Here is a 141433-nt window from a genome sequence, read left to right on the forward strand (position 1 = left end):
AGTGCAGGTTAGGAGCCTTGCTTGACACACAAATCTTCATTGGGGGGGAAATGGAGAAGAACACTCCTTCCCCTCCACATATCCTCTTTTAATCTGTAGGGTGATGTCCTACAAATGTAGTTGGCCTGTGTCTCCCATCATGGAGAGGGCACCACATTAATTTTCCCTCCAATGCAGCAGTGTGCTAAACGTAAAGGGACCCCTGACCATTAGGTCCAGTCGTGGCCGACTCTGGGGTTGTGGTGCTCATCTCGCTTTATTGGCTGAGGGAGCTGGCATACAGCTTCCAGGTCATGTGGCCAGCAGGACTAAGCCGCTTCTGGAGAACCAGAGCAGTGCACGGAAAAGCCGTTTACCTTCCCACCAGAGCGGTACCTATTTATCTACTTGCACTTTGATGTGCTTTTGAACTGCTAGGTTGGCAGGAGCAGGGACCGAGCAACGGGAGCTCACCCCGTCGCGGGGATTCGAACCGCCGACCTTCTGATCGGCAATTCCTAGGCTCTGTGGTTTAACCCACAGCTCCACCCGCGTCCCTCTAGTGTGCTTAAAGGATGTTATTAATTGCAAACCACCTCGAATATATTATTCGGGGTAAGACACAATGGATGGAGCCTGTAACAAGAAGCAGGGACAGCAGAGTGTGGTTTGGATGTGGTGGCAGGGAGTGTAGTGACAAGGGGGCAGTTGGAGGACTTGGGGTAGGAAGGGGGAAACTGAGGTCCTAGCTGGATGAAGTGTTTGTGGAGCCTTGAAAACAGGAGCTGCTTTAGTTGGGGAGGCTGGGATACAGGCAGGAAGCTTCCTTTGCTTTCAGCAAAGTGGAAATAGCTATGTCTGTGGTGCAGAAAGGGGTGGCAGCATCTCGGAGGGAGCCTAGGGAACAGGTGGCCGTCAGTGAGTCTTTGTGATGATGTCAGAGTTGGTCGTCGCTTCCTTTCAGCCAGGCGCCTCCCGCCCATGCTGCTGTCCGCTAGGTGGCGCAGCTCCACCGCCTCGCCTCTCTGCTGTGCTCGCGGCCATCCCATCCAGTTCGGGATTTGAGCCAGCCAGCGCTGGAAATGGCTGCAAGGCCTTGGGCCTGCCTCAGCCAAAAGCAGGGGGCCGGGCTTCCTCCTTGCCCGAGTGACACAAGCGCCTCCTTTCCTCTCCCAGGCTGCCTTCATCTAGGCCGCTGGTAACTCCCCAGCTGGCACTGGGTCTGGGTGCCAGCTGTTTGGTAACGCGAGGCCGGTGGGGGCGTGCGGAGGCATTCGCAAACAGGGAGGAGGCTATAAGCAAGCAAGCAGATCCACAGGGCGGGGCGAGAGCTCTCGGGCTGCAGAGGACTTGCTGAAAGTCAGAAAAGAAGAGGAATGGGGAATGTCCATGCAAATGTTAATGCTTTAAAGGAAAAACCCTGTTTGGCGTAATGTGTGCATGTTATGTGGGGGGTGGGGGGTTGTACATGCTGTAAAAAATGAAATGTTCAGCTTTGGAGGGTGAATTCCAGTTTGCTGGAGTAGCAAGGTTCTTCCCCCCTAGAAAAAGAAGCAATGGCCTTAAAAAGCAAGCTCTGTGGAGGGGCAGTCCCCATGCCCTGTTAAAGGTAAAGGTACCCCTGCCCGTACGGGCCAGTCTTGCCAGACTCTAGGGTTGTGCGCTCATCTCACTCTATAGGCCGGGAGCCAGCGCTGTCCGAAGACACTTCCGGGTCACGTGGCCAGCGTGACAAGCTGCATTTGGCGAGCCAGCGCAGCACACGGAACGCCGTTTACCTTCCTGCTGGTAAGCGGTCCCTATTTATCTACTTGCACCCGGGAGTGCTTTCGAACTGCTAGGTTGGCAGGCGCTGGGACCGAGCAACGGGAGCGCACCCCGCCGAGGGATTCGAACCGCCGACCATGCGATTGGCAAGTCCTAGGCGCTGAGGTTTTACCCACAGCGCCACCCGCGTCCCATCATGCCCTGTTACGTGCCCTTTAAATTAAAGACAGAGTGATTAACCTGTGGCACCTGCAGACACAGGCAGATTCCAACACAACAGTCAGCAGCAATGTCATCCAGAAACATTCGGGTTTTCTCCCCATTCCCGGCTTGCAGGTGATTCCGCAAAGGCTGAATGCTTTTTTGTTCCCTTGAGCAAACTCCCCCCCCCCCTCCATGCAAGCTCTTCCATTCTCCTGAGGAGCCGAATCTGATTTGGGCTCATAAATACGAACGCCATCTGGTTGTCACCGAAGTCTGATGCCTTAAAGTGCCTCTGATTACATTTGCATTTTAATGAGCTGATTGGAGCACGAGAGCCTTCTTCTGGGGCCCCCGCGGTGGCAAAGCCCACTTTGCAGTTGCCCCGCCCGTGTCGAGGAGTCTGCTTTTATAATCAAATATTGTGAATAAATTGCCTTTAAAAAGGAAAAAAAACAACAACCTGACTTAAGTCTCTTGTGGTATTTTTGCATGCGAGTGTGTTTTTGCTGCAGAGTGTCAGCTTCCTGGATCACACCCTCAGCGTGCTCTGCTCATGTAAGAGGCCGTTGTTAAGAGGCCCTCGAGGTTTATAGTCCTCATGCAGGAAAACAGTATTGCATGAGGCTCTTGCCGTGAGTTCCAGAGGACAGGGAAACGGAGGGCAACTGGAAGCCTTCTGTTTCTGTGTTGTGCTGTTTTTCAGGTCTGAGCCGCTGAGTCACTTAGGAATTTAGAAATATCAGCACTTGTGGTCAGCTCAGCTGCTGAAAGCCAGGCTGTTTGCACTCTGCAACCTGCCAGGAATTGTCTCTTAAAACTGGAAAAACCGCACGCGATTTGCGGTGCATTGTGTTCTTAAGGTCTGTGTTGACTCTCAAGCAACCAAAGACGGAAGAGGGCTTTTGTCGGGCTGCCCTCTTCAGCTTGCGTCAGGGGGCTCTGAGTGGAAGCGGGGGAGACACCTCTCGCCCCAACAGCTGCAGTGCTCATAGAAACTAGCCTCAGGTAGCGGTTAGGAGGGTGAGCGGAGCACTCCTCTGTTGCTATAGACAGCCTTAGGCAAACCACTTGGGCATAAGATCTCTGCAGCTGCACCAGGTCAGGAGCCCAACCTGTTCTCACGGTGGGCAACCAGGTAACCCCCATGTGAAGCAGATCACCCCTGAAAGCAGGACCTGAGCACAACATCTCTCTCCCCACTTGTGGTTCTCAGCAGCCGGCGTTCAGAGGCCATTTCCCCCTCCAACCCCGAGAGTAAAACCATAGATCACATGGGCCATGGACAGCCTTGTCCTCCACGATTTTGCCCATCCCCTTTTAGAGCCATCCATGGTTTAACCATGCACTATATGAATAAGTTTCTTTCAAGCTTGTTTTCTTCTGCTCTGGAGAGTGGGAGCTGAGCCAAGGGATTAAAGCGACAAGGAAGGAGATTCCGACAGCAAGGAAGAACTTTCAGGCGGCAAGAGCGGTTCGCCGGAGGAACGCTCTCCCTCGGGAGGTGGTGGACTCTCCTCCTTTGGAGGTTTTAAAGCAGGGGTTCGATGGCCCTCCGTTATATGATCCGTTTGGGATTCCTGCATTGCAGCGGCTAGAAGAGGGTTCCTTCCAGCTCTAAAATTCAATGATCTGAATCTTCCAACATTCTACCTCATGATCCCAAGTTCTTGTGCTAATTTTATACACTGGCCCTCTTTATTTTATCACATTTACAGTGATATCTCATGTTGCGTCCGCTTCAGGTTGCATTTTTTCGGGTTGCGGACTGCCGGAATTACTGGAACGAGTTACTTCCGGGTTTCGGCAGAAGCGCTAAATTGCACTTTGCACATGCGCAGGAGCACCGAATCGCAACCCACACATGCACAGACATGGGTTGCGAATGTGCATCCCACACAGATCACGTTCGTAACCCGAGCGCCCACCGTATACCCCTTTTTATCTTCCAAGGATCTCAAGTTGGTTCATGTGGTTCTCTTGCTCCCCATTTCACCCTCGCAGCAACCCTGTGAGGTCAGTTAGGCTAAGAGATGGTAACTAGCCCAAGGTCACCTAGTGAGCTTCATGGCCGAGTAGAAGAAGAAGAAGAAGAGTTTGGATTTGATATCCCGCCTTTCACTTCCCTTCAGGAGTCTCAAAGCGGCTCACATTCTCCTTTCCCTTCCTCCCCCACAACAAACACTCTGTGAGGTGAGTGGGGCTGAGAGACTTCAGAGAAGTGTGACTGGCCCAAGGTCACCCAGCAACTGCAGGTAGAGGAGCGGAGACGCGAACCCGGTTCCCCAGATTACAAGACACTCTTAACCACTACACCACACTGGCTCTCAAGTAAGGAGTAAGGATTCAAACCCTGCTCTCCAAGCTCCTAGGGACCCAGCGATCAACTGCGATCCACCAAAACCTCCCCGGGATCTACCAGTAGATCGCAATCGACCTGTTGGACATCCCTGTCCTAGTCCAATACTCCAACCCAGCCCTGAGAGTAAAACCATAGATCACATGGGCTAGTAGCCATGGACAGCCTGGCCCTCTGTGATTTTGCCCATCCCCTTTTAGAGCCATCCATAGTTTAACTTTGCACTGTATGAATAAGTTTCTTTCAAGCTTGTTTTCTTCTGCTCTGGAGGGTGGGACCTGAGCCAAGGGATTAAAGCGACAAGGAAGGAGATTCTGACAGCAAGGAAGAACTTTCAGGCGGCAAGAGCGGTTCGCCGGAGGAACGGTCTCCCTTGGGAGGTAGTGGACATTCCTCCTCGGGAGGTTTTAAAGCAGAGGTCCGTTATATTATCCGTTTGGGATTCCTGCATTGCAGCGGTCAGGGTTCTTTCCAGTTCTAAAATTCAGTGATCTGTCCTGAACTTTCCAACATTCTACGTTGTGATCCCCTGAATTCTCATGCTAATTTTATATGCTGGCCTTTCTTTCATCACATTTACAGTCATATCTCATGTTGCGTCCGCTTCAGGTTGTGTTTTTTTGGGTTACGGGCTGCCGAAACCCGGAAGTACTGGAACAAGTTACTTCTGGGTTTCGGCAGTCGCGCATGTGCTGAAGCATCAAATCGCAACCCACACGTGCGCAGACACAGGTTGCAAACACTGCGGCTTGCGAACATGCATCCCGCACGGATCATGTTCATAACCCGAGCGTCCAGTGTATACTGTATACCACTTTTTATCTTCCAAGGATCTCAAGTTGGTTCGTGTGGTTCTCTTGCTCCCCATTTCACCCTCGCAGCAACCCTGTGAGGTAAGTTAGGCTAATAATAATAATAATAATAATAATAATAATAATAATAATAATAATAATTTATTATTTGTACCCCGCCCATCTGGCTGGGTTTCCCCAGCCACTCCGGGCAGCTTCCAGAAAGACAAAAAATACACTAAGATGTCACACATTAAAAACTTCCCTGAACAGGGCTGCCTTCAGATGTCTTCTGAATGTCAGATAGTTGTTTATCTCTTTGACATCTGATGGGAGGGCATTCCACAGGGTGGGCGCCACTACCGAGAATGCCCTCTGCCTGGTTCCCTGTAGCTTTGCTTCTTGCAGTGAGGGAACCGCCAGAAGGCCCTCGGAGCTGGACCTCAGCGTCCGGGCAGAACGATGGGGGTGGAGATGCTCCTTCAGGTCTACTAAGAGATGGTAGCTGGCCCAAGGTCACCTAGTGAGTTTCATGGCCGAGTGGGGATTCAGTGATCAACCGCGATCTACCAAAACCTCCGGGGATCTATTAGTAGATTGTGATCCCCCAGTTGGGCATCCCTGTCCTAGTCCAATACTCCGACCCTTATGCCACACCGGCTCTCTAAACTAAAAAGCCCCAGACCTTTTCCCCCAGTCTGTAATATGGGGGTAATACATACTGACCTCCTTTAAAGAAGGCGCAAAGGGCTCTGAGCCAAGCAAATAGAATAATCTGCATGTTCACCCCTTTAGAGAGGAGCATTTCGTGCTGTGGAAACAGGAAGTAACTGTTCCTGCAGTTGATAGAAAGGAAAAGCAGGCCATGTTTCCTGCTGAGATGACAAGCCTACCTTACGTAGACCAGTGAGACAAAGCTGCTCTTTTAAGGTCCAAATCTCTCTCCTTGCTGGCAGCCTCCAGACCATATCTTGCCCAGGAAGTATCACACTCTCCAGCCCTGCAGCTCTTGCCCTTGGTTGACCACAAACTTGACATGAGCCAACAGTGTGACGCGGCAGCTAAAAAAGCCAATGCAATTCTGGGCTGCATCAATAGGAGTATAGCATCTAGATCAAGGGCAGTAATAGTGCCACTGTATTCTGCTCTGGTCAGACCTCACCTAGAGTACAGTGTCCAGTTCTGGGCAACACAGTTCAAGAAGGACACTGACAAACTGGAACGTGTCCAGAGGAGGGCAACCAAAATGGTCAAAGGCCTGGAAACGATGCCTTATGAGGAACGGCTAAGGGAGCTGGGCATGTTTAGCCTGGAGAAGAGGAGGTGAAGGGGTGATATGATAGCCATGTTCAAATATATAAAAGGATGTCACATAGAGGAGGGAGAAAGGTTGTTTTCTGCTGCTCCAGAGAAGCGGACACGGAGCAATGGATCCAAACTACAAGAAAGAAGATTCCACCTAAACATTAGGAAGAACTTCCTGACAGTAAGAGCTGCTCGACAGTGGAATTTGCTGCCAAGGAGTGTGGTGGAGTCTCCTTCTTTGGAGGTCTTTAAGCAGAGGCTTGACAACCATATGTCAGGAGTGCTCTGATGGTGTTTCCTGCTTGGCAGGGGGTTGGACTCGATGGCCCTTGTGGTCTCTTCCAACTCTATGATTCTATGGTGGCTCTCCAGGGTCTTGGGTGGTGGTCTCCAACAGAAGATCCATTTTATTTTATGTTCAGGGAAGTTTTTAATGTGTGACATTTTAGTGTATTTTTGGTCTCTGTGGAAGCCGCCCAGAGTGGCTGGGGAAACCCAACCAGATGGGTGGGGTACAAATAATAAATTATTATTATTATTATTATTATTATGGATGCCATTTTAATACGGATTGGAAATTCAAAGCCCAGGGAGCCAGAACGCCGCGTGCTCAGGCGAAAGGCCAATTTGCTATATACTGTTCTCCCAGTGGCTGTGGATCCTGCATTGCAGGGGGTCAGGCTGGATGACCCCCAGGGGTCCCTTCCCTTGACAATTCTATCACTCTTAACTGTATGCCTGTGGGAAGCAGGCAAACAGCACTTGGGCGCAACAGCTCTCTTCCCCGTTTTGAGTTCCTCCGCAACTTGTTCTCGGAGGCCTTTTCTTCTCCCGAAGACGGCCCTCAAGGCAGTGGAGGTTTAGGATCAGAGTTTTTCCTTCTCTGACATGGGCGACCTTCCCAGGTGGGCAAGCCCCATCTGCCCGTCATTTCCCTCTACAGCAGGTACAGAAACAACTGCCTTCTTGGGCTCCTCCGCTCCATCCGCTGAAGCCGGTCTTTGCACGCAGAGGAAGTCCTTAACTCCCTGAGGGTTTGAAACCCATCGGCTCCCCTCAACTGGTTTAGCCGGCCAGCGGAAACAGTTTCCATGGTGTGGCCTCTGTCGCACGTTGACAGCTTCTAGGAGCTGCAGGTGAGGGCTGATCAATTACAGAGAGGTGGATAGTGGAAGCTAGAAAGGTAAGGATGGAAGGAGTAGCAAGGAGGCCGGCAGGTGTGGCCTGGTGGTTAGAGATTGTCTGTGATGGCCTGGGATTCGGACTCGGAGGCTGAACCTGAGGAATCCCAGCCTGCACAGGATTCCCCGCCTCCAGAACCAGCTGAGCCGGGGCTGGGGCTTGAGCCTGAAGGGTCCTCACCTGTGCTGGATCCTCAGGTGCAGGCACCAGCTGAGTCTGCTCTGGCTCCGGAGGTGATGGAGGACCCATTGCCTGCAGGTGCTCCACTCTCAGCCCCATCAGGGGAAGGTGAGGTTGCCTCTGGGTCCAGTAACCCTCCTGCCTCTCCCGAGCTGCAGAGGCTCAGGGCAGAGAGGCGGAGGGAACTAAGTTCCTGCAGGAGGAGTGCTCGCCTCCAGGCCAGGAGAGGCGAGCCACCTGTGGACCGGGGCTGCCCTATGCCTCGGGGCAGATAAAAGCCAGCTAGCCCCAGTCCCAAGTTGCGGGAGCAACATTGTTGGTAGCCTGTTCCTGTCTGCACCCTGTCCTGCTTTTATGCCGGAGCTCCTGACCTCACCCAACTCCCTGCCTTGGACCCAGCTTCAGCTTTGACGGACAGCCTCCATACTGCACCCTCGACCTCGGACTGGGCTCGGACCTCGCCTCACGGTTAACCCATGGGACCAGCACATTGTCGGAGAGACTGGGGTTTGCCTCCCCATGTGGCCATGAAGCTCATGTCATGGGATCTTGGGGCCGGTTGCTGCCCCCTCAGCCTAGCCCACCTCACAGGGTTGTCGTGAGGCTACAACCAGGAGGGGAAGACCTGTGTGCACCACTCGGTAAAGGCAAGATGTAGTTGTAATAATAATAATAATAATAATAATAATAATAATAATAATAAAGGTAAAGGTACCCCTGCCCGTACGGGCCAGTCTTGACAGACTCTAGGGTTGTGCGCTCATCTCACTCTAGAGGCCGGGAGCCAGCGCTGTCCGCAGACACTTCCGGGTCACGTGGCCAGCGTGACATCGCTGCTCTGGCGAGCCAGAGCCGCACATGGAAACGCCGTTTACCTTCCCGCTAGTAAGCGGTCCCTATTTATCTACTTGCACCTGGGAGTGCTTTCGAACTGCTAGGTTGGCAGGCGCTGGAACCGAACGACGGGAGCGCACCCCGCCGCGGGGATTCGAACCGCCGACCTTTCGATCGGCAAGCCCTAGGCACTGAGGCTTTAACCCACAGCGCCACCCACGTCCCTAATAATAATAATAATAATAATAAATGTTATTTATACCCTGCCCTCCCCAGCCAAGACTGGGCTCAGGGCGGCTAACACCAGGTATAAAAACGATTGAAATACAACTTTAAAAAAAGATTAAAATACAACATTACAATGCAGCCTCACTTCAATAGAAACTCAAAACTTCTTTGGGGATGAAAACATCAAATCTTCACCAAGGCCAACTATCCAGACTGGTCCTACGTGGGCCAGAAAAAAGCCAGGGAAGTCCCCAAATAGGAGTTCCAACACAGAAAAGGAAAGGGGGGAGGGATCAAGTGGATTCCAAGCCAAAGGCCAGGTGGAACAACTCTGTCTTACAGGCCCTACGGAAAGAAATCAGATCCCGCAGGGCCCTGGTCTCATGAGAGAGCATTCCACCACGTGGGAGCCAGTGTTGAAAAGGCCCTGGCTCTGGTTGAGGCCAATCTGACTTCCTTAAGGCCCGGGACCTCTAGGGTGTTGCCATTTATGGACCTTAAGGTCCTCCATGGGGCATATAGGGAGAGGCGGTCCCATAGGTACGAGGGTCCTACCTAGAGGTAGCAAACGAGCTGTGCATGTAACCGAAGGCCTTGCAATGCACCGAGTGCCCTTGAGAGAGAATAAAACCAGGCCTGTACATCCCATTCTCCGCCCCCTTGCTCAGAATCCGGATGCTTTTGCAGGACACCGACAGGAAAATGCCAGCGAGCTCGGCGAGGCAGGCAGGGGTGTGTGTGTCCTGCCTTGCAAGCTTCCAGGCCTCTGCCTGGCTTGGTCGCTGCGAGGAGGCGAGCCCCTTCCCGTCCTGGCAAGTCCTGCTGCAGCCAGCGAGCCGCCAGAGGGCAGAATGGCGGCGAGGCCTCAGCAGAAGGCGAGGGATCCATTTGCACGCAGCTTCTGCTGTGCAAAAACAGAGCTGCCTCGGCTCGCTCTCTGCTAAAAGTCGGCCTTAACATTTGCAGAGTGAAGCCAAGGGGCCGAGCCTCCCTTAAAGGATCCTGCGTGGATCTCGTTGCATGGCACAGGTGACGCTTTGCCTTCTCCGGGGCGTGCGATGGGTTGGGGCTGCTGCGAAATCTTCCCTGTCCTCTGGAGCCAGCCAGTCGTTCCTTTCTCACTCGCCAGCCGCGTCGGCAGAGGTTTGTTTTCTCCGCCTTCCCGCATCCTTACAGTTTCCTGTTTTGTTTTTCAGGTTGTCAGGAAAAGCACACAGGCAGCTGGCAAAACAGCGCAAATATCACCCCCCCCAAAAAAAAACCCCCCACACTTTCCCAAGTCACATTTGCGTGGTCCCATGTGAATCAGGAAGCGAGCTTGTTTCGCATCGCCCGTTCCCGTCTCGCTGGCAGAACAGCACAGTGGCAGAAAAGGGAGGGGTGCGAGGATACCCAAGCTTTGCCAACCTGGTGCCCTCGGGCTGCTTCAGGCTCCCACCTCAGCCCTGGCATGGAGCAGGCCTTTGGAGCTGCTGTCGAAAACACCCCAAGGGCACCCCAGCTGAAGGCAGATCTGCAGTATCTGTTGGGGGTGGCAGAGAGTGGAGCTATTAAATGCCTCCCTCCGACGGGATGCCGGCCAAATTCAGAATGGTGCAAAGTTGGGAGGGACCCTCAAATGTCAGCCATCCAACCCCCCCGCAATGCAGGAATGGGAGCTACAGAATCCCGGACAGAGGGCCACCCAACCTCTGCTTAAAAACCTCCCACGAAGTCAGTGGCGTAGCGTGGGTTGTCAGCACCCGGGGCAAGGCAAGTAATTTGTGCCCCCTAACCTGTGGATTTGCGCCCCCTAACCTGTGGATTTGCGCCCCCTAACCCTAACCCCCAGATGTTGCGCCCAGTGCGGCCGGCCCCCCCTGCACCCCCCACGCTACGCCACTGCACGAAGTAGAGTCCACCTCCAAACCGCTCTTACTGCCCAAAAGTCCTTCCGAATGTTCAGTTGGAATCTCCTTTCTTCTACAGTGGTACCTTGGTACTCGAACGACTTGGTTTCCGAACACTGCACACCCAGAAGTGTTCCGGTTTGCAAACGTTTTTCGGAAGCCGAACTTCCAACGTGGCTTACTCTTCAGTGTATTATGAGCTTACGCTTGAGTGTACCCTGAATGGGGCAACTGTGCCCCTGAAGGACCAGGTGCGCAGCCTGGGAGTCATTCTGGACTCACAGCTGTCCTTGGAGCTGCAGGTTAATTCTGTGTCCAGGGCAGCTGTCTGCCAGCGCCATCTGGTACGCAGGATGAGACCCTCCCTGCCCGCAGACTGTCTTGCCAGAGTGGCACATGTTCTGGTTATCTCTCGCTTGGACTACTGCAATGCGCTCTACGTGGGGCTACCTTTGAAGGTGACCCGGAAACTACAACTAATCCAGAATGCAGCAGCCAGACTGGGGACTGGGAGTGGCCACCGAGACCACATAACACCGGTCTTGAAAGGCTCCCAGTACGTTTCCGAGCACAATTCAAAGTGTTGGTGCTGACCTTTAAAGCCCTAAATGGCCTTATAGGCCCAGTACACCTGAAGGAGCGTCTCCACCCCCATTGTTCAGCCCGGACACTGAGGTCCAGCTCCGAGGGCCTTCTGGTGGTTCCCTCCCTGCGAGAAGCCAAGTCACAGGGAACCAGGCAGGGGGCCGTCTTGGTGGTGGCGCCCGCCCTGTGGAACGCCCTCCCACCAGATGTCAAAGAGAAAAACAACTACCAGACTTAGAAGACGTCCGAAGGCAGCCCTGTTTAGGGAAGCTTTTAATGTTTAATAGACTATTGTATTTTAATATTGTGTTGGAAGCTGCCCAGAGTGGCTGGGGAAACCCAGCCAGATGGGTGGGGTATAAATAATAAATTATTTATTATTATTATTATTATTATTATTATTATTATTATTATTATTATTATTTTATTTTATTGAGTGCAGGAAGCTACTGCAGCCAGTCAGAAGCTGGGCCTTGGTTTTCGAACGGTTTCAGAAGTCAGACTCCTGGAACGGATTTAAGTTCGAGAACCAAGGTACCACTGTAATCTGAATTCGTTGGTTTGGGTCCTACCCTTTGAAGGGAGCTTCTGTCATTTCCTTGTTCAGCACAGGGATGAGAAATTTGTGGCCTGGGTGCTCAGAGTCCGTTTTCGACGTGGCCTTGCCCAGAGTTCCAGATTAATTTATAGACCGTTGGGCTAGGTGGACCCAACCTGACCAAGCCATGCCCAAACTGTGTTCTTACGCTAGAGTGCAGACTTTGCATCCGATGTACCTCACCCCAGCCTTCCTCATCTTACGACTACTTGCATGGCAACTCCCATCAGCCACAATAACATATACGATGCTTGCAGGCAGATCAGGCCAAGGGGACCCCACTCTGGTCCGGCACTGTGTTCTCTCAGTGGCCAGATGCCCGCCAAATGCCCACCAGCGAGACTCGAGCACGTGTGGTGCCTAGAAAGTGGTGTTACTCTGGGGCACACGGCCTTCGAAGCCGCCTAAATGGGTGCCTGTCGCTACCATCTTGTGGGAGGGAGTTCCGCAGTTTAATGCTGTGCGATGATGTCCTTCCTTTCTTGTATTTTCCACCATACAAATTCATGGGGTTCTTATAGCACGAGAGGCCTATTCGTTTTCTCCACACATCTTGGTAGTGGCGTCCGCCCTGTGGAACGTCCCCGCTTCAGATGTGAAGGAAATAAGCAGCTATCCTATCTTTAAAAGACATCTGAAGGCAGCCCTGTATAGGGAAGTTTTTTATATTTAATGCTGTACTGTTTTTAACACTCGATTGGGAGCCGCCCAGAGTGGCTGGGGAAACTCAGCCAGATTGGCGGGGTATAAATAATAAATAATAAATAATAATTATTGTTGTTGTTGTTTAGTCGTTTAGTCGTGCCCGACTCTTCGTGACCCCCTGGGGTATAAATAAAAATTATTATTATTATTATTATTATTATTATTATTATGCCTTCCAAAGTGCAGGCACTGCCTCATTTTCGTACGAAATTCAGAAGCCGTATACGAAAGATTCCAGCGTCGGGATCCTCCCCCCCCCCAACAAAAAATTGCTGGAGGCAGCTACTGACCACTTCCCTCCTGAAGCTGATTTTGGGGGTGCTGTTCCTGCGGGTGGGGGAAGCATGCTGCAGTTTGGGGGTGCTCACTTCAGCGCACCCCACCGTTGCTTCCTCTCCCCACCCTCCGCCTCGCACCCATCAGGAAACGGTCCTGGAATCGGAAGGCTGTTCTCTCCTGCGGTTCTGTTTACAGCAAAGGTGTCTCCTGCTCAGCTGAGCTGACTTCTTTTTCCACCTTCCACCTCTAGGCGGCCTAATGGGTGTCAGATGAACATGTGACACCAATTCCCCCCCCCCCCCCCAATTTCCTGTGTGTGTGTGTGTTGCGGCCGGCCTACGAAGCGAGAAAGCTCCTCTTCCACTTTTGGGGATGCGATAAAAGCAGCGCTGCAAAAGGATGTGTTGCATAGCTGTCAACTTACAGATTTGAAAATAAGGGGCCAGCAGCCTCGAAAATAAGGGATTTTCAGAGCACAGGTATGTTCAACTTCTGAGCCCCTCCGAGCCAAAGGCAGAAAGCCCAGCCAGCAGCCAAACGAAGCCTCAAGCAGTGGTTCCCACAGCGCAGCAACCCGGCAAAGGGGAGGCAGCAAGGAAAACCACTGTCACCTCTCCGCTGGGAAGCGCTGAGCAAAGGCGAGTCCCCAGGCAATGCAGCCGATTTGATCAGCACAAGGCATGCAATCTTCACCCCCCCAGTCGTTCTCAGACTCCTTATTGGGTGAGCAACACAGCCAAGCAACGCAGCTGGAGCCTCCCTCCTCCCTGGCCAGCAGGGAGGGAGGGAGAGGAGCTGCTTCCTCTGAAACCCGGGAAATTTAAGGGACATCATCAATAAGGGACAGCAGCGGGACACAGCGCTGGGATAAGGGACTGTCCCGCCAAATGAGGGACAGTTGACAACTATGATGTGTTGACTCCCTGAAGCAACGTCACAGGGCTTTTGTCCACTTTTGCAGGCAGTCGAGAAGGAGACATTTCTCTAGCATCCTTTCCACCCTCTCAGAGAGGTAGGGGGAAAGACGCCGCACACCTGCTCGGCCCTTGGGTCTCCGGGTCCAAAGGGTTAGACGTTTCCAAGATGAGGAGGTTAAATGTGACGGTCATCTCCAGGCTTGACTACTGTAATTCGCTCTAAGTGGGGCTGCCCTTGAAGCTGTCCCAGAAACTCCAGCGGGTACAGAATGCATATTCACAGGTAGCATATTCACCCAGTGCTTTTCCAGCCGCACTGGCTCCCGGTGGAGTACAGGGTCAGATTCAAGGTGCTGGTTTTGACCTTTAAAGCCCTTCACGGCCTAGGATCCAGATGTGTTGGAATTGCAGAATAATTAAAAGTTATGGGGAAATGATTTCTAATGGAATGAAAAGAATGTTTAAGATAACTTTTGTTAAAAGGCCAGAAGCTTTTTTTACTAGGCCTTTCAGGTTAAGGATTGCCAAAAGGGAAGAAAAAACTCTTTACTGTATATAATCAACAACGGCGGCTAGGATATTGCTATCCCAAAGATGGAAAAGTGAAGAAAGACCTACGAAAGGAGAATGGCAAGAAAAACTGATGGAATACACTAAAATGGCAAAGCTAACAAAAAGGCTTCGAGACAAGGAGAACAGACTGAGAACCCTTTACGACACGCCTACAGAAACAATCTGAAGAAATGGACCCACTAGCAAGTTTCAACTAAACACAATTAACAGAATAAGTACGGAAAATATAATGATGATGCTAAAATGATAAGAGAACAATAATTATTATTGTAAAAACCTTATAAGCAAGTTATAAGCAAGCAGAAGAAGTTAATACGTAAACCCCCCCCCCCCACAAAGTTTAGGGAAATCGTGGCGGGGGAGGGGAAACATGGGAAATGTATTCCCCCCCCCCCTTCGGATGTGCTTGATATTGTGATGATAAAAAATCGTAAAACTCAATAGAAAATCAAACAAAAACCACAGGGTTCGGCATTTCCCTGAACCTGCTTTCTGAGAAGCAGGTGAACCCAATAGCTGTCCCAGCCAAGTCCACTGGCCTTTCCTTAGAAAAGGTAATTGGGTTAAGGGCCTGTTTTCCACCCAGATGTCGAAAAAGCAACGGACGGCGACCTCGTCCAAAGCCTCACCACCACCTTGTCCGTTTGGGACGGGCAGGCGGATTTTAAAGCTGCAGTGCCCTCTCACTGGTGGGCCCTTTGCAAGGTCCCTGCTTCCGGTCCGTCCTCCTGGAGTCTGCTCGAGCCTCGTGCCCCGCCGCGGCTATGTGCTGTCCTTCAGTTGGACGCTGGCGTCCTCGCCCTCTTCGGTCGCGTCGCAGCTGATGTTCTGGGCCGTGATGATGACGATGCTTCCGAGAATGACCCCCGCCCCCATGATGTCAAAGGGCGTGACGGCTTCGCGCAGGACGTAGTACTGGACCGCCAGGGTCACCACCACCTCGGAGTGCAGCACGGCGCACACCAGGGCCGGGTGCGCCTTGGTGACGGCGTAGCTGGCACACAGGAAGGAGACCAACGCCAGAAAGCTGATGGCCGCCACGCAAGTCCAGGTCAGGGGGTCCAGAGGCATGACGGGCTGCTGGAGGAGGAACATGGCCGGGGAGCACACCAGGCTTCCCACCACGCCGAAGAGGAAGGCCACTGTCACCAGCTTGGCCGGGAAGTCCAGGGCCCGGAAGATGACCAGCCCGAGGGCCAGCGCCATCCCTCCCAGGCAGGCCAGGGCGTAGCCGAAGGTGTCGTACAGCTGCGTGCTCTTGTCGAGGTCCAGGAGGTCGGGCACCACCATGATGATCAGGCCCAAGGTGCTGCCCACCAACCCGAACCAGTCGTAGCCCGTCAAGCTGCCATTCTCGATGCACAGCGCCAGCAGGACGGAGCAGATGGTCGACGAGCCCTTGCGGACGGTGGCGGCGTTCCCGCTGGGCACCACCATGAAGGAGCTGTAGGCGCAGCCGATTGAGATGACGTTGATGGAGGCGTGGAGGAGCGTCCGCTGCCGGGCCTCCCGCGGCCCGAAGCAAGGAGCCTTCTGGCAACGAAGGTAGCACGCAAAGAGGAGGTGCAGGATGCAGCGGAAGAGGAGGATCTCCAGCGAAGGGATGCCGGAGGCCTCGTTGGCCATTCGGGTGAAGGGCGCCACGAAGCCGGCCGGGACGCCGCCCCCCAGTAGGGCCACCAGCAGGCCCTTCATGCTTTCTGACAAGCGGTAGCGGTTCCAAAGCGGGCGTCGTGGCGGGGGCGGCGGGGAGCAGGGCGGGGGAGAGAACCGCAGCAGGTCGGCCACGGTCCAGGCCGCGCGGTCGGGGGGCCCCAGGGCAGGTGCCATGGGCAGGAGTGCCAAGGGATTGCTGGGAGCCAGCAGGTACCTGCAGGAGAGGGCGGGGGAAACAAAGGGAGGTTGCAAGTGAGGCCCGGCGTCTCTGTCTCTGCTGCCACCTGTCTGGTTTCTAAACAAGCCCGCCTCGGGGGAGTGTTGTGAAGCCGGAAATAAGTTGCAAGTAAGTAAGGGACGCGGGTGGCGCTGTGGGTTAAACCGCAGAGCCTAGGGCTTGCCGATCAGAAGGTCGGCGGTTCGAATCCCCGTGACGGGATGAGCTCCCGTTGCTTGGTCCCTGCTCCTGCCAACCTAGCAGTTCGAAAGCACACCAGTGCAAGTAGATAAATAGGTACCGCTCCGGCGGGAAGGTAAATGGTGTTTTCGTGCGCTGCTCTGGTTCGCCAGAAGCGGCTTAGTCCTGCTGGCCACATGACCTGGAAGCTGTACACCGGCTCCCTCGGCCAATAAAGCGAGATGAGCGCCGCAACTCCAGAGTCGGTCACGACTGGACCTAATGGTCAGGGGTCCCTTTACCTTTACGGAGAGACTGGGGCTTTTTAAGTGGTAACTTATTTCCCAAGCATCGATTTAGGGTTTTAAGCCAGATTCCCCAGCTTTTAGTCTGATGACTATCCAAACCTGCCTGCTTGTCTACTCAGATGGGCAGCAAGTCTCAGAAATGGAGTCTTAGTTAACCAAGCAGTGGCGTAGCCATGGGGATGGTTGCCCTGGGTGCAAAGATCTTAGGGGCACAAAATTTCCAAAGGAAGAAAGAGAAAATAGTAATAATAACAAAAAAATAGTATGCTCCTCCCTCTCAGACAGAAAATTTCCCAATGTTTGTGCGGGCAGAATGAGGAGTGGATTTGGGCAACAATCGGATGCGAGGGTGCCTTCTGCATGGGCTTTTGATAGATACAGTGGTGCCTCGCAAGACGAAAAGAATCCGTTCCGCGAGTCTCTTCGTCTAGCAGTTTTTTCGTCTTGCGAAGCAACCCTATTAGCGGATTAGCGCTATTAGCGGTTTAGCGGCTATTAGCGGCTATTAAAGGCTTAAGGGATTAGCGGATTAGCTGCTAAAAGGCTATTAGCAGCTTAGTGCCTTAGAAAAAGGGGGTGGGGAGCGAAAAAAACCCCCCAGGAATCGCAAGGCATTTTCGTCTTGCGAAGCAAGCCCATAGGAAATTCGTTTTGCGAAGCACCTCCAAAACGGAAAACCCTTTCGTTTAGCGCGTTTTCCGTCTTGCGAGGCATTCGTCTTGCGGGGCACCACTGTATCTGCTCCCAAACAATCCCTCGTTCTGTTCTCCGCTGTGCCCAATGCTCACAGGTGCTGCGGCCGCCATTTGTGTAGGTCGCGGAGCTATTGCTCCTTTGTTGCAGCCTATTGGCAGGCAGTGCTGAGGATCCTTGCCTTGCCCTGGGCCCAGGCAACCCTGCTATGCCACTGTAACCAAATGTGAAATTAAAACTTTTTATGTAGTAAGGAGAGTTGAGAGGGCCGTTTTCAAATGTTAAGAGCATAAGAACGGCCTTCTGGATCAAGCCAATGACCCCTTCAGTTCAGCATCCTGTTCCCACAGTGGTTATGCTGTGGGAAACCCACAATCAGGATTCGAACACAAGACTCCTCTGCCCTCCTGCGTTTTCCAGCAACTGGCATTCAGAAGCACAGCTGCCTTCAGTTGTGGAGATAGAGCACAGGCACTGTTGCTAGTAGCTCCCAAAAATAGCCTTACTCCTCCAGGAACTTGCCATCACTGCCTCCTGTGGCAGGGAGTTCCACAGTTTAACTGCACCCTGTCTGGGTTTTTGGGATAGGTGGTGGATTCTGCAGCCTGGACCATTGGACCAGCTTTCTCATTTGCTTTCCATCCATGACCCCCCTCCCAATTGTCTGCTATCTGCCCTCTTCCTAAAGGTAAAGGGACCCCTGACCATTAGGTCCAGTCGTGACCGACTCTGGGGTTGCGGTGCTCATCTTGCTTTACTGGCCGAGGGAGCCGGCGTACAGCTTCCGGGTCATGTGGCCAGCAGGACTAAGCCGCTTCTGGCGAACCAGAGCAGCGCACAGAAATGCTGTTTACCTTCCCGCCGGAGCGGTACCTATTTATCTACTTGCACTTTGAGGTGCTTTCGAACTGCTAGGTTGGCAGGAGCAGGGACCAAGCAACGGGAGCTCACCCCTTTGTGGGGATTCGAACCGCCGACCTGATTGGCAAGCCCTGGGCTCTGTGGTTTAACCCACAGCGCCACCTGTGTCCTGCCCTCTTCCTAGTTTCCCCTTATAACCTGTTTTTGTTCTTAATACGAGTTTTCTTTATTCATTCCATTTACATAGCACCTTATCTCAAGGTGGGGTTCATCCCCATTTTATCACAACAGAAACTTCAGATTCATAGAACTGTAAAGTTGGAAGGGACCCCACGAATCATTTAGACGAACCCCGTGCCACATTGTGACATACGTTAGACTGAGAGACGGGAGGCAGGCCCCGTGGTCACCCACTGAGCTTCACAGCCAAGAAGGGTTCAAACCATAGCTGTCAACTTACAGATTTGAAAATAAGGGGGGAGGAGCCTCGAAAATAAGGGATCAGCAGCCAAAATAAGGGATTTTCAGGGCACAGGTATGTTCATCTTCTGAGCCAAAGGCAGAAAGCCCAGCCAGCAGCCAAACGAAGCCTCAAGCGGTGGTTCCCACAGCGCAGCAACCCGGCAAAGGGGATGCAGCAAGGAAAACCACCGTCCCCTCTCCGCTGGGAAGCGCTGAGCAAAGGCGAGTCCCCAAGCAAGGCGGCCGATTTGATCGGCACAAGGCATGCAAGCTCCACCCCCCAGCCGTTCTCAGACTCCTTATTGGGTGAGCAATGCAGCCAAGCAACGCAGCTGGAGCCTCCCTCCTCCCTGGCCAGCAGGGAGGGAGAGGAGCGGCTTCCTTTGAAACCCGGGAAATTTAAGGGACATCATCAATAAGGGACAGCAGCGGGACATGGCGCTGGGATAAGGGACTGTCCCGCCAAATAAGGGACGGTTGACAACTATGGTTCGAACCCTGGTCTCCCAAGCCACAGTCTGACACTCTAACCATTACACCACATACCCAGCGGTTCTCTTTGAAGTCTACCTTTCTTTTCTGGAGCTCAACCACCTGCCTAATAATCCCCACGGCAGCAGTGAGCCAAGGGCATCCCGTGATCTTGCACGGGGCAGGGAATTTCCTACGTAGAAAGCTGCCCAAATCGGACCACAATGGCCCACCCAGCTCAGTGTTGTCCCTGATTTCAGACGGCTTTCACCCCCAGCCTTACCTTGACGTGCCGTCCTAGCCTGAACCCGGGGACTTCTAAATCCAACGCAGGTAAACCAAAGAATCGGAACGCTTCCTCCATGTTTCCTAGGGTCAGGAGTGGGGGTGTGACTATAAGCCACCCCCTTTCTCTCCCACACCGATCTGACCCTACTTCCCCTCCTGCCGTATCTGTCGTCAGGGCGTCTGGGTTCTATGCCCGAGTTCTAGAAGGGTGGGAATCTAGTACTCTGGGTGCCACAAAGTGGGGGGCGAGGGGAGAGAGTCGCTATTTCTGAAGCCCTCTTTCCCCCCCTGACTCGGGGAGCAGGGGATGGAGAAGAAGGAAAGACAAGGAGCCCTCCCCGACTCTCCCAGCCCCCACCTACCTTCACAGCCACCGTACAAACACAACACCGCCTCAGTCGCCTAGCCTGGCTCCCTCACCTGGCAGAAATTGTGATGTCATCCCGCCTGGTTGCGCCACTATGACATCATGCCCTCAGGGCCTCTTCCCCCAGGCTGGATGACACTTCCTAGGCACCTGCAAGGGATGAGCAGGTCTACCCCAAAGGAAGTTATATGGGATGATGGGGGTGGGAATGGTTTTTTCCTCCCCTCCAGGGCTCTGCAACCCAATGCCCTCCAGGTGTTTAAGGCTGCGCTTGCCGGAGGTGTGGGCCAAAATATCTGCAGAGTGCTAGGCTGGGGTTAGCTGTTGGAGAGGCTCTCTAGCAAGAAACCACCTGAGATCGGAGCAGTTAACAGCCCTGAGTTAATTCGCTCCAATTTGTAGGCCTCTGGAATCTGTGCTACTAAGGCCTAGAATATTCAAATGAGGACTAGGTAAAGGTAAAGGGACCCCTGACCATTAGGTCCAGTCGTGATCGACTCTGGGGTTGCGGCGCTCATCTCGCTTTACTGGCCGAGGGAGCCGGCGTACAGCTTCCGGGTCATGTGGCCAGCAGGACTAAGCCGCCTCTGGCAAACCAAAGCAGCGCACGGAAACGCCATTTACCTTCCCGCCGGAGCGGTACCTATTTATCTACTTGCACTTTGACGTGCTTTTGAACTGCTAGGTTGGCAGGAGCAGGGACTGAGCAACGGGAGCTCACCCCGTCGCGGGGATTCGAACCACTGACCTTCTGATCGGCAAGTCCTAGGCTCTGTGGCTTAACCCACAGTGTCATCCGTGTCCCTTCCAAATGAGGACTAGAGTGCCTTAAAACATATGCAGAGCGCCTTTTCAATTGTTAATTGAAATTGTCAATTAATCAATTGTTTTTATACCTGCTGTTAGCCGGCCTGAGCCCGGTCTTGGCTCGGGAGGGCAGAGTATAAATAAATATTATTATTATTATTATTATTATTATTATTATTATTATTATTATTATTTTATTTTGCTCCTCTCTGTTGTTGGCATCTTTCTGTCTCAGAAACAATGGAGTGTGCCTTCAGGGGTGAGGCCAAACTGCTGCATTAGCAGAACTGTAGTGAGCTCTGGGGCACAAGCCTGGGCAGTGTGTGCGGAGGTCCTGGGCTGCTCAGACGACAAGACCCCCCTGATGTGGTCCAAAGCAGAGTAAGAACGTGTCCAGAGCAGGGCAACCAAAATGGTCAAAGGCCTGGAAACGATGCCTTATGAGGAACGGCTAAGGGAGCTGGGCAGGTTTAGCCTGGAGAAGAGGAGGTTAAGGGGTGATATGATAGCCGTGTTCAAATATATCAAAGGATGTCACATAGAGGAGGGAGAAAGGTTGTTTTCTGCTGCTCCAGAGAAGCGGACACGGAGCAATGGATCCAAACTACAAGAAAGAAGATTCCACCTCAACATTAGGAAGAACTTCCTGACAGTAAGAGCTGTTCGACAGTGGAATTTGCTGCCAAGGAGTGTGGTGGAGTCTCCTTCTTTGGAGGTCTTTAAGCAGAGGCTTGACAACCATATGTCAGGAGTGCTCTGATGGTGTTTCCTGCTTGGCAGGGGGTTGGACTCGATGGCCCTGGTGGTCTCTCCCAATTCTCTCTATGATTCTAAGATGTTTGACACCAGCTTGGCTGCAGCAGTTGCTGGAAGGAGGCGTACAAGGCGCCATCCAACCATTTTAGGGACTCCACTCCAGATCTGTGTAGGGCTTAGTCCTGAGACTTTTCTTCTCCCGAAGATATCCTGCAAGGCCAAGGAGGCTGAGGATCAGAGTTTTCCTTCTGAGGTGGGCTTCCTTGCCCCTCACTTCCCTCTACAGCGCATGCAGAAAGTGCTTTTCTGACCCACGCTTGGTCTCGCCCGCTCAATCACAGCTCATGTACAGCTGGGATAAGAATAAAACAAGGATAAGAATAAATCCATGCTTGAGGGTAGATCATTGTGGCATAGTGGTTAGGGTGTCAGACCAGGACCTGGGAGACCCAGGGTTCAAATCACTTGTGGGTCATGACATCAGTGTCTCTCAGTCTGTCCAACCTACTGTTGTCGTGGGGTTATTAAATGGGGAGAGGAGAAACTTGTCCAACACCTTGAGCTTCTTGGATGAAAAAATGTGGGATATATAAATGCAATTAATAATAATAATAATAATAGACTTTGACCTCTCAATTTCCCTTGTCAGACATTTGCACTGTGAGGCTGCAGTTTTATACCTGGGAAGAAGCCCCACTGAATGTTGTGCAGCTGGCTGAGTTTTCCTTGGGGCAGACCCACTGCCCCTATTGATTTCAGTGTGCCCATCTGAGTAGAACTGGCCTTGGATACAGCCCCAAGGGGCCTTATTTGCAGAGGGCTGCCCTAGAGAAGGGGTGGCACCATCCACAAATCCGACTTACTTCCGAGAAAGCCCAATTTTACACTCACCCCCGTTTCTTTTCCTTTGTATGCGCATACGCCAGACGAGAGTTTGTGTCCTCCTGACGCGTGAAGGCGGAAAGGAACTCTGTACATGCTCAGTGGCACCTACTTGCTTCCGAGTAAGCCCCAGTTCACAGTATATTTGCCCCCTCTCCCTCTTGTTGTGTTGGCATCCCCGGGAGAGGTTTATGCCTTGTGGTTAGGCGAAAAGGCACTCTGCACATGATCGGTGACCCCTTCCAGAAACCCTACCTACTTCCGAGCAAGCCCCATTTCACAGGATCTCCAGTCCCGCTCTCCCCTTTATTCCGCTGCTATCCCCGGAGTGCGTTGCGCAAGGGCCAAAAGGCGCTCTGCACATGATCAGAGGCGCCTCCCTTTGCAGGGACCAACGCGGGGAGAGAGAGAGAGGAGAAAACCAGTGTTACGCGTGATTGGAAAGCGCGTGTCTTCTCTTCTCCCACCCCGCACCGCAACCTCCCCAGCCCCGGGATGTAGGCAAGCGCTCCCGACGTGCGCTCTCGCTCGCTGGCTTCTCCTGGGGGGCGTCCCGGGGGCCGGAGGGCTGGCCCGCACCGAGGGCGAAGTTGCGTGCGGCTGCCGTGGCGCCGCCGCTCCGAATCGGCTGAGCCTCTGCGATGATGTCAGAGGGGGAGGCAGCGGCGGCGGCGGCGGCGGGCTGAGCGGAGCGCCGGAGCCAGAGGAGAGCGCGGAGCGGCGGCGGCGAGCGAGGGGAGCGGCGTCCCGTGCCAAGCAGGCTGCGAGCATGAATGGCGGGGCGAGAAGACTCCATCTTGGGCTGCCTCGCCGCGCCGCTGCAGCAGCAGCAGCAGACACGCAGGTAGGGGGCTCGCCGACCCGACGGAGGGAGCCACCCACCGGAGGCGCCCCGGTCCCGTGCGCTCCCCTCCGGGCGCGCAAAACAAGGGCGAGGCTGCCCGCGGGCGCTTGGAGAGGGCCCCAACTGAGCGCCCTTTTCCAAGGCGGCCTAGTCTCCGGGATCGCCAACTGGGGTGGGGTTGGGATCGGTAGGGGATCGTCCCGGGGCCCCGCGGTCTTTGGGGAGGGGGTGTCCAAACGGGGCGCGCGGCGACGCCACTTTTCTCCCCGCGACGCGCGCCCAAGATCGCCGCCGGGGCGCGCCGCCCTCCAGCCAGCTGCGTAATTGGGCATCCGGATCTCCGGAGCTGGGAAGGGGAGGGAGGGGGTCCGTGCCAGTCCCGGGAAAGAACCGAGGGACACCCCCCCAAAAAAAACACACCCAGCCACCCAAGAAAGGGAAAGTTTTTCCCTCCTGCCAGGGCGGGGGTTCTAGAACTCTCCAGGCGCTCGGAAAGAGGTCGGCCCGGGGATTTAGGAAGGGGGGTGCGGAGAGCCTGCTTGGCTGGGTGTTATTTTTTTGGGGAGGGGAGGGGTGTAGCGAAAGAGGAGGCGAAGCTGCGCATTTAGCATCCTCGCCACGGATTGCATGTTTCGATCTCTCTCTTTTGGAGGGGGGCGGGGGGGGGAGTGGACGGGAGACCTTGAAGAGACCCCCCTCCCCAAACACCTATTCCGGAAATGACCCCTGGGCGATCCGGGATATTTTTGGGACCCCTGGGTCGAAAAGTCGGGCCTGTGGTGGTGGATGATCTGGCTTCCTTAATTTTAATTCTGGAAGCAACCCTGATATGGATATAGATATATAGCTAATAAGGATTCCGCGGCTTTCCTGGAGCCATCCTATACATTGGATCTGGGATCCTAGCGCGCGGAGCTGCGCGCTTGCGGAGGCGAGCGGCGGCGGGTGCCTCCGGCGGCTTTGGGCGATTCTCTTTGGGTCCTGGGATCGCGCTAGGCTCGCGCACTCCTGTGCTGCTCATGGGTTAACAGAGAGGCGATGGATCTCAGCGGGGGATCCTTTTTTGGAAGTGTTCGGGCGACCTGGATATTTGGGGTTAGAAAAGGGATCTCTTCTTGCATGTTTTCCATGGCAGCAGAAATACAAAAAAAAATTGGGAAAGGGCGAGTTTTGAAGAGCATCTGTGTTTAGGTATGGGGATGGGCAGCCTCAAACGACACCCCCCACTCCAACATGAAGGGCAGCGGGGAGGGGGTGGGGAGAGGCTGTGAGGGTGACCTCATTAGGAGATGGGATCCTACTCTCTTCATCTCTTCGCCTGGTCTCCTCCTCCTCGGCTCTCTCTTCCGCAAGGGAACCCTGAGGGTTAATGTGGCCGAAGCTCTGGTTGTTTTCCTGACCTAGCGGCGCTCATCCCATGCCCCAAACAGTGCAGGTTTGGCGCACCTCAGAAGTTTGCCTCCCACCGATCGCCCACAGCGGCTGTGGCCCCTTCTTTTCAGGCGCTGAGCACCCTGCCTCACGTACATGCCCATGTGCCGCTTCTCAGACCTGCCAGTCTGGTGCCTCCCGGATGTTTTGGACGACGGTTCCCACCAGCCCCATCGCTGCCCTTAAACGCCCAGAGGGCACCAGGTTGGCAGAGCCTGCCTTAGATGCCAGCGATCCCTGCATTGCAGGAGGTTGGGCTCGAAGACCCTCAGGGGGGTCCCTTCCGAGCCTACCACTCGATGGAAAAACCCATTGTCTGTTAATGGCACAGGCTCCTTCCTTCGTAATCTCCTGTTTATTTACCTCCAAAAGACTTGGATGTGCGTGTTGCTATCTGCTGCCGTTCCTCACGACAACTTCGCCACACGCCTGCCAGAACCTTGTGTGCACCACAGACCCTTTTCTGTTTCCTGTTATCCCCTCTCGCTTCGCCTGCCTTTCTTGTACGTGCCTCAGACCTGTTTCCCCTATATCCCTTTCTCCCTATATCGAATTTCTCTCGGTGTCTTAACTCCTGCGACGGGGACATAAATAAGTGCCAAATCCTAAACAGAAACCTCCGAGCCACACAGGACATTTTTCTAGGCCTGAGGCAGAAAATCCACACTGGGTGTCACGCCAAACCTAGCTAACATCGTCATCCTGTTGTTGTTTAGTCGTTCAGTTGTGTCCGACTCTTCGTGACCCCATGGACCAGAGCACGCCAGGCACTCCTGTCTTCAACAGGAGTGAATCGTCATCCTACATTCACATTATTAATTGATTTATATCCCATCTTTCCTCCAAGGTGGCATCCCCTCCCTTTTGTCCTCACAACAACCTTGTCAGGTAGGCTAGCCCGAGAGCCCGGAACTGTCCCAAGGTCACCCAGCCTTGCGACTGAGTAGAGAGTTGAACCCTGCGTCTCTAACCACTATACCTCACTGCAGGGATGTCTGGCTTGTGTGAGGGCCCTGCTGTTTGCAGCCGGCTTAGGGCAAGGCTGCCGGCCTGCCATTTGTTCCTCCTCAGCCAAAAACACAGGACCGGCACACTTCCATATGCTGTCATGCCCTCCTCAGCCGGGGTTGGGGAAAATAATTCACATTTTTGGTGACCGATTTCAGCTTTCAGCGGGAAGTAAAGTGGGAGGGAAGATCAGGGTCGCATCCAGATTCCTTTTAGCGGCGCCGTTACGAAACCCTGAGGCTGGGGATTTTCCCCCTCTCAAACTGGCTTTAATAACCCCATATCCCTTAGGCCATCTTTGCAACGTTATTTCCACACACACGGCCACATCTTGCACGCAAGCTTGCACATAAACACACAAAATTCTTCCCCTCTCAAATCTCCTCTCTGCCACCGAACACACCCTCTCGACACGCCCCCCTGCCCTCGTTCTCACACGTTTATTTCACTTGTTTATTCCTTTTTTCCACCCCACCTCGCCTTCCAAGGAGCTCAAGAGCGTGGTCCTTCACGTCCCCAGTTTATTCACCCCTGCAAGGTAGGGTAGGCTGAGAGAGGCAGTGGTTGCCCCAAGGTCGCTTCGTGGCTGTGGGTAGCAGGGGGAAAAGTATTTGAACCCAAGCCTCTTAGCCCGACACTCTATAACCCAGACTTCCTCAACCTGGGCCCTCCAGATGTTTTGGGACTACAACTCCCATGATCCCTAGCTAGCAGGACCCGTGGTCAGGGATGATGGGAATTGTAGTCTCAAAACATCTGGAGGGCCAAGGCTGAGCAAGCTTGCTCTAACCACTGCACCGCACTGTTTGTAAGCATCGTCCTCATCCGCATTCCCCTCTCATCGGCACCCTCTCCTGCCCCAATCCCTTAACGCTCTTCTCCGCCCCTGTTCGATGCCCCTGCCTGCACCCAACGCTTTCCCCTCTCACGACCTGGCTGTCTCTTTCGCACCCGGGGCTCCGCGCAGGTGGAGAGCGAGGGGCCCTCAAACGCACGGGCGCATGAGGTGACGCGTATGAGGATGCGTGTTCCCTCTTGATCCCGTAAGAGCAGCCCTCTGCGCAGGCATGGGAGAACTTGGCTGTGAGCGGATGTCCGAATTGAGCGCATAGCCCAGAGGCTTGTTTTGTTTTCTGGGTGCGCAGAGCTCTTTGGTGCGCACATGCTTACGAACGACGGTGTGTGCGTTTGCTGCGGAGACCCCCCAGCTTCTGTGTTTGTCTGTGAGCTTTTGAAGGGTCTGCGATGCGACGGGGGAAGATTGCGTGCAAATCTACACCCCCCCCATTAAAAAAAAGCACTTCGGGTTAGCTTCTTATCGGCAAAGGGTAGAAAGCAGCTGCTTGCTTTTCCTTCGGTCGAAGGGACCTGTTTTTAAGATGCATGTTGTTGAGGATTTTTTTCTGGGGGAAGCGTGTGGCCCCTGCAGCCCTGCTCCCGGCCCGAGTGTGGCCCACTCCCCGGAGGACTGCAGGGCTGGTGCAGGCCAAGCAGCAAGGCAAGGTTTGCCAAAGCCAGGCAGCTCGGTCGTGAAGCTGGCTGGGTGACCTTGGGCCCGTCTCTCGCTCTCAGGCCAGCCTGTCTCTCAGGGTCGTGGCGAGGATGTCACGGCGAAGAGCTGTCCGTGCCAGCTTGAGCTCTTTGAAGGAAAGGTGGGATCTAGAGGCAATGAATCGCAGATTTCCAGAGTTGGAAGGGACCCCTGAGGGTCATCTAGACCAACCCGCTGCAATGCAGGACATTTTGGCCCAGCGTGAGGCTCGAACCCACAATCCTGAGATTAAGAGTCTCGTGCTGAACCGACTGAGCTATCGCAGGACAGAAAATAAACAGACATGACGCAGCCCCTTTTCAGCCCTTTGGGTTCAATGCGTTTTGGACCTTTTAACATTAAAAAACCCCAATCCTTTTAAAACAGGGGAAGGTATGCTTTAAAAATAAAGAACCGTGCTATAATTCTCACGAAAATGTTGCTGAACCAAATGGATGCACAGGTGAGGTAGGTCACTGTTATCGCTCTTCCCCGCCCGCCCCCATTTTCCAGGTGGGAGGACTGAGGACTGAGAGAGAACGGTTGGCCTCTGAGTTCACGGAAGAGGCGAGATTTGAACCCAGGACCTGCTGATCGTAGCTCAGTCGGTCACTTAGCCACTACACTGGGGGAAGGATAATAATAATAATAATAATAATAATAATAATAATAATAATAATATATTATTTATACCCTGCCCATCTGGCTGAGTTTCCCCAGCCACTCTGGGTGGCTCCCAATCGAGTGTTAAAAACAATACAGCATTAAATATTAAAAACTTCCCTAAACAGGGCTGCCTTCAGATGTCTTTTAAAGAGAAGATAGCTGCTTATTTCTTTCACATCTGAAGGGAGGGCGTTCCACAGGGTGGGCACCACCACCGAGAAGGCCCTCTGCCTGGTTCCCTGTAACCTCACTTCTCGCAATGAGGGAGCCAATGTAGATCTCTCAGGACCGGTGTTACGTGGTCCCAGTGGCCACTCCCAGTCACCAGTCTAGCTGCCACATTCCGGATTAATTGCAGTTTCCGGGTCACCTTCAAAGGTAGCCCCACGTAGAGCACATGGCAGTAGTCCAAGCAGGAGATAACCAGAGCATGCACCACTCTGGCCAGACCGTCCGCAGGCAGGGAGGGTCTCATCCTGCGCACCAGATGGAGCTGGCAGACAGCTGCCCTGGACGCAGAACTGACCTGTGTCTCCATGGACAGCTGTGAGTCCAGAATGGCTCCCAGGCTGCGCACCTGGTCCTTCGGGGGCACAGTTGCCCCATTCAGGACCAGGGAGTCCCCCACACCTGCCCGCCTCCTGTCCCCGAAAAACAGTACTTCTGTCTTGTCAGGATTCAACCTCAAAGTGTTTTTAACACTTGATTGGAAGCCGCCCAGAGTGGCTGGGGAAACTCAGCCAGATAGAATGGGTGCCAAGCAAGCTGGCCTGGCGAGGGGCGTGGCCTGGAGAAAGGGGGAGTGGCCTGGGAGCGTTTTGTGGGCCACATAGGAGGAATTGGAGGGCCGCATTGCTCTCTCATTTCCACATACGATCTGTTTTAATACCAGTATTTTGGAGCAAAACAAGGCCTAAACCCAGATTAGGGAACCCGGCTGGTTAGTGTGTGAATATTTCTGTAGGGAGAATAGGCCGGGTACCACAAGATTTGCCCGTGGTTTCTGTTTTACACGGAGGGGCCCCTGCGTGGCCGGCCAGCAGCCATCTTGTCCCGGTGCCAGCCCTGGCGGAGGGCATTTCCAGGGGACACGGGGCCTGGGCTGGGCTATGTTTTCCCTGGAGCGCTTCCAGCCTCCTTCTGATCTCCATTGTTAGGGCTGGCTTCTTGTTGTTTTTCTCCTCGGCCGTCGGTTTCATGCTGCCTCGCTGCTGTGTGCGGCCGGCCGGCCTCCCCCTTCCCTGCTTGTTTGCTAGCTAGCAGAAACACGCTCTGCCTCTCTCTCCGAAAAGGTCATTCTTCCAGGCAAAGCATCCCAGCCGGGGTGTGTGTGTGTCTTCCAGGCCTTCGCTCAAAACCGAAACCTTGCAAGACAGGCTCCTAGGACAGGAGTCAGCAACGTTTTTCAGCCGGGGGCCGGTCCACCGTCCCTCGGACCTTGTGGGGGGCCGGAATATATTTTGGTGGGGAGGAAATGAACACATTCCTATGCCCCACAAATATCCCAGAGATGCATTTTAAATAAAAGGACATGTTCTACTCGTGTCGAAACACCAGGCAGGCCCCACAAATAACCCAGAGATGCATTTTAAATAAAAGGACACAATCTACTCTTGTAAAAACACCAGGCAGGCCCCACAAATAACCCAGAGATGCATTTTTAATAAAAGGACACATTTTACTCATGTCAAAATGCCAGGCAGGCCCCACAAATAACCCAGAGATGCATTTCAAATAAAAGGACACATTCTGCTCATGTAAAAACAAGCTGACTCCCGGACCATCCACAGGCCGGATTGAGAAGGCGATTGGGCCGCATCTGGCCCCCGGGCCTTAGTTTGCCTACCCATGGCCTAGGTCTAGGATATGGTACGCAACTTTAAAGCTGGCTGTTAAGAGGATTTGATGCAGATAAGGTGCTCCTGAACCATCCTCCGTGTTCCTGGATCTACGTGCCTCTGAATCGGAGCGCCTATTCCCGGAATCGCTGCAGGGATGGAATTTGGGGGTCCAGCGGGGTGATCTAGTCCAGCCCCCCACAATGCAAGATCGTTCCCCCCCAGGGGTGTGCCGCACGCACACCCTGGTAACTCTTAAAAAGTTATTTTAAAGGGTTGGGTTTCACACACCCACCCTTCCTGTCATCCGTGTGTTTTTTCCCGAGGAGAGAGTTGGAAGGGTTTAATAATAATAATAATAATAATAATAATAATAATAATAATAATTTCTTTATATCCCGCCCTCCCCAGCCGAAGCTGGGCTCAGAGCGGTTAACAGCAATAAAAGTAACACAGGTTTGGGGTTCAGAATGGCGAATCTGCTTGCAGGCTTTCCCGTAGGGCGGAGGTTTTGGGGAGACTGTGGGAGGCAGTGCCCCACAACCAGTGTTAGTGATCCGCTGGGCGTGTTCTGTGACTGGTGTGGGTCCGATTGCAGCCCTGTGGAGATCTCTAGGCGCTAAGTTGGCGGCAGACCTCCCCCTCTGGCTGGCCCCTCCAGCTTTCTTAAACAGGTGAGCAGAAGAGCTCATTTACTGCTCCCCCCCCCAGCAAAGTTAATCCCCACAACGACCCTGAAAGGTAGGCGAAGAGGCTGCGGCTGAGTCCCAGGTCCCCCAGGGAGCCTCAGTGGGGATTTGAACCGTCATCTCCCAGGTCCCAGTCCGACACACTAACCCTGGCTTCCTCAACCTTGGCCCTCCAGATGTTTTGAGACTACAGTTCATCCCTGACCAGTGGTCCTGCTGGCTAGGGATCATGGGAGTTGTAGGCCAAAAACATCTGAAGGGCCGAGGTTGAGGAAGCCTGCAGTCTATCCCATGGGAAGGCAAACTAAAGCCCAATCGCCTTCTCAATCCAGCCAGCGGACAGTCCAGGAATCAGCTTGATTTTACATGAGTAGAATGTGTCCTTTTATTTAAAATGCACCTCTGGGTTATTTGTGAGGCCTGCCTGGAGTTTTTACATGAGTAGAATGTGTGCTTTTATTTAAAGTGCATCTCTGGGTTATGTGTGGGGCATAGGAATTTGTTCATTTTTATTTTTTCAAAATATAGTCCCTGCCCCCCACAAGGTCTGAGGGACAGTGGACCGGCCCCCTGCTGAAAACGTTTGCTGATTCCTGCTCTAACCACTACACCCCACTGCCTTCCTATAGTCCTTCTGCTATGGGGCAGCTCTATAAATTAAGTAGGCAAATGAATATGGGGAAAGCAAAACGCCACTTAGAAAAGATCTGGAATATTTTCCTTGACGCTTGCAGTTGCTCTATTCCAGATGGTTTTATTTGATGTTTAACGTGCTGCAAACCGCTTTGAGATCGTTTCGTTAAACTGTACAGGGGTATAGAAATGAAATGAAAAACAACTACAACATTGCTTTGGAGCTTCTGTTTGTGTGTTTACCTTTAAATATTGTCGCGCCGCTTTAGTACAAGAGGAGAAAGACGACGGGTCGTCCTACTCTGAGTAGCCCCATATAAATTACTAAACCCAAGTTAGCATTGTCCCTTAATTTCAGCAGGCGTATTTGAAGAAGCATTGGCTGCCACCCAAAAATACAGAACAAAACAAGTCATTTTTTTATTTTAAAAACAACCTCTGTTTACAAAACAACATGCTTTGTTACTTATAGGTATAGTTGTTAATTGGGCATATTCAGTTGTTCAGAGGGGCAATTCAGTGCATTATTGTGTTGTGTATTTTGGCCAGGGGTGTGTGTAACCTGGTCTGGTGGTGTGGGTGGTGTGTGGGTTAAACCACAGAGCCTAGGACTTGCCGGTCAGAAGGTCGGCGGTTCGAATCTCCGCAACTGGGTGAGCTCCCGTTGCTCGGTCCCTGCTCCTGCCCACCTAGCAGCTCAATAGGTACCGCTCCGGCGGGAAGGTAAACGGCGTTTCCGTGCGCTGCTCTGGTTCGCCAGAAGCGGCTTAGTCCTGCTGGCCACATGACCTGGAAGCTGTACGCCGGCTCCCTCGGCCAATAAAGTGAGATGAGCGCCGCAACCCCAGAGTCGGCCACGACTGGACCCAATGGTCAGGTGTCCCTTTACCTTTACTTTACACACCCCTTAGGGACGCAGGTGGCGCTGTGGTCTAAACCACAGAGCCTAGGGCTTGCCGATCAGAAGGTCAGCGGTTCGAATCCCTGTGACGGGGTGAGCTCCCGTTGTACGTTCCCTGCTCCTGCCAACCTAGCAGTTCGAAAGCACGTCAAAGTGCAAGTAGATAAATAGGTACCACTCCGGCGGGAAGGTAAACGGCATTTCCCTGCACTGCTCTGGTTCGCCAGAAGAGGCTTAGTCATGCTGGCCACATGACCTGGAAGCTGTACGCCAGCTCCCTCGGCCAATAAAGTGAGATGAGCGCCGCAACCCCAGAGTCGGCCATGACTGGACCCAATGGTCAGGGGTCCCTTTACCTTTAACCTGGTCTGGAGGGACTGGGAGGCGATGATTTTGCTTGAGGGAGGTGTGGTCCTTGCTATTTCAAGGCCCATGCCCTCCACCAGCATCTGATTGCACAAGGCAGCAGGCTGTAGCTCAGCCCCAAACATCTTTCAGAGCGTTTCTGGGTCACTCTCCTTCCCTTTATTCCCACGCCCAATGATGGAATGCATGTTTCCGCATCCTTATGTGCTGTGCTCGCGCATTGCCGCTGGGTGAAGATTTTGGGTCCTGCAAGCACCTTAAGACATTCCAGTACGCGACAGCATCATCTGCAGGCGCTCGGGAGGCTTTTTGTGGCAGAGAGATCTTGCAATCCCTGGGTGTGTTTTTTCCCCCTTCTTTTTTAGCACATTCTTTGCACTGGGTTCGCTGTGGGGATTGCCTGTGGAAATGTGCAAACAGGCCTATTGCTGCGGTTTTTTATTTTTAACACTGCGTGCATCCGTAGATCGCCGAGTGTGTTTTCTTAGGCAGTTTTTCTTTAGTCTCTGTAAAAAACCGGGGGCCGTGGTGGCGTCTTGCGTTGGAGGAGACGAAGGAACTGGCATGACGTCATAGCCGACTTGGCCATTCACAGCTCAGAATCGCTTCCGTGCCTTTGCTTGCTGACGTACCCATTGGCCGTGGTTGTCATGAGTCTGCGCTGACATTTGCTTTTATTTCCCCCCAAATAAGCAGTTGTGTCAATATCCTCAGGAGCCTTTGATCCCTTTTTCCAGGACCCGAGTTCGAGATCTTGTAGCTGTGCCGCAGGACCTCTCCTGCCCCCTCTCAGAGCTGTTGGCTTTTGCCCAGGAGGACTCCAAGCCGCTGTCAGGGTCGTAAGCGACTTCCTTTGCTGAGGAAAAAGAGCCGAAGTGTTTGGTGTTTCTATGACGACGCCTGGTGTTGTTTTTCGGTTAATGATTTGCGAGCGCTCGGCTACTTCCTTTGGCTTTGGAAGCGATTTTCTTGTCTTTGCTTGAAAGGGAAAAATAATCCGTCAGAGTTATTTATTAGCTCCAGAACAGCATCGGCTGGACTCTGCCTGACACACAGGCGGCTGTCCATCAACACCCCCCTTCCACCTTAACTACAGCTGACTTGCACCCCTTGCGATTTCCCCTCTGGTGCATGCAGATGCATACTTGTTTTTTCACACACACACCCCAATTTGTCGCTTCGCCAGAATTGTACCCGACTGCACCACATAGCACGTGCTGTAACACATTTTCTGAACCCTTGTCCTCTGCGCTGCAATGAACTCAGATCTAAGACCTCTCCTGTCAGACTGTGGCTGTAAGATGCGCAGAAAAACCCCCGACGGCCTTCTTTTCGTGTGGCTCCGATGATGCACATTGTTGTTGTTGTTGAGTCGTTTAGTCGTTACCCCCTGGACCAGAGGACGCCAGGCACTCCTGTCTTCCACTGCCTCCCGCAGTTTGGTCAAACTCATGCTGGTAGCTTCGAGAACACTGTCCCACCATCTCGTCCTCCGATGTCCCCTTCTCCTTGTGCCCTCCATCTTTCCCAACATCAGGGTCTTTTCCAGGGAGTCGAGTCTTCTCATGAGGTGGCCAAAGTCTTGGAGCCTCAGCTTCAGGATCTGTCCTTCCAGTGAGCACTCAGGGCTGATTTCCTTCAGAATGGAGAGGTTGGATCTTCTTGCAGTCCATGGGACTCTCAAGCGTCTCCTCCAGCACCAGAATTCAAAAGCATCCATTCTTCAGCGATCAGCCTTCTTTATGGTCCAGCTCTCACTTCCATACGTCACTACTGGGAAAACCATAGCGCCGTTATATTCCAGATTTCCTGCAAAATCGACGCAGGATGCAACCCTGTCACCCTCCTCTTTTCCTCCAGTCCCCAAGAAGCCCACCCTCCGAGATATCTCCCTGTGCCGGACACACTCCATCCTGGCCGTCGTCATCTCGCGCTCCCGACCACATTGCCCGTTCTGGAATCGCATCATGCCCGCTGTGCACCAGGTGTAGAAACCCCGCTTCCTTCGCCGCTGCTGAGGGCTCCCCACGCAGGCCGAATCCAACTGGGTGGCGCCTCTCGGCCTGACCCACATACCGAAACAGCGTCTGGCTTGCTCCCGATGGACACACAACACCCGCCGTTTTGCTGAGGAATGCGTGCCCACGCAGCCCCCCCCCCTTCTGCAGCTGACACCCAAGACACCTGAAGCCGCGGTGTCGGTGTGGCGGATCGCGTCCCCCTCTTCGGTTACGCCCATCTGTAACACCCGACAACAGATCCTGACACACACAGGCTGGCGCAGGCCAATCGCAGCCATCCTCGCGCCCCGGCCCTGTTGCGCAGCAAAGGTTACGCTGCCTGGACCCGTCAAGCACTGACTTTTGGAGGCTGCGGCCTCTCTGGCAGCCAGGAAGGGCTTTTTATTTCTCTCTCCTCTTCCGCCCTCTCTGCCTGCCTGCCTTTCTGCATTCTTCTAGTTCTAAGCCGGGGAGGAGGATGTTAGCACAAGGCAGTCGCCGCTGCTGAGATCACAGGCTCTCCGGAAATGGCAGAGGATCGGGTTCCTTTGGCTGCGCAAGCTCGGAGGCTCAGCTCTCCCCGCCGCTCGCGGGGAAACATGGTGGGGGCTTCGATTCCGGGAGGGGATATCTGTGGGGTAGGCAGCACCTAGGATATTCCCTGACTTTGGGGTTTTCTGAAAGCGGAGCGGGGTGGTTGTCCGGCGGGAAGGGAGCCAGGGCTTGAGATCCCGCAGCGAAATTTTGCATCTCGTTCTTAGAAGCAGAATTGAACCCAGGCCTGCTGGAGTCGCAGCAAGGCCTTCCGAGTGTTCTGGATTCGAATCCAGGGCTTCGTTTTAGAGGGGCAGGCAGGCGTTTGTGGCCCAAAGCTAGTGGAAAACTGGTGCCCCCTCCTCTGTGAAAGCTGCGCAGAAGAGGCAGCCGGAAAGATGGGGAAAGGGAGGACCGATTTTCCCCCTCCTCTGAGCCACACAACCTTAAAAAAAAGGCCGCAAATCTGTGCTCAAAGGGGAACAGAAATAGCAACTCGGCAAGCTGGTGACATCCTTTATTTTATTTTAAGGTTTCTGGATTTTTCAGGAGGCGGAACGTAAGAGCAACTGAGGCTTTCAGCCTCTCTCGCTGTTCGCTCCCAGTATCTACCATTTAGTTAGACATGTATACGTGACTCTTTTTTTGAGTAATCTAAATGTACTGAAACCCTAAGTTTGGGCTGGAAGGTGTTAATCACAAAGTCCTTTTAATTGTGCGGATGGGGCAAATTTTCCATGATGTACGTATGAGGAACGGATACAACTTGTCTGCCGAAATGGCGGGCAGGCATTCAGGGAACGGTGATGAAAGCAAGGGTTCGTTGTTGTTGTTTTTAAAAAAGAGTGACGCTGTGGAAAAATACGAGCGTTTAAAATATTTTTAAATGCAGTGGGTATTGTTTTCGATCTTATTTCTCTCTTCGGTCAGAAGTAGCAGGAACGGCACATTAAAAAGATAAGTCCTGGTTGATACTGCTAACTGTCATATTTGACAGAGGGGAAACTGAGAATTTCAGACCTTCGTAAGCTTTTTCTTCCTTGGAAGAATAGTCAGTCACACACTCAGTGTTGTTTTTTTAAATAAAGCAAGTTTCTAGTTCTGATGAATGTGGGGTTGAAATATTTGAATTCATTCCTGCGCCATATAAACCACGGCTTCGGCTGGGGAGGGCGGGATATAAATAAAATATTATTATTATTATTATTATTATTATTATTATTATTATTATAGAATCAAAGAATTGCAGCTAGATTGAGGGGTGGGTGGGTTTTATGGAGGGTGGCAGGAAGTGACTACAGTCAGACCTCAGGATAAATGTGCTTCAAGTTAAGTATTTTCGGGTTGCGCTCTGTGGTGACCCGGAAGTAACGGAGCGAGCTACTTCTGGGTTTTACTGCGCATGCATGCGCAAATGGTCAAAATGATGTCTCGCGCATGCACAGAAGCGGCGAAACGGGACCCACGCATGCACAGAAGCGGGCCGGGTCACGTGTGTGTGTGAGTGTGTGATTTCTGGCACATGCGCAGACACAATTTCCAGCACCGCGGAAGTGAGTCCCCGTGCCGTGCTGCACCGGTTTAGCGCAGCACGTGAGCGAGCAGCTCAGTTTCGAGGGTGGCTTGGGGGCCGGTCAAATGACCTCCGCAGGCCGCTTTTGGCCCATGGGCCTCCGGTTGCTGACCCCTGGCCTATTCCATCCCCTCTTGAGGCCTGGGATCCTGTTCATAGCTATCAACTTTTCCCTTTTCTTGCGAGGAATCCTATTCGGAATGAGGGAATTTCCCTTAAAAAAGGGAAACGTTGACAGCTATGATCTGTTTCTGACCCCAAATGCCTCTGACCCCAGAGCCTCAACTCTGCCCGCCGTTTGACCATTTCTGCCCTAGAATCATAGAATCATAGAGTTGGAAGAGACCACCAGGGCCATCGAGTCCAACCCCCTGCCAAGCAGGAAACACCACCAGAGCACTCCTGACATATGGTTGTCAAGCCTCTGCTTAAAGACCTCCAAAGAAGGAGACTCCACCACACTCCTTGGCAGCAAATTCCACTGCCGGACAGCTCTTACTGTCAGGAAGTTCTTCCTAATGTTTAGGTGGAATCTTCTTTCTTGTAGTTTGGATCCATTGCTCCGTGTCCGCTTCTCCGGAGCAGCAGAAAACAACCTTTCTCCCTCCTCTAGGTGACATCCTTTTATATATTTGAACATGGCTATCATATCACCCCTTAACCTCCTCTTCTCCAGGCTAAACATGCCCAGCTCCCTTAGCCGTTCCTCATAAGGCATCGCTTCCAGGCCTTGGACCATTTTGGTTGCCCTCCTCTGGACACGCTCCAGTTTGTTAGTGTCCTTCTTGAACTGTGGTGCCCAGAACTGGACACAGGACTCCAGGTGACGTCTGACCAGAGCAGAATATTTTTTTTAAAAAAAATCCAAAACTGAAACGAAAAGCTACATGGGTTTTAATGGAAGATTCCTTTTCTAGCGGCAGAATTTAAGGTGCGTTGGGCACAGGGATAGCAAACAGTTTAAATTTGGGCTAACGCATCGTCTCTTTCTCTCCCCCCCACCCAGACGGTCCTGTTCAGGCGGATTTGGAGACAGCATCTTGAGCAACAGGGACACAGACACCCAGTAGATGTGGTCTACTCGTGTAGGTAAGGCTGACGTCCATCACCCTTCCTTTCTACTGGGTCTCCTTGGGGTGCTGTCAGAGGGAAAGAGGTGCTGGCCGGGGCTTCTGGGAATCGTAGTCCTAACCCCCAGGTGTGGGGAAGAAGGCCTGCCGTGGGTCTCCATGGAAACGCCACCGCGCTTCCCCTCTTCCGGTCGCCATAGCGACAGCGGCTGTATCTAGGCCAGTCACCACCCCATCTGTGTCTCCGCGGCAACGGTGCCTGGATCTAGGCCAGCCCCTGCTTCTAGCTCCGGTCCCCATGGCAACCGCCGTCGGGTTGCCATGACGCGGCTCGGCCTCTTTCTAGAGCCTTCGCTTTGGCTCGTCGCCTCCTTCTAGAACCTTCCGTTTGGCTCTCCATTTTTTAACCCATGGGTTGGTTTCCAAGTTCGCCGGGCTTGAAAGTTGCCTCGCAAAACAGCCTTGCCCACATTAAAAGTCTCCTTGGCAGGGCGGTCTAGGCCACAGAACTGGCTCTGCTAATAATAATAATAATAATAATAATAATAATAATAATAATAATAATAATTTATTTATACCCCGCCCTCCCCAGCCAAGACCGGGCTCAGGGCGGCTAACACCCGATATAAAAACAATTGATTAAAATACAACTTAAAAACAAGATTAAAATACAGTGGTGCCCCGCAAGACGAATGCCTCGCAAGACGGAAAACCCGCTAGACGAAAGGGTTTTCCGTTTTGGAGGTGCTTCGCAGGACGAATTTCTCTATGGGCTTGCTTCGCAAGACGAAAATGTCTTGCGATTCCTGGGTTGTTTTTTTTCGCTACCCACCCCCTTTTTCTAAGGCACTAAGCTGCTAATAGCCTTTTAGCAGCTAATCCGCTAATCCCTTAAGCCTTTAATAGCCGCTAAACCGCTAATAGCGCTAATCCGCTAATAGGGTTGCTTCGCAAGACGAAAAAACCGCAAGACGAAGAGACTCACGGAACAGATTCTTTTCGTCTTGCGAGGCACCACTGTACAACATTAGAATCCTAGAATTGGAAGGGGTCATGAGGGTCATCTAGTCCAACCCCACACAATGCAGGAATTCTGCCCACAGTCGTCCCTGGGTGGGCTCAAACCACCAACCTTCTGGTTAACAGCCAATGCGCTGACCCACTACACCACCGGTTTTTTTGTTTCTCTGCCCTGGAGGGTGCCCACCCCAAGTTTGCAGCCTCTTAATATTTACCGTATTTTTTGCTCTATAAGACTCACTTTTTCCCTCCTAAAAAATAAGGGGAAATGTGTGTGTGTCTTATGGAGTGAATGCAGGCTGTGCAGCTATCCCAGAAGCCAGAATAGCAAGAGGGATCGCTGCTTTCACTGCGCAGCGATCCCTCTTGTGGTTCTGGCTTCTGAGATTCAGAATATTTTTTTTCTTGTTTTCCTCCTCCAAAAACTAGGTGCGTCTTGTGGTCTGGTGCGTCTTATAGAGCGGAAAATATGGTATTTGTTCAGCCTCATCAGCATACAAGGCTGATCTGTTAGAGTTGCATAGATCCCTTTCCTCCCGGAGCTAAATTAAAAACAGAAATGGACTTTAACGAGAGGAACCTATACAAATTAAATGTTTCGTGTGGGACCTAGTGAGGTGTCCACAGACTCTGACTCCAGTCTTGGGCTTCCTATCTTGATGAGACATAAGGCCTTTTGGCGGCTGTTTTAATTGATCTGTTTTGGTTGTCATGTGGCGGCAGGCTGGCGATAGCCATCTCAGCCCTTCCCAGTTGTACGAAGAGCTTGCCTTTTCCTTTTCAAAAAAGAACGAGACCTCGTTGCATTTCGGAGGGTGACTGCTACATTCGGGGTTTTTTTTGTTTTGTTTTGTTTTTATTTTTATATATATATATATACATTTTTATTGGTTTTTTTAACATATCATTTCCAACAATCATGTAACATAACTTCTTATTTTATACAATATTTTAGACTTCCGTCAACTCTTCTTTCATTCTTTATCACTTATTCTGCATTTCTTAATTTCTCTGTTACTCTTAATTATCATTAACTAATAACTCTCCACCCGGGATGCAGGTGGCGCTGTGGGTCAAACCACAGAGCCTAGGACTTGCTGATCAGAAGGTCAGCGTTTCGAATCCCCATGATGGGGTGAGCTCCCGTTGCTCGGTCCCTGCTCCTGCCAACCTAGCAGTTTGAAAGCACACCAGTGCAAGTAGATAAATAGGTACCGCTCCGGAGGGAAGGTAAATGGCGTTTCCGTGCGCTGCTCTGGTTCACCAGAAGCAGCTTAGTCATGCTGGCCACATGACCCGGAAGCTGTACGCCAGCTCCCTCGGCCAATAAAGCGAGATGAGCGCCGCAACCCCAGAGTCGGCCACGACTGGACCTACTGGTCAGGGGTCCCTTTACCTTAATAACTCTCCTCCTAGTCTTTCTTGCAATATTTCAAATAGTCCTCCTTACAAAACTTCTTGCGGTCCTACTAGCATAATCTGTTCATTACAGTTACTTTTGTTTTGTTTTTTTAATGGGGAAAACTGAGGCAGAGAGCGGAGGGGGGGGGGAATGTATTTTGAGACGGCAGCAGCCGGAACTTGTCTGAAAGGCTCTTGAATTTACCACCTCCGAAGGCTGCAGGGTGGCTTGGGAAGAGGGCCTCTGAGCATGTGCGAATTGCATTTCCCATTTCCACAAGCCTGCGCACGTCTGGGATTTCTAGAGGGTGAGGCTGCCTCCACCGAGACACTTGGGACAAAATATACAGATTTTTCCTGTTTCATCCTTGCAACTTCCCTGCCCGGCAGGCTTGGCAGAGATCGAGATTCCCCCAGTGGCTGAAGGTCACAAAGGGGGGCTTTCAAACCAGGCTGAAGAACCCAACATTTTAGGAGATTAAAATTGGAACAGAGACTTGGTAGCAGGTCTCAAAATCCCTCAGAACCTGCGGCAAAACGTAGGAACCTATGGATTTTCCAGCCTCGGGACAGAGGTGTGTGACAACAGCCAACAGTGTGACGCGGCAGCTAAAAAAGCCAATGCAATTCTGGGCTGCATCAATAGGAGTATAGCATCTAGATCAAGGGAAGTAATAGTGCCACTGTATTCTGCTCTGGTCAGACCTCATCTGGAGTACTGTGTCCAGTTCTGGGCACCACAGTTCAAGAAGGACACTGACAAACTGGAACGTGTCCAGAGGAGGGCAACCAAAATGGTCAAACGCCTGGAAACGATGCCTTATGAGGAACGGCTAAGGGAGCTGGGCATGTTTAGCCTGGAGAAGAGGAGGTTAAGGGGTGATGTGATAGCCATGTTCAAATATATATAAGGATGTCACCTAGAGGAGGGAGAAAGGTTGTTTTCTGCTGCTCCAGAGAAGCGGACACGGAGCAATGGATCCAAACTACAAGAAAGAAGATTCCACCTAAACATTCGGAAGAACTTCCTGACAGTAAGAGCTGTTTGACAGTGGAATTTGCTGCCAAGGAGTGTGGTGGAGTCTCCTTCTTTGGAGGTCTTTAAGCAGAGGCTTGACAACCATAAGTCAGGAGTGCTCTGATGGTGTTTCCTGCTTGGCAGTGGGTTGGACTCGATGGCCCTTGGGGTCTCTTCCAACTCTATGATTCTATGATTCTATGATTCTATGATTCTATGATTCTAGGTCTTTCTCCTTCCACTGAGCACAGTGACTTTGGTAGGTTTTTAGAAACCCGCACGCAAGTCAGAAAGGCAGATTTGCCAACTCGGTGCTCATCGCGGGTTTCGGACTGCAACTCCCAGCCAGCACAGTGGACGAGAGTTGCAGTCCCAAAATATCTGGTGGGCAAAGGTTGCAGCAGTAGTCTGGTCCAGGTGAGGGTCTTTTTTTCCTATCCTGGCCTTTCTCGTTCTCTCTCTCCAGTGCACAGACCCAAGATTGCAGTCCTCCTCTTTCCACACCCCCCCCTCCAGCCTCTTCCAGGCTGCCGTGCCGTTCCCTGCAATGTGCTGACCTCAGCCTTCGTGACTCAGACCCGCAGAAATCCATCCTGCTTCGTGTCTTGTTTACGATCCGCCAGCCTTTTCCCTCTCCCCACCGTTGCAGAGCCCTGTTTCAGAGCCCTGGACTGCAGGCGGACGGAAGTGGCGGGCGAGGCAAATCAGGTTTTTGCTCCCCCCTTCCCTTCCTGCAACCGTTCCATTGGGGGGGGCACACGCATTCATTTCCACATTCGGGGCAGTGTCCATGGAAGGGTCAGCAACAGTCGCCCTCCAGATAGGATGGTTACGGGGACCCTTGTTCTCGTTTAGTCGTGTCCGCCTCTTCGTGCCCCCCTGGACCAGAGCACGCCAGGCCCTCCTGTCTTCCACTGCTTCCCGCAGTTGGGTCAAACTCATGCTGGTAGCTTCGAGAACACTGTCCCACCATCTCGTCCTCCGCCGTCCCCTTCTCCTTGTGCCCTCCATCTTTCCCAACATCAGGGTCTTTTCCAGGGAGTCTTCTCTTCTCATGAGGTGGCCAAAGTATTGGAGCCTCAGCTTCAGGATCTGTCCTTCCAGTGAGCACTCAGGGCTGGTTTCCTTCAGAATGGAGAGGTTGGATCTTCTTGCAGTCCATGGGGCTCTCAAGAGTCTCCTCCAGCACCAGAATTCAAAAGCGTCCATTCTTCGGCGATCAGCCTTCTTTATAGTACGGGGACCCCACCCAACCCTACTGAATATGCGGACTTTATTCTCCTCTACCTTTCTCTCTCTCTGATGTATTTACAGATGTTCTCGGAGCTTCAGGTCTGAGACGCTGGCAATATAATGGCATGTTCCGAGGGGCATGTGCAGAGTGTATTTCAGCCCTGAAGGCAAAGCCTCCCAGCTCCTGTGGGGCAGGGCTCAGGGAGGCAGAGTGGTTTTGTGTTACTCTCACCCTAGGTCTCTTCAACATCATCATCATTATTATTATTAATATTTCCAGCCCATCTGGGGTGGCTTCAAGCACGTATAAAGAACATAATAAAACATCAATCCTTAAAAACCTCCCAAAATTATAATAATTTTAAGACCCAGGATGCAATTTTGACGCTGCTTCTTAAGCTTTCGCCCACATATACAGTGGTACCTCGGGTTAAGTACTTAATTCGTTCTGGAGGTCCATTCTTAACCTGAAACTGTTCTTAACCTGAAGCACCACATTAGCTAATGGGGCCTCCTGCTGCCACCACGCCACCAGAGCACGACTTCTGTTCTCATCCTGAGGTAAAGTTCTTAACCCGAGGTACTATTTCTGGGTTTGCGGAGTCTGTAACCTGAAGCGGATGTAACCTGAAGCATATGTAACCTGAGGTACCACTGTAATTGCCAGGTGCTCCTGTTGCAACCCACCTTGGATCGGGCTGCGACCCGCCCGTACCGTCAGTCGAAGGTGAGGGCTCAGGTTTCCCCAAGATAACTCTGGGAAGCTGGGATCCCCCTTCGACGCTGGGGGACAATAGGATAGATCTGTGACAGCTGTTTTGGCCCCGGTGCCAGATAGAAAGCATGGTTAAAGGTAAAGGGACCCCTGACCATTAGGTCCAGTTGTGGCCGACTCTGGGGTTGCGGCACTCATCTCGCTTTATTGGCCGAGGGAGCCGGCATCCAGCTTCCAGGTCATGTGGCCAGCAGGACTAAGCCGCTTCTGGCGAACCAGAGCAGCGCACGAAAACGCCGTTTACCTTCCCGCTGGAGTGGTACCTATTTATCTACTTGCACTTTGACGTGCTTTCGCACTGCTAGGTTGGCAGGAGCAGGGACCGAGCAACGGGAGCTCACCCTGTTGCGGGGATTCGAACCGCCGACCTTCTGATCGGCAAGTCCTAGGCTCTGTGGTTTAACCCACAGCGCCACCTGCGTCCCTAGAAAGCGTGGTTAGAGTCAGCCTAAAGACCCTATTCAAGCTCAAGAGATGGTTGATGAAGGGGGATGTCTGGATGACCCCCCGGGTGGGGTCCAGGATCTCCTGACCCGAGGGAGACCCCGGGTGCTGTACCTGTCGGAACGCCATCGCGTGTCATGCCCCCTCTCTGCGTTTACCCACATTCAGCCGGTCCCACATGTCTCCCCCCTCCTCAAATTCTTGCTCTGTGCCACAGAGCGCTGCCTCTTCCTTTTCCCTCCCTCCCCAACCCTCCTTTTTCTCTCTCCCTCCGTCATCCGGGCTGGTTTCCATAGAAACTCCCTTTCCGTTTGGGTACTCCTGTCGCAGCCGGGAAGGGAGTTTATATATATGCGTGTGCGCGAGAGAAAGAGGGACCCTGAAGGAATTGTTGCCGCCGTGTTATACGCACGCACACTCTCCGTGCATGCAGGCACAAGCCCATTCGCACGCGCGCACACACCCCCATGGCCTGAAATTGCGTCGTGGGGACGGTCCCACCCAGGTCGAGGGAGGAGGGAAGTTAGTGAAAGGCGGGCTTGGAAGAAAACATTGTGGGCATCCCTATTGTTCTGTCTCTCTCTCACACAAGATTTTCTCCCACGTCTCTGCAGCGGGGAGAGGAGGGGGCCGGCCTGGCCAAAGGAGGCGCCTGAGCGTCTGGGGGCAACGAGGCGAGCCTCTTGGAGCGGCTTCCGCGCTGAGCTCCGGAGATCGGGCCGGGCCAAGGCATCAGCTGCTTAATCCGCGCTGGCACCGGGAATTTTTTCCCTTCAGCCATTTTAGGCTTGCCAGCTGGAGGAACGAGCTCCTTGAGCAAAATGGCTCCCCAATGGGTGGAGTGGGGAGGGCGACCGGGGGGGGGCCCTGTGGGGAGGAGGGCTGGGCTGGGGGCTTCTCCACTCAAGCCAAACAGGCCGCTCTCTCTTCCCCTGATGGCCTTCGGCCTGCCCAATGCCAGCATCAGCCCTGCTGCTTCGCTCGGTGTGACTCATGTCAACGGCAGCCAAGTGACTTTTCGGGACTGACGGGAAGCAGAGCTCTGTGGTTCTCCCGGCTGCCTTGTCCCAGCCCTTCCTACGCGGGGGTTCGTATCCCCACTTGCCGGGGGGCCTCGGGCCGGTTGCTCGCTCGCTCGCTGTCAGCCTGACCTGCCTCGCAAGGTTGTTGTGGAGCTGATAACGGGGAAGGAGCAGGAACTATGCCTGCCAGCTTGAACCCCGGGGAGGAAGAGGTGGGATTTGAATGTAATAATAATAAGGTCGGCGGTTCGAATCCCCGCGGCGGGGTGCGCTCCCGCTGTTCGGTCCCAGCGCCTGCCAACCTAGCAGTTCGAAAGCACTTCCGGGTGCAAGTAGATAAATAGGGACCGCTTACTAGCGGGAAGGTAAACGGCGTTTCCGTGTGCGGCTCTGGCTCGCCAGAGCAGCGATGTCACGCTGGCCACGTGACCCGGAAGTGTCTCCGGACAGCGCTGGCCCCCGGCCTCTTGAGTGAGATGGGCGCACAACCCTAGAGTCTGGCAAGACTGGCCCGTACAGGCAGGGGTACCTTTACCTTTTAATAATAATAATTATTATTTATACCCCGCCCACCTGGCTGAGTTTCCCCAGCCACTCTGACTGGCGTTCCTAGCCGTCAGGCAGACCCCCAGAGACCCCCTCCTGAGACCTCTCCCCCAGCTGTGGCGCCCCTCTTCTCGAGAGGTCAGAGGTCACGGCTACTAAGCCATGTGTAAAAGATGGACCTTTCCAAGCACAATTCAAAGTGTTGGTGCTGACCTTGAAAGCCCTAAATGGCCTCAAAGGCCCAGTATACCTGAAGGAGCATCTCCATTCCCATCGTTCTGCCCGGACACTGAGGTCCAGCTCCGAGGGCCTTCTGGCAGTTCCCTCCCTGCAAGAAGCGAGGTCACAGGGAACCAGGCAGAGGGCCTTCTCGGTGGTGGCACCCGCCCTGTGGAACGCCCTCCCATCAGATGTCAAAGAGAACAACAACTACCAGACTTTTAGAAGACATCGGAAAGCAGCCCCATACAGTGGTACCTCGGTTTAAGTACTTAATTCATTCTGGAGGTCCATTCTTAACCTGAAACTGTTCTTAACCTGAAGCACCACTTTAGTTAATGGGGCCTCCTGCTGCCGCCGCGCCGCCAGAGCACGATTTCTGTTCTCATTCTGAAGCAAAGTTCTTAACCCGAGGTACTATTTCTGGGTTAGCGGAGTCTGTAACCTGAAGCATATGTAACCTGAAGTGTATGTAACCCGAGGTACCACTATATCGGGACATTTTAGTGTTTGATGTTTTAGTTTGTTCTGATATATGCTGTGAGCTGCCCAGAGCGGCTGGGAAACCCAGCCAGATGGGCGGGGTATAAATAAATTATTATTATTATTATTATTGACAGCTCTGTTGGTTAGAGCATGGCGCTCACCACGCCAAAGGTGGCAGGTTTGATCCCCGTATGGGGCTGCTGCAGATTCCTGCTTTGCAGGCCGTTGGATGAGATGAGCCTCAGGGTCCCTTCCCATTCTACGATTCCATGCTTCTATGGTCTGCCTCCACATTTGTGCTGTGCCAGCGTGGTGTAGTGGTTAAGAGCGGTGGACTCATAATCTGGTGAACCGGGTTCGATTCCCCGCTCCTCCACATGCAGCTGCTGGGTGACCTTGAGCCAGTCACACTTCTCTGAAGTCTCTCAGCCCCACTCACCTCACAGAGTGTTTGTTGTGGGGGAGGAAGGGAAAGGGAGATTGTTAGCCGCTTTGAGACTCCTGAAGGGGAGTGAAAGGCGGGATATCAAATCCAAACTCCTCCTCTTCCTCCTCCTCCTCCTCCTCTTCTTCTTCTTCTTCTAATACTGTATCATTATCCAGACACAATCTGGGTCTGAAAGCAATCCATTCAATGAGGTCTTGTTCTGTTGTCTATGCATAGATCAAAGGGGCCCAATAGTAGCATCTTTCCAATGAATCAATACCAGTCTTCTGACTACGTGGAGCAGTTCTCAGAGCCCCCTATAACTGGTATGTTTTTCAGAATAATAAATTAATAATAATAATTTTATTACTTATTCCCAACCCATCTGGCTGGGTTGCGCCAGCCGCTCAGGGTGGCTTCCAACACATATAAAAACACAGAATACAGTCGTACCTCGGGTTAAGAACTTAATTCGTTCCGGAGGTCCGTACTTAACCTGAAACTGTTCTTAACCTGAAGCACCACTTTAGCTAATGGGGCCTCCTGCTGCCGCCGCGCCGCCGGAGCATGATTTCTGTTCTCATCCTGAAGCAAAGTTCTTAACCTGAAGCACTATTTCTGGGTTAGCGGAGTATGTAGCCTGAAGCGTATGTAACCTGAAGCGTATGTAACCCGAGGTACCACTGTAATCGTAATTATGCATAGTCATAGAATCATCATAGAGTTGGAAGGGATCCTGGGGTCATCTAGCCCAACCCCCGAGCAGTGCAGGAATAATATGCAGGTGGCCCCTATGGGAATCGAACCTTGGTGTTACCAGCACCACATGCCAACTAACTGAGCTGACTGGCCTATCATACGACAACTTTAAATCCCCCCCACCCCAATTCATAAGTGTCGGACATTCATAAACACATGTTTCAAAGAGGCAGTCTCTAAATCGAATTATTATAACAATAATAACAACGGCTGTCTACCAGCTCCATCTGGTATGCAGGATGAGACCCTCCCTGCCCGCAGACTGCCTCGCCAGAGTGGTGCATGCTCTGGTTATCTCCCGCTTGGACTGCTGTAATGCGCTCTGCGTGGGGCTACCTTTGAAGGTGAACCAGAAACTGCAACTAATCCAGAATGCGGCAGCTAGACTGGGGACTGGGAGCGGCCGCCGGGACCACATGACACCGGTCTTCAAAGACCTACACTGGCTCCCAGTACGTTTCCGAGCACAATTCAAAGTGTTGGTGCTGACCTTGAAAGCCCTAACCTGCCTCAAAGGCCCAGTATACCTGGAGGAGCGTCTCCACCCCCATCGTTCTGCCTGGACACTGAGATCCAGCTCTGAGAGTCTTCTGGCGGTTCCCTCGCTGCGAGAAGCAAAGCCACAGGGAACCAGGCAGAGGGCCTTCTTGGTGGTGGCGCCCGCCCTGTGGAACGCCCTCCCACCAGATGTCAAGGAAATAAACAACCCTGACTTTTAGAAGACATCTGAAGGCTGTTCAGGGAAGCTTTTAATGTTTAATAGATTATTGTATTTTAATATTCTGTTGGAAGCCGCCCAGAGTGGCTGGGGAAACTCAGCCGGATGGGAGGGGTATAAATAATAAAGAATTATTATTATTATATAACAATAGCAGCAGCAGCAGCAACTAAGCCTGCATGTTCCCCCTCTTTGTTGAGACCTTCAGGCATTACTACCCCATTTTCTCTCTTTCTTGCAGGTCTGAGGCAGCTGAATGGCTGCAGCAATGGAGCTCACGGACACTGGCCACTCCAGCTCCCTCCTGGTCCAGCTGAACGAGCAGCGCCTCCGCGGCCAGTTCTGCGACATCACCATCATTGCTGAAGACACCAAGTTCAAGGCCCACAAGAACGTCCTCGCGGCCTCCAGCCCCTACTTCAAGGAGGTGCTGTCGGAGGAGTCCACCTGCCAGCAGCCCAGCCAGATCCTGGAGCTCCCCGACGTCCAAGCCGAAGTCTTCTCCGACGTCCTCAACTTCATCTACAACTCCCGGCTCTCCGTGCCCAGCCCGGCCGCCGCCAAGGAGATCGGGGCCGTCGGCCGCCGCCTCGGCATCTCCCGCCTCGAGGACCTGGACGACCCCTTGGCGGGCACCAAGATGGACGACTCGGGCGGGGCCTCTTCCAGGCCGTGCAGCTCGCCGATCGACCTCACCTGCCCTTCCCGCTCGGCCGAGCCTTCCAGCCCCCTCAGCTTCCACGATTTGGCTAAAGCCTCCAGCCCGGCCAGCGACGGCCAGCCCGACCCCGAAACAGAGACCGCCAAGATCCTGTACAACCTCAGCTCGGTCGCCGCCGTGCCGCCACCCCAGCCAGACCTGGCTTATGTGCTGAAGGGAGGTGTTAGCTGGGACCACGACGATTCCCCCGGAAACCCCTCGGCCGCCAACGGCGAGGCGGACCACCAAGGGCCGGCTTCCTCTCACTCGCCCCCGTCCGGAGCTTCCTACCCGGCCGCCAGCTCCTTCTGCTGCGGGAGCTGCGGCCGCTCCTTCACCACCTCGTCGGCGCTCAGCCTGCACATGAAACTGCACCGGACGCGCCGTTCTCTCTCCTGCCGGCACTGCGGCAAGAGCTTCATCCACATCAAGCGGCTCCAGACACACGAGGTCTTGTGCAAGGAGATGGAGAAAGCCGAGGAGGGTGTCCCCGCGGGCGAGGCGCTGCCCAGTCCCGGGCTGCCTCCCAAGCCGCCTCCGCCGCCGTCTTCCAAGAAGAGCGTGCTGTTCCGCCACCGGGGGCTGCAGCGCATGGACTACATCTCGGACCAAGACCACTTTGTCAAAGTGGTCGACGGGCACATCATCTACTTCTGCACCGTCTGCGAGCGCTCGTACATGACGCTCTCGAGTCTCAAGCGCCACTCCAATGTCCACTCGTGGCGGAGGAAGTACCCCTGCCGCTACTGCGACAAAGTCTTTGCTCTGGCCGAGTACCGCACCAAGCACGAGGTGTGGCACACAGGCGAGCGCCGCTACCAGTGCATCTTCTGCTGGGAGACCTTCGTCACCTACTACAACCTGAAGACCCACCAGAAAGCCTTCCACGGGATCAACCCCGGCCTGATCTCTTCCGAGAAGACGCCCAACGGAGGCTACAAGCCCAAGCTCAACGCCCTCAAGCTCTACCGCCTCCTGCCCATGCGCTCCCAAAAGAGGCCCTACAAGACCTACAGCCAAGGCCTGGTGCCTGACAACCTCCTGCTCCCAGCTCAGCCCATCCCCATGGCGCTGGGCGATGGGGACTCCTTGGACGGCAACCTGGTCTCCTCGCTGGGCAACGGCGACATTGCTTCCGTCTTCACTGCCAACGGCGGCTCCCTGGAGATGCCCGAGCCGGAACGCTTTCCACGGCCGCAGGAAACTGCGGCGGGCCCGGAGATCCCCGCGCTCCCAGCCGCGGGCGAGAACGCTCCTTCAGACAAGAGGCCGGGGCCCCTGAGCGCAGAGGCCGCCTCCGTCATCGCCTACGGGCGGCCCGCCTCCTCGGTCATCGTCCACAGCACCTCAGTGTTGCAGCAGACGCCCTCAGTGATCACCTACAACAGCAAGTCTTCGGAGGCAGGGCCTCTGCCGCCAACACAGGTGCCGTCTTCCGCCGCAGCCAGGCCTATCAAGAAACAAGTCCTGAAGGAGTACATCCAGTCGCAGAAGGCAGAGGGGCAGGCTCTGGAAGAGAGTGGGGAGCCCAGGGCCAGGGGACCGCGGTCCGGGCGGACCATGACGTACATGGCAAAGCCGGCATACGTCGGGGCCGCCTCCGAAAGCCGCGCCGCACCGCTCTGCCAGATCACGGTGCGCATCGGCGAGGAAGCCATCGTCAAGCGGCGGATCTCTGAGACGGACCTCATGCTGGACAAGGGCGGCCGCGTCGGGGGCAAGCGCTTCGATTTCGGCAGGGAGCAAAGCAGCGGGAAGGAGGTGCCGCCGGAAGCTCCCCACGGCAAGCACGCCAGCAGGGGGTACGCCAACGAGAGCGGTGAGGAGGAAAGCGACAGGGGCGACGCTGAAGACCAGCTGTGGCGGCCCTACTACAGCTACAAGCCCAAGCGGAAAGCCGGCGCCGGCGCCAACACGCTGCCCAAGATGAAAAAGTCCCGGTGGCACCGCAAACTCCGCTCTCTGCGCTGGATGAAAAGGACGGAGAAGGCCGGGGAGGAAGAAGAGGTGGAGGAAGAAGAGGAGGAGGAGGATGTGGGGACCAGCGAGTCGGGGCCAGCGGAAGCGTCTGCCGGCCGCGGGGCCGCCTCCGAAATCGAGGGACCGAGCCAGCCTCCCAAAGCCGGGCGCGGCTCCGAGTGGAAGCACGAGTGCGGCGCCTGTGGCAAGCTGTTCTCTGCGCTCAAGAAACTGAGGAAGCACGAGCGAGTGCACGGGCGCCTTGCCAAGGACAACCCACCCCTGGCGCCCTCGCAGGCCCACCGCGTCGGCCGCAAGCCCCTGGTCAAGTTCACCTGCGCCCACTGCACCAAGGTGTGCAAGACGGCCGCGGCCCTCAGCCGCCACATGAAGCGCCATGAGGGTGAGCCGCCCGAGCCCCTACCCGTGCCGGCCCTCACCACCGTCATCGCCTACTCCAAGAAGGCGGCGGAGGCTCCTCCTGTGGCTGTCGCGCCGGCGCCCGTCGTCAAAGAGGAGACCATGCAGGAGATGCAGGTGTCGTCCTCCAGCGGCGAAGCGCCCTTGTGCCCGCAAGAGGTCACCGAGGAGGAGGAGGAGGAGGGGCCCGTGGCAGTGGACATGCAGCCTTACGGACGCCGCACCCCAGTGCCGGAAGAGGAGGCCGTGCCCCTGGCAGAGGGGAACAAGTCTCCGTTTCCGGAGGAGCTCAGTGCCCACCCGCCTGTTCTGGAGGCGGCCACCAGCCTTGCCGAACTCCCGCCAAGATTACCGCACTCCTTGCAGGACCCCGTCATCTCGCACACTGGCCTTGCACTGAAAGAGGCCTGGGCGCCCGAGCTGGAGGAGGAGCGATACCCTGTCCAGGAGTTCCCGCTGCCCTTGCTGGTGCCGGGCAGCTGTCGGACCCGGAAGGACCTGGAGGACAAGCCGCCCTCGTTCCTCGCCTACCCCAGCGCCATCCAGTTCAGCGGCGTGGGCAAGGCGGGCGGCGGCGACGGCGCGGACGGCGGCAAGGTCTGCTTCTACCCGGACCCCTACCCTCTGATGTACGGCCACCAACTGCTGGCGGCCTACCCCTACAACTTCACCCTCCCGGTGGCGCTGAACATGGTCGTCCCGGACGAGAAGGGGCAGCCGCTGCCGTTCCTTCCCGGCGTCTTCAGCTACTCGGTGAACCCGTGCCGCGGCGAGGTCCACGACGGCTCTGCCGCAGCAGCCTCCAGCGTGGCCATGGCGATGGGGGCTGGCGCGGCCCACGAGGGCAGAGGGGAGGTGCCCGCCGCGGAGAGACTGAAGAAAGGGAGCCTTCTCTGAGGGGGAGGACCAAGGGAGGTTGGGGCGGAGGGGGTCAGCCGGAGGCGAGGGGTGCTGCCGCTTCCGCCTCTGCCAGGATGGCACCCTCCCGTGGCTTTGGACTCCAGCGCCCGCCCAGCCAGCGGAGGGTTTGGTGCGCTCTGGGGTTGTGGAAGGCGGCCCCCTCCTCCCCGAGAAGGGCTGTTCGGGGCGGAGGGGTGGGGGCAGATTGCAGTGGCAGCGCTGTGGCAGAGAGAGAGACAGAGCTATGGAATCCAGAGGTGAGCATTGATGGCGTTGAGGGGATGCGCAGGGCACAGCGCAGCCCCCTGACCCACAACTTCACATCCCCGTGGTTTGTTGAGTGGGGCACATCGTAGATAAGACTTTTTTTTTTAACAAACAGACAAAAAAAAAGACGTAGCAGCGAAAATAGGTACAGGGTAACCCCTCTCCCCCCCCCTTCTCCCAACCACACCCCCATATGAATGTCTTCTTGCTCCGTATATATATTTCCAGAGTGAACTTGCACAAGCAAATCTTCGTTGTCGTCTCCCCCCTCCCCAATCCTGCTCCCCCCTCCCCGTCTTGGCTCTCCCTGTTACCCCTGCCTGGGGAGGTGCGGCTGGGAGGAGGAGCCTCTGCTTTGGGGGGTGGAGCTCTTTTTTGGCTCCTCCCACCAGCCGATGCCCCTTTTATCTCTTGCCTTCCCGGTCTCTTCCTTCCCCAAATCGCCATTCCCCCCCCCCTCTAAAGGGGAAGAAGGTCTCATTCCACAGAACTGTCTCCCCCACCCTCTCTTCCCCCCCTTTTTTGGGGGGGGTGCCCCCTCGGCCCCCCCCCCTCCGGCCCAGCGCCTCGGATCTCTAGCCTCTGCTTTTAGCAGCTGCATTATTTCTCCCTGTTCGTTTTTGTTTTGCAGCTTGAAGGGGATGAATCACATTTTCCTTTTGGCTGGATGGAGGAGGAGGAGGAGGAAGGGGTGGAGTGGGGGGGGGAGGAGAAGGAGGAGGGTGTTCTGTTGAGATGGTGAGTAGGCGAGAGGACGGTTCTGTAGGATCTGGTCTTCCAGGGTTTTTGCAACAGCCACAACAGAGCAGCAACAGCTTTGCATCGCATCTGGACACACTTTGCAGGAGTGGGGGCTGCCAGGTTTACTGCCATCCTGGTAGCATGCCCTTCTCTCTCTCTCTCTCTCTCTCTCTCTCTCTCTCTCTCTCTCTCTCTTTTGGGGGGGTGCCCTTTCAGCCGGAGTGGGGTGGGCAACCAGACCGGATTCCACTGTGTACTGTGATTATAATTTCCGCCAAGCTCATCCCACTTCTGCCGCCTTTGCAGAAAACAACAGCACAGCACATAACCCCACCCTCCCAGTAACACACATTCCCTCCCACTTCCTCCATACTGGGATTTACCCCCCAAAACACACACACACACACAAACACACACACCACCTAAACTCAGCAATAGAGCAGTTGGGTTACATTCCACAGTCCCGGAATTAAAAACCCAAACCCTTCCTTGTGCTTCTTTCTCTCTCAATAAACAAACTAGTCCTACCTAATGCAAGAAGAAAAGCATTTTCCAGCTGTGGCTTAAGCGATCTTTGAGCCTCCCGAGGATTGAAAGGGGCACAGACATTTGTCATGCCAATGAGCATTCTGGACCACTTAGGTTTACATTTGCATCAGGGGAAAAAAAACACTCCCTTTTTTTTAGCCACCCCTGTCCATAAGGCGACTGGGCAAGTCTTCAAAATGATTTTAAGATATGGAAATGTTCCCTTCCTCTCCAGAAAGGCGTACAAAATTCTGTTCTTCCTTCCCCCCCCCCCTCTTCCCTTCTCTTGCTACGAACCCAAATAAATAAGTAATGGAATATTTTTTAGGATTTAGGGAGAACGGAGTGCTGCATTCCAGAAGGCCACTGCATATTTTTTTTTGGGGGGGGGAATGGGTTTATTATTATTATTATTTTAGATTAGAGAATATGGGCAGGGTGGGGTTAGGGATGGCAATCGCCCCATTATTTTAAAAAGCCTTAGGTGTTTTCTAAGCCTGGGGGTAATGGGCTCTGCCTACTTCCAAGATGAAAAAGCAGAACAAATTTAAATTTGTGGATATTTTTTTCGGCTTACGAAAGGACCAAAACAGTGGGGATTTTGTTTTTTCCTTTAAAAACAAAAACGCAACAACCCCTAATTAGTAGGGGGTGGCGAAAGAAAACTCACCCTTTTAGGGAAACTGCATATACCTTAAAAAGCAAGCAGAAGGGTTTTGAAGAGACAATATTTGGAGGTTTTCGATATTGAAGATTTTTAAAGGGAGGGGCAGAGTTTTGCCTAAAGGCTTCGGACAACGGGAGGAGGAAAGGAGAGTTATGGATGCCAGATGTTTTAGCGCACCTTTCCAAAAAATGGGCCGGTCCCCTCCAGGTTTTTGTGATTAAAAATATCTGAAAAGCCCTAGGTTGGGGAAAAGGCTCTTTTAATGCAGAACTCCAGACGATAGCAGGGATTTGCTGCTAGATTTCTGGGTGTGATGAGCTTCCGGACTTCCAAAGGTTCCTATTGAACAATAGGAGCAAAACAGCTTCCGCCCTCCTCCAAAATATAAGATCACTGAGATTCCTGCGTTGTACGGGGTTGGAATGGATGACCTTTGGGTACCTCCGACAATTCTGCGCTTTCGATAAGCTAGCAGAAATGGAGAGTGGAATGGGGAGTGGAATTTTCTGCAAATTCCTTTCTGGAATCGAAAAAACTCCAGACCACCCCCTTACTGCTAAAATGAGCTTCAACTTTGCCCCCCACCCCTGAAACTTGCAGCCTTCGCTGCGTATTTTTGCCTCCGCAACCTCCTTCCGGAAACTAGAAAGTTCTGGCCAAGGGAGGTCTTTTTTTCGGGGGGGGGGGTACCTTAACCCACCCTGCCTCCGTCAATTCTCAGCTTTAAGTGTTAAAAAAAACCTCTCTAGACTTCCCTTAATATTTTAAGGGATGCAAAACGACTCCTCCACTGCCCCCAAAGGCCTCCTGTTGAATTTTCCCATCTCCCCCCCAGTGGAACCAAGGCATCCCCATCTTCTGTGGGCCTTGCCAGGCCTGCTCGGAGACTGGCACTTGAACAAGGGGGGGGGGGGGAGCAAGGATCAGAAGGGCTTCCAAAGAAAGACTGGCTTGCAGGGGCGGGGTGGGAGCTGGTGGCGCCTCTAACCCCCCCCCCCCCCCGTTTGGAGACTCCGAGGGGGGACGGAGAGAGAGAATTGCGGCGTGCAAAATTTCACCAGTTGCTCCAGCGCAGGGGATATGCTGCGAGCCGCCTCTCTCGCCTTCCCCCCCCCTCCGCATGCACTGCAGCACAGCTGCCCCCCCCCCCAATTTCTGTTTGCAGCAAACCGAGGTCTGCAAAAGGAAACCACAGTCTTCTCTCTGCAGCGGCAGAGCGGAAGCACGGCCTTGCAGTTTTCTCTTTTCTCCCCCCCCCCCCAAAAAAAAACAACCACCCCAAGCAGGGCCGATAAAGCCTCCTTCTCTCCCCCCCCCCATCGCAACGCAGAGCCTCCTCTAACCCACCCCCCCTCGTCGCCTCCAGCACTTTAGAGCTGCCTCCGCATGCATTCCACCTGGTCGCAGCATCCCTACTGTGGCTCACCTGCAATGCAGCAAAAATTGCACATTCCTCCTCCTCGCCTGTTGCTGCTGCTGCGCCACCGATAAGAAGGCACTGCTTGGGGCGAGGGGGTGCGTGGTTTTTTTTTGGGGGGGGGCGACTTCCTGACTCTTCCTTTCCCCCCACAACCCCACCCCGCATCACGCTCACAAATTCCTCCAGCATCCTAAAAGGCGCATGATTCTGGAGCCGACTTTTTGAAAGGGCAGGCCCCTTGCGCTCGCACCCGGCACTCCAGGCCCCCTGTGTAACCCCCCACCCTTCCGCTATGGGGCTGTGGGGATACAGCTGCCCCCCACGCCGCCGCTGTGACCCATCCCTAGGATGGCAACCGGTCAGCAAGCAGGCCTGGGGTCCTTTTTTCTGGCCTGCAAAGGTTGAAAGGTCAAGCCAAGCGGCAAAGCAAGAAGAGGCTGCGCCAAGGGGTTTGCCCCATGGTTTGGCAGTGGGGCACGCTTCTGGTCGCGATCCAGCACGGCTGCGTGTCGCCAGCGAGCAGCCCTGCGCACCTCACAGCCGATGCGTTGAAAGAGGCCGGTCAGGGTTGAGAATGGGGAGTTGGAGAGATCACCAAAGTTATTTTTTGGGGAGGGGTCGCACTCCGGACCACCAGGGTGGGGAGGGCATGTGGGGCGGTCATTGGTGGGGGGCAGAAGGGCGGTCACTGACGTGTACATAGCTGTCCGTCTCTCTGATCTTTTGCACTTTTTCGCCACTGGGGGGGCTCTCGGTGATTGTTGACCGTTTGCTACTGAATGTAAACTTGTCTCTCTTTCTCTCTCTTTTTGGTTTTTAATTTTTTGTTACTTTCTAGAAGCACCTCTAGGTAGTTTTATGGCACTTTAGAAGATTTGCTGAATCCGTTTTAAAAGGGGGGGGGGGGACACGATACCAAGGGTTTAAAAACAACAACAAATAGATACAGTACGCGGGCGGGTGGCGGGGTGGCCCGATCCGTACAAAAATGTTAAAATGACGAGGATGAAATAATAATATTATTATTTTTTGCCGCTTTTTCCCGGTCTCTGTTCCAAGTGTTCGAAGTGTGAAGAGTCCGTTAGACAAAAAAAAAAATACTGTATTTATCTCTCTGCATCTGTGTGTGTAACTCAAATAACTTCTTCAAAATAAAAAGACAATTATACGCTCCACGAGAAACTGTTAAGAAAGCGGTGGCGAGCGCCCAACACGTATTCCAGCTTTGTGAAAACGGGGGTCACATTTAGCCTTTCTTTCCTCCCAATTAGTGGTTGCGGCTAACAATATGTAAATTGTTAAGTTGTGGGCGAACATATCAGACGACACAGCGATTCTTCCAAAGCTGCTCTTTATTTGTAAGCTGGAACAGAACTGAACTGAAGGGCTCAGTCAGCCTGCTTATATAGAGCTCCAGAACAATGCGACTGTTGCCGTTTTCTAAAACTATCCAATCACTGAATGTCACTTTCGATCCTTCATTTGCATACAAACTATCCAGTCACTGAATGTCACTTTCGATCCTTCATTTGCATACAAACTATCCAATCACTGAACGTCACTTTCGATCCTTCATTTGCATACAAACTATCCAATCATTGAACGTCACTTTTGATCCTTCATTTGCATACAAACTATCCAATCACTGAACATCACTTTTGATCCTTCATTTGCATACAAACTATCCAATCACTGAACGTCACTTTCGATCCTTCATTTGCATACAAACTATCCAATCACTGAACGTCACTTTCGATCCTTCATTTGCATACAAACTATCCAATCACTGAACGCCGCTTTCGATCCTTCATTTGCATAACTGTATACAGTATCCCCCTGCTGGCCCAGGGTGAGAACTTCAGTACATAACATAAATATTCCACCTTTTTCTGTCTCGGAGGAGCTCAAGATGGCACATACATCTCCTTGAATCCCCACCACAACAACCAGCGAGGCAGGCAGTGACTGGCTCCACGGAAGATAGAATTCGAACCCTGCTCTCCCACGTCTGTGTAACCTGACACACTCACCCAGGCTTCCTCAGCCTCGGCCCTCCAGATGTTTTCGGCCTACAGCTCCCATGATCCCTAGCCAGCAGGACAAGTGGCCAGGGATGATGGGAATTGCAGTCTCCGAACATTTGGAGGGCCGAGGTTGAAGACGCCTGCTCTAGCCACTAACCCACACTGCCACAGTTACATCGCCGCCTGTGGCCTTGGGCATGTGGGGCGGTCGCCGCTGCCTGGGTGTGCTGCTAAAAATATCAGGATTTTTTTGGGGGGGGAAGGGGCCCTTATTCTTCACAGTTATGCTTGGGCTGTTCGAGGCGAGTATATAGCATCAGAATTGTAGGTTTAGCCCCTAGGGACCCCTGAGGGTCATCTAGACCAACCCCCTGGCCCTCGGGGGGTCCCTTCTCCCAAACCTTTGATTCTGTAATTCAGAGGAGAGAGCATGGAAAGATGAAAGCCTACATTGTTGCTTTTTTCCTGCTGGAATTTCAACCTTTTGGGAAATAGCAATCCTGTTAAGCAGCTAATGTCCTTTCTGGATTTCAGACTGACCCATCTTGGGGGTGTTTGTTTGGCCTTGGCGGGGGGGGGGGGACTAGTTGTGGGGTGCGTGGACTTCAGCAAGTCCCCCCCCCCCACTCCACCACCAACCTGTCTCTGCCCAGAAAAAATAAATCAGATTTTGGGGCCTCTGTGGGGTGGGGGGGGGGTAAACCCCCCTCCCTTTGTGCCACAAATCTGCTACCTCCAGCCCCTGTTTTTAAGATTGGTTCCTGGCTTGCTGGAGGACCAATCCTGCCCTAGATGCTAGATCTTTGCCCCACTGACACTTAATCCTTTGCTGCTGTTGCAACCGGCAAGTAGGCAAACATAGCCTTTTACCTCCGCGGATGATGACCGATTCACCTTGCTGAGAAAGCAAGGAAGGCGTGGGGTTGCTGGCCCAAAGGTGACCCCCCCCCACCGGCCCCTCTTTCAAATATATCTCCCTAGAGATCGGGGGTGGGGGTGGGGGGTGGCACAGCCTGGCCATTCAGGGCAAGGGTCTGTCCCTATGTGTACTTTAGCCCTAGGGGATCCAAAAAAAAGTTAGGGGGAGAGGAAAGCAATATCCGACCGTTCAGTATGTTCAGAAGGATTCAGAGTGAGAAGCAAGGTGCCTCTGGGCATGTACAGAGAGCAGGGCTACACACCTGTGCCAGAGATCCTCTAGCTGTGGTTCCTTTTTTTAAAAAATAAAATTTATTAGATATTTTATACTTATAAAAGAAAAACAGTAAAAGAAAAACAATACACAAATTCAACAAACAATACATCAACAACAAAAAGAAATTAAAAAAAGAAGAAAATACAATGCAACCTAAGAAAAAAAATACAAAAACACAAATATTTTGTATCCAAATTTTTGTATCCAGATCTTTCATTAGCTTATTTCCTCGACTTCCTCGCACCTCCCTTTTTTGTATTCTGGTTCAAATTATCTGGTTCAACAAATCCTTTCCCTCTTCTTCAATTTAGTCTGTAATTTATCATAACACAATTTAACTTTCAATTTCCCAATTTAACACATTAACACTTAATGTTCATATGATTCTTAATAACCCTTCTGCTAAAACCATATAACTTCATTCCAATATACTTCTAACATTAATTTTGCAGTATTTCTGTAAATATACTTTAATTTTTTTCCAATCTTCTTCCATCGACTCTTCTCCCTGGTCTCGGATTCTGCCGGTCATTTCCGCCATTTCCATGTAGTCCATCAGTTATTCCATCTCTACATTTCTATGGTTCTAGCCAATTGCCCAACTTCTGCCCAAGCCCCAAACTTGTTATTTTCCCTCTCCCAACAAGAATAATGTTGGCACCTTCACACAGCTAATTGGTTGATAGATCCACGCCTTCTCTAAGTCTAACCCAATCCTGGAGAAATTCCTGAATGGTCCACACTCCTCGTCCTTATATAAGAGAGATTTTTTTCTATACCACGCTTCCTGGGAGGATGACAGGGCAGTTTACAGTATAAAAGCACCAAAACAAACAAACAAACGAAAAACGTCGTAACAAAATAACAGCTGCCGCCCCCCAAAACAGTTTTAAAGGCCATGAGTGGTTTAATTAACCAACGGCCTGGTTGATGAAGAATGTTTTTGCCTGGTGCATAATGTATAATGAAGGCACCAGGCGAGCTTCCCTGGGGAGAGCATTCCACAGATGGGGAGCCACCACAAAGAAGGCCCTGTTCTTGTGTTCCCACCTTTCGGACCTCTCATGGAGGAGGCACACAAAGAAGGGCCTCAGAAGATGAACTCAAAGTCCGGGTCGGTTCATATGGAAAGAGGTAGACCCTGAGCTGTTTAAGGCAGGGGTCAGCAACCTTTTCAAGCCAGGGGGCCGGTCCACCATCCCTCAGACCATGTGGTTGGCCGGACTGTATTTGTGGGGGGGGGGGGGATGAACGAATTCCTATGCCCCACAAATAACCCAGAGATGCATTTTAAATAAAAGCATACATTCTACTCATGTAAAAACACAATGATTCCCGGACCGTCCGCGGGCCAGATTGAGAAGGGGATTGGGCCTCATCCGGCCCCGGGCCTTAGGTCGCCTACTCCTGCTTTATGGCTTTATAGGTCAAAACCAGCACTTTGAACTGGGCCTGGAAACTAATTGGTAGCCGGTGCAGTCAGACCAGGATTGGTGCAATATGCTCAAACTGGCTTGCTCCAGTGAGCAACCTGGCCGCTGAATTCTGAAGTTTCCGTACTGTCTTCAGAGGCAGCCACTGTGGGTTAAACAACAGAGCCTAGGACTTGCCGATCAGAAGGTCGGCAGTTCGAATCCCCGCAATGACGGGGTGAGCTCCCGTTGCTCGGTCCCTGCTCCTGCCAACCTAGCAGTTTGAAAGCACGTCAAAGTGCAAGTAGATAAATAGGTACCACTGGGGAGAAGGTAAACGGTGTTTCCGTGCGCTGCTCTGGTTCGCCAGAAGCGGCTTAGTCCTGCTGGCCACATGACCCGGAAGCTGTACGCCGGCTCCCTCGGCCAATAAAGCAAGATGAGCTCCGCAACCCCAGAGTTGGCCACAACTGGACCTAATGGTCAGGGGTCCCTTTACCTGTACCTTTAATGGAGCCTAGTGGTTGCCAGAGCATAGACAACAGTAGTTAGGCTATTCCTGTCCAGATAGGAGTGCAGCTGGGCTACCAGCTGAAGCCGATGGAAGGCCCTCCAGGCCATTGAGGCCTCAAGCGATGGCATAGGATCCATAACCCCATCACCTCCCGAGGGAGACTGTCTCACTGTCAAACACCTCTTACTGTCAGAAAGTTCTTCTGAATGTTTCGTCAGAATCACCTTCCTTGTAACTTGAAGCCACGAGTTCGAGTCCTACCCTCCAGCGCGGGAGAAAACAAGCTTGCTGCCTCTTCCATGGGACAGCGCTTCAGGTATTTGAAGATGGCTGTCAGATCTTCTGCTTTCCAGGCTAAACTCACCCAGCTCCTTCAACCGTTCCTCACCAGGGTTGGTTTCCAGACCCTTGACCGTCTTGTTCGCCCTCCTCAGCACACCTTCCAGCTTATCAGCATCCTTAAATTGTGGTTTGCAGAACGGGACACGGTATTCCTGGTGTGGTCTGACCAAGGCGGAACAGAGGAGTCCTGTTACCTCCCATGAGTTCGGCACTATATTTCTGTTGATGCAGCCTAGAATAGCATTAGCTTTTTCTGCTGCTGCATCACACTGTTGGCTCACCTTGAGCTTATGGTCCACTCAGACCCCTAGATCAGGGCTCAGCAAACTTTTTTTGCAGGGGGCCGTCCCACTGTCCCTCAGACCTTGTGGGGGGCCGGAGTATTTTTTGGAAGAAAAAAAAAAGGAACGAATTCCTATGCCCCACAAATCACCCAGAGATGCATTTTAGATAAAAGGACACATTCTACTCATGTAAAAACACGCTGATTCCCGGACCGTCCGTGGGCCAGATTCAGAAGGCGATTGGGCCAGATCCGGCCCCCGGGCCTTAGTTTGCCTACCCATGGTCTAGATCCTTTTCACATATATAAACTGGCAAGCCAGGTGTCCCTGATCTTATATATGTGCAGCTGGCTCTTCTGTCGTGAGTGCAGATTTATCTGTGGCCTAATCCTAATAGGGGTACCCTCCATTTCCCTCTGAATGGGGGTTCTTAGGGTCTCGCACTCGCCCCCAAACCATATGGGAGACAAGAGGGATATGTGACCCCTCCCCTCGCAATATGCAGAAGGATGATAACTCAGTTGGTAGAGCGTGAGAATTTTAGTCTCAGAGTTGTGGGTTTGAGTTTTACACCAGGCAAAAGATTCCTGCGTTTAAGGGGTTGGGCTAGATGCATGGGGTGTAAAAGGTAAAGGGACCCCTGACCATTAGGTCCAGTCGCGGACGACTCTGGGGTTGCGGCGCTCATCTCGCTTTACTGGCCGAGGGAGCCGACATACGGCTTCCGGGTCCTGTGGCCAGCGTGACTAAGCCGCTTGTGGCGAACCAGAGCAGCGCACGGAAACGCCGTTTACCTTCCCACTGGAGTGGTACCTATTTATCTACTTGCACTTTGATGTGCTTTCGAACTGCTAGGTTGGCAGGAGCAGGGACCGAGCAATGGGAGCTCACCCCGTTGCAGGGATTCGAACCGCCGACCTTCTGATCGGCAAGTCCTAGGCTCTGTGGTTTAACCCACAGCGCCACCCGCATCCCATATGGGGCATGGGGTGAGGCTTGCCTTAAATGGAGCATCCTTCGCTTTTGTTGCGATGTAGCTGCTTGCCATTATAAGACTGCAGTTGTGGGCCTTGCGGCGTTTTATCGCGCCGCCGACAGCTCTCCAAACGAGCTTCTTACAAAGCGCATCTTTGCAAAGGAGCTCTTTGGCTTGCAAGAGGAGAGAGAGAGAGAGGCCTTCTTTCTGGTTTGGCCAAAGCTCCCTTCCCTCTTCGCTTCGAAGCTTGGATAAGGCTTACCTCTCCTATCGTCTGTTCAAATAAAACAATTTAGAACAAAGGGAAAGAAACGCCGTGGTCCGGAGAGGCTGGCGAACGGAGAAGACGGGTCCAGGTGGCGATTTTTGGGAACCAGGATGGAAGATGCAGGAGCACACCTGGATGTGCCGTGGAACTCCAGAGAGCCAGGATCAGGCTCCGGGCCCCCAAACCCCGGCTCCCTGCCCCCATGGATTTCTGCTGCGTCCATGCAAGCCTTGACCCGACGAGTTTATGTCAACAATCTTTCCTGACGGTGCAGAATCGTCGCTGTTTGCCCACCCCATATCCCGGCTCGCGGCTGCAGTCTCTGCCAGACTCTGTTGAATCTTGACGCCCTCCGGAGAAATGAACCTCATCTGGCCTTGGCTGGTCCTCTTGGTGGTCTCAGGACCCCCTCGGGCGGCCGGGGAGGGGCTCCAGGACATTTTGGGGATCAACGTTCCCAAGGTGAGTTTGGGAGATTTGCCGGGTAGCTGGGAGCAACTGTGTAGGAGAGGGGTGTTGGGAAGATTTTGGGGGGCACACCTGGGCCCCGTATACCCCAGCCGTGCCTGGATTCGGCCTCAGGGCGTTTCACGCCGGAGATCCCTCTGAGCACGTCCAGAGTGCTTGCAGCAACGTCGGAAGCAGGGAGAACGCTGTCGGCGTCATAGGATGGCGCAACGTTTATAAAAGTAAGCCTGGCCTGGAGAATTTCCTCCCACTAGAACTTGTGGATATACAATGAAGGTGAGCGTTGGAAGAGTCAAGCCAGGCCAAAGGAAGCCCTCTTTTGTGCACTTAAACTGTGGAACTCCCTGCCACAGGATTCTTCTGATGGGAGTAGAGGACTCCTCCTCTTTCCCAGACAGGAGACTGGGCTCCGGGTGGGCTGCATTCAGCCCCACATCTCCCGCTGACGCTTTGGGTTCGGCCTCGGGGACATTTGGTGCTGGAGATCCCTCTGAGCATGTCCAGAGTGCCTTCAGCAGCGCCAGGGAAAAGAATGTCCGGCTCGTAGGATGGGGGGGGGCGATTAAGCTCTCTTTAAAGAAGAGAGGCAGGGGAAATAAATATCAGAGGCTCCTTCGTGAAATGATTGCTCTGCCCTCACAAAATCCCTGGCGCCTTTTCGCAACTGCGCCACAGGCAGGAGCTCAACAGGTGAAGTTTTCCCTGGAGGCTGCCTTCGCAAAGCATCATGGGATTTGTAGTTTCCTCCCTGCGATGGAGAAGCCGTGGGTGATGGGAAATTAGTTTTTAGAGTTTGGGAAGGGTTTCCCACCCCAACAGGTCACCTAATATTTTGAAAGTAAAGAACTGAATTACTTGGTCCCTGCTATATTTTTTTCCTGACAGGGGCTCCTAGCCCCTTTCACAGCTATGGTGCTCTTCATCTGGGCAGTTTACAATATAAAAAGACAAAAAGACATGCCGTCATAACAAACAAAAACACACTGTGTTTATTTTTTGAAATAATAATCGCCTTACAGCTTTGTGGGTGGGGAGAGAAGGAAAAAGAGAGGAGGGAGGAAGGAAGGAAGGAAGGAAGGAAAGAAGGAAAGAAGGAAGGAAAGAAAGAAAAAAAGAAAGAAAGAAAGAAAGAAGGAAAGAAAGAACTAAAAATGTTGAAGTAGTACCTACCTACCTATATAAAATAATAAAAGTAAAAATAAAAAGGGTATATAAAAAAAAACCCTTTGGGAGAATGAGGGGAAGGAAAAATATATTGTTATTAAATAATCTGTTTTATTTTGTGTGTGAGTCTTTAAAAACAAAAAAAAGGGAAAAAGGAAAGAAAAACAATAGCAAAGGCAATAAGGTGAAATAGTAAAAAATAGTGGTGGTAATGATGAAAGGGCGGGGTGGTGGACACCGATAGATCCCCCCCCCCAATTTAATTTTAAAGATAATGATAATAATAATAATAAAAAGAAGAGGAAATCAGGGCTGAAGCAGAGGTCCCAGGAAGGGGCCTGTGTTGGTTCAGGCCTCCTTTGAGAGTGCCGACATTTTGATTCCTGAGAGATGAAGATGAAGAAGAAGAAGAAGAAGAAGAAGAAGAAGAAAAGTTTGGGTCTTGTGTCCCTCCCCCTATTTCCTCCCCTTTTCTAACGTCTCGCAACAAGTGAAACTGATCTGTAGAAAATGCAATGCATGTATTTTTGTGAAGTAATAAATTGAGGGTGGAGCTGTGGGTTAAACCACAGAGCCTAGGGCTTGCCAATCAGAAGGTCGGCGTTTCAAATCCCCATGACGGGGTGAGCTCCCGTTGCTCGGTCCCTGCTCCTGCCAACCTAGCAGTTCGAAAGCACATCAAATGCAAGTAGATCAATAGGTACCGCTCTGGAGGGAAGGTAAACGGCGTTTCCATGCGCTGCTCTGGTTCGCCAGAAGCGGCTTAGTCCTGCTGGCCACATGACCCGGAAGCTGTACGCCGGCTCCCTCAGCCAATAAAGCGAGATGAGCGCCGCAACCCCAGAGTCGGCCACGACTGGACCTAAAGGTCAGGGGTCTCTTTACCTTTACCTTTAAATCTTTAATAATAATAATAATAATAGCCTTACAGCTAATACAGTATAACTGCTCATCCCCACAGCAGGAAGGGGCTTCGATTGACTTAATACATCTAGTGGCCTCTGTTGGAGTGGCGAGTGTATTCTAGGGCCCCAGGGCCTTTCACAGCTGGGCTACAGGCAGAAATTCAACAGGTGAAACCCGCCACCTCCACATCCTACTGACCCAAGCTTTATAGGTTGAAATTCTGCCTATTGCACAATTTAAAGGCGTAGAAGCCCCCTTCCGGGTGGCTGGGTAAATAAGGCGTCTATTGCAGCTCCTAATTTATTTATTTAAGGCAAATAAGACGTAATTCTGCTTCCAAGAGTTATTTTTCTTCCCCCGCGGGATCAATCCAGATTTCATTCCCACGAGACGCCAGCGCAAGAAAGAAACGCCGAATTGACAATGGCTCGGAGCTGCACCGAAAACGAGCCCTGCTATTATTTAATTACAATTGGCTTTCTAAAGTAGTTTACGCAGGGGGAAAAATATGTATTAAATTTTAACGGGGCAACAGCGCCACCTTGTGGCCTTGAGGCGTAATCAACTGTGGAATATTCTTTATTTGCAGCAGCATCACCACCACCTACCGGTCAGTTCTGGTAATTCACCCGTTCCCTATTTCTTTTCCGGGTCGGTGCTGCCACCTGGTGGCCAATGATGGTAAATGGCCGTTATATCTTTCCCCCCCAGTACGGCCAGTGCTTCCAGTCCGTCTCTGGAGAGGCAGGTGCTTTGAACGTTGGGCAGAGATGGGGAGACCCCTCCCCAACAGCCACATTGGTCATCGATCCGCGCACGGTGACAAGGTAAGCGCCTGAGTCATGCTGAGAGTCATTGGGGCAGTGGCCTAGCAAGGTAATAATAATAATAATAATAATTTATTATTTGTACCCTGCCCATCTGGCTGGGTTTCCCCAGCCACTCTGGGCGGCTTCCATAGAAACAAAAAATACAGTAAAATATCACAGATTAAAAACTTCCCTGAACAGGGCTGCCTTCAGATGTCTTCTAAATGTCAGGTAGTTATTTATCGCTTTGACATCTGATGGGAGGGCGTTCCACAGGGCGGGCGCCACCACCAAGAAGGCCCTCTGCCTGGTTCCCTGTAGCTTTGCTTCTCGCAGGGAGGGAACCGCCAGAAGGCCCTCGGAACTGGACCTCAGTGTCCAGGCAGAACGATGGGGGTGGAGACGCTCCTTCAGGTATACTGGTCCTTTGAGGCCGTTTAGGGCTTTCAAGGTCAGCACCAACACTTTGAATTGTGCTCGGAAACATACTGGGAGCCAGTGTAGGTCTTTCAGGACCGGTGTTATATGGTCTCGGCAGCTGCTCCCAGTCCCCAGTCTAGCTACCGCATTCTGGATTAGTTGTAGTTTCCGGGTCACCTTCAAAGGTAGCCCCACGTAGAGCACATTGCAGTTGTCCAAGCGGGAGATAACTAGAGCATGCACCACTCTGGCAAGACAATCTGCGGGCAGGTAGGGTCTCAGCCTGCGTACCAGGTGGAGTTGGTAGACACCTGCCCTGGACACAGAGCTGACCTGTGCCTCCATGGACAGAGGTGAGTCCAAAATGACTCCCAGGCTGCACACCTGGTCCTTCAGGGGCACAGTTACCCCATTCAGGACCAGGGAGTCCTCCACACCTGCCCGCCCCCTGTCCCCCACAAACAGTACTTCTGTCTTGTCAGGATTCAACTGGGTACCCAGGGCAGAAAATTTCTTGTCAAAACCCCACCGCCCACTGAAATTATTAAAAGAAGGAAAAAACCTGAGAAGGTTTCTGGATTTTCAGAATGGGACTGGTGGAATGGGACTGAGGGGCAAGAAAGCGCCTCTGTGTCTTTAACAAGGGCAAGAAAAACAGGTGGAAATTCAAAAGGGGCAGTATCTTTTGCCCCAAAGATGAACTGATATAGGGTGGAGTCAGGCCGTCGCTCAAGTGCTAGAGCACCATGCAGAATGTCCCAGGTTCGCATGTCCACCACATGTGGAAAAATTCATCCTTTAATTTACACTTCCAGCAGGCTTTGTTGCGAAAAAATGATTTTTTTTCAGGACATGATATATAACGAAATGAAAAAAACTGTTTAAATACACATTCCCAAAGAAACCAGAGGGATAGGGATAATAGGAGATGAATTAAGAAAAGAGGATTGTAAATCATTTATGTATGCCACGACCGCCACTAGGATTCTCGCGGCCCAGAAATGGAAAACCCAGGAGATCCCAACTTTAACAGAGTGGCAGACAAAAATGTTTGAATATGTTGAATTGGCGAAAATGACTTATAAGATTAGATACCAGACAAAGTTTGAAGAGGAGTGGAGTAAATTTGTTGTGTACATACGGAATAACTGTAGAAGCTTAAAAACTGAGGAAGGGTGAACATAAATCTTGTGATGTGGATGGAGTGTAAATAAGAATCTGTAAGAGTGGACGTTAATTTGTGAAAGCAGGGAAGGAACGAAGTCTGAGCGCGATAAAGCACAGGGTAAATAAGAAAATACTAAAATGTCGAATGTAAGAGTTTATGTTTTACTTAACTTTGTTTTTGAAAATTTAATAAAAAGCATTTATTTATTTTTTAAAAAAGAAGAATGTCCCAGGTTCAGTCCCTGAGGGCTGGGAAAGAACTCCCTGCCTGAAAAACTCTGAGAAAAACTGGGCTGCCCAGTGGTGTAGACAATACTGAGTTAGATATGGCTCTCCATAAGGCAGAGTCTTTGCACAAGAAGTCGTTGGTTCAGATTTTGGCACCTCTCATTAAAGGACGGCAGGGAATACGGTAAATATCTCTCAGTTAGGGACGCCAGTCAGAAGAGGCAATACTTAGAGATGGGCCAATGATCTGACTCTGAAAGAGGCAGCGTTGTGTGGTTTGCTTCGCCAGTTGGATTTCTGCCTGCCTGGGAACAACCCTTCTTAAAAAATAAAAAAACAACCAAGAAAACAAAGGAGGGGAATTTTAGAGTTGAGATAACTTCCGAACCAATATTATTATTATTATTATTATTATTATTATTATTATTATTATTATTTATTAGTTTGGGAGTTTAATAATAATAATAATAATAATAATAATAATAATAATAATAGTGCCCCACCTATCTGACTGGGTTGCTGCAGCCACTCTGGGCAGCTTCCAACACATATAAAAACACAATAAATCATTAAACCTTGAAAAGCTTCCTGCATTTCGGGGGTTGGTCTAGATGACCCTCAGAGATCCCGTCCTACTCTACCATTCTGGGATTAAGTGGGGCCTGGCTGATCTCAGCAGCTTCTGATTCCGTCTCCCAAGTGCCACCTCCTATTTCGACTTCCGCACCTTCGACCCGGAAGGCGTGATCTTCTATGGGGACATGAGCCCCGGAATCAACTGGTTCCTCCTGGCTCTGCGCAACGGCAAACCCGAAATCCAGATCCACAACACCTTGACGAACGTCACCGTTTCCGGGGGGCGGCGCCTCGACGACGGCCAGTGGCATCGGGTACGGGGTGTGTGTGTGTTTGTGTGTGTTCCTGTGACAGGTGCAAAGTTTAGGTAGATGAAGACGCAACTCGCTCTGCACACACAGACCCCCCTCAAAATGCCCCAAAATGCCCCCCCTCAAAATGCAGGACCCACAAGTGGTCTCGGACTGGGAGGTGCCAGGGAGGACCTAAACTGGCACCCTGACCCCTTGGCTTCATAAACCAACCCCACATTTGTTCAGGTGAAGGTAAAGATCCCCTGATGGTAAAGGACTGAGCTCCCGTTGCTCGGTCCCTGCTCCTGCCCACCTAGCAGTTCGAAAGCACGTCAAAGTGCAAGTAGATAAATAGGTACCACTCTGGCGGGAAGGTAAACGGCGTTTCCGTGTGCTGCTCTGGTTCACCAGAAGCGGCTTAGTCATGCTGGCCACATGACCTGAAAAAGCTGTCTGTGGACAAACGCCGGCTCCCTTGGCCTAGATGAGCGCTGCAACCCCAGAGTCGTCCGCAACTGGACCTAATGGTCAGGGGTCCCTTTACCTTTAACTATGGAAAGGCGGCATGCAAATAAAGTGATTGATTGATTGAGCGCTGTTAAACAGGAGGAATATGAGGGCCTTTGTGTGTCAAGGTAAAGGGACCCCTGACCATTAGGACCATTCGTGGCCGACTCTGGGGTTGTGGCGCTCATCTCGCTGTACTGGCCGAGGGAGCCGGTGTACAGCTTCCGGGTCATGTGGCCAGCATGACTAAGCCGCTTCTGGCGAACCAGGAAACACCGTTTACCTTCCCGCCAGAGCGGTACCTATTTATCTACAGTCATACCTCTTGCTACGTTTGCTTCAGGTTAAATGTTTTCAGGTTGAGTCCCGATGCGACCCGGAAGTACAGTGGTACCTCGGGTTAAGTACTTAATTCGTTCCGGAGGTCCATTCTTAACCTGAAACTGTTCTTAACCTGAAGCACCATTTCAGCTAATGGGGCCTCCTGCTGCTGCCAGAGCACGATTTCTGTCCTCATCCTGAAGCAAAGTTCTTAACCCGAGGTACTATTTCTGGGTTAGTGGAGTCTGTAACCTGAAGCGTATGTAGCCTGAAGCGTATGTAACCTGAAGTGTATGTAACCCGAGGTAGCACTGTACCTGAAAGGGTTACTTCCGGGTTTCACCGCTTGCGCATGCGCAGGTACTCTAAATGGCATCACGCGCATGCGCGGAAGCGGCGAATCACAACCCGCGCTCCCACGAACGTAGGTTGCTAGTGTTGCGAACGGGGCTCTGGAACGGATCCTGTTTGCAACCAGAGGTACCGCTGTATTTACATTTTTGGCGTGCTTTCGAACTGCTAGGTTGGCAGGAGCAGGGACCGAGCAACAGGAGCTCACCCCGTCATTGCGGGGATTCGAACCGCTGACCTTTTGACCGGCAAGCCCAAGAGGCTCGGTTGTTTAGGTGCCCCCCATTTTGGGAAACTCTGATCTAAAGGAAGGGGGAGGGCTGTAGCTCCATGCGAGAGCATCTAGGTCCCAGGTTCAGTTCCTGAGAACTGCAGGTAGGCCTGGGAGTGGTCTCGGCTGAAACCCCAGAAATCTCACTCAGTGTGTAGACAATTTACCAGACTCTGAATAAGGCAGCTTGGCTCCTTCCAATCGCCCCAATAAACACAGCCCCTTGGCTATTTGCTTCTGCTCAAAAAGCCTCTGTGTTAATTGAGCAACACTAAAGCGCATTGAAGGGCATTGTTCACATTAAAATCAGAGCGCTTTTGTTCCGCTCTTCAGGGGGAAAGGGGGCTCCCAGAGATGTCAGTGGCAAAACACTCCCTGCTCTCAATCTTACAATCGCTTTCACTTTTTTTGTCTGTTTTTGAGATGGGATCTGAAATATACTCTGAGTCGAGAGTGGATTTCATGCTCTTTATTCAGCTCATAGTGGTGAGGAGGGAATGGAAGTCCCCTCAAAGTATCTGCTTTATATACATTATTTACACAATGGGCTGCACGTGATTGGCTAATTCCGGAATTCTCCTGTAGGCCAATCAGGTTGTGGATTCACTTCTATCTGGAGCTGGATTGGGTGGCTCCTGCCGACCAATCATACTGCTGCATTGTTCCAGGACCAATCAGACTGCTGCATTCTGAATCCTATTGTTCCAGGACCAATCAGACTGCTGCATTTTGGATCCTATTGTTCTAGGACCAATCAGACTGCTGCAGTTTGGATCCTATTCAACTCAGTACATAACAGGATCTTTGCCTTTCACGCCCACGTGTGAATTCTGTGTAGCGTCTGCATGTCACAACTGACCTTCCAGTCCATATCTCTCTCCCCATCTGTGCTTTAATTCAGACCTCCCTTTTTCTGGGGGAAACCTGCCACGTTAAAAAACAACAACAACAACCCCTTTGCGGGCCTGTTTGTCATATGAAGCCTCCCGTGTGGAAGACACGACACGAGAGGGAAAGGAGTGTGGAGGGAGGAGGAAAACAGAAAACCCCAGCACTCTTCCTGAGCTTGCAGAGCGATGCGCCTGTACGATATCAACCGCTGAGTGGTCGCCCTTGTTCCTGCCAGAGTAGAGAGACAAGGAAGGGGAAATTGCGAGCCTTTCCTGTTCCTAACGCCTCTCTGCTCTGCCCGACAGATCATGGCGAAGAACGAGGGGCACACGGTCCTGCTGGCGGTGGACGGCGTTGACCAGCTGACCCTCAACCACGTCTCCGAAGCCATCGTGGAGGCCCCCGTCTTCGCCCTGCGCATTGGCGTCGGGGGCTTGCTGATCCCCACGGAGGAGCTCCTTGTCCCAGTAAGAGAGCCTATTTATCCCCTTCCTTGTACGCTAGAAGGGGCTGCAGGTGGGGGCTGGAAACAGGTATGGCTGGAGGAGCCAACAGTAGGTGGCGCTAGAGGGCACTGTTTCTGCATCAGGACCCCCATCTCTGGCATCATAGAGCGGAACGGTTTGTCGGGGGTGCAATATCTGGAGACCGGTCCTCTCGCAGCGCCAAGCATCGCTGTGGAATTGGGGAGGGGGGGTGCTTCTTGAAAATATTGGGGGGCTGTCCCCTGCCCTCCCAGATGGTGAGCCTGGCTCCCTCTGGTGGTGGAGGTTAGAAAGAGCACCAGGTCACTAATAATAATAATAATAATAATAATAATTTATTATTTATACCCCGCCCATCTGGCTGGGCTTCCCCAGACACTCAGGGCGGCTTCCAACACAATATTAAAATACAGTAATGTCTCAAACATTAAAAGCTTCCCTAAACAGGGCTGCCTTCAGATGTCTTCTAAAAGTTTAGTACTTGTTTTTCTCTTTGACATCTGGTGGGAGGGAGTTCCACAGGGCGGGCGCCACTACTGAGAAGGCCCTCTGCCTGGTTCCCTGTAGCTTTGCTTCTCGCAGTGAGGGAACCGCCAGAAGGCCCTTGGAGCTGGACCTCAGTGTCCGGGCTGAACAATGGTAATGGATATCCTTCAGGGATACTGGGCCATTTAGGGCTTTCAAGGTCAGCACCAACACTTTGAATTGGGCTTGGAAACGTCCTGGGAGCCAATGTAGGTCTTTCAAGACCGGTGTTATGTGGTCTTGGCGGCCGCTCCCAGTCACCAGTCTGGCTGCCGCATTCTGGATTAGTTGTAGTTTCCGGGTCACCTTCAAAGGTAGCCCCACATAGAGCGCATTGCAGTAGTCCAAGCGAGAGATAACTAGAGCATGCACGACTCTGGCCAGACAGTCTGCGGGCAGGGAGGGTCATATTCTGCGTACCAGATGGAGCTGGCAGACAGCTGCCTTGGACGCAGAACTGACCTGTGCCTCCATGGACAGCTGTGAGTCCAAAATGACTCCCAGGCTGCACACCTGGTCCTTCACATGGATAGAGACCCTGTTTGATGGATGGCTGGATGGAGGGTTTCTAAGAATCCTATACCGTTCTTCTTCCAAACAGATCCCAGGGCAGCGTGCAAGAACCCACCATTCCTGTCAGTTTAGTGTTTATTTATTTTATTAAACAAAACAAACCCAAGACAAATCGCATGGAGAAATACGGTTTCAGCACAAGGTTGGACGTTATCGTTGAACTTGCTCTTCCAAAACAGTACAAAAAGTACCCCTTTTTCCATAGCTCAGCCAGTGGAACATTTCGGAGTTGTGGGTTCGAGATCCACGTCGGGCAATAGATGCCTGCATTGTAGGGCGTTGGGCTAGATCAGGGGTAGGCAAACTAAGGCCCGGGGGCCGGATCCGGCCCAATCGCCTTCTCAATTCAGCCCGTGGACGGTTTGGGAATCCGCATGTTTTTACATGAGTAGAATGTGTGCTTTTAGTTAAAATGCATCTCTGGGTTATTTGTGGGGCATAGGAATTCGTTCATACTTTTTTTCATTTTCCCCCCCATATAATTTTTATTCAGTTTACAAATAAAACCAATTCATACAGTTTTTTAACATCCATTCTCTTATTTTGACTTCCCTCAGCTTGGCTGGTACTCCTTCCCTTCTCAATTTCCTACACATTTCTAAAATCTCCTCTAAAATCTTGTTTCACTCAAATTTCAACCTTTCTTTTTTACAAAGCTTCATTCAACATTACAAGCGTTATTTGTTTTTCACTTAAATTATGCATATATTCTGCAAACTTTTCCCATTCTTCAGTAAATCTCTGATCTCGTCGATTTCGAATTCTTCCTGTCAGTCTGTCCAATTCTGCAAAGTCCACCATCATACTTTTTTTCAAAATATAGTCTGGCCCCCCACAAGGTCTGAGGTACAGGGGACCGGCCCCCTGCTGAAAAAGGTTGCTGACCCCTGGCCTAGATGATTCATAATCCTGCGAGGCTGTTTTATATGTATTCTTTCGTCGTAAGTCAGCTTAATCAAATGGACAACATTTTCTCCATCCATTCAGATATAGCAGGAAATATGCTCTGCACCTCCGATCCCTAAATTTTAGTTTTCACAATCTTAGCAGCAGTTGTAAGGTTAAACGTTATAATTGTACTAAAGCGTCATAACAAATCTCCTCACGTACCATCGGAGCAGCAGAAGCCAGGTTTGAATTTCTGTCGCCCCAGCTGCCTCCACAGAAACAGAATTAGCTGCAGCCTCAGGCAAAGAAATCTAAACGGCAATAACATCCCTTAATCTCTACGGTGCAAACCAAAACACCGTTTCCTCCGGCAACTTAGCTGGGTACGAGAGACAGCTGTCTATCGCAGGGGTAGGAGACCTAAGGCCTGGGGGCCGGATCCGGCCCAATCGCCTTCTCATTCCAGCCCACGGACAGTCCGGGAATCAGCGTGTTTTTACATGAGTAGAATGTGTGCTTTTATTTAAAATGCATCTCTGGGTTATTTGTGGGGCATAGGAATTGGTTCATTCATTTCCCCCCCAAAAATATAGTCTGGCCCCCACAAGGTCGGAGGGACAGTGGACCAGCCCACGGCTGAAAAAGGTTGCTGACCCATGGCCTATCACAACAGACCCACAAATATATGTGTGTGGGGGGAATAGATTACCGTATTTTTTGCTCCATAAGATGCACTTTTTTCTTCCTAAAATGTAAGGGGAAATGTCTGTGTGTCTTATGGAGCGAATGCGTGGTCCCTGGAGCCGAATTTTTTCGGCTTTTTTTTTTTGAAAGAGGGAAGTGGGTGTTGAAACAAAGCTGCTGATCGTTCGCCCAATCGGGGAGAGAGATAAGGGGCGCTAGAGATAAAGGAGGCTGCCTGGGAGGGGGAGGTAAAGACAGCAAACTTGCAAAGGGGGAAACAGGAAGACTAAAGCAATGAGGAGAGAAATTAGAAGAAAAGGAGGAGCAAAAAACTGCTCCAGTTAAGGAAATGACACTAAGGCAAACAAGATGGAAGGGAGTGTTGAAAGGAAGCAGCTGATCAGCAAGCGATCGGGAAGAGAGATAAGGGACGCTAGCAATAAAGGAGGCTGCCTGGGAGGGAGGAGGTCAAAGCCCATGGATCCTCAGGATTTTTACATTGGTCACCCCAAATTCACCATCAGATCACATGTCTGTGGCCACAGCATGAACCACAAAAATCATACACCCAGTGTTTTCCTCCTCTAAAAACTAGGTGCATCTTATGGTCAGGTGCGTCTTATGGAGTGAAAAATACGGTACATGAAACTAGGAGTGCAAATCAGTCTAGAAAACCCACACTCAAAAGAGGGGGGCTTATTTTGAAATGAATTGCAATTTGCAATGTGCCCCACGGTCATCTAGTCCAACCGCGTTCAATGCAGGAATCTCAACGACAGATGGCCGTCCAACATCTGCTTAAAAATCTTCAAGGAAGTCCACCACTTTCCGAGGGAGTCTGTTCCCCTGTCAAACAGCTCTTGCTGTCAGAAAGTTCTTCCTAATATTTAGTCGGAATCTCCTTTCTTGAAACTTGAAGCCATGGGTTCGAGTCCTACCCTCCAGGGCAGGAGAAAGCAAGCTTTCTCCATCTTCCGTGTGATACACCTTCAGATACTGGAAGATGGCCCTCATATCTCCTCCTGGTCTCCTCTAATCAAAACATACCCAGCTCCTTCGACCGTTCCTCATCAGGCGTGGTTTCCAGACCCCTGGTTATCTTGGTCAACCTTCTCTGCACATCTTCCAGCTTGTCAACATCCTCCTTGAATTGTGGCTGCCAGAACTGGACACAGGATTCCATGTGGAGTCTGACGGAGGCAGAGTAGAAGAATATTATGGCTTCCCTTGACTTGGAGTCAGGAGTCAGCAAACTTTTTCAGCAGGGGGCCGGTCCACTGTCCCTCAGACCTTGTGGGGGCCGGACTATATTTTGAAAAAATAAATAAATGAACAAATTCCTATGCCCCACAAATAACCCAGAGATGCATTTTAAATAAAAGCACACATTCTACTCATGTAAAAACACACTGATTCCCGGACCGTCCGCAGGCCGGATTAAGAAGGTGATTGTGCTGGAGCCGGCCCCCAGGCCTCAGTTTGCCTTCCCATGGGTTAGATCAGGCTTCTCAACCTCGGCCCTCCAGATGTTTTTGGCCTACAGCTCCCATGATCCCTAGCTAGCAGGACCAGTGGACAGGGATGATGGGAACTGTAGTCCCGGGCCTTAGTTTGCCTACCCATTTACCTGGACACAATGCTTCTGTTGACGCAGCCTAGAATAGCTCTTTATTCTGTAGCACAGCTGTTCTCAACCTGTACGTCGCCAGATGTTGTTGGACTACAACTCCCATCATCCCTGAGCTCCGGCCTCGCTAGCTAGGGATGATGGGAGTTGTAGTCCAACAACATCTGGGGACCCACAGGTTGAGAACTGCTGCGCGGAGCACCACACCGCTGTCTCACGCTCTCCAGGGACCCCTAGATCCCTTTCCACATGCGCTTCTGTCGAGTTGGGGTGTGTGATAGGAATTTTATGGTCTTAGATATATGGTAATGTTCCTAAGTGTACCAACCAAGCACATACATAGATCAGCACAGGAAGGCCAACCTGGAACCATTTTGATTCCTAAACTGAGCAAATGTTTTCTCTGCAAGGTCAAAGTGGAAGAGCCTCCCCATTGTCTTTTCCTTCACAAATCCTGTCTTAAGGGTATGTCTCTGTTTGAATAGGGTGTGAGCCTGTGACCTGGCCCAGGAACTAAGTATTTATCACTACAAAAGACTAGCCAGGCTACCCAGGAAATCCAATCAAGTATCCTGCCAGACAGGAGATAAACAGCGACAGGAGAAAAACAATATTAAAATGTTCCGCCTTTTCTGTGTTGTAGGTGTGATGTATCTGAGGGGTGGTCTTAGGTTACACCTGTGATGTATGTATGATGTTTCTGGGGGTGGTCCTGATCTACAGGGTGGCAATTTCAAAAGTCTTTATAAGGCCTTGCACACCATTGTTCTGGGTCCCTCCTCTCCTCTGCAGGTGAGGGGAGCACCCTGTTGCAACAGATCAATAAAGATCAAGCTTACTAGCTGCTTTGCTTCTCAATATTCTCTGGTTGGCCTGTTATTTTCTAATAATAATAATAATAATAATAATAATAATAATAATAATAATAATTTATTATTTGTACCCCGCCCATCTGGCTGGGCTCCCCCAGCCACTCTGGGCGGCTTCCAACAAAGATGAAAAATACACTAAAATGTCACATATTAAAAACTTCCCTGAACAGGGCTGCCTTCAGATGTCTTCTGAATGTCAGGTAGTTGTTTATCGCTTTGACATCTGATGGGAGGGCGTTCCACAGGGCGGGCGCCACCACCGAGAAGGCCCTCTGCCTGGTTCCCTGTAACTTGGCCTCTCGCAGTGAGGGAACCCCCAGAAAGCCCTTGGAGCTGGACCTCAGTGTCCGGGTAGAACGATGGGGGTGGAGACGCTCCTTCAGGTCTACTGGGCCTTTGAGGCCATTTAGGGCTTTCAAGGTCAGCACCAACACTTTGAATTGTGCTCGGAAACATTCTGGGAGCCAATGTAGGTCTTTCAAGACCGGTGTTATGTGGTCCCGGCGGCCGCTCCCAGTCCCCAGTCTAGCTGCCGCATTCTGGATTAGTTGTAGTTTCCAGGTCACCTATGTAAGGACTCTATATGGCTCTTGGATACCCCATAAGGGAAAAGGGCAATTTTTGTTTACAACAGGGGCTCACACCCTATATCTCCACCCCTAGTTTTTCCTCCCTAAGTGCAGAACCTTGCATTTGTCCCTGTCGGATTTTCGTTTTCCTCTCCCTGCCCTTCACCCTTTTTGCTCCCTTTGCCTTCCAGCTCAACCCGGCCATGGACGGCTGCATGAGGCGATGGAATTGGCTGAACAAGAGCACCGAGTGGCAGGAAGGGACGTCCCTGGAGGACAAAGACACCAAGGTCTGCTTCCCCACCATCCGCAGGGGGAGTTTCTTCCCCGGGAACGGAATGGCCACCTTCTCCCTCTCAGGTACCAGCCTGGCAGGACACCCCGAGTCTCTCGCTCCCCCAATTCCACAACCCAAGCCTAGATCTCTGTTCTCTTGAGCTGAATAGCAAAAGCCACAGAGCTTCCATTGCGATGCAGTCCTGACACCGGTTGCCTTAAGGCCAGGCTGCCGCAAAGCCCTCGCTGTGGGGCTTCCCTCGCGCTCAATCTGGAAGCTGCTGTGAGTGCGGGAGGCTGCGGCCCGGTTGCTGGATTATAGGCAATTAGACTTATGAACCTCAGTGGAACACCCAGCACAACTTTGTTGTTGTTGTTGAGTCGTTTAGTCGTGTCCGACTCTTCATGGCCCCCTGGATCAGTGCACGCCAGGCACTCCTGTCTTCCACTGCCTCCCGCAGTTTGGTCAAACTCATGCTGGTAGCTTCAAGAACACTGTCCCACCATCTCGTCCTCTGTCCTCCCCTTCTCCTTGTGCCCTCCATCTTTCCCAGCATCAGGGTCTTTTCCAGGGAGTCTTCTCTTCTCATGAGGTGGCCAAAGTCTTGGAGCCTCAGCTTCACGATCTGTCCTTCCAGTGAGCACTCAGGGCTGATTTCCTTAAGAATGGATTGGTTTGATCTTCTTGCAGTCCATGGGACTCTCAAGAATCTCCTCCAGCACCAGAATTCAAAAGCATCCATTCTTCGGCGATCAGCCTTCTTTATGGTCCAGCTCTCACTTCCAAACATCACTACTGGGACAACCAGAGCTTTAACTATACGGACCTTTGTTGGCAAGGTGATGTCTCTGCTTTTTAAGATGCTGTCTAGGTTTGTCACTGCTTTTCTCCCAAGAAGCAGGCATCTTTTAATTTTGCGGCTGCTGTCACCATCTGCAGTGATCATGGAGCCCAAGGAAGTAAAATCTCTCACTGCCTCCATTTCCTCCCCTTCTATTTGCCAGGAGGTGATGGGCCCAGTGGCCATGATCTTCGTTTTTTTGATGTTGAGCTTCAGACCATATTTTGCGCTCTCCTCTTTCACCCTCATTAAAAGGTTCTTTAATTCCTCCTCACTTTCTGCCATCAAGGTTGTGTCATCTGCATATCTGAGGTTGTTGATATTTCTTCCGGCAATCTTAATTCCGGTTTGGGATTCATCCAGCCCAGCCTTAGTCTTTATACTATCAACTATCAATCAGAGATCTGCTGCCAGAGTTCAGGGTGTTCCTATGAGTATACCTTGGTTCGCGAACGCCTCGCGACTCAAACGTTTTGGCTCCTGAATGCCACAAACCCGGAAGTGATTGTTCCGGTTTGCGAACGTTCTTCGGAACCCGGACGCCTGACAGGGCTTCTGATTGGCTGCAGGAGCTTCCTGCGTGCAATAATTATTTGTCCATATTTTTTCTTCCCAATTTTTTTGTGTGTTGTTCCAGTCATTCTCTCTCCTCTCAGTTATGATATGTTACGGTAAAATCTGGGTGCGAGGCTGCTCTGCCACCCAGCTCGTCGGACTAAGTCCGCGGGTCCCTGCAGAGGAAAATGAGTTCAGCCGGAGAGGAGCAAACTGCAGAAGATCCATGTTTATTGCGCAACAGGTTCAAGGCGAGATTGAACAGCGAGAAAGGGGTGACATGAACTTTTGAAACTTCCCTCCATGTCCCAGAATACAGTGCAAAATACATCCCAGTTACATCATGCATACATTAAGAAGAGGTTGGGTTACACAGGATTAACATATGGAGGAGGGAATATGCAGAGCTGGAGATATGCGCAGATAAGCACATCCTGAGTACCGGTGATGAGAATGGTCCATGTATGCATAGTCTGCCACCTGGCATTGCCCAGAGGAAAGGCTTGGCAGAGTGATTTGACAGGATTAGGGTCTTGACACCTTGCTTGAGGGATTATGGAGGACAGGGGAGGTGTCATGGAGTCCTAGAGAAATTGAGCAAATTGGCACGTTGATTTTCTATGAATTTTATAGATTTTAGTCCCTTTTGACATTGACAATTGGAAATAAATGGATATATTGTAGCGAAGAAGGAGGTGAAGAAGACATGCCCCCCCTTCCGTATCAGATACAATGAGGACTGTGTAACTCTCAATAAGCTTATAACACCCCCCCTCTTCTCTCTCCCCCCCCCGCAACTCTCACCCTCCAGGCCTCCCTACTGGAGTCATCTCTGCCAACCGGAGCTGGTCCCTGACGGTGGAGATGTGGATTGGGGCCGCCCCGCAATCAGCGCCCCTGTTGACTGCCTCCGCTTTCCCCCTGCGCTTGAGCCTTCATCGCACGGTGAGGGCTGCACCATGTAGACCCCTGAGGAAGGGGGGGGGGGAACGGAAGAGGCGTGGCCCCCAAAATAGCACCACCGGGACCCCAGAGACCCTGAAATAATGGAAACATGGGTGTACAAGATGCAAAAGGCATTGGGCGCATGTGAACTGCACGTTCAACAAAGAGTTTTGATGCAGGGTGAACTGTCATGGCTTCCTTCTCTCCCCCCCTCCAAAGAATTATGGGAGTTGTAGTTTCTTGAGGGTGCTGGGAGTTGTTAGAGTTACATTTCCCAGAGTTCCCTCGCCAGCGTGGCCATTCTCCCATCAGCCCTTGCAACACAGGTGTCCTGGCTCAGACTAATGGGAGTTGTAGTCCAAAATGGATGGGAGCCCCCAGGTTGGCTGTCGACCAATCGCTCCGGTCTGACCACACCAAGCATCTCGCCAAAGATGGACGGGAGAGCCTACCCTCCTGCAAACATGGGTTGGAGGGGAATTCGGTATATCTGAAGGAGTGTCTGCACCCCCATCGTTCTGCCCGGACACTGAGGTCCAGCTCCGAGGGCCTTCTGGCGGTTCCCTCCCTGTGAGAAGCAAAGCTACAGGGAACCAGGCAGATGGCCTTCTCGGTGGTGGCGCCCGCCCTGTGGAACACACTCCCACCAGATGTCAAAGGAAAAAACAACTACCAAACTTTTATGAGACATCTGAAGGCAGCCCTATTTGGGCAAGCTTTTAATATCTGATATTTAATATTTTGTTGGAAGCCACCCAGAATGGCTGGGGAAACCCAGCCAGATGGGCGGGGTATAAATAATAAATTATTATTAGAGTGGTACCTCAGGTTACATACGCTTTAGATTACAGACTCTGCTAACCCAGAAATAGTGCTTCAGGTTAAGAACCTGAAGGTTTGCTTCAGGATGAGAACACCGCGGCGCGGTGGCAGCACGAGGCCCCAGCAGGAGGCTAAAGTGTTGCTTCAGGTTAAGAACAGTTTCAGGTTAAGAACGCACCTCCGGAACGAATTAAGTACTAAACTCGAGGTACCACATTATTATTATTATTATTATTATTATTGTTATTATCTCTGGTCATGGCACCAGCCAACACCCACCTTCAGGGAGACTTCACATTTCGCCACCAGCCACCTTTTTTCCTGCCCGTCATGTGTCCATGAGTTCCAGAGATCTATCTTGGATGGCCAGGTTCCTAACCACCTGCCCTTCTCTCTCCCCCCATTTCGTGCTCCAGGATCTGACGGCTCACCTGGGGAACAAGACGGTCCTTCAGGTGCCCTTCCCCCTGGGGGGCTGCCTGGACGCCCCCCTGCTCCTGAGCATCACCCCGTCCCATGCCACGCTCCGCCTGGGTGACGCAGAGACCTCGAAGCCCACCCCGAAACTGGATTTCGAAAGCCTGAAGCACATCTGGCTGGGGAAAAAGGGGGACTTCGTCGTCGGGGGGCTGCCTGGTATGTGTCCCCCTAAGAAGTGCGTGTGCCCCCCCACAAAGGGCGGGGAATCTCAGCTCCAGGATGTGGCCCCCAGACCTCTCCACCTGGCCCTCTGAACCTTCCCCAGGCTGCACCCCTTACCATCCTCCTAGAGAGGTTTTGTTGTTGCTGTTTAGCCGTTTAGTCGTGTCCGACTCTTCATGGCCCCCTGGACCAGAGCACGCCAGGCACTCCTGTCTTCCACTGCCTCCCGCAATTTGGTCAAACTCATGCTGGTAGCTTCGAGAACACTGTCCCACCATCTCGTCCTCCGTCGTCCCCTTCTCCTTGCGCCTTCCATCTTTCCCAACATCAGGGTCTTTTCCAGGGAGTCTTATCTTCTCATAAGGTGGCCAAAGTATTGGAGCCTCAGCTTCAGGATCTGGCCTTCCAGTGAGCACTCAGGGCTGATTTCCTTCAGAATGGAGAGGTTGGATCTTCTTGCAGTCCATGGGACTCTCAAGATTCTCCTCCAGCACCAGAATTCAAAAGCATCCATTCTTCAGCGATCAGCCTTCTTTATGGTCCAGCTCTCACTTCCATACATCACTACTGGGAAAACCAGAGCTTTAACTATACGGACCTTTGTCAGCAATGTGATGTCTCTGCTTTTTAAGATGCTGTCTAGGCGGGTGGCGCTGTGGGTTAAACCACAGAGCCTAGGACTTGCCGATCAGAAGGTCGGTAGTTTGAATCCCCACGACGGGGTGAGCTCCCGTTGCTCGGTCCCTGCTCCTGCCAACCTAGCAGTTCAAAAGCACGTCAAAGTGCAAGTAGATAAATAGGTACCTCTCTGGCAGGAAGGTAAACGGTGTTTCCGTGCGCTGCTCTAGTTTGCCAGAAGCGGCTTAGTCATGCTGGCCACATGACCCGGAAGCTGTACGCCGGCTCCCTCGGCCAGTAAAGCGAGATGAGCTCCGCAACCCCAGAGTCGATCATGACTGGACCTGATGGTCAGGGGTCCCTTTACCTTTTTAGGCCATTGCCTATAAGTGTATATAAATAATCTTTCCTCCATTGTGATACCCACCCATTCCGTTCCACTTCTGTTTCATTGCAGGACAGGAAAAATTCCCGGCGGCCCAGGAGAGGAGTTTCTTCCAGGGCTGCCTGCGTGGGATCCGGGTTCAAGGCCACGAGCTGGACTTTGACGAAGTGCAATCCAGGAGCAACACTATCTGGCCCCACAGCTGCCCCGGAGCCGACGTAGGCCAGGCCAAGGCGGACCAAGAGGAGTAGGGAGCACGTCGGCGCATCTTTTCCCGAGGAACCGCCTCCTTCTCCCAAGCAAAGGCACCCCCCCCGTCTCCTGCCCCCCCTGCCGGCTCACTAATCCCCCCTTTGCACATTTAACGCTCTCAACAGGCACGGCTTCTTCCCCCAAGGGATCCTGGGAAATGTAGTTTGCCAGGGGCGCTGAGAACAGGAGAGACAGGATGCTGGCGCGACCTGTCCGGCCCAGCTTCCTGTTTTCACGCCGGCCGCACCCACCAGCAAGATCCGAGTGCGAGAGTCGCTATCCCAGCTGTGGGGGCAGTGCGTAGCCATTGAGGCATGGAGCCTTTGACAGCTCTCTCCTCCATGAGTGTTGTAAGGCCGCCTGTCATGGATGCTTCAACTGGGAATCCCGCATTGCAGGGGGTTGGTTTGGATGACCTTCAGGGGTCCCTTCCGACTCTACGACTCTGTGATTCCAAGGAGACCCTATGCCTCTCAGCGACTTACAATTCCCATAGCTGGTGGTTAAACGACTCTGCGAATGGTTCCTCCATGAACAGAGGACTCCCCTCTTTTTTTCCGTTTTTATTTTGACAAAGTAATCATCACAAATAAATAAGGATAAAAATGTGCACCCCACGCCCCCGAGGCCTTTCCGTTATAACCATCCAACCTCCCAAAATTTCGACACCTCCAGGGATGGTTTCACCCCTTTCCGTTTTGACAAATCCTATTAACACCTTCCCTATCGCCTCAAAATCATTTCTCCTGCGTATTCCCTGTCTTACCTTAAGGGCAGATGTTAATTTATCATAAATAGCTATATCCCACACCTCTTTATAGCATTCTTCCATTTTATATTCCCTTGGCCCTTCCGCTTCCTAGCTATTTGTGCAGCTGTCAATAAATTTGTGAGCAATCCTTCGTCGCCTGCAAACTGTCCGCCCCATCGTAAATTGATAATAATGCAACCTCTGGACTTTTGGTCAGCTTTAAGCCAGTGATTTCGGTTATCTCCTTAAACACCCTTTGCCAAAAAATTGTACGTATTTACACGTGTGAACATGATTCCCTGTTTCCTGGCATCCCAGAGGAGTTTCCTAAGGACTCTCAGCACCCTTAACAAACTACAGCTCCCAGGATCCTTTGGGGGACGACGACACACTGTTTAAAACGGCGTGATTCTGCTTTAAATGCACAGTGCAGACGAGGCCTCAGTCCGAGGTGTAGTTGTGCGATTGCTGAGTGGCTGGGAACGGCCTGACCAGATTTCGGTTGTGATTGCGGGCGGTTGTGTGAGGTTTTGCGTGTGTGTTGTGTGTAGGGACAGAGTGGCAATTAAATCTGGCAGTCTCAGCTTCCTTTACTTTCATGTTGTTGTTTTTCCAGTCCTAAGCATGGTGCTTCCCATTTTTACGGCGGTCTGCCATTTTTAAACAGAAAAGGAATCCGTGTGGAAGTTCATCAGCATCTTGGCGCAAATTTATTTTCATGTACACATTTTTTTTGCTTGATATAGACGTTTTTGCAAAGCGATTTCCCCTAATTTAGTGCAATTTTGGGGGGTATTTTTTATATATATAGATATATACACACACACACATATATATACACACACATTTATGTATATGCATTTATATGCACACTTTAGCTTAGTACAGTATGGACGCATTATTTCTCCTGTACACATTTCTCAGCCGGAGAGAACTCAAATAGAGAAATATGAATTTCAAAGGATGGTTGTGTTTCTGTTTGCATAGCGTTTTTGGAGTAGCTAGGTTCTGCTTTAAATACAAACCGAACTGAATCTGTCCCCAGTCCCTTCATGGGTGTGGGAACTTGCCCCTGGCAAGTCAAAAACTCCTGGTTTTGACTGAACTTATCCTACCCAAGAGAGCCAAACACCTCGCGGTGAGTGACTTTATAAAAAGGACGCAAAGGGCTGCCGGAGATCATTCCCCCCACTCCTATTTACTCAAGAGTAAGCCCCGCTGTTCTCAATGGGACGTGTAGGGTTGCAGCTAGGCCAGACACCCCCAAACCCGGCCCTCCAGATGTTTTGGGACTACAACTCCCATCATCCCTAGCTAACAGGACCAGTGGTCAGGGAAGATGGGAACTGTAGTCCCAGAACAGCTGGAGGGCCGAGTTTGGGGGTGCCGGAGCTAGGCAGCACAGTCATATTGCCTGTTTGCTCAGAAGTAAACCCTGGAGTGGGGCTTTCACCTAATAATAATAATAATAATAATAATAATAATTTGGACCACATCCGCCAGTCAGAATGCAGTGCTTTAGCACCCTTTGGCTCAAAAGAGAGAGCAGGTTATAAGTTCCAAGAATGAAGGCAGGCCATAAATGTAAAGGATGTGTGATGGTCACTTTTGTAACAGGCCTGAATTGGATTTGGCTGTGTGTGGTGGCAGAGTAGTGCTGTAAACAAATCTGCCCTTCTTCCCTTATGGGGTATCCAAGAGCCCGTACAGAGTCCTTACTTGGGTTCCCTATCGGTAGGAGAAAATAACAGAGGCCAACCAGAGTATATTGAGAAGCAAAGCAGCTAGTAAGCCTGATCTTGATTCAAGCAACAGGGTCCTCCTTGAGGAGGACCCAGAACAAAGGACTCTATACGGGCTCTTGGATATCCCGTAAGGGAAGAAGGGCAGATTTTGTTTACAACAGATGGCGACCACGAAGGGACTAAAAAAGCTAGTTGCAGCCTTGACAGTAAAGGTAAAGGGACCCCTGACCATTAGGTCCAGTCGTGGCCGACTCTGGGGTTGCGGCGCTCATCTCGCTTTACTGGCCGAGGGAGCCGGCGTCCAGCTTCCGGGTCATGTGGCCAGCATGACTAAGCCGCTTCTGGTGAACCAGAGCAGCGCATGGAAACGCCGTTTACCTTCCCGCCGGAGCAGTACTTATTTATCTACATGCACTTTGAGGTGCTTTCGAACTGCTAGGTTGGCAGGAGCTGGGACCAAGCAACGGGAGCTCACCCCGTCGCGGGGATTCGAACCGCCGACCTTCTGATCGGCAAGTCCTAGGCTCTGTGGTTTAACCCACAGCGTCACCATGTACGTAATAGGAATGATAAATCTGTTGCAAGAGTGTTCCCAATTAAGTGGGCTGTTTGGTGCTTTTTAAAACAACACCACCCAGTTATTTCTAATGCAGGTCCTTAAATAAGAAGAGCCTGTTGAATCAGGCCACTGGCATCCTGCTCTCACAGTGACTATTATGGGAAACCCACAAGCGGGATTCGAACGCAAGACCCCTCTCGCCAAGAGTGGGATTCAAAAGCATTGCTGGCTCTGACTGTGGAGGCAGACCATAGAGACATCCTAGCTTGTAGCTGTTGATAGGCCTCTCCGTAAATTTGTCCAATTCTCTTTTAAATCCATCCGAGTCGGTGGCAGGGAGTTCCACGGTTCAACTTCAAGCTGCGTGAAGGACTTTCTCGGAATCTTCCAACAACAGGGAAATGGAGGGTGCCTTAAAAAGAGGGTGCCTCTATCCTCTCTCGCACACACCGCAGGGAACTGCTACCCCTCTAAGTAGCTCTGTTAACGTGTGACCCCGAAATTCTGGGTGCTCCCAAACCAATGCGAAAATTTAGTGCTGCGAACCCCCAAACTGCAAAACTGACAAATCAGGGTCACAAGTTAATGCCCAAAAAATCCGACCTCGTCGAGCGCCGAGGTTTCGTGTTCTGTGCCGCAAACCCTGTTTTTGGTGCCACCACTAAAAAAACCCCGAGTTTTGCTCTGCTTTCCTTTGCACCAGCCGAGAGGCGAAACCATCGAGCTTAGACGAACCCTCGCTGTCCCTTCCAACTCTACGACTTGTGGGGAGAAGCCGGGAGCTATCTAGGGCACAGATTCCCTGCTCTGTTTCCGCCCCAGATCGCTCCAACCGGACGTCCCGGCTTTGGAAAGGCCAGCAGACATTGGCCGGCAAAGCTCAAAGCCCATGAGAACTAGAAACCTGCGTTGGAAGGGAGGCGAGAGCAGGGGCGGAGGAAGGTGGGTGCGGTGGGCGCGGTCTGCCCCAGGTGTCATCACCGTGTGTGTGTGTGTGTGTGTGTGTGACATTCGGCGCACCACCCGCCCGCAACTCCCGCCTGGCCCAAGCCGTTGGGAGGGAAGGGGGTATTTTCACGCTTTTCACCGCTTCGTTTTGACAGCCCCGTACTCCCAGGCTGAACCCGGAAGGGCAGGGTATAAATAAAAAAATATTATAATATTATTATTCTTTAGATCACAGCCAGTCTTTTTATACTGTGAGTAGATCGCAGTCTCTTGGGAGTCCAAGTAGATTTCAATGTGTGGGGGACAGGGCAAGAAATTTTCTGCACCAGGTACCACCTAACCTTGCTACGCCACTGGGCGAGAGAGCTAGGCTTCACGGGATGCTGAGCTTGGGGGACAGGGCAAGAAATTTTCTGCATCGGGTACCATCTGACCTTGCTATGCCACTGGGCGAGAGAGCTAGGCTTCACGGGATGCTGAGCTTGGCGGTAGATCACAGCCAGTATAAAAACTGTGAGTAGTATATGGCACCCGCAGTCTGTGATGACCTGGGAATCTGATTCAGAGGCTGAACCTGAGGAATCCCAGCCTGCACAGGAGTCCCCGCCTCCAGGGCTGGCTGAGCCAGGGCGGGGGCTTGAACCTGAAGGGCCCTCACCTGTGCCGGATCCTCAGGAACAGATACCAGCTGAATCCACTCTGGCTCCGGAGGTGATGGAGGACCCACTGCCTGCAGGTGCTCCACTCTCAGCCCTGTCAGGGGACGGTGAGGTTGCCTCTGGGTCCAGTAACCCTCCAGCCTCTTCTGAGCTGCAGAGGCTCAGGGCAGAGAGGCGGAGGGAACTAAGTTCCCGCAGGAGGAGTGCTCACCTCCAGGCCAGGAGAGGCGAGTCACCTGTGGACTGGGCTGCCCTATGCCTCAGAGGAGATAAAGGCCAGCCCGCCCAGTCCCAGGTTGCGGGAGCAACATCGTTGGTTACCTGTCCTGCTTTCTGCCAGAGTTCCTGACCAAGCCTTGGACCCCGCTTCAGCCTCAGACCGGACATGGACCACACCGCACGGTAACCCCCTCCGGGACCAGCACACAGTCTCTTGGGAGTGCAAGTAGATTTCAATGTGGGGAGGACAGGGCAAGAAATTTTCTGCACCGGGTACCACCTAACCTTGCTATGCCACTGGGCGAGAGAGCTAGGCTTGCCAGGGCGCTGAGCTCAGCACTCGGTCCCAGTTCCCCGCCTGTTGCGTAGAAAGCCGCCGTTTCGGATCAGACTGCCGGTCGACATCGCTCAGTACTGTCAACACTGGCTGCCGGCAGGTCCCCGAAGATTTAGGAAAGGTTGTCTCTCTGCAATTCCCCCGTTTATAGGCCAGCCAGGGAGGGATATTAAGCGCTTCTTTCTCTTGGAGTAAATGAACCAACTCTTTGACGATTCCGTGACTTGATACTTTAGATTTTCTAGAATGCAAATGGCACCCGCTATTACTAGGAGAGTATTTTTTTTGGGGGGGGGGAGATTTAACCCTTTCCTGCTGCGGTTCGGACATTTGGAAGCTGCTACTGCGTTGCATTGGGGAGGGAAGACTCTGCTGGTGCTAAAGGGGGCAAAAAGAAGAATTAAGCACCCTTGGGGGGCGGGAAGTGGTCCTATGACCACCACTGACCGGACCTGATCCACTGGATTCATATTATAAGGAAGGAGATTTTGGCTAGACATCGGGAAGAACTTTCTGTTTGACTCTCTCAGGAAATGGCAAATGGCGGGCTCTCCTTCCTTGGAGGTTTTTAAGCAGAGGTTGGACGGCCCTCTGTCAGGGATGCTTTAGCTGAAATCCCTGCATTTCAGGGGGTTGGGCTAGATGGCCGCTGGGGGCCCCCTTCCGACTCGACGATCCTTCACCCGTCATGGAGCCCACGCAAAGAAGCTCGCAGCGTTCTTCAGCTACACAGCAAACCCTGTTTATTGTCGTCGGGTGCGAACTGCGGCTTCGCAACAAAGAGCTACTTTGCACCCCTGCCGGACTGAAACCCCCAAACTGCCCCCATTTTGGGGGTCCCAGACCCCTCCCAGATACCGCCCCTTCTCCATAACCTCTAACTCTCGAGGGAGAGATAGGTGAGAGAAGTTGTTAAATGACCAAGGATAAATGCCGGTGATGGGATCAATTATTTCGTTCGTTCAGCACCATAATTATTCACCCCCCCCCCAGTAAAGTGCTCCAGCATGAAGCAGGGAGGAGGAACTGCCCCCCCACCAGATGCCTTGAATGTATTTGATGTGCCCCCACCCCAATTTCTTTAGAACACAAGCCCCCCTCCCATGTCCGTCTAACCAATAGCTGCCGCTTCCTATCCAAACCCAGGAGACCCCGGTGTGTGTGTGTGTGAACCTCCTTGCAGACTGAAAATTTAATTAAAATAAGGGAGGGCCTCCCGGGTGCGCTAGGAGGGTTGCAGAGCCTAGTGGTCAGAGCAGGCCGGCCAGAACCCAGTTCGAGTTCCCCATTGCCCCCGTCACGTAGTGAAGGAGAGTCCTGTCTCTGGTAGAGAAAGCGAGGGCCCCGGCGGCTTACAGCGCCCGGCTTCTTTCCACCACCACCCAGCTCTGGAAGGGCAGCGCTGCCTAGTGGGCATCGCCCGCCAGCCGGAAGCTGGTCCCTGTTGCGAGTCCGGCAATGGCCGCCGCAGCGGCCGGAGTCCTGGTGTCCGGAGCCACCCCCCACGCCTCTCTTCAGAGCAGCAGGCAGGTCCCTGACTTAGTGGAGGTGCTTGTTGGAGGTGCGTTGCGGTCCAGATCCCTGGGGGTGGTGCCCTTGGCCCAAGAGACGTTGAGCTCTCCGAAGACGCCCGTCTCGACCATCTCCTCCTGCCAGGGGATGGGGATGTTACCCGTGGAGAAGTCGTCATAGAAGGCTTTGTCCGTCTCGTCAAGCACGACGCCCTTCACCGTGGAGAATGCGCCCACGTCGCCAATGTCTTTGGCGTAGACCACCTTGGGGTCCGGCACGAAGGGGGGCTCCACCAGTCCTGAAGGGGAAGGGGGAAGGGAGTGCGATAGGAATTTGGAGGGCTTAGATATATGGTAATGTTCATAAGTGTACCAACCAAGCCATAGCTGTCAACTTACAGATTTGAAAATAAGGGGCCAGCAGCCTCGAAAATAAGGGATCAGCAGCCAAAATAAGGGATTTTCAGAGCACAGGTATGTTCGACTTCTGAGCCCCTCTGAGCCAAAGGCAGAAAGCCCAGACAGCAGCCAAACGAAGCCTCAAGCGGTGGTTCCCACAGCGCAGCAACCCGGCAAAGGGGATGCAGCAAGGGAAACCACCGTCCCCTCTCCGCTGGGAAGCGCTGAGCAAAGGTGAGTCGCCAGGCAAGGCGGCCGATTTGATCGGCACAAGGCATGCAAGCTCCACCCCCCAGTCGTTCTCAGACTCCTTATTGGGTGAGCAACGCAGCCAAGCAACACAGCTGGAGCCTCCCTCCTCCCTGGCCGGCAGGGAGGGAGGGAGAGGAGCTGCTTCCTTTGAAACCTGGGAAATTTAAGGGACATCATCAATAAGGGACAGCAGCGGGACACGGCGCTGGGATAAGGGACTGTCCCGCCAAATAAGGGACGGCTGACAGCTATGAACCAAGCAGGTACATAGATCAGCACAGGAAGACCGACCTGGAACCATTTTTTATTCTCAAACTGACCAAATGTTTTCCCTGCAAGGAGGGAGGGGGGTGGGTCAGGGAGCCTTCCCATTGTCTCAGGAATTGAATAATCAACATTTTAATGGGTGACAGACTATCAGGAAAGGCAATCAGGTAACCTGGCAAACAGGAAAAACAACATTCAAATTTCTATTTTAGACCACCTTTTATGTGATGTAGGTATGATGTATCTGGGGGGTGGTCTTGATCTAGGTAAAGGGACCCCTGACCATTCGGTCCAGTCGCGGACGACTCTGGGGTTGCGGCGCTCATCTCGCTTTATTGGCCGAGGGAGCCGGCGTACAGCTTCCGGGTCATGTGGCCAGCAGGACTAAGCCGCTTGTGGCGAACCAGAGCAGCGCATGGAAACGCCGTTTACCTTCCCGCCGGAGCGGTACCTATTGATCTACTTGCACTTTGAGGTGCTTTCGAACTGCTAGGTGGGCAGGAGCAGGGACCGAGCAACGGGAGCTCACCCCATCATTGCGGGGATTCGAACCGCCGACCTTCTGATAGGCAAGTCCTAGACTCTGTGGTTTAACCTACAGTGCCACCCGCGTCCCTGGTCTTGATCTACAGGGTGGCAATTTCAAAAGTCTATCTAAGGCCTTGTGCGCCATTGTTCGAGGTCCTCCTCCTTTCCTGCGTGAGAGGGGAGCACCCTGTTGCAACAGATCAATAAAGATCAGGCTTACTAGCTGTTTGCTTCTCAATATTCTCTGGTTGGCCTCTGTTATTCTCTCCTACCAATAGGGAACCTACGTAAAGACTCTATATGGGCTCTTGGATACCCCATAAGGGGAAAAGAACAGATTTTGTTTACAACAGGAGACCGTTTAGTAGTCTTTCCGTGAGCAAGGGTATGCCTGGGGGTCTCGAAAAAGGCTGCCCCCTGCCTCAGGCAGTGCCGGATTTACGTATAAGCTAAACCAGCTGCTGATCCCTTATTTCTGAGGCAGCTGGTCCCTTATTTTCAAATCTGTAAGTTGACAGCTATGATAAGGGCAGATTTTGTTTACAACACTTAGAAAGCTGGTGCGAGTTCTAGTCTAAGCCTACTGACTTTTAACTTCTGGAAGTTTTAAACCTTGTGCCCTCGGAGACATTTTGGACCACAGCTCCCATCAGCCCTGGGCTAGCGTAATGGCTCAGAAGTTGGGTGATCCCACTTAACCCCATCTCCTGGCAAATAGAAGGGGAGGAAATGGAGGCAGTGAGAGATTTTACTTTCTTGGGCTCCATGATCACTGCAGATGGTGACAGCAGCCACAAAATTAAGAGATGCCTGCTTCTTGGGAGGAAAGCAATGACCAACCTAGACAGCATCATAAAAAGTAGAGACATCACCTTGCCAACAAAGGTCCGTATAGTAAAAGCCATGGTTTTCCCAGTAGTGATGTATGGAAGTGAGAGCTGGACCATAAAGAAGGCTGATCGCCAAAGAATGGATGCTTTTGAATTCTGGTGCTGGAGGAGACTCTTGAGCGTCCCATGGACTGCAAGAAGATCAAACGCATCCATTCTTAAGGAAATCAGCCCTGAGTGCTCACTGGAAGGACAGATCCTGAAGCTGAGGCTCCAATACTTTGGCCACCTCATGGGAAGAGAAGACTCCCTGGAAAAGACCCTGATGTTGGGAAAGATGGAGGGCACAAGGAGAAGGGGACGACAGAGGACGAGATGGTTAGACAGTGTTCTTGAAGCTACAAACATGAGCTTGACCAAACTGCGGGTGGCAGTGGAAGACAGGAGTGCCTGGCGTGCTCTGGTCCAGGGGGTCACGAAGAGTCGGACACGACTGAACGACTAAACAACAACAACTTAACCCCATTTTGCCCTCCTAGCCTGCAGGTCCTTACCTGCCTCGAGGCGGCCCCAGTTTATCTTCTGGAAAACGGGGTGCTTCTTCAACTCCGCGCATTCGTTGTCCTTGAACCCCAGGCGAGCGGCCGGGTCTTTCATCATCAGTCCCTCGCAGCAGGCCTTGCACTCGGCGCTGAACTTATCCGGGTACGTGACAGGATCGTTTAGGATGCGACGAGTCACTTCCTTGTTCTCTACCTGTGGCAGAAGGGAGAAAGGTGCTGGGCCTTATTCTAAAAAACTTTTTCTGCCGCCCCATCACATGCAGAAAGGCGGAAAATCTTTATGCGGCATATAAGATAAACACGCGGTCTCGTTTTTTGTTAATAATAAGTACCATAATATTCGTACCCCTTGGGAATATTAAGGTCCAGCGCTTTTTTCTCTGGGCGTACGCATACCCCTAAACATTTTGTGAATCTAAGTTTGGCCTCATTGAGGGGCAGTGTTTCTTTTTTTAAAAATAGGCTTTTTATTAAGTTTTCATTTTATATGCTCAAACAAAATACACTAATATTTCATATCCTTTTACATCTATCTTTCTTTACTCCCTACAGAGCATTGACTTCCCTCCCTCCCGCAGGTTTTCTTATTTCGATCTCTGATCCACAGTTGCTTAGTGATATCTAGACCATGACATAAGATTTATTTCAGCCCTGCTAACGTCTTCAACGCGGGTGGCGCTGTGGGTTAAACCACAGAGCCTAGGACTTGCTGATCAGAAGGTCGGCGGTTCGAATCCCCGCGATGGGGTGAGCTCCCGTTGCTCGGTCCCTGCTCCTGCCAGCCTAGCAGTTCGAAAGCACGTCAAAGTGCAAGTAGATAAATAGGTACCACTCCGGTGGGAAGGTAAACGGCGTTTCCGTGTGCTGCTCTGGTTCGCCAGAAGCGGCTTGGTCCTGCTGGCCACATGACCCGGAAGCTGTACGCCGGCTCCCTCGGCCAGTAAAGTGAGATGAGCGCCGCAACCCCAGAGTCGGCCACAACTGGACCTAATGGTCAGGGGTCCCTTTACCTTTACCTAATGTCTTCAAATTTCTACAGTTCTCACCTATATAGTCCATAAATTTACTCCACTCTTTTTGGAATTTTGTTTCCTCCTGATTGCGGATCCTGTGAGTCAGTTTTGCTAATTCCCCATGTTCGACCATCTTGATCTGCGGTTGGTAATTCCTGTGTTTTCCATTTTTGGGCTATCAAAATTCTGGCAGCAGTCGTAGCATACATTAATAATCTTTGGTCAACTTTCTTAATATTGAGGGGCAGTATTTCAATATGGTAACGGTAAAGGACCCCTGGACGGTTAAGTCCAGTCAAAGGCGACTCTGGGGTTGCGGCGCTCATCTCGCTTTCAGGCCGAGGGAGCTGGCATTTGTCCACAGACAGCTTTCCGAGTCATGCAGCCGGCAGGACTAAACCGCTTCTGGCGCAACGGGACACTGTGACAGAAACCAGATCGCACGGAAACGCCGTTTACCTTCCCGCCACAGTGGTACCTATTTATCTACTTGCACTGGTGTGCTTTCAAACTGCTAGGTTGTCAGGAGCAGGGACCGAGCAAAGGGAGCTCACCCCGTCGAGGGGATTCGAACCGCCAACCTTCCGATCGCCAAGCCCAAGAGGCTCGGTGGTTTAGACCACAGCGCCACCTGTGTCCCTAATTCAATATGAGTAGGAAAATCAGAGTACCCCTAAACATTTCTTATATATAGAGAAAAAAAGCACTGTTAAGGTCCCTATGATTATCACACTCTTTGTACGTGTCCAAAATCTTTTTTTTATTATTACCTAGTAATTCATAGAATCATGGAATTGGAAAGGACCCTGCGACCCCCCAAGAATCTTTTGCCCCATGTGGGATTCGAATCCAGGACCGTGAGATTAAGAGTCTTGAGCTCTACCAATCGAGCTTTGCGATAAACTTGGCACCGCTTCTCGTTTATGGTGGGAATGCAAGATTTCTGGAATTTAGCTTTGACGCGAAACATTACTAGAAGGAGCTATTGCTTGTCATCCAAAATCGATGCTGCTGAATATTTTTGATGACACCGACGTAGGTATGTTGTCAAAAGAACTGATCATGCATATATGATCTGGGCAGCTCAAATAGTAATTGTGACCCAACGAAAACAGACCAAAATATTACACCGGGAGCTTGGTGCCCCTAACTCTGGAATAGGGCAATAATGGGGGGAAACTAGGCACGTTTTGAGATTTCGACAACGGCTGCAGACAATTTAAAGATGGTTTGGCATTCCTTTATCACATATACAAGAGGATCATTTTCAATACAAGCCTGGGGAATCTGGAACTAGATAACTAGAATAATAAACTGATAATCTTTACTTGGACTTTGCTATGTCAACCCACGTGCGGCTGATCTCGTTCTTCGTGCTTGTTTTTATAGTTTTGTTTTCCATCTGTTGTTACGATTGTCAGCTCTGTTTTATATACATTAGAACCTTAAGAAAAATAAACCTTTTTTGGGGGCGGGGCAAAGATGCTATTGTCTAACACAGGGGTCTGCAACCTTTAAGACAAAAAGAGCCACTTGGACCCGTTTCCGAAGGGAAAAAAAAACCTGGGAGCCGCAAAACTCGTCATTATAAAAATAACTTTTTTGTCACTTTTTAATTATTTCTTTGTTTGACCCCTCAGAATTACTCCTCCTCATAGAAATAAATGTTAAATTAACAAGTCACCTTTTTGTGTGTGTGTGTTCTTCACTCCCCTTCAAAACAGTGACCAGCGTACATGCCCCCTTTCAATGTAGCGGGCGGGTGGGCGGGAAGGTGACATTGGGACGGTGCGTGACTAACGCACGCACCGCCCCCATGCGACGTCACAGCCAGTACAGCGCCCGCCACAGTGGGGAGTGTCGGGGCGCACAATGCGCCTCCCCCCCCTCGCTAGTATCTGCCCCAGAGCCGCGGCAAAGGTGTAAAAGAGCCACATGTGGCTCCGGAGCCGTGGGTTGCAGACCCCTGGTCTAACATCAATAATCTAAGCACCCAAACTTTTTCTCTCCAACTCCTGGAAGAACAAGGTATAATAAGCGATCAATAAAATAAGATCTGTTTTTAGCGTTAGTTCAACTTTTCAAAAGACTTAAATTATCGTCTACCAGTCTTGCTATTGTTGTTTCCTCTGTGTCAATAGGTTGCTATATGTCCAGAATTTCCTGGACTTGTCCGGGATTCAAATGTCGAAATTAGCATCCGGGGGAATTTTGGGGAAATCGGCAAAATGTCCGGGTTTTTGCCAACAGAACCAGGAAGCGTGTATTTGAGTATCATTCTCTGCTCGAATTCTAACTTTTGAGCTCAGCAACTTTTGGGCCATTTCCCAAGAAAAGCTCAATAACTTTAGTGTCCGGATTTTTACTCCTTGAAATATGGCAAGCCTAATTGCTTTGATTTTCTGTTTTCCACAGTGTATAAATTTGATTTTTATTTATTTATTATTAAATATTTTCTTGTTTTACAGAAGTATGTGTAATGTCTCCCGTATTTTTCCCATGTCACATTTTTACAAATCAGTTTCATTTGTTGAGACATTAGGAAGAAAAGGAGTGTATAAATCTGATGACATAAAATAAAATAAATGCCGTACTTTTTCCCCGCGGCTGCGGAAAGGTCCTTTCGCGGCGACCATCTCATAGAGGGTTACTCCCAGCGTAAAGTAATCCACGCTCGAGTCGTATTCCTCTCCCTTAAGGAGTTCCGGGGCCATAAACCCTGTAGGGAAAGGAGAGAGAGGAAGAACCGCAGAATCACAGAACTGCAGAGCTGGGACCCCTCAGCGGTCATCTAGTCCAACCCGCTGTGAAGCAGCTAAATCGCAGGAACTGCAGCTGAAGAGGAGGACCATGAATAATCTTGTGCCCACCTGGCGTGCCCGCATAGCCCTTGGTCTTGTCTTTCCCTTCTGCCAGTTCCACCGCCAGGCCCAAATCTGACAGCCGCACGTGCCCTGGATTGGGGGGGGGGGGCGAGAGAAAGAAGAAGCCGTCATAAGGAACCGATTGACAGGCTGGCATTTGGAAACGGAAATGAAAAGTTACACTTATTTGGGAATGTTGGAAGCCTTCCGGGTTGGAGGCCACTCCTGTGGCAGGGAGTTCCGCAGTTTAGCCACACATGGAAAATTCCTCGCTTTTACTGGATCTTTCAGTGTGTTGTTACCTGCATCGTCCAAAAGGACGTTCTCTGGCTTGAGGTCACGGTAGATGATGCGGTTTTGATGGAGGTGTTCGAGGCCGCAGATAATCTGAGCCGTGTAGAAGATCGCCCTTGATTCCGAAAAACCGGGGTTTTTCTCGTCGACGTTGTAGACGTGGTACCTGGGAAGGGAGGCAAAGTCCCAAATCAAATCCCATCGGAAGTTTCCGAAACGCGGGATGCCCACAGAGCAAAATATCTGCCGGGATATTTTGGTCAGAACTGAATGCAGTGGGACCTCGGGTTACATACGCTTCAGGTTACAGACTCCACTAACCCAGAAATAGGACCTTGGGTTAAGAACTTTGCTTCAGGATGAGAACAGAAATCGCGCCGCGGCAGCAGCAAGAGGCCCCATCAGCTAAAGTGGTGCTTCAGGTTAAGAACAGTTTCAGGTTAAGAACGGACCTCCAGAACAAATTAAGTTTATTAACCCAAGGTACCACTGTACAGACTTCCAGAGTTAACACTAAATACCGTATTTTTCGTTCGATAAGACGCACCAGACCACAAGACGCACCTAGTTTTTGGAGGAAGAAAACAAGAAAAAAAATATTCTGATTCTCAGAAGCCAGAACAGCAAGAGAGATCGCTGCGCAGTGAAAGCAGCAATCCCTCTTGCTGTTCTGGCTTCTGGGATAGCTGTGCAGCCTGCATTCGCTCCATAAGACGCACACACATTTCCCCTTTTTAGGAGGGAAAAAGTGAGTCTTATAGAGCAAAAAATACGGTACATTGCTTCTGGTAAATGAGCCATGGCTAGAGGGCCGTGAAAAGTTGTGTCCGGGATTTTAAGGTTCGTCTTCCCATGTACTATCTGAAATGAAAGAGGTGCACTGTTCGTCAGACTGGGAGCAGCCACCGAGACCACATAACACCAGTCCTGAAAGACCCACATTGGCTCCCAGGACGTTTCTGAGCACAATTCAAAGTGTTGGTGCTGAACTTGAAAGCCCTAAATGGCCTCAAAGGCCCAGTAGACCTGAAGGAGCGTCTCCACCCCCATCGTTCAGCCTGGACACTGAGGTCCAGCTCCGAGGGCCTTCTGGCGGTTCCCTCCCTGCGAGAAGTGAACTTACAGGGAACCAGGCAGAGAGCCTTCTTGGTGGTGGCACCTGCCCTGTGGAACGCCCTCCTATCAGATGTCAAGGAAATAATCTGACTTTTAGAAGGCATCTGAAGGCAGCCCTGTTTAGGGAAGTTTTTAATGATTGATGTTTTATTGTCTTTTTAATATTTTGTTGGAAGTCACCCAGAGTGGCTGGGGAAACCCAGCCAAATGGGCAGGGTTTATTATTATTGTTGTTCTTGTTCTTGTTAATAACAATAATGTGACACCCCCCCCCACACAATCCTACCCCACTAAGATCTAAGACATGGGTAGGCAAACTAAGGCCCGGGGGCCGGATCTGGCCCAATCGCCTTCTCAATCCAGCCCGCGGACGGTCTGGGAATCAGCGTGTTTTTACATGAGTAGGATGTGTCCTTTTATTTAAGATGCATCTCTGGGTTATTTGTGGGGCATAGGAATTCATTCACCCCCCCAATAAAGTCCGGCCCCCCACAAGGTCTGAGGCACAGTGGACCGGCCCCCTGCTGAAAAAGTTTGCTAACCCCTGATCTAAGATCTCCGGTGGCAGAATCTGTAAAAATGACCCGGCAGTCAGGATTTGCCCCGGGACAGAAGAGGTCTGTGTTGTATCTCTGTGTTGGCCGCACTACAGGCAGAAAATCCCTGTCTGGTTTGGAGAGCACGACCCCGACATTTTTGCCCGCAAAAGGCTCTCCCACCTGAGGTCTCCTCCGTTCATCAGCGTCATGACGAGGCAGAGATCATTCTTGGTTTGGAAGGCGTACGCCAGGGTGACGATGAATCGGCTGTGGACTTTGGCGAGAATCCTCTTCTCCACTATTGCACCCTGGAAGAAAACGGGCGGCGTTTAAATATACTTTCCCAAAAAGCTAGGCTTGGTGGGAGAAGATGTTAAGAAGACAGACCAAAGATTACATTTGTATGTGTTACCGGAAAAATCCGAGGGCTCCCGTGGACAAAAAGTAAAGACACCAACCAGAGTAAATTGGAGCAAATCAGCAGCCTGTAGGCTTGGCCTTTATTGAACTGTTGCAGCAGGGTGTTCCCCTCACTCGCAGGAGAGAGGAAAGACACAGAAAAATGGTGTGCAAAACCTTATAAAAACTCCTCTAGGTCAAGCCCACCCCCAGAAACATCATGCATACATTACAGAAAGGAGGGGTTGAGGGAGGAGTTGTGGTGGTAACCTGAGTGTCCTGTCACCTGGCTGGTTCCCTTCTCCCCCTCCCCATGAGTCATTTTCTGAAGACAAAAGGTAGTCGCAGTTTCCTGCCCCCTGAGGGAAATCTGATCATGCTGAATCCACTCCCATATGCAAGTTCTTTGTGATCTTGATTGTCTTCTGTCTGGGATCATCAGGGTTGGCATAGCAACTGGGCAGGGCTCCTGTGGATGTGCTGCTATGCTCAAGGGATTATGGTGGCCTATATCAACCCTTCCCCATTTTGTAGTCTTTCCTTCATGGAGTAAAATAAAAGTGCAAATCCGATGTATGGTTGATTTTCTATGAATTTATAACAGAAGTGTAGCGTATGTAGTGTGTGAGTGTGAGTGTGTGTGAAGTTTGTACAAACTGAATGATGGGGGGGGGGGGGGTTCCTGCTACATATGCAACAACAGCAGCTAGAGTTTTGAGAGCCCCAAAGTGGAAGTCACAGGAGATTCCGACTGTAAGGGAATGGCAGATAAAGCTGGTTGAATACGCTGATATGGCAAAATTGACACACAGAATTTGCAATCAGGAGGAGACGAAGTTCAAAAGGAATGGAGTAAACTCATGGTTTATATAAGAGAGAACTGTAGAAATATGAAAACGTTGGCAGGATTGAATTAATTCTTATGTCATGGTGTAATTTTTAATCAGTGAAACTGTGAATTATAGACCGGAATAAGAAAACTGGCGGAAGGGAAGGACGGAAGTCAACGGCTCTATGGAGCATAAAGTAGGATGTATGTAACAAGACTTGTTGTTTTTGTCGGTCGGTGTTGGTGTTCTTAAATCTCAATAAAAAGCATTTGGGGGAAAAAAGAAAACGAGCGAGAAACAGGGGGCGCAGGTCACTGAGGGTGTTTGCACATGTTTTGGCTCAGGCTTCAAGTCTTTGTATTATTATTATTATTAATGTCTTTTTTATTATTCAAAATTAAAACAAAACATATTATCCAAAAACATAACATCCTTATTTCCACCCCCCATTTCCCTTCCTCCCCCCACCCTCCCACAAAGGGTGCGATATAAATAAAGAAATCTATAAAATAAAATAAATAGATTTCTTTATTTATATCCCACCCTTTCTCCACACCAGGGCTCAAGGCGGCTTATGGGAATTCAAAAAACAATGCAAATGCAATGCCGAAAGCTAAAAACGTAGAATCAAAATGATATTTTTTTATTTTAAAAAATCTGATAAAATGCAGATAATAGCACAGAACTTTTAAAAGCCGTTTTCTTAAAAAAAGAGGAAGAGTCAGTTCCTGTGGGAATAAAAGCATCTTCTCTTGCCAGCAGAAGGACAGCAAGGAGGAAGGCAGTCTGGCTTCTCTCGGAAGGGAGTTCCAAAATTGTCTGGGAGGAGCCACCACTGAGAAGGCCCCGTCGCATGTCCCCACCAAGCAGGCCCTGTGAGGGTGGCGGGACTGAGAGAAGGCCTTCTCCGAGGGACCCCAGAGCCCGGGCGGGTTTGTTGTCCTTCAAATAGTCTGGGCCTCAGCCCCATGGGACCCACGGAATCAGGAGGCAAAGGGGGGTGTTCCAATAGACTAGCTCCAATGGACTTTGACAGTCACCACTGAGGAAACCCAGCCAGATGGGCAGGGGTATACATAATAAAATTATTATTATTATTATTATTATTATTATTATTATTATTATTATTATCATCATCATGGCCACTGGTCCCATCACCTCCTGGCAAATAGAAAGGGAAGAAATGGAGGCAGTGAGAGATTTTGCTTTCTTGGGCTCCATGATCACTGCAGATGGTGACAGCAGCCACGAAATTAAAAGACGCCTGCTTCTTGGGAGAAAAGCAATGACAAACCTAGACAGCATCTCAAAAAGCAGAGACATCACCTTGCCAACAAAGGTCCGTATTGTTAAAGTTATGGTTTTCCCAGTAGTGATGTATGGAAGTGAGAGCTGGACCATAAAGAAGGCTGATCGCCAAAGAATGGATGCTTTTGAATTCTGGTGCTGGAGGAGACTCTTGAGAGACCCATGGACTGCAAGAAGATCAAACCTCTCCATTCTGAAGGAAATCGGCCCTGAGGGATCACTGGAAGGACAGATCCTGAAGCTGAGGCTCCAAGACTTTGGCTACCAGTGTTCTCGAAGCTACTACAATGAGTTTGACCAAACTGCGGGAGGCAGTGGAAGACAGGAGGGCCTGGCGTGCTCTGGTCCACGAATCCACGAAAAGTTGGACACAACTAAATTACAACAATGATCAATTATTCTTCCACAGCTGGAAGAGGTGGGGTACCACAGCCTGTCTGAATTATGTAGATTAAGAAAGCTTCCATAATTTTAATCTGCTTCTGCCACTCACGGGGCAGCGAGACCAGAGTCATCCGAAACCGCCAAATGCTGGGAATTCAACATTGGAATAGGGGTCTATTGGCAGAAGACAAGGGAGGCCAACAGTAGGTGGCGCCAGAGCAGAGCCAACTCATTCTAGTTTTGCCCCCATCTTTGCTGAGTTCTACAAGGGCAACCCTGAGATGAAGGAAGAGGGAGCTGACACACCTGGGCAGGTGAAATAAGGAGAGGGAGGTGGGGGCTGGCTGAAGCACCTTAAGGTCTAGAAACTTGCTTTTGTTTAAGCAAGCAAGTTGAGAATGCTGAATTTGGAACTGTGTCCACAGAATTATGGACTGCACATAGCCAGGGAAGCTGGCCGGAGCTGATAAGAGCTGCAGTCAGATCACCTGGTGGGCACCTGGTTGGAGACAGCAGCCATTCTTTTTCCCAGCCTCTTCGCTGACTGCAAATCAAGCCAGAAACGCATTATTCATATAACATATTTAGGCAAAGGCAATGGTTCGTCCCTCACTCCTCCTGCCAGACCTATTTCCACCAAACTTGCCTTTCCTTAAAGCAGAATGTTCTTCACATAAGGTAATGAAACAGCGCCACCTGCTGACAGTTAAAGGCAGCACCCCAGCAATGCTCTTCAATGCACTTTGGTGCTGTTCAAGTAGTTCCAATGCACTTTGACAGCTACAACTAGAGTAGCTGTGTTGCGGGGCCCCCCTGAGAACTACAATTCCTAAGATTTTGGGGGGAACTCAGTGCATAGGGCACTGAAAGCTGCTTAAACATTCAAAGAGCGGTTTAAACGTATGACGCGGGTGCCGATCTGCGTTTGCAATTTGCATAATTTGTTAATTAATTTGCGAAAAGGAAGCGCTTTTTACAGGAAAATAACCCTGGAAAGTTTTCTGCTGGGGCTGTGCTCTTGGGTGAACTGCGGGTTAGGAAGATGGTCCGGTGCCACTTTGCAGATGGTCACCTGTCAATCATTCACAACCCAGGATCTGTTCTGGGGTGGCTGGTTCCCCTTTCCAGTTTGTTGTTGTTTAGTCGTTTAGTCGTGTCCGACTCTTCGTGACCCCCTGGACCAGAGCATGCCAGGCACTCCTGTCTTCCACTGCCTCTCGCAGTTTGGTCAAATTCATGCTGGTAGCTTCAAGAATACTGTCCAACCATCTCGTCCTCCGTCGTCCCCTTCTCCTTGTGCCTCCATCTTTCCCAACATCAGGGTCTTTTCCAGGGAGTCTTCTCTTCTCATGAGGTGGCCAAAGTCTGGGAGCCTCAGCTTCAGGATCTGTCCTTCCAGTGAGCACTCAGGGCTGATTTCCTTCAGAATGGATCAGTTTGATCTTCTTGCAGTCCATGGGACTCTCAAGAGTCTCCTCCAGCACCAGAATTCAAAAGCACCCATTCTTCGGCGATCAGCCTTCTTTATGGTCCAGCTCTCACTTCCATACATCACTAATGGGAAAACCATAGCTTTTACTATGTGGACCTTTGTCGGCAAGGTGATGTCTCTGCTTTTTAAGATGCTGTCGAGGTTTGTCACTGCTTTTCTCCCAAGAAGCAGGCGTATTTTAATTTCATGGCTGCTGTCACCATCTGCAGTGATCAGGGAGCCCAAGAAAGTAAAATCTCTCACTGTCTCCATTTCTTCCCCTTCTATTTGCCAGGAGGTGATGGGCCCAGTGGCCATGATCTTAGTTTTTTTGATGTTGAGCTTCAGACCATATTTTGCGCTCTCCTCTTTCACCCTCCTTAAAAGGTTCTTTAATTCCTCCTCAGTTTCTGCCATCAAGGTTGTATCATCTGCATTTCTGAGGTTGTTGATATTTTTTCCGGCCATCTTAATTCCGGCTAGGGATTCATCCCGCCCAGCCTTTCGCATGATGAATTCTGCATATAAGTTAACTAAGCAGGGAGACAATATACAGCCTTGCCGTACTCCTTTCCCAATTTTGAACCAGTCAGTTGTTCCATATCCAGTTCTAACTGTAGCTTCTTGTCCCACATAGAGATTTCTCAGCAGACAGATGAGGTTAGAGCACCCATTTCTCCTGCTGCAATGCTGTCATTTTTTTGTTGTGAACTGCCATCAGATCTATGATTGTCTATGGGCATCCTTTGATGGAGCAAGGGTTTTGGGTTCGAGTCTCACACTGGGCAAAAGGAGACCCTTGTGGCCCCTTCCGATTCTGCAATTCCTTTTTTTCCCCAATATAATTTTTATTCAGTTTACAAATAAAACAAATTAATACAATTCATACAGTTTTTTAAATCCATACTCTTTTTTTTTTACTTCCCTCAACTTGGCTGGTACTCCTTCCCTTCTTACTTTCCTACACATTTCTAAAATCTCATCTAATTTATAAATTAAATCTTGTTTCACTCCAATTCTAATCTTTCTTTTTTACAAAGCTTCATTAAAAGTTACAAGCGTTATTTGTTTTTCACTTAAATTATGCATATATTCTGAAAACTTTTCCCATTCTTCAGTAAATCTCCGATCTCGTCGATTTCGGATTCTTCCTGTCAATCTATCAAGTTCTGCAAAGTCCATCATCTTCATTCTCCATTCTTCCAATGTTGGTCATTCTTCTTGCTTCCATTTCTGAGCTATCAGTATTCTCGCTGCAATTCCACGGTTCCTATCTCACACACCACCCTCCCCGCCGCGAAACCACTGACGCTGATGTTCTCTGACACCTCTTTCGCCAGATCCGCCATCGCGGCCAGCAAGCGGCTAAACGGCAAGCTTCTTTACGAGGGAATAATTGGCCCGGTGGGGATTAAGGTGGCTAATTTGCTTCATCTGAAAATAATCCCGGGATGGGAAGCAGGCCGCTTCGCCTGAGAGAGGGAGACACGGTTGTCGTGAGCCGGCCGCGCACGTGGCTCACCCCATCGGACACCAGGCCAGGGAGGAGATCACGCGCACGGCTGCGCAGAGGCCGTTCCCAACACCTTGCACAGAATTGCCAAGACAGATGGGACCCCCAAAGGTCTACTATCCAACACGCTGCGACTCAGGGACACGTGACTTCGCTCGTTTTGCAAACCTTGGGCGGTGTGGACACACGCAATGGCAAAGCTAGAATTCGCAATGCTAGAAATTCACTTGTGCCCAGTGTAAGCTAAATAAGCTATAGCTTAAAGGTAAAGGTAAAGGGACCCCTGACCATTAGGTCCAGTCGTGGCTGACTCTGGGGTTGCGGCGCTCATCTCGCTTTATTGGCCGATGGAGCCGGCGTACAGCTTCCGGGTCATGTGGCCAGCAGGACTAAGCCGCTTCTGGCGAACCAGAGCAGCGCACGGAAACGCCGTTTACCTTCCCGCCGGAGCGGTACCTATTTATCTACTTGCACTTTGTGCTTTCGAACTGCTAGGTTGGCAGGAGCAGGGACGGAGCAACAGGAGCTCACCCCGTCATTGCGGGGATTCGAACCGCCGACCTTCTGATCAGCAAGTCCTAGGCTCTGTGGTTTAACCCACAGCGCCACCCAAGTCCTGAAAGCAATAGCTATAGCTTAGGGCCCCCAAAAAAATTTTAAAGGAAAAAACACCCTGGATTTACATTTCCAAAGTATAAGATAAAAAACAAATAAAACCTACACGCAGCAACAGTGTTTTGTGTTGTGTAGGCTCCAATTTGTTGTGTGCAAATGGCTTGAGATCCCTTTCAGGTCCATCAATGACCATATAGCATATATTCAGCAAATGGCAGAAAAACATGGCTAAAAAACCCACCTCTATTGGTCTGTCGGTGGGACGTGGGTGGCGCTGTGGGTAAAAGCCTCAGCGCCTAGGGCTTGCCGATCGAAAGGTCAGCGGTTCGAATCCCCGCGGCGGAGTGCGCTCCCGTTGCTCGGTCCCAGCGCCTGCCAACCTAGCAGTTCGAAAGCACTCTCGGGTGCAAGTAGATAAATAGGGACCGCTTACTAGCGGGAAGGTAAACGGCGTTTCCGTGTGCGGCTCTGGCTCGCCAGAGCAGCGATGTCACGCTGGCCACGTGACCCGGAAGTGTCTCCGGACAGCGCTGGCTCCCGGCCTATAGAGTGAGATGGGCGCACAACCCTAGAGTCTGGCAAGACTGGCCCGTACAGGCAGGGGTACCTTTACCTTTACCTTAATTGGTCTGTCACCCCCCCACAAATGTATTACCTGGGTTATGAAGGCACCCTAAAGACGTTAAAAGAAAGATTATGGGATAATGCACACAGTGACTTGCAATCTCGATCACACGCAGTCTGTAGTCCGCTGGCAGTAGGAGTACAATATGGGCGTGTCTTTAAGTTAACACCTTACATTAAAAACCTGGCAGTACCAAACTATCGAAGGCTTTTCACCAAAGCCAGACTAAACGTCTTTCCTTCTGCAGTGTTGGATGGCAGGTTGAGAGGAGTTCCCTGCCAGGACAGACTTTGCGCGTGTGCTCAAGACATCGATTCCATAAAACATATTTTGCTGCACTGTGCGAAATATGAGCAAGCCGGGAAAACCAGAGGCTCACTATGTCAGGTTCCTATTGGAAGACCGGACAAACGCTAGAACATTAGCAGTGGCCAAGTTTTTATCGGTGGTTGCAAGAACCAATGATCCCTATATTCTGAACAAAATGCTTGTTTAACCTGGAGGTAGGCTGTATGAATTGTGTATTGCTTTGTAACGATTTGTTGGCTCTCTGGACGGTAATAAAGATTGATATGATTATATAGGTAAAGGTAAAGGGACCCCTGACCATTAGGTCCAGTCTTAGCCGACTCTGGGTTTGCGGCGCTCATCTCGCTTTACTGGCCGAGGGAGCCGGCGTACAGCTTCCGGGTCATGTGGCCAGCATGACCAAGCCACTTCTGGCAAACCAGAGCAGCGCACGGAAACGCCGTTTACCTTCCCGCAAGAATGGTACCTATTTATCTACTTGCACTTTGACGTGCTTTTGAACTGCTAGGTTGGCAGGAGCAGGGACCGAGCAACGGGAGCTCACCCTGTCATTGCGGGGATTCGAACCGCCGACCTTCTGATCGGCAAGTCCTAGGCTCTGTGGTTTAACCCGCAGTGCCACCTGTGTATATATATGATTATATATTCAACACAAAAAAGTGAAAATTTGTTGTTGACAAAGGACAGCTGGACATATAAAGGGCCCTATTACCTTCAGGAGCTTAGGGCCTCCTCAAACCTAAATCCGGCCCTGCCTGTGCCGTAATGGCACCGCACAGCTGAAAACTGCTCTCGCACTTTTTCACCATTGGCTGCACGATGTGACAAAAACAATCTATGCATTTTGGGGGCTGTAGCTCTGCAGCGGAACGGTTCGATTCCTTCTCCTTTCTCGGAGAAGGAGTTTGGACGGCCATCTGCCCTGGCTGCGTTAGCTGAGATTCTTGCCTTGAAGGGGGTTGGACTAGATGATCGCTGGGGTTCCCTTTGAACTGAAGTTCTACGATTCTATGGTTTCCAGCCTCGCCTGGTAGGGCTGGGGCAACATCCTGCCTGAAACCCAGTACCCCAGTAGCCTTGGAGGCGGCCTATGCCTCTGAATGACGGTTCCAGGGATTCACAGTAGGGGAGAGCGACTCTTGAACTCGGGTCCCGCTCGCAGGCTTCTCACTGGGGGGTCGGGGGGGCCTCAATGAGGACAGGCTGCTGGAACAGACAGGCCTCAGGCCTGATCCAGTCAAAGGGCCCTGCTGTTCTCACGCACTGTCTCTCAGCCTGGTCTACCTCGAAAGGTTGTTATTAGCATAAAATCAGAGGAAGAACAGAAGGAACATTTTATCATATGTGGTGGGAATGTAAAAAAGTAAAGAACTTCTGGGAAATGATATATAACGAGATGAAAAAGATGTTGAAATACACATTCTTAAAAAAACCTGAAGCATCTTTACTTGGTATTCTAGGTCAGGACATTAATAGGCAAGATGTTAAATTGTTTTTATATGCAACAACTGCAGCAAGAGTATTGTTAGCCCAGAAATGGAAACAGGAAGAAATTCCGACGAAAGAAGAATGGCAGACGAAATTAATGGACTCTGCAGAATTGGACAAAATGACAGGAAGGATTCGAAACCTGCGGGACCAGAGATTTACAGAAGATCGGAAGAAGTATATGAATTATTTGAAGAGCAACTGTAATCAACAAATTACGCTAGTAGGATTACAAGAAGTTTTGTAAGGAGAAATATACGAAGTGCTACAAAGTAGATAAAGAATAGAGATATTGGTTATGAGTTTGAAATGTAATAGGGAAGATAAGAAATGCATACTAAGAGATTAGACAGGAAAATTTTCAGACAGGATTGATGGAAGTCAAAAATTTGAATAAGATGTAAAAGTATGTTTAATTACTGTTGAAAATGATATGTTAAAAAAAACTAATAAAAAATTATATTAAAAAAAAATCAGAGGAAGAACAACACGCTTGGCCCCCAGTTCTTGGGAGGAATAATGATATCAACACAAGCATATTTTCTTTTCTTGTGATTTTGGCATTTATGCCAGAAGACAATTATTAGAGGCCTTACAACTCAATAGGCTGAATTGTATGATACCAACGGTTCAGGACTTGCTCTCGGACAGGAACGATCAAATTACTTTAATAGTGGCTGAATTTTTGAGTGCTGTCCACGTAGAAAGACTGGGCCATTATCAAGAGATTTAGCGGTTCTTAATTGATCGGTGATGGGGTCGTGTTGTATTGTATTATTTACGCAAATTGATTTCCTCTGGAGTTAAAGATCTGACCGGGACAAACCTTGTTATGCTGAGCTCATATTTTGCACAATGTGTATACGGCGCCTGTTTGATAATGTGTGGTTTGCTATGCCTAATAAAGGATATTTGATTGGAATGATATCACCCGCAACATCACACACGGTTCTGGTCCATTAATTCCTCGCCTCTTCTCTCATTTCTGCATCTTTCCAGAACCTTCTTGAATCAAGGTCTGGGGTTGAGCAGCGGAAGGTGAATGAGAATATCAAAGTGGCTTTTAACATGTTTTTAATTTATTATTGATTGATTGGATGAATTTATATACTGCCCTATACCCGGACGGGACACGGGTGGCGCTGTGGGTAAAAGCCTCAGCACCTAGGGCTTGCCGATCGAAAGGTCGGCGGTTCGAATCCCCGCGGCGGGGTGCGCTCCCGTTGCTCAGTCCCAGCGCCTGCCAACCTAGCAGTTCGAAAGCACTCCCGGGTGCAAGTAGATAAATAGGGACCGCTTACCAGCGGGAAGGTAAACGGCGTTCTGTGTGCTGCGCTGGCTCGCCAAATGCAGCTTGTCACGTTGGCCACGTGACCCGGAAGTGTCTCCGGACAGCGCTGGCCCCCAGCCTCTTAAGTGAGATGGGCGCACAACCCTAGAGTCTGTCAAGACTGGCCCGTACGGGCAGGGGTACCTTTACCATTACCTATACCCGGAGGTCTAGGGGCGGTTATCGCTGGGATTATTATTATTTTTTAAAATGTTTAAATAGTTGCTTTTAACTGTTTTCACCAATAATGTTATTTATTTTATTCTTGCAAGCTGGGGTGGACTTTGGTAATAGTGTGCCCTGAGCAAGGACAACATTTGGCAGCCCCACCCTAAATATTTCTTATTTTCCTAGTGATTCCTTTGAGTACAGTGGCTTTTTTTTATAGATCTTCTCAGTAAGTACCCGTATAAATATGGTGTTGTTGTTTTGCACCTCGACCGGCCTGGGTTCAAGGGTACCAGCCAGCCAGCCCCAAACCACACCTTGCTGATTGCTCCCCACAACCAGAATGGCCACCTTTGGGAGTGGCCCAAGATGCTTATATAGGGCTCTCAGCCAATCAGAAGGCTGGATGCCTGGGAGCCAATCAGCTTCAAGGGCCTTAAGGCAAGACCCCATTACTTTCTTTGCTTCTCAGTGGTTCAAGAAATGAGTCAAAACGTGCACCAAGGAGCAGATACCAGGCAGTGAATTTTTTAACCACTTCCTGCCTGCGGGAAAAGGATTTACTGTATTTTTCGCTCCATAAGATGCACCTGACCATTAGACACACCTAGTTTTTATAGGAGGAAAACAAGAAAAAATATATTCTGAAAGAAACAGTGGATGTATGATTTTTGTGGTTCATGCTGAGCCCACAGACATGTGATTTGACAGTGAGTTTGGGGTAGCCCAATGCAAAAAATATGAATTATGGTGCTGGAGGAGACTCTTGAGAGTCCCATGGACTGCAAGAAGATCAAACCTCTCCTTTCTGAAGGAAATCAGCCCTGAGTGCTCACTGGAAGGACAGATCCTGAAGCTGAGGCTCCAGTACTTTGGCCACCTCAGGAGAAGAGAAGACTCCCTGGAAAAGACCCTGATGTTGGGAAAGATGGAGGGCGCAAGGAGAAGGGGACGACGGAGGACGAGATGGTGGGACAGTGTTCTTGAAGCTGCCAGCATGAGTTTGACCAAACTGCGGGAGGCAGTGGAAGACAGGAGGGCCTGGCGTGTTCTGGTCCAGGGGGTCACGAAGAGGCAGACATGACTAAACAACAACAACAATGCAAAAATCCCGAGGATCCATGTGGATCTGTGCTTTGTACCCACGTTTTTGCGCCATTGCGGCCCTACACAACAGTGGGTGCGTGATTTTTTTGGTGCAGGCTGTCGCCATGGACATGCTATGTGATCTGATGGTGAATTTGGGGTGACCCAATGTAAAAATCCTGAGGATCCATGGGCTGTTACCTCCCCCCTCCCAGGCAGCCTCCGCTAGCGTCCCTTATCTCTCTCCCGATCCCACCAATCAGCTGTTTCCTTTCAACACTCTATTCCCTCTTGTTTGCCTTAGTGTCTGTTCCTTAGCTGCAGCAGTTTTTTGCTCCTTTTCTTCTAATTTCTCTCCTCATTGCTTTAGTCTTCCTGTCTCCTCTCCTTGCAAGTTCGCTGTCTTTACCTCCCCCCTCCCAGGCAGCCTCCTTTATTGCTAGCGTCCCTTATCTCGCTCCCGATCACTTGCTGATCAGCGGCTTTGTAACAACACCCACTTCCCTTTTGCAAAAAATAACAAACACACAATCTGCTTTTCGCCCCTGGGCAATTCAGCTCCAGGGACCACGCATCCGCTCCATAAGACACACAGACATTTCCCCTTACTTTTTAGGAAGAAAAGAGTGTGTCTTATGGAGCGAAAAATACGGTATCATCCTTTTCTGACGTCACCTGCATGCTTTCAAGGCGATGGTACCCTCCCCGCTCCTGCAGCTCCCTGAATTCGAAAGCAGGTGGCCCTGAGGCGACCTCACGGCTATATTCACACAACCAAGTGCAAAATGCAGGACCCTGGAGTAGGTTTGTGGCAGGGATTTTTGCACTGGAGGAGGACGGGGAGAAAGAGCTCAGTCGGCAGAGCATGAGACACTTACTCTCAGGGTTATGACTTCATGCCCCACGTTGGGTGAGATTCCTGCATTGCAGGGGGTTGGACTAGATGACCCTGGGGAACCCCTTCCAATTCTACAGTTCTGAGATAAGGCGTTAGGGCGGCTTACTAAAGAAGAAGAGGTGGACCATAAAGAAGGCTGATCGCCGAAGAATGGATGCTTTTGAATTCTGGTGCTGGAGGAGACTCTTGAGAGTCCCATGGACTGCAAGAAGATCCAACCTCTCCATTCTGAAGGAAATCAGCCCTGAGTGCTCACTGGAAGGACAGATCCTGAAGCTGAGGCTCCAAGACTTCGGCCACCTCATGAGAAGAGAAGACTCCCTGGAAAAGACCCTGATGTTGGGAAAGATGGAGGGCACAAGGAGAAGGGGACGACAGAGGACCAGAAGGTTGGACAGCGCTCCTGACACTATGTGATTTTAAAAATATGTTGCAAGCAGCCTTTGGCATGGTTCTAACTTTGGAAACCACAGAGCCTAAGGCTTGCCGATCGGAAGGTTGGCAGTTTGAATCCCTGCGAAAGGGTGAGCTCCCGTTGCTCGGTCCCTGCCCCTGCCCACCTAGCAGTTCAAAAGCATGAAGTGCAAGTAGATAAATAGGTACCGCTCCGGCGGGAAGGTAAATGGCGTTTCCGAGCGCTGCTCTGGTTCGCCAGAAGCGGCTCAGTCCTGCTGGCCACATGACCCGGAAGCTGTACGCCGGCTCCCTCGGCCAGTAAAGCGAGATGAGCGCCACAACCCCAGAGTCGTCTGTGACTGGGCCTAATGGTCAGGGGTCCCTTTACCTTTAACTTTGGAAAGGCGACATGCAAATAAAATGATTGATTGACTGAGCGCTGTTAAACAGGAGGGGTATGAGGGCCTTTGTGTGTCAATATCTAAGGTGTAGTGGTTAGTAAAGTGGCCAACCTCAACATTTACTTCTCTTATTACATCTCTTATTAACTCTAAGGCCACCTGGAACATCTCTAACTTACTCTAAGGCCACCAGGAACATCTCTAACTTACTCTAAGGCCATCTGGAACATCTCTAACTTACTCTAAGGCCACCAGGAACATCTCTAACTTACTCTAAGGCCACCAGGAACATCTCTAACTTACTCTAAGGCCACCAGGAACATCTCTAACTTACTCTAAGGTCACCACGAACATCTCTTGTTTACTCTAAGGCCACCAGGAACATCTCTAACTTACTCTAAGGCCACCAGGAACATCTCTAACTTGCTCTAAGGCCACCTGGAATATCTCTAACTTACTCTAAGGCCACCAGGAACATCTCTAACTTACTCTAAGGCCACCTGGAACATCTCTTATTTACTCTAAGGCCACCAAGAAGAGCATTTCTTATTTACTCTCTAATGCCACCAGGAATATCTTCCCCCGCGGAGCCCTCCTCACCTCGTATCCCTTGCGCTTCTTTAGCCTCTTCTTGTTGAGGCGCTTGTTGGCGTACATTTTGCCGGTGGCCTTCATCTGGCAGGCGCAGACCTCCCCGAACCCCCCTTTGCCCAGCACTCGGAAGTCCATGAACCACTCGTCCGTCACGCTCTGGGCCTCCAGCCACTTGAACTGGAGGAAGCGGTAGAAGAAGAGGCTCTCCTTGTAGGGGGCGTAGGCCTTCTCCTCCAGGTGTTTGAGAAGCTGCTTCTCGGACTCTTTGAAGAGGTCTCCATGGTTGTGCTTGCTGTCCTCCTTGACCCTCATGATGGCCTTCTCCTCCAGGAAGGAGCAGAACTCCTTCGAGGCCGAGTCGAAGTACTTGTTGATGGTCACCTGGGCGGTGGAGCCCCTCATGGCCTCCTCAGATGTGTTGTACTCCTCAATGCTTTCCCACAGTCCCGCCGCCGCCATGAACTGGGGCGTGTCCTCCAGGAACTGCTGGAAGATCCTCTTCCCGATTGGCTGCCTCAGGCAGTTGAATTTGAAGTCCAGGTCCAAGGTGTCTTTGAGATGCTCGCATTGTGTGATGTGCGGCAACTTCAGCTTGGCTCGCATCTTCTTGTCGCGCCCTGAGGACGGGCCGCCGTCGCCCCGAGCCGACACGTAGGCCGAATTGGCCACCACCGTCTCCAGGCCTCCGATATCCATGGCGGCTTCGCGTCACCTAGCAAGGGAAGCAGAGACTGTTATGTACTGAAGTTCTCACCCTGGGCCAGCAGCGGGATACTGTGGATAGTTATGCAAATGAAGGATCGAAAAGTGACGTTCAGGGATTGGATGGATACTCTAGACAGTTATGCAAATGAAGGATCGAAAGTGACGTTCAGTGATTGGATGGATACTGTAGACAGTTATGCAAATGAAGGATCAAAAGTGACATTCAGTGATTGGATGGATACTGTAGATAGTTATGCAAATGAAGGATCGAAAGTGACGTTCAGGGATTGGATGGATACTGTAGATAGTTATGCAAATGAAGGATCGAAAGTGACGTTCAGGGATTGGATGGATACTGTAGATAGTTATGCAAATGAAGGATCGAAAGTGATGTTCAGGGATTGGATGGATACTGTAGATAGTTATGCAAATGAAGGATCAAAAGTGACGTTCAGTGATTGGATGGATACTGTAGATAGTTATGCAAATGAAGGATCGAAAGGGACTTTCAGTGATTGGATGGATACTGTAGATAGTTATGCAAATGAAGGATCGAAAGTGACGTTCAGTGATTGGATAGCTTTAGAAAGTTGTTACAGTAACGAGGTACTAGAGCTCTATATAAGCAGGCTGACTGAGCCCTTCAGTTCAGTTCTGTTCCAGCTTACAAATAAAGAGCTGCTTTGGAAGAATCGCTGTGTCGTCTGATATGTTCACCCACAACTTAACAGAGCGGGTGAATTCCAGACCCTCCAATTTTTACGATATGATACGATATATTTATTGTCATTGTCCCATACAGAACAATGGAATTGAAAACTCTGCATAATACATTCAAAACCCCCTAAAAGCTCTGAAACCCTATTTTAAAATACAATATACTCCTATAGAGACTCCATATACTGTGTTTTGGGGACGTGGGTGGCGCTGTGGGTTAAACCACAGAGCCTAGGACTTGCTGATCAGAAGTTCAGCGGTTCGAATCCCCGAAATGACGGGGTGAGCTCCCGTTGCTCGGTCCCTGCTCCTGCCAACCTAGCAGTTCGAAAGGACATCAAAGTGCAAGTAGATAAATAGGTACCGCTCCGGCGGGAAGGTAAACGGCGTTTCCGTGCGCTGCTCTGGTTTGCCAGAAGCAGCTTAGTCCTGCTGGCCACATGACCCGGAAGCTGGACGCTGGCTCCCTCGGCCAGTAAAGCAAGATGAGCGCCGCAACCCCAGAGTCGGTCACAACTGAACCTAAAGGTCAGGGGCCACTTTACCTTTACCTTTAACCCTTATTGCCATTGTCCCATACAGAACAACGAAACTGAAAATCTACACCAGACATTCAGAAACCAACAAGCCTGCTATCCCAGCCCTGGTTTGCCCCCTAAAAACTCTGATACCCCATAATTAAGTACAATATACTCCCATAGAGACTACCTTAACACTGCGTTTAAAATCAAAATCACATTTGGATAGAAACTGTTTCTCAGACAGCTAGTCCTAGTCTTTATAACCCTGTACCTTGTTCCAGAAGGCAGAAGCTGAAAGAGAACATTAAAAAACTCTGGTTTTAACATATGCATGGGTTTGCTTTTTGCCTAAAATGTTGCACGTTGCTTTGAGCCACTGTGGCCAGAAAAGGGGACTGATATATTTAATTGACTGACTAATAATGAGAATAGCAATAATAAAATGCTGATGGATTTACATGAGGACTTTTTAAAAAACTCCCCCCCCCCCCAGGAGCAGAAATGCAAAGAACTGGATTTAATATTGGGAGAATGAGAGCCCGAGAGCACAGAAAAAAAACAGACAGCTCCTTGACTCAAAAGAAGATTAGTGGGCGGGAGAGGGCAAAACAGGTGAGGCTATAAAGCTGCCAGAAATATCTTAAGGAGAGGGGGGGTTAAAGGAGGTGGCCGGGGGGGGGGGGAGGAGAACAAGCTGCTCCAGGATTTAGAAGATTGGCATGTTTTCTTATGCTTCCAGGCTTCTCAAGGATGCTGGCCAGGCGATATCTGCATCCCCACTGCGCGCATGCGTTCCGGGGAGGGAGCTGCACCGGTTGAACTTCCACCCATCCCACAACTTGTCAAAAACCGCCTCTCGCATTAAAAAAGAAAATTGGAAAACTGTCCCCCCCCCCCCCAATTTTTCAGTTTTTCACAATCAATAGCCTTGCGGCTACTGTTGCGTATAAATATAAAAATTGGAAAAGTGGTATTATACCGACAAAAATAGAGTGGCTTGCCAAACTATTGGAGTACTGCAATATATCCAAAACAATGGGAGAAATTGGAAGGATCTCAAAAGAGAAGATAGACGGGGACTGGAAGGTGTTTAAAGGATACTTGCAAAACCGTTTTGAAAAATCAGAAGTCTTATTAGAATAAACAGGTTCCGTTTTATATACTGAAATACTAAATGAGATGGATAACAATGTGTAACAGAAAAAGAAGCAGAAAGTTGGTTTAAAAGTGTGTGAAAGAAAGTAATAGAAGTGGAAAGAAATTGCAACTGAGTAGATTGGAAGCCTAACACAAAGGTGGGGTGAGGGGTGGTGGATGGTGATGGGAAAAGGAATTATCTGTGGGATTGAGTGTGGCTATGTTTGAACATTTTTAAGGATTGTATGAAATGTATGTTTGTATGCTTGTATATTCACAATATGTGTGTATTAATGCTGAATTATTTTAACAATAAAAACTCCCCCCCCCCCCAAAAAAAGACCACTGAAAAGAGTAAAAAAAATAGAAGAAGAAGATTGGAAAACTGCAAATTAGGAGAAATTCTATTTCAAAAAATAGAATTGCCATTCAAATTTTAAAAATTAATAAAATTCAATCATTCAAATTAATAAAATACTGATGAATTTAAAGGAGGATTTTTAAAACTTTTTTTTTTTTTTTGCAGGAACAGGAATGCAAAGAACTGAATTTAATATTGGAGGAATAAATATTGGGGGAGTTGTCAAAAGCTGCCTCCTGCATTGATCAAACGCATCCATTCTTAAGGAAATCAGTCCTGAGTGCTCACTGGAAGGACAGATCCTGAAGCTGAGGCTCCAAGACTTTGGCCACCTCATGAGAAGAGAAGACTCCCTGGAAAAGACCCTGATGTGGGGAAAGATGGAGGGCACAAGGAGAAGGGGACGACGGAGGACGAGATGGTGGGACAGTGTTCTCGAAGCTACCAGCATGAGTTTGACGAAACTGCGGGAGGCAGTGGAAGACAGGAGTGCCTGGCGTGCTCTGGTCCAGGGGGTCACGAAGAGTCGGACACCACTAAACGACTAAACAACAACAACATTGAAAAGGAAGATTGGAAATTGTATGCCACAACAGCAGGAAGACTACTCCTCGCACAGAGATGGAAACCACAGGTTATTCCGACAATTGAAGAATGGCAACAGAAAGCATTGGAGTATGCGGAAATAGCAATGCTAACTTGGAAGAATCTGACATCAGGACGATGAGAAATTCCAAAAAGAATGGTCCAAATTTATGGTATACTTCTGAGACAACTGCACATAAATAAAGATACTCACAGGACTGAAATAAAACTCGTAACATTTATTGTGAACGTTTGGTTAGACCTCAAGATGTAACGCTGTAATATAATAAGGAATGTATGTCTAAAGTATAATACAAAAATTTATGAAGGAATTATAGACGTTTATAGAATTGTTGTTGTTGTTGTTGTTTAGTTGTGTCCGACTCTTCGTGACCCCCTGGACCAGAGCACGCCAGGCCCTCATGTCTTCCACTGCCTCCCGCAGTTTCGTCAAACTCATGTCCATTGCTTCGAGAACACTGTCCCACCATCTCGTCCTCCGTCGTCCCCTTCTACTTGTGGCCTCCATCTTTCCCAACATCAGGGTCTTTTCCAGGGAGTCTTCTCTTCTCATGAGGTGGCCAGAGGATTGGAGCCTCAGCTTCAGGATCTGTCCTTCCAGTGAGCACTCAGGGCTGATTTCCTTCAGAATGGAGAGGTTGGATCTTCTTGCAGTCCTTGGGACTCTCAAGAGTCTCCTCCAGCACCAGAATTCAAAAGCAACCATTCTTCAGCGATCAGCCTTCTTTATGGTCCAGCTCTCACTTCCATACATCACTATTGGGAAAACCAGAGCTTTAATGATAAGGACCTTTGTCGGCAAGGTGGTGTCTCTGATTTTTAAGATGCTGTCTAGGTTTGTCAGAAGAGGGGTGGAGGGAAGTTAATTCGGATAAGATTTATAGATTGAAAGGAGAATAATATTGTTAAGCTGTGTTGCAGTTAAGATATTTGGAAAAAAATAATAAAAATTATTGGGGGGGGGGGGGAGCTGCCGCGGCATGCAGAACTCTTTTCCAGGGCCATGCTAGCACTCTCGCCTTGGGACCCCTGACCATTAGGTCCAGTCGTTGTGGCGCTCATCTCGCTTTATTGGCCGAGGGAGCCGGCGTACAGCTTCCGGGCCAGCATGTGGCCAGCATGACTAAGCCGCTTCTGGCGAACCAGAGCAGCGCACGGAAATGCCGTTTACCTTCCCGCTGGAGTGGTACCTATTTATCTACTTGCACTTTGACGTGCTTTTGAACTGCTAGGTTGGCAGGACACCTTGCCCTAAAAAGCCCCCAAAATGTCACTAAGAACCAGGGCTGCAGCGATACACAGGAGATGGTTTTGCCAAGCTATTGTTCATTTTTGTTTGTTTGTTTGTTTCTATCTATCCCACCTTTTCCTCCAGGGAGCTCAGTGTGGTGGACATAGCTCTTCTTCCCACCCCCCTCATTTAATCCCCGCCACAACGACCCTGTGAGGTAGGTTAGGCTGAGAGAGGCACTGACTGCTGCCCCGAAGTCAGCAAATGATCTTCGTGGCCAAGTGAGGATTCGAATCCAGATCCTAACAATCTGGCACTCTAAGCCATGGGTAGGCAAACTAAGCCGCGGGGGCCAGATCCGGCCCAATCGCCTTCGCAATCCGGCCCGCGGACGGTCCGGGAATCAGCGTGTTTTTACATGAGTAGAATGTGTCCTTTTATTGAAAATGCATCTCTGGGTTATTTGTGGGGCATAGGAATGCGTTCACCTGCCCCAATATAGTCCGGCCCCCCACAAGGTCTGAGGCACAGTGGACTGGCCCTCTGCTGAAAACGTTTGCTGACCCCTGCTCTAACCACTATACCACACTGCCTACTGGGAGTTCGGAAGGAAGGACAACACATCACATCACAACATAACAAGGCATCCTGTTATCGCAGGAACAGTTGTGGACTCTCCTCGCCTGGAGGTTTTTAAGCAGAGGTTCGAGGGCGATCTGTCCGGAGTTCTTCAACTGTGATTCCTGCTTCGTGGGGGTTGGACTAGATGACCCTCCGGGTCCCTTGCACAGCTTAAGAGTCACAGGATGCTTTGACCCTAGTGGCCTTTATGAACCTGTATTGCCATTGTCCCATAGAGAACAACGAAATTGAAAAAATCTACATCAGACATTCAAAAACCAACAAGCCTGCTATCACAGCTATCCCAGCCTGGTTAACCCCCTAAAAACTCTGATACCCCATAATTAAATACAATATACTCCCACAGAAACTACCTTACACTGCGTTTAAAACCAAAATCGCATTTGGATAATAACTGTTTCTCAGGCAGCTGGTCCTAGTCTTTATAACCCTGTACCTTCTTCCAGAAGGCAGAAGCTGAAAGAGATCATTTAAAAACTCTGGTTTTAACATATACATGGTTTTGCTTTTTGCCTAAAATTTTGTACATCACTTTGAGTCGCCGTGGCCAGGAAAAAGGGACTGATATATTGAATCAACTAACTCCTGAGAAATCTCTATGTAGGACAAGAAGCTACAGCTAGAACTGGAAATGGAACAACTGATTGGTTCAAAATTGGGAAAGGAGTACGACAAGGCTGTATTTTGTCTCCCTGCTTAGTTAACTTATATGCAGAATTCATCATGCGAAAGGCTGGGCTGGATGAATCCCTAGCCGGAATTAAGATTGCTGGAAGAAATATCAACAACCTCAGATATGCAGATGACACAACCTTGATGGCAGAAAGTGAGGAGGAATTAAAGAACCTTTTAATGAGGGTGACAGAGGAGAGCACAAAATATGGTCTGAAGCTCAACATCAAAAAAACGAAGATCATGGCCACTGGGCCCATCACCTCCTGGCAAATAGAAGGGGAAGAAATGGAGGCAGTGAGAGATTTTACTTTCTTGGGCTCCATGATCACTGCAGATGGTGATAGCAGCCACGAAATTAAAAGACGTCTGCTTCTTGGGAGAAAAGCAGTGACAAACCTAGACAGCATCTTAAAAAGCAGAGACATCACCTTGCCAACAAAGGTCCGTATAGTGAAAGCCATGGTTTTCCCAGTAGTGATGTATGGAAGTGAGAGCTGGACCATAAAGAAGGCTGATCGCCGAAGAACTGCTGCTTTTAAATTCTGGTGCTGGAGGAGACTCTTGAGAGTCCCATGGACTGCAAGAAGATCAAACCTATCCATTCTGAAGGAAATCAGCCCTGAGTGCTCACTGGAAGGACAGATCGTGAAGCTGAGGCTCCAAGACTTTGGCCACCTCATGAGAAGAGACGATAGAAACTGTTGGATAGAAACTGTTTCTCAGGCAGCTAGTCCTAGTCTTTATAACCCTGTCCCTTCTTCCAGAAGGCAGAAGCTGAAAGAGATCATTTCCGGGGTGTCACTATCCTGCGCTATCTCTGCAGCTTTCTTATGGCACCTGGAAGCGTAGATTTGATCCAAGGTGGGAAGAGTGCACCCAATTATTCTCTTCGCAGTCTTTACAACCCTGGAGAGAGTTGTTTTTCCCCTGACCGTGCAGCTCCCAAACCACACACACAGACCATAGGTTAACACACTCTCCACAGTACAATGGTAAAATGCCATCAACAGGTCCTGCTAAGACTCTGTTTTTTCACAAGGAAGGAGAATGAATTTACCATCTAGGAAGGCCAACAATGTCCTTCTCAGCAAAGATCCCCTGCAACGTTAGTTAGGAGCTTCCTCCTTGCATTTTCTATCCCATTTATTTATTTCTCCTGGTTCTCTTGCCAAACACTGTCTTAATCATCCCAAAGTCAGTTTCCCTTCTGTTGGCGTTGGGTGAAACCAGTGCCAGATTTACAATATAAACAAGCTATAACTTTGGGCCCCACTCTCTTGGGCCCCCCCCCAAAAAAAATTAAAGGAAAAAAAACCTGGATGTACATTTCCAAAACGTAAGATAAAAAACATTTTGTTATGTGCAAATGGCTTTAGATACCTATTAGGTCCATAAATGACCACATAGCATAAATTCAACACAAAAAACAGCGACAATTTGTTGTTGATAAAGCACAGCTGGACATAGAAAGGGCCCCATTAGCTTCAGTAGCTTAGGGCCTCATCAGACCTAAATCCGGCCCTGACCCTAAACGTCTGCTGCCTTAATAATAATAATAATAATTTATTATTTGTACCCCGCCCATCTGGCTGGGTTTCCCCAGCCACTCTGGGTGGCTTCCAACAAAGATGAAAAATACACTAAAATGTCACATATTAAAAACTTCCCTGAAGTTAAAAACTTCAGATGTCTTCTGAATGTCAGGTAGTTGTTTATCGCTTTGACATCTGATGGGAGGGCGTTCCACAGGGCGGGCGCCACTACCGAGAAGGCCCTCTGCCTGGTTCCCTGTAACTTGGCTTCTCGCAGTGAGGGAACTGCCAGAAGGCCCTTGGCGCTGGACCTCAGTGTCCGGGCAGAACGATCGGGGTGGAGACGCTCCTTCAGATATACTGGACCGAGGCCGTTTAGGGCTTTAAAGGTCAGCACCAACACTTTGAATTGTGCTCAGAAACGTACTGGGAGCCAATGTAGGTCTTTCAAGACCGGTGTTATATGGTCTCGGTGGCCGCTCCCAGTCCCCACTCTAGCTGCCGCATTCTGGATTAGTTGCTGTTTCTGGGTCACCTTCAAAGGTAGCCCCACGTAGAGCGCATTGCAGTAGTCCAAGCGGGAGATAACCAGAGCATGCACCACTCTGGCGAGACAGTCTGCAGGCAGGGAGGGTCTCATCCTGCGTACCAGATGGAGCTGGCAGACAGCTGCCCTGGACACAGAATTGACCTGCGCCTCCATGGACAGCGGTGAGTCCAGAATGACTCCCAGGCTGTGCACCTGGTCCTTCAGGGGCACAGTTGCCCCATTCAGGACCAGGGAGTCCTCCACACCTGCCCGCCTTGCGGGACATCTTTGGGAAAAGAAAAGGCTCAGGGGTAAACCCTACAGCGGAGTCCCTAAGGTTGTTGGATGGGGCCTTGTACGCCTCCTTCCAGCAACTCCGGCAGCCAAACTGGTGCCAGACGTCTTGCTCTGCTTTTCTTTGGACCACACCTGGAGGCCGAGAGGGGCGTCCTGTCATCTGGGCAGCCCAGGACCTCCAGACACATTGCCCAGTCTTGCGCCCAAGGAAGTCCTTTCAGTGCTGCTGGTGCAGCAGTTTGACTTCACCCCTGGAAGCACACTCCGTTGCTTTACCCCTGGAGGCCCACTCCATTGTCCCTCGAGACAGACAGGTGCCATCTCAACTCCACAAGGCGGCTGCCTCCGCACACCCACCCTGACTGTTTTGATCATCAGAAACAAAAACAAGTCAAAATCCACAATTGCCTCCATGGTCCACACCCTGTCCTTGGCTCCCCATATCAGCCCCAGTTTGATCTCCCTGCTTTCTGTGCAGGGAGGTGGAAGGGACCCCCAGAGGCCATCGAGCCCAACCCCTCGCTACGCAAGAACCTTGCCCCCAGCCACCCCCGGGGTGGGCTCGAACCACCAACCTTTGGGTTAACCGCCATTCTCCAAAGAACCTATTTCCCCAGGGCAGTGGTGGGATTAATTAAGTCTTTGTCCTGGCATCTCAGCCCCACAAGTGTGGGAATTTCAGGAAGTCGCCTAAATCAGCCATCCCCAAACTTGGTCCTCCAGATGTTTCGGGACTACAACTCCCATCATCCCTAGCTAACAGGACCAGTAGTCAGGGACGATGGGAATTGTAGTCTCAAAAACATCTGGAGGGCCAAGTTTGGGGGTGCCTGGCTTAGAGATCAAACCTTTCGTTCAGGATGATGGGAGTTGTAGTCCGAAACATCCGGAGGGGGCCGGGTTGGCGAAGGCTGCTCTGAGCCAGTGCCCTTCAGCCTTGGGTCCCCAGTTGTCGCTGGACTACAACTCCCATCATCTGCAACCATTGGTTGATGGGAGTTGTAGTCCGAATCATCTGGAGGGGGCTGGGTTGGCAAAAGCAATTGGGCAGCTATCCAACTGGGGTGGGTGGGGAATCCTATGTCATTCTGCCCATGCAACAGCTGCACCGTTTACTTTGGAGTAAATCTTTTTTATATATATATAATATTTTATTAAGATATTCACATAAGAAGAAAAAAGAAAAATACAAAAATAAAAACAAATAAAAACAATTCAGTTTTCATAATATTTCTTGCGTTTGCTTATTTCCCGGACCTCCCCACACCTCCCCTCTCTGCATTCCAGTTCAATTATTTATTCAGCAAATCCCTTCCCTCTACCTTATCCTTATCTTGATCTTAATATATTCTACCTTTAGCTTTTCGTCTATTAACCTTCCATTTTTCCATGTTCCTTCATCCCATTATTACTAATAACCCTTTAACCTCAATCTAACATCATTCTAACATTCATTAATCTTATAATATTTCTGTAAGTAGTCTTTACATTTCTTCCAATCTTCTTCCACCGTCTCTTCTCCCTGGTCTCTGATTCTGCCAGTCATTTTTGCCAATTCCATGTAGTCCATCACCTTCATCTGCCATTCTTCCAGAGTGGGTAGTTCTTGTGTCTTCCAATACTTTGCGATGAGTATTCTTGCTGCTGTTGTTGCATACAGAAAGAAAGTTCTGTCCCTCTTTAGCACCAATTGGCCGACCATGCCCTTCATTTGCATAACTATCCCGCTGCTGGCCCAGGGTGAGAACTTCAGTACATAACAGTCTCTGCTTCCCTTGCTAGGTGACGCGAAGCCGCCATGGATATCGGAGGCCTGGAGACGGTGGTGGCCAATTCGGCCTACGTGTCGGCTCGGGGCGACGGCGGCCCGTCCTCAGGGCGCGACAAGAAGATGCGAGCCAAGCTGAAGTTGCCGCACATCACACAGTGCGAGCATCTCAAAGACACCTTGGACCTGGACTTCAAATTCAACTGCCTGAGGCAGCCAATCGGGAAGAGGATCTTCCAGCAGTTCCTGGAGGACACGCCCCAGTTCATGGCGGCGGCGGGACTGTGGGAAAGCATCGAGGAGTACAACACATCTGAGGAGGCCATGAGGGGCTCCACCGCCCAGGTGGAGTCTTTACATTTCTTCCAATCTTCTTCCACCAACTCTTCTCCCTGGTTTCGGATTCTGCCGGTCATTTCCACCAACTCCATATAGTCCATCAGCTTCATCTGCCATTCTTCCAAAGTGGGTAATTCTTGTGTCTTCTACTTGGGAGTAAATCTTGTTGGAGCTCAGTTAGCGGAGGACGAGACTCCCGGGTTGTGGGTTCGAGCAAAAGATTCCTTCATTGCGGCGGGTTGGGCTAGATGACCCTCGGGGTCCCTTCCAACTTGCCTTCTGCGCAAGCTTCTGAGGGCCGCATGCCAGTGGTGGGCGGGGCCAGTGGTGGGTGTGGGCGGAGCAATGCATCTCAGCTCCCATGCTCCTCTCTGTCCCCCATCCATGCAAGTAATAAGCAAGATATCAAGGGCACATTCCAGCCAGGCAGAAACATTCAAGGAGCAGAGAGGAGGGGGTGGCCTGGAAAAGTGCCAAGGGCCTGACAGAGAGGATTGGGGGGCCACATTTGAGGCAAACCATCAATCAGAGACTCTTTTCCACCCAAGAATGGTTGCTTCCACATCAGCCATTTAATCTGGAACAAATATCCTTCATCCACTCCCCGCCCCCACCAGCGAATCTAGTTGATATTGTTGCCAGCATGTTGCATTCTAGAATTTTCTACCTTCTTTTCCTGCCTTTTCCCAGACCTAGAATAGAATCATAGAATCATAGAGTTGGAAGAGACCCCAAGGGCCATCGAGTCCAACCCCCTGCCAAGCAGGAAACACCATCAGAGCACTCCTGACATATGGTTGTCAAGCCTCTGCTTAAAGACCTCCAGAGAAGGAGACTCCACCACACTCCTTGGCAGCAAATTCCACTGTCAAACAGCTCTTCCTGTCAGGAAGTTCTTCCTAATGTTTAGGTGGAATCTTCTTTCTTGTAGTTTGGATCCATTGCTCCGTGTCCGCTTCTCTGGAGCAGCAGAAAACAACCTTCCTCCCTCCTCTATGTGACATCCTTTTATATATTTGACCATGGCTATCATATCACCCCTTAACCTCCTCTTCTCCAGGCTAAACATGCCCAGCTCCCTTAGCCGTTCCTCATAAGGCATCGTTTCCAGGCCTTTGACCATTTTGGTTGCCCTCCTCTGGACACCTTCCAGTTTGTCAGGTTCCAGTGGCACCCTGTAGACTGTGGGCAGGCAAATTACTACCTAGCCAATTCACCCCTTCTGTACCTTTAGTTAGTAGCTTCCTCTCCACCCTTCGTCCCCCCCCCGGAAACTTCTGTTTTATTTCTTCCCGCAAAACAACACTGCTTTTACTATGAAAAGAATTAAAATGAGGGTGAGGTGGTCGGGAATCAAAGCTGCAACCCGCGCCTCTGCGTCTGCGTGGCTCGCGATTCGCCGTTTTTGTGCATGCGCGTGACGTCATTTTGAGTGTCTGCACATGCGCGGGCACTCTGTTACTTCCGGGTTGCCGCGGAGCACAACCCGAAAATATTCATCCCGAAGCATAGTTAACCCGAGGTATGACTGTACAGGGGTAGGCAACCTAAGGCCTGGGGGCCGGATCCGGCCCAATTGCCTTCTAAATCCGGCCTGTGGATGGTCCAGGAATCGGAATGTTTTTACATGAATAGAATGTGTGCTTTTATTGAAAATGCATCGCTGGGTTATTTGTGGGGCATAGGAATTCGTTCATTTCCCCCCCCAAAAAATGTAGTCCGGCCCCCGACATGGTCTGAGGGACAGTGGACCGGCCCCCTGCTTAAAAAGATTGCTGACCCTTGATCTAATAGGTATCTCAAGCCATTTGCAGAATGTAGGCCCCCTATATATAGAAAGGAGCAAACCAGGGATATTTTAGGGAGCAGGCTAGCAGGCGGGGCCTGTGACTTAAATCATAGGAGCCTACACAACACAAAACCCTGTTGCTGTATGTAGGTTTTGTTTTATTTATTTTTTATTTTTTATTTTGGAAATGTACATCCAGTCCCCCCCCCCTTTAAATTTCTTGGCCCCCCCACAAGAGAGTGTGGCCCTAGGCTACAGCTTGTTTAGCTTATACAGTGGTACCTCGGGTTACAGACGCTTCAGGTTACAGACTCCACTAACCCAGAAATAGTACTTCGAGTTAAGAACTTTGCTTCAGGATGAGAACAGAAATCGTGTGGCAGCGGCAGGAGGCCCCATTAGCTAAAGTGGTGCTTCAGGTTAAGAACAGTTTCAGGTTAAGAACGGACCTCCGGAACGAATTAAGTTCTTAACCCCAGGTACCAGTGTATGTAAATCAGAGTTTTCCTCCTCTTAAATGGGCTCCCTTTCCAGGTTGGATGAGCCCAACACGCCTTCTAGGAACAAATTTTAAAAATGGGTCCCGAAAACCATGATGGGGGTGATTTTAGACACTTGTTTTTGCAAACCTGGTACTCTCCAGATGTTTGGGACTGCAATGCCCATCGTCTCTGGCCGGCTGAACATCTGGAGGGCTTTGAGTTGGGTGGGGGGGAGGCTGTGCGATCAACTCGGCGCAGGACTTTGCACATTGCAGGGATCTGGGACGAGAGGCACTCCTTTTGATGCGCAGCTAGAATTAGCCTATGCTAAAAACAGTCTCTAATGCAAATAGACAGCCTGGGCTGGTTAAGAATAGCCTGCTTCTATTCCAACCCCCCCTCTCTAACAGGACTAACTCCTCCTGGCACAAGACCGGGGAAGATTATTTCAAGTCTTTGGTCCATTCCTCGAAGCCTGAAGCCTGCTCAGAGATCTAGGACCAGATCTTCTGATTTATTAATAATAATAAAAATTTAAAAGAAGGTTTAAAGCGGTGACACCGGGGCAACGAGAGTGTTTGTTTAACCTTCTCCCTCGAATGCCGAACGAATAAAGGAAGGTGAATAATAATAATAATAATAATAATAATAATAATAATAATATTTATTTATACCCCTCTCTCCCCTGCCAGAGCCAGGCTCAGGGCGGCTAACACCCATAAAACCACAGTGAAAACATAATAGGGGGAAAAGAGAGGTGGGGGGAAACCAATTTAAAATACAGGTTAAAATGCAATTTAAAATGCAGCTTCATAGCATAGTTCATTGTCAGAGCACCTGTGAAATCCTGCAGGGTGGCCAAATATCACGTCTCAGTGGCCAAACTGGGTGCCTAAGCTCAGCGCTTGCAATAGAAACTTCGTAGCAATGTACTACTTTGTGTAGTGTCAAAATAAGGATGTGTATGCACTGTGTGTGTATGCTTTTGAATTCTGGTGTTGGAGGAGACTCTGGAGAGTCCCATGGACTGCAAGAAGATCAAACCTCTCCATTCTGAAGGAAATCAGCCCTGAGTGCTCACTGGAAGGACAGATCCTGAAGCTGAGGCTCCAAGACTTTGGCCACCTCCTGAGAAGACTCCCTGGAAAAGACCCTGATGCTGGGAAAGATGGAGGGCACAAGGAGAAGGGGGCGACGGAGGACGAGATGGTGGGACAGTGTTCTTGAAGCTACAAACATGAATCTGACCAAACTGCGGGAGGCAGTGGAAGACAGGAGTGCCTGGCGTGCTCTGGTCCAGGGGGTCACGAAGAGTCGGACACGACTGAACGACTAAACAACAACAACAACATGCACTGTGTCATAAGGACATAAGAAGAACCTACTGGATCAAGCCCGTTTATCCCAAGATCCTGTTCCCACAGCGGCCATGCGGAATTGAATAAGATGACAGGGAGAATTCGAAACCAGCAGGACCAGAAATTCTTGAAAAATCGGAGTAAATATACAAGTTATCTGAAAGACAATTGTGACCAACCGGCTACGCTTGTAGGACTGCAAGAAGTTTTGTAAGGAGAACGATCTGAAATATTGCGGAAAAGATTTATGAGAATGGATTTTAAGCTATGGGTTATTAAAAGTTAGTTAGGATAACAAACGTAGGATTCAGAGATGAGGTTTGGAAATCATTAGACACAGTTGATGGGAAGTCTCAGGCTAAAATAGCCAAAATGTCGTATCAGGTGAGATGAGATGAGATGTTCTGTTTGGAAAATATATGTAAAAACTAGTAAAAATGTATATTAAAAGTAAATAAATAGATGCCCATTATGCGATGCCTGGAAGCAGGATTCGAACGCAAGATCACCCCCTCCCCTCTGCGTTTTCCAGCAACTGGTACTCAGAAGCAACCCTGCCTCCTATTGTGATGGGAGAAGATCGCCACCTTGGCTGGGAGCCACCCATAGCCCTCTCCTCCTCCTGGAATTTGCCTGATCCTCTTTGAAAGCCATCCAATTTGGCGGCCATCCCTGTGCCATCCGGTGGCAGGGAGTTCCACAGGTTACCTCCACTCTGCATAAAGAAGTTCTTCCTTTGACCCAGCCTGAAGCTTCCAGCAAGGTATTGCGGGACAGGAAGGTTTGGAGCGACTTCTTCCAAGCACAAAAGTGTTTTGCGCAAGAGGAGGCGAGTGGGAATCTAGCCGGGAATGTGGACTGCTGGGTTCTTTCAAAAGGCAAGGCTACTTTTGGGGGCCAGAGGCGATCGACCCCCGATATGGGTTCTCTACCCCTATATCCCAAAGCGTTGCAGGAAGAGCAGGAAGCAAAAGCTGTCAGGGTTCTTGTTGTTGTTGTTGTTTAGTCGTTTAGTTATGTCCGCCTCTTTGTGACCCCCTGGACCAGAGCACGCCAGGCACTCCTGTCTTCCACTGCCTCCCGCAGTTTGGTCAAACTCATGCTGGTAGCTTCGAGAACACTGTCCCACCATCTCGTCCTCCGTTGTCCCCTTCTCCTTGTGCCCTCCATATTTCCCAACATCAGGGTCTTCTCTTCTCAGGAGGCCAAAGTCTTGGAGCCTCAGCTTCAGGATCTGTCCTTCCAGTGAGCACTCAGGGCTGCTTTCCTTCAGAATGGAGAGGTTGGATCTTCTTGCAGTCCATGGGACTCTCCAGAGTATCCTCCAGCACCAGAATTCAAAAGCATCCATTCTTTGGTGGTCGGGGTTCTAGGATCCACTAAAGGACATCTCCCTAAACTGTTGTAGATTCATCCTCTAATGTTTTGGCGAGCTAAAACCTTACCTCGTGCTTAAACCGGCGTCTCTGAATGCACTTATTATTGTTTTTTTGAAAGAGACAAGGAGTTGCTGCAGGTTAAATGTGTCTGGGGCCTGAGAAAATGCGCTCTGTGGTAGCATGTGGGTGGCGATGGCTTGAGAAGCACAGAAAGTGAATATATAAATCTGTCAAGACTCACAGCATTCATATGGGGACAATTGGACCAAAAATTATTAAAAGAATGGGGATGTGCTAAAGAGTATATGACAAAAACATTGTTCTGGAGTAAGCATGTCGGTATGTAACGAATGAAGCTTTGCAGGGTTAAAGAAAGAGAGAAATGATGTAAAAAATATAAAGATAGAGGTAATCTACATTAGGGACGCGGGTGGCGCTGTGGCTTAAACCACAGAGACTGGGACTTGCCGATCAGAAGGTTGGCGGTTCGAATCCCTGCGACGGGGTGAGCTCCCGTTGCTCGGTCCCTGCTCCTGCCAACCTAGCAGTTCAAAAGCACCTCAAAGTGCAAGTAGATAAATAGGTACCGCTCCGGCGGGAAGGTGAACGGCGTTTCCGTGCACTGCTCTGGTTTGCCAGAAGCGGCTTAGTCCTGCTGGCCACATGACCCGGAAGCTGTACGCCGGCTCCCTCGGCCAGTAAAGCGAGATGAGCGCCGCAACCCCAGAGTTGGTCACGACTGGACCTACTGGTCAGGGGTCCCTTTACCTTTACTAATCTACATTAGACACAACAACTTAGAAAGAGTAAAAATTTCGAGGTCTTAGAACAAAGGAAGGAAGTCAATATGTGTATATGTATGTAAGGATTAGATTAGAATGATGATATGGTTTTATTGGTGGATGTGTGTTTTTGTTTTTTGTTTGTTCTTTTTTCTCTCTTTTTTAAATTTTGGATTCAATGTTTGCAATTTTTGTTGCAATTTTGCACTGAATATAATAAAAAATAAAAAATAAAAAAATAAATGAAAGTGGATTATAATGGCAGGATGCGCATTGGGCGGGCAAGTAACATAGGACTGGGATGGCATTGGGGCGACATCATGCGCACAGCACCACCAAAAAAGGCATGTTGGGCAATTCAGGTCAGATTAAAGAATTTATTCATGGAGCGCAACTATGGAACTCCTTTCCGCAGGAGACACAGATGGCCATTGACCTAAATGGCTGCAGAAGAGAACTGGGCAAATTCACAGAGGAGAGGGTTATTGGTAGCTGCTATCTCTACCTCCACACGCACCCTGGTACGGCCCTCTGAACGACTGCTCTAACCACTACACCACACTGCCTGCGGTCTGGCCAATGGCTGGACTAGGTGGGTTACTGGCCAGATCCTGCAGGCTGTTCTTGTGTTCTTAACATGAAAGAATCGGGCAAATTGGGAAGCCTTTGTACGCCGATAGATATCAACGCAACTCTCTTTTTTTGAAAAACTGCAGATATGTGAATATAGATGCAGTTGCTGTTTTAGATAGTGTTGCCATGTGAAAGGATGTAAAACTGCAAAAACCTGTGTCGCAAGAGCTCCCTGCGGAAAAGCAAGAAACCCTGTCCGTTTTGAAGGCAGAGTGCTGGGTTCAGATCCCCACTCAGCCCCAGGGAGCTCACAGAGAGCCCACCTCAAAGGGTTGTTGTGAGAATAACAACCCTTTGTTAGTGGAATAATGGAGAGCTTGAGGATAGTGACCTCTCAAGGTGGGTACACCGTATTTTTCGCTCCATAAGACGCACCTGACCATAAGACGCACCTAGTTTTTAGAGGAGGAAAACAAGGAAAAAAATATTCTGAACAAAACAGTGGGTGTATGATTTTTGTGGTTCATGCTGTGGCCACAGACATGATATGTGATTTGCTGGTGAGTTTGGGGTAGCCCAATGCAAAAATCCTGAGGATCCATGTGGATCCGTGCTTTGTAACCACGTTTTTGCGCCACTGCGGCCCCACGAAACAGTGGGTGCGTGGTTTTTTGGGTGCAGGCTGTAGCCATGGACATGCTATGTGATCTGATGGTGAATTTGGGGTGACCCAATGCAAAAATCCTGAGGATCCATGGGCTTTTACCTCCTCCCTCCCAGGCAGCCTCCTTTATCTCTAGCATCCCTTATCTCTCTCCCCAATCGCCTGCCGATCAGCTGTTTCCTTTCAACGCTCCCTTCCCTCTTGTTTGCCTTAGTGTCTTTTCCTTTTCTGGAGCAGTTTTTTGCTCCTCCTTTTCTTCTAATTTCTCTCCTCGTTGCTTTAATCTTCCTGTCTCCTCTCCTTGCAAGTTCGCTGTCTTTACCTCCCCCCTCCCAGGCAGCCTCCTTTATTGCTAGCGTCCCTTATCTCGCTCCCGATCACTTGCCGATCAGCGGATTCCTTTCAACACCCCCTTCCCTCTTTCTAAAAAAAAAAAAAAAAAGCACGATCTGCTTTTTGCCCCTGGGCAATTCGGCTCCAGGGACCACACACCATAAGACGCACAGACATTTCCCCTTACTTTTTAGGAGGAAAAAAGTGTGTCTTATGGAGCAAAAAAATACGGTAAGTAGCCATCTTCCAATAACTGAAGGGCCGTCAAGTAGAAGACGGAGGCGGCTTGTTTTCTCCTGCTCTGGAGGGTAGGACTCGAACCCATGATCTCATGTTACAAGGGAGGAGATTCCGACTAAACATCAGGAAGACGTTTCGGGCCGTAAGAGCCGTTCAACAGTAGAACAGACTTTCTGGTCGGAAGGTGGGGGAAATCTCTTTCCTTGGCTCTCGGCCAGGGCTGTGATTTCTGCATTGAAGGGGGTTGGACTAGAAGATCCTTGAGGTTCCCTCTCAACTCTACAATTCTATGAAATACATGTTTCTATAATAATAATAATTTATTATTTATACCCCGCCCATCTGGCTGAGTTTCCCCAGCCACTCTGGGCGGCTTCCAAAAGAATATTAAAATACTGTGATACATCAAACACCAAAAGCTTCCCTAAACAGGGCTGCCTTCAGATGTCTTTTAAAGAGAAGATAGTTGTTTATTGCCTTGACATCTGCTGGGAGGGCATTCCACAGGGCGGGCGCCACCACCGAGAAGGCCCTCTGCCTGGTTCCCTGTAACTTCACTTCTCGCAGGGAGGGAACCGCCAGAAGGCCCTCGGAGCTGGACCTCAGTGTCTGGGCAGAACGATGGGGGTGGAGACGCTTCTTCAGGTATACAGTGGTACCTCAGGTTAAGAACTTAATTCGTTCCGGAGGTCCGTTCATAACCTGAAACTGTTCTTAACCTGAAGAACCACTTTAGCTAATGGGGCCTCCTGCTGCTGCCGCGCCGCCGGAGCACAATTTCTGTTCTCATCCTGAAGCAAAGTGCTTAACCTGAGGTACTATTTCTGGGTTAGTGGAGTCTGTAACCTGAAGCGTATGTAACCTGAAGCGTATGTAACCCGAGGTACCACTGTACTGGGTCTTTGAGGCTGTTTAGGGCTTTCAAGGTCAGCACCAACACTTTGAATTGTGCCTGGAAATGTACTGGGAGCCAATGCAGATCTCTCAGGACCGGTGTTACGTGGTCTCAGCGGCCGCTCCCAGTCACCAGTCTAGCTGCCGCATTTTGGATTAGTTGTCGTTTCCGGGTCACCTTCAAAGGTAGCCCCACGTAGAGCGCATTGCAGTAGTCCAAGCGGGAGATAACTAGAGCATGCACCACTCTGGCGAGACAGTCTGCGGGCAGGGAGGGTCTCATCCTGCGTACCAGGTGGAGCTGCCCTGGACACAGAACTGACCTGCGCCTCCATGGACAGCTGTGAGTCCAAAATGACTCCCAGGCTGCGCACCTGGTCCTTCAGGGGCACAGTTGCCCCATTCAGGACCAGGGAGGCCTCCACACCTACCCGCCTCCTGTCCCCCAAAAACAGTGCTTCTGTCTTGCCAGGATTCAACCTCAATCTGTTAGCTGCCATCCATCCTCCAACCATCTCCAGGCACTTGCTCCTTATAGACCTTGCTCTTTCCCTGTTTCCCTTTCCAAGTGCTAGCTGAGATGGTCTCTGGTTTGTTGGCCTCTCTCTCTCGGGGGGGGGGGGGGGGCAGCTGTGGGAGACCCTCACGTGCCGATCTTGGTGCCCCATGGATCTGGGGAAGGGGAGATCAAGGCCACCCCCAACTGCTTCAAGCCTTCTGCACCTGAGTCGGAGGTTGCGAAGGAGCTGTCGAAACCCATTATCTTACAGCCAGCGAAACGTTTGATAATCTCCACCCTGTAAGCCGCTTTTGAGGCGTAAGCCTGGCTCACGCCCTCTCCGGGGGGTGCTGCTGGACCCCCCCCCCAAAGTTATGGGATTGCCTCCCTCGGCGAGGTCTCCTACTGAGTCGCTCTTGCAAAGGGTTCTGGGAGATGCTCGTCTCGAGTCACCGGCCTGCATCCGACAGAGACTGTCTTCTGCATCTCTCTGTAGCCCAAGTACCGCTGCAAAGGCTTCTGGGAAACTCCTTCCCAGCTTTACATCCCATCCTCAGTCTCTTCTGCGCTCTCTCTCTCTCTCCACATATCATTCCCAACAATCATATAACGTACCGCATTTTTCGCTCCATAAGACGCACTTCTTTCCTCCTAAAAAGTAAGGGGAAATGTCTGTGTGTCTTATGGAGCGAACGGGGCCGCAAAAACGTGGTTACAAAGCACGGATCCACATGGATCCTCAGGATTTCTGCATTGGGCTACCCCAAACTCACCGTCAAATCACATATCATGTCTGTGGCCACAGCATGAACCACTAAAATCATACAGCCATAGTTTCGTTCAGAATATTTTTCTCTTGTTTTCCTCCTCTTAAAAACTAGGTGCGTCTTATGGAGCAAAAAATATGGTAATTTCTTATCTTATACAGTGTTTGGGACTTCCATCAAGCACATCTGGAGATTTTTCAGTCTTTATCACTTAATCTACATTTCTTAATTTCCTTATTACTTTTAATTATCCTCAACTAATCATTCTCTTCACAATTTTCTCTGCAATATTTTGCATAGTCCTCCTTACAAAACGTCTTGCAATCCTACTAGCGTGATCTGTTTATTACAATTGCTTTTCAAATGGTTCAAATATTTATTCTGAGAATCTCTGGTCCCGCGGATTTTGGATCCTTCCTGTCATCTTATCTAATTCTGCATAGTCGATTAATTTTGTCTGCCACGCTTCTGCTCTCCCTTTTAGTGGGCAAAAAAGGGGCTGCCCTGGAAAAGGCCACGCTACCCAGCTCTCGCTGCCCTGGAGGACTAAAGGTGTATCAGAACAGGGCAACAAGTGAGGCGGTTGCCTGCTGGGAGGGCAGCAGGTTCTGGGTTCGAGGAAAGGTGGCAGAGAGAGAGAGAAAGAGAGAGAGAGAAAAATGCAGATCTGGCTGTCGTCGGGCGCACACACAATCAGAGTTCTCCCTCCCTGGCCTAGTCGAAATTATTTTCCATTTATTTATTGTGATCAAGGGTTCGAGCCCCACCTTGGGCAAAAAATTCCTGCATTGCGGGGGGTTAGACAAGATGATCACAAGGGTCCCTTCCAAATCTACAGTCCCGTGATTCTATTGCATTTATTTGCTGTTGTTGTTGAGTCGTGTCTGCCTCTTCGTGACCCCCTGGACCAGAGCTCGCCAGGCCCTCCTGTCTTCCACTGCCTCCCACAGTTTGGTCAGACTCATGCTGCTAGCTTCGAGAACACTGTCCCACCATCTCGTCCTCCGTCGTCCCCTTCTCCTTGTGCCCTCCATCTTTCCCAACATCAGGGTCTTTTCCAGGGAGTCTTCTCATGAGGTGGCCAAAGTCTTGGAGCCTCAGCTTCAGGATCTGTCCTTCCAGTGAGCACTCAGGGCTGATTTCCTTCAGAATGGAGAGGTTGGACCTTCTTGCAGTCCATGGGACTCTCAAGAGTCTCCTCCAGCACCAGAATTCAAAACCATCAATTTTTCGGCGATCAATTTTTCGGCAATTTTTGTTATTAGAAAATTAATAAATTGATTTTTTTAAATAAAATAGCCCACCTTTTAGGAGCTGACAGTGGCATGCATGGTTCTCCTCCACAACAACAACCTGCGAGGCGGGCCAGGCTAAGAGAGGCAGCAACTATTCCCAAGGCTAGCACCCAGCGAGCTTTGTGGACGAGTGGCAATTGGAACCCCCCATCTCTCCCAGGTCTTACTGCAGCACCGTAACCACTGCACCACACTGCCTAGGAAATAGGTTTTGTGCCAGGCAGCGAACCCTCAGCTCACTCTGTTTCGACAGCTAGACCAGTGGGGAACTGGTAGCGCGTTGGGCACATCTTTCAGGCCCCAAAAGTGGTGCCAGTAGCGGCACATGATTAGCACACATGCATGCATTTAAATGTTAAAATAAATTAAGATAATTAAATGACAGAAAGCAGTGAAAAGAGGGAAAGGATTTGCAGTTATAGTTAATAACTGGAATACAAAAAAGGGAGGTGTGAGGAGGTCGAGGAAATAAGTTAATGAAAGATAAGGATAAATATTGGGTGTGTTTTTAATTGTTTTTCTTTTTCTTTGTGTTTTGATGTATTGTTTTTTGTTCTCTTTATATGTATTGACCTTTTTTTCTTTTTTTCTCTTCTTTTTCTTGGGCTTTTTTCTGTAACTTTTAAACTTTTAATAAATATTATTTTTTTAAAAAATATAAAAAAATGCATGCAAATTTAAGAAGAAGGAAAGCATTCGTTCGGAATGGCTGCCGGTTCCCTCCTTCCTCGTTTAGCCTCGCTGGCAACCCACCCTCCTCCTTCTCCCCCATTCCCAACAAACCTCTCTCTCTCTCCTACTTTCCCCGACTCCTGTCAATGGGTGCCCAAGAAGTCTAGATGGACCCAGGATCTCACCCGGCTTCTCTCCCCACCACGAACACAGGAAGAGGAAGGGTTTTGCAATGGTGGGGGTTGGGCTGGATGACCTCGGGGGGTCCCTTCCAAAGAAGAAGGGCATATTTCAAAGACTCGCCCTGTTTTTGCTATTGCAATTCAAACTGTTTTTAAAAGCGGTGTTTTAACTTGCCACGGCCCCCTCTGGGACCTCAGGGCAAATCAAATTATTATTACTGTTACCGTTATTATTATTATTAAGGCCCCGCAGCTGCCAGCCAACCTGCCAGTCCAGCCTCATTGCACAAACCGTTTTGCACAAATATTCTCCGAGTTAGCGAGGTTCATTTGACAACGAAAGAGAAACCGACCTTGTAGCTCCAACAGAACAGCCTTGTGGAATATGCCACCAAACTGAGATGCAGCAAGCGCCTTTTAAATGCCTGGGGGAAACTTTTCTGTTCTGCCAGGCAATGAAGACTGCTGATTTCTGATTTCAACTTTTATCTACCCATCTATCTGTCTGGTTTTAGTGGTACAGTTTTACGCATAACGGCCGCAAACCCCCTCTGCTTTCCTTTTATGAACGGCGGCGTAGAATTCTTATTTTTTATATATATATAAAATGAAGACAATAAAATAACTCTGAGCGGCTTGCGACATCGCTAAAATGTGGCATATATAAACCCAGACATATAGACACGCAAGGTTTCTGTCCAGGGCCTCACAAGGTATGAGGAAGATGGAAAGGAATTGCTGAAACATTTGACAGAAGTGGAATACAGAAAAGAGAGGTGTGAGGCGGTCGGTGAAAGAAGTGAATGAAAGATATGATATTGAAACTGTTTGAGTGTGTTAAATTGTCTTGTTTTGTTTTGTTTTGTTTAATGTGTTTAGGGTTATGTAGTGTCTTTATATTGTATTGTATTGGTTTTTATTTTTCTGTTTATGTTTGGTTTTGTAATGTTTAAATTGTTCAAAAAGTAATAAATATTATAATAAAAAAAAGGACTCACAAGGTATGCTGGGAGTTGTAGTGCCAGAGGTCTGGAGGGCGCCGGCTTGGCAAAGGCTGCCCTAGACATTTGCTCGCACTTCTCAGAAGTCTGGAGCCTTTTAGCAGCTGCCATCCCTTAATTTTGCTAGATTTTGCCCGCGTAGCAAAGCATATGCTAGCATTTGATTGACATTGGCGTGAGACTGAGTTGAGAAATAAGACTAAGAGCACATATTGATACAGGAATGTATTAGATAATATGTGAAGAACTATACAATAATAAGAGTACATTCATTTGTAAAAAAGGAATATACAATGGCAAAGACAGGAAGTCTAGTGTGTTGGTATGTATATTATTTTTTTGGGGGGGATTTGTTTTTGTTTTTCCTCTTTGATCTTTCTTTCTTTTATGTTTCATTTTCTTTCTAGGTATATAATTTTTGTATACGTGTTGGAAATCATATTACAGTAAGTCCTGTAATATGACGTTTACCAGTGTAAGGTAAGAAGGTTAACAAATAAATAAAATGCAAATTCAAAAAAAAAGGAAGGAAAAGATTTTGCTTGATTTTGCCAACAACACACCCTTCCCCAATTCCCCAAGCCCCACCCCCGCCCCATTGAAAAATACCTTGGTATCCCTCCCAACAGTGGCGTAGCGTGGGGGGTGCAGGGGGGGCCGGCCGCACCAGGCGCAACATCTGGGGGTTAGGGGGCGCAAATCCATGGGTTAGGGGGTGCAAATTACTTGCCTTGCCCCGGGTGCTGACAACCCACGCTACGCCACTGCCTCCCAACCCAACATCTCACCTGACCCACATGCCTGACTTAACCTACCATAATCCTCTCCCCCATAGCGGTCAACTTTTCCCTTTTCTTATTTGGAAGAAGGGAATTTCCCTTAAAAAAAGGGAAACAGTGACAGCTATGCCCCCCTAAATCCCAATTCTCCCCAGTGGCCCCCCCCCAAAGTCCCAGTGACCCTGCCTTGGGCAAAAAATCTGACCCAAAGGCACAGGTGAGGGTCCCTCCAGGGGTGGGGGGGGTCCCCCCAATTGCTTACCTGTCAGGCGTCGCAGGGAGAGAAAGCGGCCTCAGATGGGGAGCCTTGCGTCGCCCCCCCCAAACCCCCACCCCGGGGCGTCTCACGCTTTGACAGGCGCCTGGTCCCAAGTGTCAGGCTGAATCCCAGGAACGTCCAGCAGTCGGACTGGGGAGGGTGGGGGCCTTTGCAATCCTCCAGGGCCAGGATTATCTCCCCCCCACCCCACCCCGCCAGCCGCTGTGCCAAGGCAAGGCTGGGAAGGAGCGTGGTTTGGGGGGGGGGGCGAGAGCATGAAAACATCACCAACCTGTCAAGGAGCATTAAGCAAATCCACCTTGCTTTGTCAAAGAGTCAGAGGGCATTTGTTGCTCAGCGGGCAGCTCTGAAATGTTCCCACAGCCAGGGCTACAGGCCGTGATTTGGGACTTCTCTCTTTTTTTAAATAATATTTATTAGAAGTTTTATACTTACAGAAAAAAGAAAAAAAAAGAAAAAAATTAACAAACAATACATCGAGAATAGAAAGAAAAAACAATACATCAAAACAACAAGAAAAAAGAAAAAAGAACAATACATCAAAACAGCATAAAAAACCCAAAACATTTAAAAACACATCCAAATTCCATATCTTTATCTTTCATTTACTTGTTTCCTCGACTTCCTCACACCCCCCTTTTTTGTATTCTAGTTCAAATTAGCTGATTCAGCAAATCCTTTCCCTCTTTCTCAATTTTTTGTTCTATAATTTATCTTAACACAGTCTAACTTTAAATTTTCCACTTTAGCCCATTAACAATCAGTTTTTGCTTAATTCTTTATAACATTTCTACTAAAACCATATAATTTCATTCCAGTATTCTTCTAACATTCCTTAATTTTGCAGTATTTCTGTAAATATACTTTAAATTTTTTCCAATCTTCTTCCACCGACTCTTCTCCCTGGTCTCGGATTCTGCCAGTCATTTCCGCCATTTCCATGTAGTCCATCAGCTTCATCTGCCATTCTTCCCGGGTGGGTAGATCTTGTGTCTTCCAATACTTTGCGATGAGTATTCTTGCTGCTGTTGTGGCGTACATAAAAAAGGTTCTATCCTTCCTTGGCACCAATTGGCCGACCATGCCCAGGAGAAAGGCCTCTGGTTTCTTCAGGAAGGTATATTTGAATACCTTTTTCATTTCGTTATATATCATTTCCCAGAAGGTCTTAATCCTTGGGCACGTCCGCCAAAGGTGAAAGAAAGTACCTTCCGTCTCATTACATTTCCAACATTTATTATCAGGCAAATGATAATTTTTTGCCAGCTTGACTGGTGTCATGTACTACCTGTAAATCATTTTCATTAAATTCTCCTTTAAGGCATTGCATGCCGTAAACTTCATACCTGTGGTTCTGGATTTGGGACTTCTACATAGGCCTTGCCCCCCCACCCCCCACTTTCCGAGTTGGAAGGGACCCCGGGCGGTCATCTAGTCCAACCCCCTTGCAAGGCAGGGACCGCGGCTGAACTAATAATAATAATAATAATTTATTATTTATAGCCCGCCCATCTGGCTGGGTTTCCTCAGCCACTCTGGGCGGCTTCCAGCAGAGTACAGCGGTACCTCCGGTTACATACGCTTCAGTTTACAGACGCTTCAGGTTACAGACTCCGCTAACCCAGAAATAGGACCTCGCGTTAAGAATTTTGCTTCAGGATGAGAACAGAAATTGTGCAGTGGCAGCAGGAGGCCCCATTAGCTAAAGTGGTGCTTCAGGTTAAGAACATTTTCAGGTCAAGAACGGACCTCCAGAACGAATTAAGTACGTAACCACTGTATTAAAATACAATTACCTATTAAACGTTAAAAGCTTCCCTAAACAGGGCTGCCTTCAGATGTCTTCTAAAAGTCTGGTAGTTGTTTTTCTCTTTGACATCTGGTGGGAGGGCGTTCCACAGGGCGGGCGCCACTACCGAGAAGGCCCTCTGCCTGGTTCCCTGTAACCTCACTTCTCGCAGGGAGGGAACCGCCAGAAGGCCCTCGGAGCTGGACCTCAGTGTCCGGGCAGAATGATGGGGGTGGAGAAGTTCCTTCAGGTCTACTGGGCCTTTGAGGCCGTTTAGGGCTTTCCAGGTCAGCACCAACACTTTGAATTGGGCTCAGAAATGTACTGGGAGCCAGTGTAGGTCTCTCAAGACTGGTGTTATGTTGTCTCGGTGGCCGCTCCCAGTCACCAGTCTAGCTGCTGCATTCTGGATTAGTTGAAGAATTCCCCAACAGAAGGCTGTCCGATCGCCGTTGGAAAATCTGCAGCCAAGGAGAGCCCGCGATCTTCCGAGAGGGTCCTTCGAACAGCTCTAGTCATCGGAAAAGTTCCGATGTTTTTGAGGAGCTCTTGCAAGTTTCCCTTGGTCCGGATTACACTGGGCTGCAAGTACTTAGCTCAAAATACAAAGGCCAGGAAAAAAAATGCATTTTTAAAAACCACCGGCCTGAGTTTTTGCGAGAGAGGCAAGCTTTTGAGTTCCACAGGACTCTTCATCAGGCAGAAATTGAGTTCATAGAATCATAGAATCATAGAGTTGGAAGAGACCCCAAGGGCCATCGAGTCCAACCCCCTGCCAAGCAGGAAACACCATCAGAGCACTCCTGACATATGGTTGCCAAGCCTCTGCTTAAAGACCTCCAAAGAAGGAGACTCCACCACACTCCTTGGCAGCAAATTCCACTGTCGAACAGCTCTTACTGTCAGGAAGTTCTTCCTAATGTTTAGGTGGAATCTTCTTTCTTGTAGTTTGGATCCATTGCTCCGTGTCCGCTTCTCTGGGGCAGCAGAAAACAACCTTTCTCCCTCCTCTATGTGACATCCTTTTATATATTTGAACTGGCTATCATGTCACCCTTAACCTCCTCTTCTCCAGGCTAAACATGCCCAGCTCCCTTAGCCGTTCCTCATAAGGCATCGTTTCCAGGCCTTGGACCATTTTGGTTGCCCTCCTCTGGACACGTTCCAGTTTGTCAGTGTCCTTCTTGAACTGTGGTGCCCGGAACTGGACACAGTACTCCAGGTGAGGTCTGACCAGAGCAGAATACAGTGGCACTATAACTTCCCTTGATCTAGATGCTATACTCCTATTGATGCAGCCCAGAATTGCATTGGCTTTTTTAGCTGCCGCGTCACACTGTTGGCTCATGTCAAGTTTGTGGTCAACCAAGACTCCTAGATCCTTTTCACATGTACTGCTCTCAAGCCAGGTGTCACCCATCTTGTATTTGTGCCTCTCATTTTTTTAGCCCAAGTGCAATACTTTACATTTCTCCCTGTTAAAGTTCATCTTGTTTGTTTTGGCCCTGTTCTCTAATCTGTCAAGGTCGTTTTGAGTTCTGTGTGACTCAAAAGTCTGCATCCCGGGCGGTCAAACAGAGCAGAGGATTTTGCCTACATTTTCTCTCCTGAGTTTGGGGGGCAAATTCACCCATCAGAGAACAGTGGCTTAGAGCAGGAACCATGAATCCTTGTCTCTCTTCCTCAGATCTTGGTGGGGAAAATAATCCCAGCTGCTTATAGGGTTGCCAGTTTTTCCCATCTCAATCAGCTCCTGTGCCTTGATCAGCAGCCTGTTTCGAAGCACAGCAGCTTCTAAACAGGAAAAGCTGGTGTTCTTAGCTAGCCAGTGCTGAAATTCAAAAGCACCCAGATTTCCCCATTCCTCCTTTCCAGTCTCAAAAGCAACGTTTGCCTTTTGAATCTGAAACATCTGAGCTCTTTTAAGACCTGCTGGCAACTCTTGAGTATGCAGATTTCATCCAGGTCCCGTTATAAGAACTCACCAGATGCCAGCTTTTCATGCATCAATTGAAATTGCACGCCAACCGCGAAAATCCAGAGACTGCATGCCATTGCATGTCAGCTGTGAAAAGCTAGGTCCCTGATGCCATTGCATGCCGCCCACCAAAGACATGAAATCTCCCTTGCTAAATTTCAAGCTGCGAAATGAAACGGCGTTGAGGACGGAACAGGAAATACCCAGCGACTGTCAGGATATATTTGCAAATATCTGACATTGCCATTTGCCATTTTATTCCTCTGGTTAATTATTGCTGCTTTAAATGTGCATTTTATATTTGACTTCACTTAGCAATGGTGGGTTGTTGTTTCTAAATGCTAAAGTTTTTTTGTTTTTGTTAACTTTGTGTTAAATATGCATTCAGTAATGTCTATTACTTGCTTAGTTATTTTACATATTTCTTGTATGGCTGTTGTCCAGAATAGTTGGATTTTGGGACACTCCCACCATATGTGGAGGTATGTGCCTGTGGAGGTGCACCCTCTCCAGCATTTAACCCACCTACTCTCAGCAGCCAGAAGCATCATAGCCAGACACTGGAGAGACCTGTCAGGAGTAAGCATGGACCAATGGTACCAAATAGTATGGGAAACAGCCCTACTAGAAAAATTAACTAATAAACTGAAACTGACACGGGGACAAACAGAAGAAGACGCCTTCACCCCGGTATGGCTCCCCTTTATCACATACACAGCCCAACAGGACAATGACAATAACCCACCAACAGCATACAAATCAATATGGCTAACCTGATCCAAAACACCCACCCACCTCCCTCACACACGAAAACAAAGATCACCACAGCCAATCGCAAGCAAACAATCACACCCTAGGCCAACCCCAACCTCTCTCACCACCAAAGGAACACAAGTGAACAACACAAGCAACGCTGACACCAAACTCTACATACATTAAACATAATAGAAACACTGCCACCCGACTCCACCCCCATCCATCTTCCCTCTCTCCACCCCCCCTTTCTTTTTTCTTTTCTTCTCCCCCTAATGCCTCAACAAATGAAATGGATTTGTAAAAATGTTACATGGAAAAACAACAACGAGGCATTACACTTACTTCTGTAAAACAAGAAAATCCTTAATAAAATATCAAGATAAAAAAAAATATATATGCATTCAGTAGTTGACCTCCTTTGTGATGTTTCATTTTGAAATCTTTTAAGACAATATTTTAGTTATTTATGTCAATTACGTTGCTGTGGCCGTATACGCTCTATATTTGACTTTCTTCAGATTGTTTTATTGATGCTTTTATGTGCTGCAAGCCGCTTTGAGGTTTTTATTGAAAATACAAAGCAGTATAGAAATGAAATAAATAATAATGAATCATAATTCCTGCTTCTCCCTTCACCCCGTCCTCTATTTA

At 50.3% G+C, this 141433-nt stretch overlaps 4 protein-coding genes across 7 annotated transcripts; 2 read left to right on the plus strand and 2 right to left on the minus strand.

The window, feature by feature from the left end:
* Positions 1–14621: 14621 nt before the first annotated feature.
* On the minus strand, positions 14622–20321 carry LOC310663049 (solute carrier family 35 member G3-like). 2 transcript variants are annotated; one of them, XM_083410613.1, is made up of 2 exons: positions 19871–20321; positions 14622–16242 (listed from the first exon to the last, which is right to left on the minus strand). In XM_083410613.1, exon 2 carries the CDS (start codon positions 16200–16202, stop codon positions 15135–15137), a length of 1068 nt encoding a protein of 355 aa, XP_083266739.1. In that variant the 5' UTR covers positions 16203–16242; positions 19871–20321; the 3' UTR covers positions 14622–15134. The 2 variants fall into 2 exon arrangements, with proteins under 2 accessions (XP_083266739.1, XP_083266738.1); XM_083410612.1 differs by lacking the exon at positions 19871–20321 and adding an exon at positions 19504–19723 and having other exon boundaries at positions 14736–16242.
* A 2680-nt stretch (positions 20322–23001) lies between these two features.
* Positions 23002–56256, plus strand: ZBTB4 (zinc finger and BTB domain containing 4). 3 transcript variants are annotated; one of them, XM_083410057.1, is made up of 3 exons: positions 23002–23164; positions 37341–37423; positions 47714–56256. In XM_083410057.1, exon 3 carries the CDS (start codon positions 47729–47731, stop codon positions 51446–51448), a length of 3720 nt encoding a protein of 1239 aa, XP_083266183.1. In that variant the 5' UTR covers positions 23002–23164; positions 37341–37423; positions 47714–47728; the 3' UTR covers positions 51449–56256. The 3 variants fall into 3 exon arrangements, with proteins under 3 accessions (XP_083266183.1, XP_083266182.1, XP_083266181.1); XM_083410056.1 differs by lacking the exon at positions 23002–23164 and adding an exon at positions 34679–34829; XM_083410055.1 differs by lacking the exon at positions 23002–23164 and adding an exon at positions 34705–34865.
* A 6084-nt stretch (positions 56257–62340) lies between these two features.
* SHBG (sex hormone binding globulin) lies at positions 62341–83733 on the plus strand. Its single transcript, XM_083410538.1, has 8 exons — positions 62341–62551; positions 65339–65454; positions 67952–68141; positions 70767–70928; positions 76876–77044; positions 79169–79302; positions 80541–80760; positions 81842–83733. The coding sequence occupies exons 1-8, from the start codon at positions 62450–62452 to the stop codon at positions 82018–82020; spliced, it is 1272 nt and encodes a 423-aa protein (XP_083266664.1). The 5' UTR covers positions 62341–62449; the 3' UTR covers positions 82021–83733.
* Positions 83734–87724: 3991 nt separating this feature from the next.
* On the minus strand, positions 87725–111945 carry GRK1 (G protein-coupled receptor kinase 1). Its single transcript, XM_083410398.1, has 7 exons — positions 111237–111945; positions 97596–97723; positions 95769–95926; positions 95473–95556; positions 95197–95321; positions 91581–91782; positions 87725–89049 (listed from the first exon to the last, which is right to left on the minus strand). Exons 1-7 carry the CDS (start codon positions 111924–111926, stop codon positions 88754–88756), a joined length of 1683 nt encoding a protein of 560 aa, XP_083266524.1. The 5' UTR covers positions 111927–111945; the 3' UTR covers positions 87725–88753.
* Between the last annotated feature and the right edge of the window lie 29488 nt (positions 111946–141433).

This window comes from Podarcis tiliguerta, assembly GCF_965153285.1.
Source record: "Podarcis tiliguerta genome assembly, chromosome: 13".
Classification (NCBI taxonomy): Eukaryota; Metazoa; Chordata; class Lepidosauria; order Squamata; family Lacertidae; genus Podarcis; species Podarcis tiliguerta.

Coding starts and splice junctions, on each gene's coding strand:
- GRK1 (XM_083410398.1), bottom strand. CDS start 111,926: ATGGATATCGGAGGCCTGGAGACGGTGGTGGCCAATTCGGCCTACGTG. Junction 97,724..111,236: donor AGAAGCGCAAGGGATACGAG/GTGAGGAGGGCT, acceptor GTTTTCTTCCAG/GGTGCAATAGTGGAGAAGAG. Junction 95,557..95,768: donor CGTCCTTTTGGACGATGCAG/GTAACAACACAC, acceptor CCCCCAATCCAG/GGCACGTGCGGCTGTCAGAT.
- SHBG (XM_083410538.1), top strand. CDS start 62,450: ATGAACCTCATCTGGCCTTGGCTGGTCCTCTTGGTGGTCTCAGGACCC. Junction 68,142..70,766: donor ACGACGGCCAGTGGCATCGG/GTACGGGGTGTG, acceptor TCTGCCCGACAG/ATCATGGCGAAGAACGAGGG. Junction 77,045..79,168: donor GGCCACCTTCTCCCTCTCAG/GTACCAGCCTGG, acceptor CTCACCCTCCAG/GCCTCCCTACTGGAGTCATC.
- LOC310663049 (XM_083410613.1), bottom strand. CDS start 16,202: ATGGCACCTGCCCTGGGGCCCCCCGACCGCGCGGCCTGGACCGTGGCC.
- ZBTB4 (XM_083410057.1), top strand. CDS start 47,729: ATGGCTGCAGCAATGGAGCTCACGGACACTGGCCACTCCAGCTCCCTC.